This window comes from Crinia signifera, chromosome 6 (assembly GCF_055691185.1).
Source record: "Crinia signifera chromosome 6, ASM5569118v1, whole genome shotgun sequence".
In the NCBI taxonomy this organism is placed as follows: Eukaryota; Metazoa; Chordata; class Amphibia; order Anura; family Myobatrachidae; genus Crinia; species Crinia signifera.
The window spans coordinates 197,786,695-197,930,873 of NC_139222.1; the positions used below are offsets into that span (position 1 = coordinate 197,786,695).

General features: G+C 44.7%; 3 protein-coding genes across 7 annotated transcripts in view; all 3 read right to left on the reverse strand.

The window, feature by feature from the left end:
- The window catches only part of CHCHD1 (coiled-coil-helix-coiled-coil-helix domain containing 1), a 5,667-nt gene extending 3,773 nt beyond the window's left edge, over positions 1 to 1,894 (reverse strand). The window contains exon 1 of the mRNA XM_083148574.1: positions 1,665 to 1,894. Coding sequence (XP_083004700.1) covers positions 1,665 to 1,800 — 136 coding nt within the window. The 5' untranslated portion in view covers positions 1,801 to 1,894. The remainder of the gene's footprint in view (positions 1 to 1,664) is intronic.
- A 19,588-nt stretch (positions 1,895 to 21,482) lies between these two features.
- POFUT4 (protein O-fucosyltransferase 4) lies at positions 21,483 to 29,167 on the reverse strand. The gene is made up of 3 exons (XM_083148575.1): positions 27,965 to 29,167; positions 26,094 to 26,716; positions 21,483 to 25,296 (listed from the first exon to the last, which is right to left on the reverse strand). Exons 1-3 carry the CDS (start codon positions 28,982 to 28,984, stop codon positions 25,149 to 25,151), a joined length of 1,791 nt encoding a protein of 596 aa, XP_083004701.1. The 5' UTR covers positions 28,985 to 29,167; the 3' UTR covers positions 21,483 to 25,148.
- A 9,555-nt stretch (positions 29,168 to 38,722) lies between these two features.
- Positions 38,723 to 79,235, reverse strand: SEC24C (SEC24 homolog C, COPII component). Of its 5 annotated transcripts, none has more exons than XM_083148577.1 (25): positions 79,073 to 79,235; positions 75,537 to 75,719; positions 74,887 to 74,976; positions 74,225 to 74,363; positions 73,394 to 73,563; positions 66,870 to 67,322; positions 59,641 to 59,792; positions 58,777 to 58,842; positions 54,969 to 55,080; positions 53,638 to 53,765; positions 50,868 to 51,006; positions 49,525 to 49,640; positions 48,931 to 49,055; positions 46,930 to 47,121; positions 46,723 to 46,816; positions 46,513 to 46,629; positions 45,601 to 45,771; positions 44,859 to 44,955; positions 44,254 to 44,399; positions 43,607 to 43,745; positions 42,674 to 42,792; positions 42,377 to 42,556; positions 41,679 to 41,870; positions 40,523 to 40,612; positions 38,723 to 40,391 (listed from the first exon to the last, which is right to left on the reverse strand). In XM_083148577.1, the coding sequence occupies exons 2-25, from the start codon at positions 75,697 to 75,699 to the stop codon at positions 40,251 to 40,253; spliced, it is 3,531 nt and encodes a 1,176-aa protein (XP_083004703.1). In that variant the 5' UTR covers positions 75,700 to 75,719; positions 79,073 to 79,235; the 3' UTR covers positions 38,723 to 40,250. The 5 variants fall into 5 exon arrangements, with proteins under 5 accessions (XP_083004703.1, XP_083004702.1, XP_083004705.1 ...); XM_083148576.1 differs by having other exon boundaries at positions 58,777 to 58,845; XM_083148579.1 differs by lacking the exon at positions 74,887 to 74,976 and having other exon boundaries at positions 58,777 to 58,845.
- Positions 79,236 to 144,179: the final 64,944 nt, after the last annotated feature.

Below are 144,179 nucleotides of genomic sequence, written 5' to 3' on the forward strand. Positions count from 1 at the left end.
TGTTTAGCTGCTCTGATGCAGCGGCAGCCGGGAGAGTTCTGCATCGCTCTGCCGGGCTGGCTGTTATATTGAACATTAACCCACTGTGGCGCCATCTTTTTACATGTCTGAAACAGGCACCCAAGGTTGCTGTAAGTGCGGATAGGATAGCAAGCCACGGGGACCCACTGCTTACAGAGATGCTGTTGCCAGCTCCCTGTCTATCTCCCGGCAGCCGGGACCCGGGAGAGTTGTGAACTGCGCTGCCCGCGGCTATCAAGCCACCACTCTACCTGGGGGTTCTGCTTCCTGGCAAATCTGGTCCCCAGAAAGCAGAATCTGGTCGCCATGGCGACCTGGCGCCCGGGTTTTGTCGAGCCCTGTCATACACACTAGGCGATATTGTTCACAAAAAGGGCTAAGCAATATTGTGGACAATATCGCATAGTGTGTACATAGCGTTCATTCTAACACCCGCTATCTTTGAAAACCCATGCAGTTCCTGTTCCATTCCTGGGGTGTCGCTTTCTGCTGTGGTGTTTCTAGCACAGGTATGTTTGCATGTCAGTGCTAATCTACAGACCACTGTGCTAGAAGCACTACAGCAGACAGCGACACCCCAGGCAGGGAAGAGGAACTGTATTCTTAACAACCCCCTCCCTCGTCCAGCATGCCCGGATGAGGAAGGTCCTCGTTAATGACAGCCGTGCTGCCGCTGCTCCCCACTGCCGTCGCTCACCTCGGAGCCAGCATCAACAAGTGTGTATGCGCTTGCCGATGCCAGCTCCCCCTATCCTGTGATATTGGCGTCGTCGAGGGGCATCAGCAAGTGTGTATGGGGCTTTACTCCCCCATTACATCAGTGTCAAATAATTGCATTGAGTAACTGCTCTTAAATTATTTGGAGTGTAACAAAACTATTTTTTAGGCTTAGTTCTGCATTTATTACACAGGTATGAATGAAGCCTTTTTCCCCCCCCTTATAATGTATTTTAAATATATAGAATGTTGGTAGCCAGATATGGTTTACTGTATGTGAGAAGAGGATTAACATACAGTACCATGTAAACAGCAAGACATGCAAAACACACACACACACACAAACAAACCACATACATACCATGCACACAGGGTGACAGACTTTGCACATAGTTAATGGGCAATTTGTGCACCCACACACATTTACAAGGCACACAGCAAGACAGGCAGCACACACATGCATATTGGAAGACAGACCATACACATGGCGAGAGGGCAACTAGTGCACCAATACGCATATACCATGTACAGAGCGAGACAGGCAGTGCATGCACCCACACACATATACAATACACTAGGCGAGACAGCCAGGCACAAGCAGAACGCGCATAACATGTACACTGAGACAGGCAGCACAGACACACATGCATACAGTGTGACAGAGCACACACAGACATATAACGAGCTAGCGAGACGACACAAACATGTAACCAACAGCACCCACATATACATATACTGTAGATATATTATATCCCTTTAAACGGGGACACCGATGCATTACACAGGCCCTTTGTCTGGCTTCACACCTGCATTTCACCTGGATGTAATAAGCCAGAAACCTGTGTAACCCAGCGGTGTCCCGGTGTACAGGGCTAGCACGGTAAGCCGTGCACAAAAAGCAACGCAGGCCGCGGTCTCACACCGACCTCCCAGCCTGTAGCTCCGGTTAGACACTTTGTCAGCGAGCACCAGCGGCCGGTTTGGGTTGAGGACAGGCTTCCCGTAGCGGCGGCTGACCAATTTGGCCACCTTGCTGTGCAGAGTGGGTCCCTGAGACGCCATGACAGCCAAGGGCACCGCAAAGAACTGTGGGAGGACGTTGCGTCAGTGTCAGCCCGGATGACCCACCCTACATGGCTGTGGTTAGTGTAGCAATGATTCCCTCCCCCATCATGTTAACAGTAGAAGAGGCCATGATTGGGTTATATGTGATGACGTAGCACCGGCCTCGCCCACACTACCTGCAGCAGCAGCAGCAGCTGGGCCCTGGCCTCTGAACGGATATGGGTCACAAGGTCATAGGGTCGACAGCGCTAAGGTCGACATGCATTGGGTCAACTACTGAGGGTTGACATGAGCCAAAGTCGACATGGGCTTAGGTAGACATGTCATTAGGTCGACACAAGCATAAGGTCGACAGTCAAAAGGTTGACAAGAGGTTTTTCACTTTTTTAACCCGAATGTCGACACAGCCAACATGGACACTGTATTGGTCGGCATATGTTGACAAACCCCATAGTCTACCTAATGCTTGTGTTGACCTAATGACATGTCGGCCTAAGCCAATGTCAACCTTCCCATGTATTGACATTGGCCCTTCAGTGGTCGACCCAATGCATGTCGACTTTAGTGCTGTCGACCTAACAACTGTATACCCTCTGAACTGTTGCCTCAATTTCAATGGGTGCCGGGATTCCGACAGTCATTACTCCGACGTCGGAATCCCGACTACTCCCTCGTGGGGGTCCACGACCCCCATAGAGGGAGAATAAAATAGGTGGCAAGCATAGCTCGCCACTGTGCCCGCAGAGTGGGCGAGCGCAGCAAGGGGCTTCATTGCGCTCCCCACGCTGTGCAGTCAGGATTCCGACGTCTGACTAATGACTGTCGGAATCCCGACTGTCGGGTAATTATACCACACTCATTTCAATTTTACTTGCAAAATATATTAATATTGATGAACACTGATAGAGAGGTGGGTTGTAATAAACCTTTTAAAAATTATATCTAACCTTAAAATTGCAAAATATACTTTGATTGGTCAAAATGTCTCATATACTGTTCTGAGTGTTATGCACATACAGGGCCAGGTGCACTAAGCTTCAAAAGTGATAAAATGGAGAGTGATAACTTGCCAGCCAATCAGCTCTTACCTGCCATGTCACAAACTGTCTTTGAAAAATGTCAGGTAGGAGCTGATTGGTTGTTTATCACTCTCCATTTTATCAGTTTTGAAGATTAGTGCATCTGGCCCCCAGTCTCTAATTATGAATGTATCTGCATAACAAATAATGGTCTATGGTTTATGTACTTACAGTTGCTATTGGTACATTACATGAATACAGTATTTTATATAGAGTAAATAATAAAAATAATAAAAATAAAATAATGGGGGAAATTTACGAAAATGAGAGTTGTATTTCACATGAGATGTTGCCATGGGCAACTAATCAGATGCTATCTATTATTTTCTCGAAGGTGCTAAATAAATAAGAAAAATATTCTAATTGGTTGCCCATAGCAACATCCCATGTGAAATACAACTCCTATCTTAGTAAATTCCCCCCAATGTGTTTGCCGCAGGAACCGGGAGAGTAAACAATGCAGTATTGGTTAATATAACTATGTCCAGGTAGTGGACAATAAAACAGTAAGCACGAGGGACACTAAGCACATTGAATGTATGGGCTTCCCCACATGTGTGCATAATAATTAAACAAAAAACCTTGTAGCATGATCACGGTCATGTACAAAAATGCTGAAGCACCCAGTTCCCCCTCAATATTAATAGCATGGTTGCAAGTGGAGGCCTCAGTAATAATGAGATTTTTACATAATAAATATATAGTAGCCCAGCAGAAAATGCGTTTTTAGCTGTTGACACTATTGCACATCAACAGGTCACTAAAGAAAAAATTCACCCCCACCTTCCAATAGGAAAGAGAAGGCTGTACAATGATTGAACAATGCCCACATTGGCACTCTAATGAATGCTTAAAACTAGAGATCTGCGCCGGCCAATTTGCTGGTGTTTGTCGTCCGGTTTTGGATTTTGTCCAAGACTAGTGCATCGTCAGATCACATGCGGCCTTCATAAAGCTGTAACAGAGACACGCGCATTGACAGAACAGCAGCTGTATATTGTTAATGTACCAGGCATATGTTACTGTGTGTGAGTGAGGATTAGACAGTCGAGCTAGATAGTGGTGTTATGTGAGCCTATGGGCAGTATTCAATGAGAAAAATTCGCCATGTTTTATGGCGAATTTGTGCTTTTTTCGCCTTGGACGGAGCATTTTGCTCTCCAAAAGCGAGCAACCCTATTCAATGTGAAATATTCGCCGTCTTTCTAAGTGATTTTCGCCGTCTCTCTCCGTGTAGCAATTCTCCATCTTTTCATGGAGAGCTGGAATGTGAACTTTTAAACTAAAATGTTTTTTTTTTTTAATTTTGGTGTCAAAAAATCAGGATTTTTTTTCTGTGAAGAGGCATGTTATTTTTATTCATGTGCTTATAGCACATTAATATATATTTAATTTAAAAAATATATTTTTTAAATTTTTTTTTTTTTTACACAGAGCAGCCAGCAGGGGGCCGGAGCTCTCGAGCCGCTCATTAGATATTCATATATTCACTGCATCCGATCATTACATATGCACGATCGGGTGCAGTGAATACTGGGTCCCCCGCTGGCTATAGGGGGGGGGGGCAGCTTGTGCTGCCTGGGTCCCGGGGAGCCCACCTCCCCTCCACATATGTTCTGGGGCAGCCAGGGAGACTTTAATCTCCCTGGCTGCCACCATCCCACGGCATCCTGCCAGCTCCCTGCCGCGGACGCTCGTCCGCTGCAGGGGTTAAGACTCGCCGCGAGTGGCGGCGAGTCTTAACCACATTGAATAGAGGGAGCAGGAGTGGCAGCGAGCCCTCCGGAACAGGGCGAGTGCATGGCGAGAGAAAAAATCTCTCGCCATGCACAGCGAATTTTTTTCATTGAATACTGCCCATTGAATACGCTGCCACAGGGGCAGATTGGGATAGAAAACTAGCCTAGGAAATTCTGAAAGCAGAACTCATGGAGATAGGGTCTGTTGAGGAAGTTCAAGTGGGGTCTGCTGAAGGGGCGTGATCAGTTCTGATAAGGCCTGATTCTGAGTTGGACACAGTTGATGCTGTCTTCTCCTGCAGTTGTGTCTGTGACTCTATGCTTATTCCACTACATTACTCTTTCCTGGTGTTATAGGTGGATTGGGAAGTTAAAGTGGGCCTGGAAATGTTTCCCAAAAGTCGCCACCTTAAATCCCCACATGACCAGCCTGCCACCTTGTACCCCCTAACACACACACACACACCAGCATGCCGCCCACTATCACCTATAATATCCATACCACCAGTCTGTCACCCTCTACACTCTCACAGCCACAGGTGGCCTGCAGATGAGTCAGCTCACCGGGAATTTTTCCTGTTGTTTCTGTTGCCAATCCCATACCTCCCCTTGACAGCCACTGGAGGAGGGATGCTCGCGTGCCTGATATTTTGGGTGTGTGGCCTGGTGGGAAGGGGCATGGCCTGTTCTCACAACCAGGGCCGTTTTTAGAGGCGGACAAGCCGCGCTGCCGCCGCCGTCGCCTCCCCCCTTCCTATCCCTTGCGCCCGCCGCCCGACTCCGAAATCATCACGAACACGGGTCCGTCGGCCGCGGCGGGATATTGCGACTGCGCAATGGAGTCCTGGCTCCAGCAACAAGCTGGCCGCCGGGACTCTGCTGCAGTCTAAACAATCCCCCACCGGTGTGTGGGGCGTGACATAATGACGTCAGGCCGCGCTCGATAAACAAGGAGCAGCGCCAGCGCAGCAAGACTTGCTGCATGCCATGGAGAGAGGAGCTGCCTGACAGCCACCCTGACCGCTTAAGGCATGGGTCCTCAAACTGCGGCCCTCCAGATGTTGTGAAACTACAAATCCCAGCATGCCTTGCCACAGTTTTGCTATAAGGGAATGTTAAATCTGTGGCAAGTCATGCTGGGATTTGTAGTTTCACAACATCTGGAGGGCCGCAGTTTGAGGACCCATGGCTTAAGGTAAGGGGGGGGGGGGGTGCGAAGTGTGCCCACTGCCCACCAATGTATATATTTATACATCCACTGCCCACCAATGTATTTATTTTAATATGCCCACTAATGTATATATTTTAATATGCCCACTGCCCACCAATGTGTATACATTTATACATCCACTGCCCACCAATGTACATATTTTAATATGCCTACTGCCCACCAATGTATATATTTTTATATGCCCACTATTGTGTATATTTTTATATATCCACTGCCCACCAATGTGGATATTTTTATATGCCCACTGATGTATATATGTTTATATGCCCACTGCTACCAATGTATATTTAAACACCACTGCCCACCAATGTTTATTAACAATAGGTGGTAACGTATAAATTAATGGCGCAGGCCAGCAATATATATGTTACTGCCTATTATTAATAAACATTGGTGGGCAGTGGTGTTTAAATAAATATACATTGGTGACAGTGGGCATATAAATATTGGTGGGCATAAAAATATATACCACAAGGAAATTATTGGGAACAGTCTGCGCTCACTCGGACCAGCTGCTAGAAATCACACAAAAAAGGGCTACCAAACCCAAAATGACATGAAAACACAACAAGAAGTGGATCTCCTCAGCGCTGTTCACAGGATACTCCTCAACAGTACTTCTTAGTAAGCCAATCACATTCAGGGTGTTCAGGCCACACGGAAAAAAGAAGAAATTCTCCTGGTTACCATAAGAATGGAGTAAATATATTTTAAGTGGTCAAATCCCACTAGCACTCACCCAGACTAACTAGGAGAGGTTCACATAAAGGTTTCTTTAAAACGGTCATCAACTACAGGTACACATGAAAAAGGACTCACCTAGGGTCAATGCCCTATATGCATCCAAAGGTTTTTTTAAGATGAAGTAGGCACCGGGACACTTGGAAATTTTCCAGAATAAAAGTTCACACTTTATTGATAAAACAGGAACTCCACATCACCCATATACAGCCACGTTCCAAAACCCTCACCCGGAATGGGGGTTAGTCGGGGGCAGTAAGTCCACAGATGTTTCCAGGGAAAATGGAGATGGGAATCCTGAATAAAATCCTTCAAACACCAACGCGTTTCGAACAATGCTTGTTCTTCCTCAGGGTGTAACATAAAACTGATCCCAGGGGGGGTTTTTATACCCTAAAGCCTCCTGGTCATATCTAAAACCCGGCACATTACATACAATAAAACACTCATCAAAACCTATTTCCATACATAAAACCATCCTATCTTCTAATGCAAAACCTATCGTCCACAGATATCATTACTAGTATAATAAACGCCACAATTATATATGTATAAACACGTTTTTGTATTCAGTCCGTTTGTAAAATACGCTCCAGGTCTTACTAGTTTCTTTTCCTGTGTAGCGCCGGTTTTCCGTACTTCCGCTTCCGGAAACCGGCGTCACTTCCGTCATATGGAACGCATATGCGTGTCATCCGCCTCTTTCCTGTATCTCCGCTTCCGGAAGACGGCGTTACTTCTGACATACGGAGCACCTTTGCGTGTCAGCCTGTCACTTCCGGATCCTCTACTACTCCGGAGAGCTGCAATTAGAACGCAAACGAACTCGTCTCCTAGGATACCTCCTCACATTTCCGGTATCCACGGAGATTGTAGCATCAAACTGGAGTAATCTCCACGTATTCAGAGGTCATCATGTAGTAACCAACGAACATAAAATATAGATAGAAAGTAATTAGACAATATTCCAGGACACAGTCTCATTATATACATTATACATCTTATTCTGTGAGAAAACATTTTAGTTCAAAATCGGCATTTAGGCCGCGGGGGGCTAAAGTTTTTAGATTATAAATCAGACGCATTTCCATCTGTGACAGTCTGACATCCCTGTCATCCTTTCTCCAGTTGGAATTGATGACCCTTATGCCACAAAAGGACTTTATCTGGCTGGGGTCACTTCCATGATGGATTTTAAAATGATGAGATACATTATGCGTCTCCACCCCCTTTCTGATGTTCCTTACATGTTCTGCAAGGCGAATTTTCAGTGCCCTGGAAGTCTTCCCTATATACTGTTTATCACAAGAACAGCTTAACATATAAATACAATATTTGGTGTCACAAGTAATAAAATCTTTTATTAAAAAACCTTCTCCCGTTTGGTTTGATTTATATTCTGTGATCTTACTGCTATTGGATTTGCATATTTTACAGATACTACAAGTCCCACATCTGTGGAAACCTTTTGATTTGATAGTGTTTCCAATCTTCGGGGCATTTATGGCGCTTCTCACCACCATATTCTTGATATTATTAGCTCTCCGATAGATGAACTTGGGTACCGGTCCTATATGCTTTTCCAAAAGGGGGTCATTATTGAGTATGCCCCAATGTTTTTTTATAATCTGTTCGATTTGTTTGTGCTAAGTATTGAATTTTGTAATGAAAGGTACTCCAATCATACTTTCTTTCTTCTTTTTGGGCCCTTTTTTGATGGCCTCTAATCTATTCAATTCAGCTCCTTCCTTCAGTGCAACCTCCACTCTCTCTGGATCATATCCTTTAGCTAAAAATTGGGATTTTAAGATATTTGCCTGATCATTATATGTCTCCAAATCTGTGCAGTTCCTCCTAAAAACCATCATTTTTTAGACAGGAGGATACAGAATGTGGAGGAGAACTAACTCGGATATCTGAATTAATTAAAACTAGTGAGATAAGACCGCCCCTGATAAACACAAAAAAAGCTAAAAAGGTTAAACACAAAAAAAGAGGAAAAAGGGGAAAGAACCCCCATAGGAAAGAAAAAAGAAAGAAAAATAAACGCAGAAAAAAGAATAACCTAGAGGCCCCCCAAAATAATTCAGAGGATCAACAACATAAAACAACCATCTTTAATCTGAGTTCCCACGTATTAAATGAATATGAACAAAGAGTTCTTGAAAAGGGTTTAAAGTTTGCCCCTACCAGCACCCCGGATAATTTCGAGGTGTTTATTGATTTACAGAAAATGGTGAGGAAACTTGCTCTGAAACGTTTTTTCGAAGAAAAAAATAAAGATACGGAGCAAGTTGAAGGGGAAGAAGTTTACTCTACTTTCAGAAAAAAGTCCACATTTTATCCCTTACACAAAAGGGGGTGCTTTGTGGAGTCGTTTGAACGACTTGTTAGAGACGATCTGGAAAAATTAGATCTCAAACCCGTAAGGAACCCTAATTTTTCAAAAAAAGAATGGGAAGCTGTTAAAAATCTAAAAGAGAATAAATTGATCACTATAAAACCCGCTGATAAGGGGGGTAGCATAGTGATCCTGGATACTATCAAGTACCAGGGGGAGATAATGCGACAGCTATCTGATATTCGTACGTATAAGAAGTTAAGAGGTAACCCGACAGACAAAATAAAATCAAAATTGGAAACATTTTTAGATACTTATCACAGAAAGAACGTTATCACCAAGGATGTAAAAGAATATATTTCCATCACTTCACCATCAGTGCCGGTGATATACGTGTTACCCAAAATACACAAATGCAAGGAGAACCCACCAGGACGCCCAATTGTGGCTGGGACAGGCTCTATACTATCCAACCTATCCCATTACCTGGACTCACTACTCCAACCAATGGTACATAAGGTACCCTCTTATCTGAAGGATACCATCTCTGTTCTTCAAAAAATACAAGAAACTGCATGGGAGGAGGGTAATTTTTTGGTCACTGCAGACGTGACTTCCTTGTATACCATAATTAAGCACGATTTGGGTTTAACAGCGGTTGAATATTTTATGGACTTGAATAATACACCCAGTGATCACAAGAATTTTATCTTGGAGGGTATATCCCTTATTTTAAACAATAACTACTTTTGGTACGAGGGATCTTACTACCTTCAACTGACCGGGACCGCTATGGGCACTAGGCTGGCACCAAGCTACGCCAATTTGTTTATGGCGTGGTGGGAGGCCACCTCCGTGTGGGGTGGTCACCCATATGGTGCCAGCCTGGTGTCCTGGTCCCGGTACATTGATGATATCTTGTTCGTCTGGAGGGGTGATGAGGCTTCATTGGATGCTTTTTCAGAACATCTCAATGACAACAACTCATCCATCATCCTGACGTTTGAGAGGAGTAAACAGGAAGTGCATTTTCTTGATTTATCCATTTACATAGATAACAACATTGTGAAAACTAAAAATTATGTAAAAAGCACTGACTGTAACTCCTATATTCCGTTTGAAAGCAACCACCATGAAAACTGGAAAAAGAGTGTCCCAAAAAGTCAGTTTTATAGGATTAGGAGGAACTGCACAGATTTGGAGACATATAATGATCAGGCAAATATCTTAAAATCCCAATTTTTAGCTAAAGGATATGATCCAGAGAGAGTGTAGGTTGCACTGAAGGAAGGAGCTGAATTGAATAGATTAGAGGCCATCAAAAAAGGGCCCAAAAAGAAGAAAGAAAGTATGATTGGAGTACCTTTCATTACAAAATTCAATACTCAGCACAAACAAATCGAACAGATTATAAAAAAACATTGGGGCATACTCAATAATGACCCCCTTTTGGAAAAGCATATAGGACCGGTACCCAAGTTCATCTATCGGAGAGCTAATAATATCAAGAATATGGTGGTGAGAAGCGCCATAAATGCCCCGAAGATTGGAAACACTATCAAATCAAAAGGTTTCCACAGATGTGGGACTTGTAGTATCTGTAAAATATGCAAATCCAATAGCAGTAAGATCACAGAATATAAATCAAACCAAACGGGAGAAGGTTTTTTAATAAAAGATTTTATTACTTGTGACACCAAATATTGTATTTATATGTTAAGCTGTTCTTGTGATAAACAGTATATAGGGAAGACTTCCAGGGCACTGAAAATTCGCCTTGCAGAACATGTAAGGAACATCAGAAAGGGGGTGGAGACGCATAATGTATCTCATCATTTTAAAATCCATCATGGAAGTGACCCCAGCCAGATAAAGTCCTTTTGTGGCATAAGGGTCATCAATTCCAACTGGAGAAAGGATGACAGGGATGTCAGACTGTCACAGATGGAAATGCGTCTGATTTATAATCTAAAAACTTTAGCCCCCCGCGGCCTAAATGCCGATTTTGAACTAAAATGTTTTCTCACAGAATAAGATGTATAATGTATATAATGAGACTGTGTCCTGGAATATTGTCTAATTACTTTCTATCTATATTTTATGTTCGTTGGTTACTACATGATGACCTCTGAATACGTGGAGATTACTCCAGTTTGATGCTACAATCTCCGTGGATACCGGAAATGTGAGGAGGTATCCTAGGAGACGAGTTCGTTTGCGTTCCAATTGCAGCTCTCCGGAGTAGTAGAGGATCCGGAAGTGACAGGCTGACACGCAAAGGTGCTCCGTATGTCAGAAGTAACGCCGTCTTCCGGAAGCGGAGATACAGGAAAGAGGCGGATGACACGCATATGCGTTCCATATGACGGAAGTGACGCCGGTTTCCAGAAGCGGAAGTACGGAAAACCGGCGCTACACAGGGAAAGAACAAACTAGTAAGACCTGGAGCGTATTTTACAAACGGACTGAATACAAAAACGTGTTTATACATATATAATTGTGGCGTTTATTATACTAGTAATGATATCTGTGGACGATAGGTTTTGCATTAGAAGATAGGATGGTTTTATGTATGGAAATAGGTTTTGATGAGTGTTTTATTGTATGTAATGTGCTGGGTTTTAGATATGACCAGGAGGCTTTAGGGTATAAAAACCCCCCCTGGGATCAGTTTTATGTTACACCCTGAGAAAGAACAAGCATTGTTCGAAACGCGTTGGTGTTTGAAGGATTTTATTCAGGATTCCCATCTCCATTTTCCCTGGAAACATCTGTGGACTTACTGCCCCCGACTAACCCCCATTCCGGGTGAGGGTTTTGGAACGTGGCTGTATATGGGTGATGTGGAGTTCCTGTTTTATCAATAAAGTGTGAACTTTTATTCTGGAAAATTTCCAAGTGTCCCGGTGCCTACTTCATCTTAAAGAAACCTTTGGATGCATATAGGGCATTGACCCTAGGTGAGTCCTTTTTCATGTGTACCTGTAGTTGATGACCGTTTTAAAGAAACCTTTATGTGAACCTCTCCTAGTTAGTCTGGGTGAGTGCTAGTGGGATTTGACCACTTAAAATATATTTACTCCATTCTTATGGTAACCAGGAGAATTTCTTCTTTTTTCCGTGTGGCCTGAACACCCTGAATGTGATTGGCTTACTAAGAAGTACTGTTGAGGAGTATCCTGTGAACAGCGCTGAGGAGATCCACTTCTTGTTGTGTTTTCATAAAAATATATACATCAGTGGGCATATAAAAATATACATTGCTGGGCAGTGGGCATATACAAATATATACATTGCTGGGCAGTGGGAATATAAAAATATATACATTGGTGGGCATCGAACATTGGTGGGCTCATCACATTGTGCAGCGTAATGTGTAATTGTCATCACAGTGTGCAGTGTAATGTGTAATTGGCATCACAGTGTGCGGCGTAATGTGTCATTGGCATCACAGTGTGCGGTGTAATGTGTAATTGTCATCACGGTGTGAGACATAATGTGTAATTGTCATCACGGTGTGAGACATAATGTGTAATTGTCATCACGGTGTGCGACAATGTGTAATTGTCATCACGGTGTGCGGCGTAATGTGTAATCATCACGGTGTGAGACATAATGTGTAATTGTCATCACGGTGTGCGACAATGTGTAATTGTCATCACAGTGTGCGGCGTAATGTGTAATTGTCATCACGGTGTGCGACATAATGTGTAATTGTCATCACGGTGTGCGACATAATGTGTAATTGTCATCACGGTGTGCGGCGTAATGTGTAATTGTCATCACGGATAAATAGTGTTTAATGATTTAAGTAGTAGCCTAAAGTGCGGGAGTACAATAACAATTCCTGTGGACATGCAGGTTGCAAAGGTGAGATGTAAGGTAATTGTTTTCCTGCTAGACCATGCCCTTATATTAAGCCACACCCCTTTTACAATAAACCACGCCCCCTATTTCGGCGCGCAGTTTCTTCTCTGTCGCGGTAACTTTTTTTTTGGGGGGGGGGGGGGGGGGGGGCGCATTTTTATTCCTTTGCCCTGGGAGCTAAATTGTATAGAAACGGCCCTGCTCACAACGCTCTCTCGAGGCCGCGCCCCCATGTTTGCTGCTGTGGGGGCTCTGTGAGCTGCTGGCTATGCTGCCAGCCCCTCTGGCTGCAGGAATAGACACTGACCCTTATTTGGTTCACTCGCAAAGGCAAATTCCTTCTCAAATGGACAAAACCATGTGCACTGAAGGTGGGGCAGATGTAACTTGTGCAGAAATAATTAGATTTGGTTGGGGTTTCACTTCAAAGTGAGATCTATATTGCAGTGTAAAAATAAAATAAAGCAGTCAGTATTTTCCCTGCACAGAAAAAAAATAACTCACCCAAATCTAAATCTCTCTGCACATGTTACATCAACCCCCCAACCCCCACCCCCATAGTGCACATGGGCCATTATTCAGATTGCAGTACAAATTTGTTCTCAAAATGGACAAAACCAAGTGCACTGAAGGTGGGGCAGATGTAACATGTATAGAGAGAATTAGATTTGTGCGAGTTATTTTGTTTCTGTGCAGGGTAAATACTGGCTGCATTATTTTTACACTGCAACTTAGATTTCAGTTTCAACACACCCCACCCAAATGTAACTCTCTCTGCACATGTTAGATCTGCGCCACCTGCAGTGCACATTGTTTTGCCCATTTTGAGAACAAATTTGTACTGCGATCAGATCTGAATAAGGGCCATGGTTTTGTCCATTTGAGAAGGAATTTGCCTTTGCGAGTGAGCCAGAATAAGGGCCATTGTGTGTAACTGTAGCAGCCTACTCACTCTAAACATACTCAGCGGCTCCAGCATCTCCAGATTGGTAGAATTACATCTTTCTTTTTTAGACGTATGTCATATGAGATTACATTCATGCACTGTCTATAGATCTATATAGCCTGTTGAGGAAATATTTTGCCTGAATCTATTACACCAGTGGTTCCCAAACATTTTTGAATCACGGCTCCCTATAGTATCAGAAATTTTTTCGTGGCACCCCTAGCCCAAAAAAATGTTATGAAGTAATTTAGAAAAATATTTTAAATTGAGTAAATTGTGTTTTTGTCATCCTTAGGGTCAGTTGTGTGGTGAGTGACAGGATTTGCTTCTGTTTGTCCACATATTTTATGATTGGAAGCCACCAGAACTGGTTTTACCTATTACATTGACCATAAATAATTTTGAATTGGTCCTGGACCACCAAGCCAGGACACTCCTGCAGGTGTTCCGAGGCACCCCAGGGTGCCACGGCACACAGTTTGGGAACCACTGTATTACACTATTTATTAGGGTGGTAACAGTGCACTTAATTGTATTATTTGTTCCACAAGAGATGCTTTTTATATGCTTTATGTAGGATCACATTCTGACTATATAGGCAACGAGATTGCATTAATGTACTGTCTATAGATATCTTTATTATATCTGTGAATCCCCAACTATGCACATAGGGGGATATTCATACCTGATCACAGTGGGTGTGATTTAGCAGAGCATCAGATAGCCACTACACAGGCAGAGTGAGATCCCGCCCAACACAAATCTGATTGGTTTGCGAATGGACTGCTAATCTGCGAATCTATACGCAACTCACTCACCATGGAATGATTTTCCCAGTCTGTGCAAGTGTCCGAAACTCTGACCCTTCCACAACTCTGTGACAAAGACAGGCTGATGAAGACCGGAGCGGACGTCACAAGCCCTTCTGAAAATGCCTGGGTTCGCCTGCATTTTTCCTGACACTGGGCGGTTACAACCAATGTTCCCTCTAATTTTAGGAAGGCTGTGTGCGGCAAAAGATTTTGGCTGTGCAACTTTGGAAGGAAATTAAAATTTTTGTGCGTCACTTATATATAACTGGAAAATGATGTTCACCATTTGTGTTAACTTTACTTCAAAATTATATTAAACATTTAAACATTCAAAACACAGCACACAATGTAGTTAATGGGTGAAACACACATCAATTGAGTCCACAACTGCAAAAAGGGACCACTGCTGCTTTGTGCGCTCTGTTGTAATGTCTGTGCGCATGCCCGGCGACTTGTGTGCGCGCGCACGCGCACAGCTTAGAGGAAACACTGGTTACAACCCACAAACATCGGCTTCTTGTCAGTCAAGTTTCAAGGGCATAGCAAATAAGTAAAAGCTGATTTCTGCCGCTGTATGGCCTTGTGCATGCACGCTACAATCTGTACGCATACACAGTTGTTCCAGAATTGGCTTGCGAAATTGCACATCAGCAATCGGGTCTGAATAACCCCCATAATCTGCCTTGGCTAACTGTGAGAAACAATTGCAATACCATCCACCTCTGAATCAGCTCATTTGTCACTAGCAGGCAAAGGGTTAAAACTGGACACTTGGCTTTGACTGTAAATATAATTAGCTAATGGTGCAGTCTCCAGACAGATTCTCATTGATATACTGACATCATCCACAGCTGTAAAGAAGAGCCAAGTGCTAGGCAGGAATGTACAACTCTAAGGTCATATCATTCCTCACAGCTTCTAGCAGACATTCTACACTCAGACTATAATATAGGGTTTATACATCAGTCAAAAATAATATTTGCATAATTTGCAAATTAAGCATCCAAATGCAAATAATGTTAGACAGCAGTAAGCTCACATCTTTCTCTAAATTTAACACAATATGAAAGATCCTAATTCCTTGAAATGCTTTATTTATTGCTGTGAGTCATTCCTTGCCTGTTGTAATCTCTATTTGACCTTCTATTCTCCTGATCATCTGTCAGAAATGCAATTGTTTTATATCTGTACAGCACAGAAGACAGGGTGTTTTTTTCTGTTGAGAATATACCGGCTCTGAGTCCGTAAGGAAAACACCCTAGATAGGAGTGGAGAAACACTTGGTCTGCCGCCAACTGGCTGGCTGCTTAGAGCCAGTGGTGTAGCTTGCCTCTGAGGAAACTCGGAGGTGCCCTAAATGTACACTGGTGTCCCCACCAGCCCGTTTTGGCACTAGCACTGCGCACTTTCCTTCTAAGCTAGCACAGCACATCCTTGCCCCGGGCCTTTTGGCTGGGGCAGGACAATCTTTCACACCCCCCCCCCCCCCCCCCCCCAACAAGGCTCTCTCCAAGCTTCGGCGCTGGAGGTTGAGGGAAAATATAAAAACTTGTATTTTCTAATAACATGTGCACCTTGGAAGGCATTGTGTACCTTGGAAACAGCTGCCATAGCTCTTCTCAGGTGTCTGAATTCTTATTGTGAGGATGCTGGGGTTCAGAATGGTTAACTCCGGCATTCTAATCTCCAGAATCCCTTACCCAACACTAGTTTGCATGGTTTTCCATTTCTGTTATAAAGTTATGACGTGTTTTTGCACAAGTGGCTGCTATATAGATATCACCTTAGTTAGAACTTATAGGCTCTAAGGGCCACATGGGGAGTAATGATTACACATGAGGAAGTCTGATGCACTTGAATGGCTCTGATGGCATATTGGGAGGTCTGATGCACTTGAAAGGCTCTGATGGCATATTGGGAAGTCTGATGCACTTGAATGGCTCTGATGGCATATTGGGAGGTCTGATAGTACTTGAGTGGGTCTGAATGCATGTCAGATTTGACTGAATTGTAAAGGGCATGTGGGGTGAAATGGGGGTATGTGAGGGCCATGAGTGCATGGCTCTTTGCAGTGTATATAAATATCTTCTCAGCTCTACATTTGTATTTGGTTGGTCACCAGATGAAGACATTAGTCATAAGTAGATGATGTCATTGTATAAGCCTTTTGTAAAGACACAAGCAAAGGTCATGTCATTGAGAAAAGAGCAAAGAATCTGTAGACCAAAGAGGATCATACAGCTCCAATTGTTATTTGTTGTGTATACTTTAAGTGGTCATTATTTTTAAGAAAATATTCCACTGCTGCCTAAGGGAAATTTCCCTAAGTAAGAGTATAGTAATTTTTGCATAACAAGATGAATTATTTGATATAGGATTAAACACTGCTGTGTATGTAATGAAGACAGAGCTGGCAGTTTACATCCAGCCACAGACTCCGGGAATGTATGGACTTTTGTCTGACACACATTATAGTTTGATGATGAATGAGCTTTTCCTTGACATCTGCAGTGTGAGCCACTCCCACATATTCATTTATGTAGATAATTCACAGCTTTCAGTGTGATTCAGAAACCAATTGTCCACTTGCCAAAAGCACCACTATCAAATTCAATAGGGAGAATAGAATAGTCTACCGAACGTAGTGAGACACCGATGCGGTTTCCATGTCGACTGTGTCCACATTCGGGACATTTTTGAATACTCATATCGATCTTTTGATTGTTGACCTAGACTTTGTTGACCAAATTCTTGTGTCGGCTTTCCATCCATGTCAACCTATTTAAGGTGTCAATCTAAGCAATGTCAACCTTCTGTGGTCGACCATATGCATGTCAAACTTTGGTGGGCACAGTGTCTATTCACTGCTGGCAGTGATGACAGGGGGGACTTCCAACTGCCTCTCACTGCGGTGGGACACTGCCGGCACTGGGCGGGGTGCGGGATTGTCCCAAAAAAAAGGGGATGGTCCCGCGGAAATAGGGGCAGTTGAGAGGTATGCTTTAAGCACCTCCCTGGCCACAATGCAGCCTAGCACATATTAGCAGGTGCTGGGTTGAGAAGAGATGCTGCAGCCAGGTAAAAGGTACCCCACTGGACCCCTCCATGAGACCTGGGCCCATGTAAATTAGTAACCCTCCCCCTCTCTTGGCATCACTGATCATGTATGTGGTCCAAAGATTTTCTGTTACGGTCCATACACATTAGGCGATTTTGAGCTCAGTTTACTTGTTTGAGCTTCTTTCAGCTTAAAAGCCACCCAGTGTGTACAGGGCATTTGTTAATGGTGAGCCCTGATGCGTGAACCCGCATCATCCCTGGACCGGCTGCTCATCTGCTGGTGTTACCAGTCCCACTATGGAAAGCCGCCCACCCCGGGGAAAATCGTTAAACGGGTGAAAAACACTCTGTGTGTATGCACTGAGCGTTTTTGAGCCCATCGATTTTCCCCATAATCGTTACCTATACACGCTGGGCAAAAACGCCCAGTATGTGTGGACCTTAAAATCTCCTAGTGTGTATGGGCACTCCGCCATCATCGACGGTCATCACTCTGAATTACAGGAAGAGTGAACAATTTTCCTTAGTTTTCTACTATGTAAAGCGGATCACCCCCATGAAAATCACTTAGTGTGTTTGCGCTGAACAATTTATCGGCCAGCGATTTTCATCAAATTGTTCATGGGCAAAAACATCCAGTGTGTACGCAACTTTAATAAGATCATGTTAGATGCATTGGATTGGAAATGTCGTATGGAGGACCTCTACTTCCTTCCTACTGTAGTTCTACAATTTTGTTGTTACCCAATGTAGCCCACGGGTGTGCATTATTAGACAGACAGGTTGACAGGGTCAAAAGAAAACCTGAAAAAGGTAGACACATGAAAAGGTTGACATGCGATTTACACAACTTTTTGTGTTAATGTCGACATGGACCCCCAATTAGTGTATCGTATACCCTTGTATTGCTTCCATCATGCCCTGTTCTTCGCGCCTGGTGCCTTGTTACGCTTGCACACTATTATATTCTCCCTTTATGCCAAAATGGCTGGTGAAGTGATAGTCCTGTCGACCTATTGCATGTCAACCCTTTTGGGTAGACCTATTGACTGTCTATCTAGACACTGTAGATCTATCAACCAAAACCAGTGGCCCACTGCACCTGCACCCTCCCTCTTGACATCACTGATGATGACTACTGTAGTAGCAAAGCAGGTGTAAATGATGCAGATGCGGGAATATATTCAGACCATATACAGCCCTGCATATGCTATTTTTCTGTGCACAATTTTTAAAACAAAATAAATCCAATTAAATTCCTACTCAGCATCAGGAAATTAATGTTCTAATGTGAAATTAAAGTGTTCAACTAAAATAAGTAGACTGATAGTGTCACCTAGAGATAAGCGATTGAATTACACAAGTTGTGCAAAGAATTTGTAAATATGACCTTCTTAGCATGAGCATGGAAAACATTGCAAATCACATATTCCATTTAAATAAAGATGGGGTAACTCAGTGCAAGCCAACATCTATATCCAAAGTGTATCATGTAAATGAAAAAAACAGTAACAAATGATGTGGCTATGTTTATATATAGCCAACTGTTTTCCATAATTAATCACATTTTAATGCCAAGAAAGTTTTGTAACTAACGGTTCCACTGAGTTGCATTTCTAGTTTGTAGGTATTTCTCTGTTTTATGTGACATATGAACTGCACTTATTAATGTCAACATCATAATGGGCCAGGTAACCTGAAACATGCTGTAAGCTGAATTGCATATTACCCAAATTTTGGGTTAATGCCGAAACTACAGTGTACAGTAGCTGTATTCTTATAATCAGAGGTCATATCTCCCCATATGCTACATGCTTTCAGTGATATGCACTTTGGTTCTGTGACAATAATTACAGACAGAACCAGTGTTCAATAAATACACATCAAGATTCGCAACAATTGAAAATGATTATTACCGTATATACTTGAGTATAAGTCGACCCGAATATAAGCAGAGACACCTAATTTTACCACAAAAAAACTGGGAAAACTTATTGACTCGAGTATAAGCCTAGAATGGGAAATACAGCAGCTACTGGTAAATTTCCCTGTATAATAATACCAGGACACCACAGGCTGCTCCCCCTGCATAATAACAGGACACCACAGGCTGCTCCCCCTACATAATAACAGGACACCACAGGCTGCTCCCCCTGCATAGGACCCCACAGGCTGCTTCCCCTGCATAATACCAGGACACCACAGGTTGCCCCCCCTACATAATAACAGGACACCACAGGCTGTTCCACCTGTATAGGACACCACAGGCTTTGACTGAACCCCTCCTGCATCCGCTCCACAGGGGGGTTGCGGCTGCCGCTGAACTGTTCCAGAGAGGCGGAGGGGGTGGGGAGCATGCCGCTGTCCAGCTCCACGGGGGGAAGGGGAGGGGGGTACGCGGCCACCACTGACCTCCTCCTGCGTCTGCCGCTGCCCTGCTCCATGGCAGTGAGGTAGGGGGGCACCGCGACACTGACTGGCTCCACTGCCCTGCTCCGCAGCCATGCCTCCTGCACTAGATATGTCCTCAGTGCAGGAGGCCAGACTTATGTAAGCGCTGCAGTGTATATTATGCTATGTAATGGCATCACCATAGCTTATCAGGATACCATTCACATAGTCAAATGATGGGATGTATATAAATATGATGCCTCTTGACATGTCCCTGTCTATATTGAAAGCCCCTGAATTAAACCCTCAACAAATACGAGTGCACAAAAAAAATATTTTTCCGGTCATACAATAGGCACCGACATACAGAAACGAATCACGTCTGGCATGGATGGTAGCACCAGGGTCGGTGACAAGGTGTGCTGCCAATAGTCTCATGGGATGAGGCATGGCCTTGTGGGAAGTTCCATGCTGACATCACTAGAGGAATGTGGCCTTGCAGAAACAGTCTCCATTTGCATCACTTTATGGTCATGCTCAGCATCTCTGGAGATGCTGCACTGTACAGAAAACAGGATAATGAAACATCTCTGGTGGGGTAAACTGGGTACAGAGAGCTATATATCAGCCATTTAATTGAATGACCGATAAATCTTAGCACTTCAGCAGGTGTGTAATGGGGCCGACACACAGGGCGATGGTAATAGTGGGCTGAGAGATGTAGTATAGCTCAGATCGTTCAGTACACCAGCGATGTGTGCTGAGCGATGTGTCACTGCCCATGTTCTCAATAGAAAGAACACTGGCCATCACTAGATTTAAACTGCATGCGGTATACATTTAGTTATGTCATATTGGCGCAACAGACCACACATTGCCATTACCAGGGGCCCTACACACACAGCGATTATGACTTCATTTCTAAGCAATCTAGTCACATCACATCAAAAATTGCCCTGTGTGTAGGCCCCATTACCCCTGATATGTCTGCGAGTGACGTCATACAGATACTTTCAGCCCAGCCAATGGATCAGTGCATCGTGCTGTGTGCATGGGAGGTCTGCAGAGGCCATGGTGACTAATGTTACAACTGGGTGGGCACACTTTCACTAAAGCAATAAGGAATTGGGAGAGAATACTCACCAAAACACTACAGCATCGCAGATCTGTGCTGGAAGTCACTCTGACTGCCCTCCTGGGATCCAGAAGAACACGTTGAAGCCTCTGCTGCATGTGGGAGAAGGTAAAAAGCCACTAGACCTTCAGGAATGGTGTGTCGACAGTTCATCGTGTCAGCATAAACCATCACCCTGTCAACATGCTGAGCATGCAAACATACTGCATGTCGTCAGTTCAACCCTGTTTACATTCCCAGTACTGTCTACAAGTAATACCACACCCAATATTAGTACCTATTGCATTACAAATAGGAAGGCTGGTCAAATTTTTTTTTTTTAAACATGTTTTATTGAAACACCGAAAGTCACAATATTACAAATTGAATACAAATGTAACAATTTCAACTGGTCAATTTTTTTAATTATATGGGGGTAGGAGCTTAATACAGTGATCATATACCTGGAAACCACACACTGTCGCCATATCCATTGTGCCACTGACTGTGAATAAACAGAGGGCTCATAGGAAGGGATTGATGACTGTGCAGTGTGTAAAAAAAGTGGTATATTCTTGTTCTTTACATTTTTCTTACCTTTGACTCGCAATTTTTTTTTCCATCTGTCATTGGTCAGCATTCAAAAAGCTGATATGAGCCAACTTTTTTTATTATCAAGGATTATCATTATGTAATTGTCCATTCACACAGGTTGGTAACGAATGTAGCTAACAATTCACACAAACGTGGTGATCATGAGGTGTATTGTCAGATAAATGTGCCTGTGACATGTCTACATTTAGGAAGAGTCTGCTGGAAATGGGCCAGTTGGGCGAGCCCTGTCCTACAGCCTTTACAAAGGTTTATAATAAAACCAAACGATCACCATATTGTGTGCTGGTTGATATTTGTGTGTATACCTGGTAATGATCGCACGATTACGGACTCTTATTCAATGGGCTCTTTATTACAAAATAACCATATATAGGCTATACAGGCTTCACACACAGTACAAATAGTAACAGGCAGTTCTGTAACACTTCATTTATAAAAGTATTGCAATGACACGTTATACCACCAGGTATTTTCTCTGGACAGACAATGCAATATATATGACTGTAATTGCAATATGTGTCACCCTCTTGGCAGTGCCATCATTTCTATAAGGGACGCAGTCATTTGGTCTACAGACAAAAGGTCAACCACTATTAGTCAAAAGGACGACATGACAAGTATTTTACGTTTACAATACAGACTTGTTCATACTTTACCAACCTAGCGGACAGGGAATAATAGTGTGCCGAGCCCAGCGAGGTACCGTGCCCGAAGCATGGTGAACACAGCAAGCCATGCGAGGGGACATGGTACACTTATAGGGTCTCCATGTCGACCTGCGTCAACATAGACACCCCCAAAAATAAAAAACCTCATGTTGACCTTTTCAATGTCCACCTTTTTACTGTTGACCTAACAACTCGTACCCCTCTATAACCCATTTTATGCTGATGAGCATTAAGCTGGTGTTGTACAGGTGTGGATTATTAGTTAGACAGTGTCTAGAGAGAGAGAGGTGAGTAGGTTAACCCCAAAAAGGTGGACATGCAATAGCTTGACAGAGTCAAAAGGTCATCATAAAAAAAGGTAGACACATGAAAAGATTGAAATGAGTATTGAACATTTTTTGGTGTCCGTGTCGAAGTTGACCCCCTATTAGTGTAAAGCGTATGCTTGGCATGGTTCGGTTTTGGTGCCTCTAACTGTCTATCTAGACACTGGATCTATCAACTGGAACCATTACACAGAGGAAGCATTATACTTTACCTATAGTAAAGAGACATTACTCAAACACCGGTCTCTAAGGTCTCTTTCCGTTATAATCCAAAACCTGTCATTTTACAATTTACCTATATCCATCATATTGCACAGTAGTGTGCCAATACACACTGCCCATGCACATATTGGTGGATATAACTTTTATATCTGGAGAGAATCTGTACCCAAGGGGGTCAGATGTAGGAGCCAGAGGGGATGTAGAAGACTGCAGCGGTAGCACTGCTGTCATATGGCGTATTCCTCCTCCAACCAATCCAAGGGCTGTTTGTTAATAGATGGCATGGGTTGTTATGAAGTGGAAGACTGTGCTGCTACCCAATGTTATAGAAATTGCAATCAATACAACCACTGTCTGAATCTCTGTGCTCATCCGTGACTGAATAATGTACCTGCATGCTTGGTGCTTAGTACCTCTGCAAGAATTACAAAGAGACTGGTCAGGTAAAGCAGAGGTTCCCCTAAAACCCCCTTTCCTCTTGGAAAGTGAAAAATAGTACAGAGAAAGCAGCTCCTACTGCCATGTTACAGGCTGAGTTTGAAAAATGACAGGAGCAAATCGGTTGTTTAACTTTATCACACTCCAAAGCTACGTACATCTGCCCCATGTGAGGCCAGTACTTTGCAGGTTGTGTGCCTGGAATGTATTCATTTTCATATCCTCAACCAGGATCATAATTATGCATTGGCAGAGATATATCTACTTGCACCTATTTGCATAAAAGCTCAAATACTGTGGGTGTAATGCTGGTCTTATGTGCATGGACCTGATGTTATACTGTTCAGGGAAGCTAATGACCTATGCTTGTGCAATGTACAGGACACTTCTCTTATAATGTATGAGGACAATGCTACTAATAATGTGTATGGTGCACTGCCTGCATAAAGTCTTATTTATAGGTATGTAATACACAGGCAAGACTGGCATTTACAATGCCGGCAGTCGGAAGCCCAACAGTGGCATCCTGGTGATCAGACTACTGACAGGGGCTAGGTAAGTATATATTACCCTCTCACCCTAACCCACCCTGCCTGATGCCTAACCTTAACCCCCTATTTTTAGCACCTAAACCTAACAATCCTACCAAACCTAGCCTCTTAGGGCCCAAACCCAACACCCCCCACATCCACTAACAGACCCATCCGTATGCCTGCATTTAGGATTCCAGAATCAGCATCTCCAGTGATGTTGGGATTCCAATGCTGGTGTTGTGGCTGCCGGTCTGGATTTTGGAGCCGTGATTTTGAACGGTGGCATACTAAGGTGCTCCAGCATCACCATTCAAAGGAAGGGCAATTAATACTGTATTTGTACGTTCTGCATTATACTGACTCTATAGTCTGTACACAGCGTTGGGATGATGACATTGTCAATGTGTTCTACTCTGTGGTGCAGTTGGGGTAAACTAAGGTAGTAGTATTGGATAAAATATATAAACAATGACAGCAGTATTTAGTAGAACAAAATGATGGGAGATTCCATGTGGAACATTTACATCCAAAAATGTGCAACTCTGCTGTAAGTGAACCTACTGATCGATATAGCAGCCAGATTGTACAGAACTGTTGTCTGTGGTACGTTCAGCATGTGCTGCTTCAACCATTTGCTCTCTTTGGAACAGTGCATGAGAAAAGCCGAAAGATTCATGTTCTTTTGTGAAGATGCAACTAGAACACATACATGATGTGTGGCATAGCCTGGATGCGGAATCCCAGCTAAGTAACCTTTTTGGTGATGGCTTGTACTTATTCATGTAGCCCAAAAAATAGAATTTTCCATTTTGAAGGAACTCAGACTTTCTTCTTGCCAGCTTTTGGTTATTCCGGGGTATTTCCTAATTTGACAACACTTTAAAACATCTGTTGTATGCAAATTTCCAGAACTGTAACAAACTGATTTGGTTTGGTTCATTTGCACATCTTCGTTGCTTCTTGTAGTGTAAAATCACTTTACGTTTAAAAAAGTGTAAAGTGAAGAGCAAAATAACTTAAAAACAAGTCCTGCTTGTACATGTTCTAAGAAATGGAGCGCAGCATTGGCAGAAATAATGTTCTGGCAAATAGACAGAGAGGACTTGCTGGAGTAAATTCATACAATCTATAAAAGCTAGATGTCATAATACAAAGTTTATCCATTAGTTTCTTTGGTGTATAAATATTCACATAACCGCCATAAAAATGTATAAAATGTGTGTCAATGATTCATGTTCCTTTTTATATACATTTCATGCATTAAATCCCAAAATTTCTCCTGGCTTGTTTCATTGCGCTGCATCATGGCGGTCAGCGCCTCCCCCTGGTCTAAACTCTGCCAGTAATCTTGCAGCCACATTTGTTTCCAGCTAAAAGACAAAAGGAAATAGCGCTAAAACAGGTTATTACTACAGTATGGAATGTATATAGCAACACAATAAGCCAGGCATGTCCAAACTATGGCCCGCCAGCTGTTGTGAAACTACAAGTTCCATCATGCCTTGCCACAGTTTTGCCATTAGAGAATGCTAAACTATTGCAAGGCATGATAGGATGTAGTTTCACAAAGGCTGGAGGGCCATAGTTTGGACATGCCTGCAATAAGCACCAGTGCAGGTGAAGGATCTCCACCTTTGCCAATTAGAAGGCTGAACACACCTTTATAATTTAATATTTTGCAGCTAAATTCCCCCAAAACAGGTTATCTGCAAATATTAAATATCCTCGGACTGTATCAGGAGGGACCGTAGAAGGAATCTGATACCTGCTGCGATCCCTCCTGCTCCCCTATAGGCTGCTATGGGGTATAAGATGCTGCCCAACATATCAATATCAAGCAGCATCGCATAAGCGAAGGCGTGTGGGGGTGTGTGCAGACCCCCAGCCCCCAGCTGAGTGCATCGCAATGATGGGCTCTGGCTGTGTGCTGGGTAAATTACAGCATCTAAATGAATTTCTCCTTAATTGTGAGTGAAAAGTGCAAAACTGCAATTTTGCTGAGGTGCGTAGGTATTGCACTCTGTAAATGGATACCATTGGAGTTGTACTAACCACAAAGTACCACATACCTCAGTGATGTCACTGGTGCCTAGTGAATTGATAAACAGAATGAAATGACATTATGCTATGTTACTGCTTTTTAAGGTCTATGTGAAAAAAAGAGTACCTGTCATTTTCTGGGAGCTGGTCAGCACTTCCGATACCAGGCACAGGCATGGGGCATCCCATGTGAGTAAAGTCAGCTATGCGTTGTGCAGGAACTGGGGTCCCCAGGGTCTTCTTATGCCTCTTTTCTGCTGTAACCCTAGCATTCTCCTGATCACACACAAAGCACTCAAAACCATTGAGGTAGTTAGGTGAGGTCATATCATTCACACCCCATTCTCTCTTTTCCATAGCGGTCAGAAGGAACTTGTTGGTTGTCCCCCCAGTTTTCTTGTAGTCTAAATATCTGAGGTATGCTTCATCATCTCTGTCCAAAGATAGAATAAACTCTGCCAGGTGCTTGGGTGAAGAAAAGTCATCAATCAATATAACAGACTGGTTGTTAGGCATCCAGTCTTTCACAGAAGGGGAGCCACGGTAAATTGGAATCACCCCTAAATGCATAGGGCGCCAAAGCTTCTCCGTCATATAATCAGCACATATGGCATTCTCCATTGCCAGGTGAAACTTGTACCTAGCCGTAAATGCCATGAATTCTGGATCTTCGGTGGTGGCTGTTGAGGTGTCCTCAAGTCTTTGGCTTGGCAACGGACGGTTCTTCAGGCACTGACCATATGAATCAACCTGGGACACATTAAAATACAAATTCATTCTTACAATAAACCACTTTTTAACTTGTTTCTGCCTCCCCCTTTCCTTGAAATTATGCCAGGAAATTGTAAATATAAAACTGCTCTTTAGTCCTATTCATGCTATTATTACAATGAAGATATTCCAGTATGTGATAAAATAGCATTTTCCCAAGTAACTGGGAGAGCACTATACCATAGCGGTTAGCATTATGGTCTCACAGCACTTCGGTCAGGAGTCTAATTGCTGGCCATGGTCTAACTGTGCGGAGTGTGAATGTTCCCCACTTGTTTGCGTGGGTTTCCCTCACGGCACTCTGGATTCCTATCACCTCAAAAAAAAAAAACACCAAAACTATGATACATTAATTGGACCATAGTGTGTATGCTTGTATGTTAGGGAGTGTATTCACTAAGCCTCAAGGAGAGATAAAATGGATTGAGATAATGTACCAATCAATCAGCTCCGAACTACAGGGTAAGTTTGAAAAATGACATTTAGGGTCTGGCTGGTCAGTACTTTAACTCTATCACTCTCAAAAGCTCTGTAAATAGACCCATTGGACTATTTACTAAACAATGAGATGGGGACAAATATGAATGACATTTTCTGTACAGGGCTGTATAAATGAGTATGGGTCAAAGGGTTGACACTCAATAAGTAGACCACTACTGGTCGACAGGCGATAAGATGACATGGACAACAGGTCGACAAAAGCAATAAGTTGACACAGAAAAGGGTGACATGAGGTTTTCAGTGTCTATCGTCTTACATCGACATGGAGTGTCCATGTCGACGTAAATTCCACTTCCCCTCTATGTCCACGTGGATAGGGAACTATAAAAAAAAAAGAAAACCACTGGAACAAAACCGTGAAAAAGGTATTTCAACCTTTTTCATGTCAACCTACAGTATTGCTTATGTTGACCCAAGCAATGTCAACCAATAGTAGTCAAACTATTGAGTGTCGACCCATCGACTGCATACCATATAAATTAGGAGCACTACATAAACATTATTAGTACGTAATGAATTAGTCTAACATTTGGCAAAGTTGCACCAGTTGCTGATGCAACAGCATGTAAACATTTGCAATGATACCAGAACTGTCCCCCATTCTAATCCCAGACCGTAGGTCTAGCAGTACCGTAAATGCGGCATACAGCTGTCCTGGGATCTGTTTGTGATGAATTGGATTCTCCACTTAATATCACTGTTACAGACCAAGTTAAATCTTTTTACCTGTATGTAGTTCATTAACTCCTTTACGTATCGGTCTCTGTCTGAAGGGACATCACAATGGGACTGCATGTACAATACTGGTGCATACCCTTTTTCTCGCCACCTGTTTTTTTCAGCCAAAGGCACTGCTGGGTTCTGCAAGTACCCAATAGTGGGCAGCCACTGCAAGGTGAGGGGGTAATCAGACTCTCGTCTGAAGGTGGCTGTATAGTTAAATAGCCTTATCCCAGGCAAATGTGATAAAACATAATTATTCATTGGAGATTCCTCGTGAAACAAAGCCCATGTCTGGTGAGGCAACCTGGGCAGGGGGGCATCATAAGCCCTAAAGTCTGTGCCATAGAAAATGATAGCTTTGGTCCTCTTCTGAAGCTTCACCCTCTTGTTCTTTGTCACCATACAGGAGCTTAGCGGACAGTCAATCCGCTCCGTCTCCCCAGGAAAGTGAGGGAATAAGTTTTCACTCCACCACAGAAGAATGGGCAGCTCCTTGTTGCCTCTGGTGTCACGATTGCCTGGCCCCCGATAGGAGTCTACCATCACTGCGCCAAGATCAGCTGTAGCGAAAGGACTGGACGGATGGAAGGGTGACTGTTCCCAGTGCCCTGGCATCAACCCTATATCCTGCTCTTGTATTATATCAGAGTCCTCACTGTACAAAGGTAGTCCATGCAGTTCATACATTGTGTCATCTGGCTCTGACCACACAGACTCCCTTTCTGGTATGTCCACATAGTCAGTCCCATGGCTATCCCACTGATTAGAATCAGCAGTTGCACAGGTCAGCAAACACAAAGTAATAAAGTAACATAGAGTGTGCCATGAAGCAACAGATATAAACACAGTGGTGGAACTATAGTGCTGGGGCACACACTTGGTACAGGGCTGACAAGAGCATCTCATTCCAGCTCTGACCTGCCCCTTCTCCTCTGTACAGTGGAGCATGTCTGTGTTGTTACCATGTGAATCAGTCCTGAGACAGACAGTCCCAGTATTAGTCCAATTGCAGTTAGCTTCCATCGTCTCTTACATCCAGCCGTCCACTTTACAGCAGAATCCCATCACTGCAACGTGTGTATCTCACAGGGCAGACAACAGCCAGTAACATATGGAAGGATGATGATGATGTGCCTCTGCAGGAAGTTGCATGGTGTTACATTTACTGCCAGCACTTCCTATCTGTGTGACTACAATTGTTGCCAGTACTTCCTGGCTGTGTGGCTGAAGGAGAGACATGCAACGTCATCTCATTATGTTTTTATCAACCAACTTTATTGACAGCTCACAACCACAAGAAGAAGTAACCCTCTAAATGTATAGGATGATGTGTTTAGAAGAGATCGGGAAATACACATACAGTGTGATGTATGTGCATTTTCGTGTTATGACTTCACTGGTTACAAATAGAAAGTGACTGATGTTTTCTTGCTCCAATCTGCAGTACAATGTATGGGGGTGCAAAGAGAAAATAACATGTCATATGTATTTGAATTAGTACAGTCTTAGACAATAATTTTTTAGCACTAAAAATATACAACATATCTAGTCTGTTTTCCAGAACAATTACTTAGCTAATAATTAAAACGACTGCATCCTAAAATTCTTAATGCTAAATAAAAAACTAAAATAAAAAAGTGTCTTCTGGTTTTATTTCAGGGCAGCTGGGTGGGATGCTGTCATTTGGTCTACATCATCATGGTCGACAGTCATTGGGTAGACACCATTAGGTCGACATAGGAAAAAGTCGACATGGGTCTAGGTTGACACAGGAAAAGGTCTACATGGTTCTAGGTCGAAAGGACATTAGTTTGACAGGTCGTTAGTTCAACATTATCTAGTTCGACAGTCAAAAGTGTTTTTGGAGCCGACATGTGCCGACAGGCGGTATTTCATTCCCTACCATCCACTAGGGTGTGGTGGGAGAATAAAATAGTGTGCCGAGCGCAGCGATGCACTGTGCCCGATGCATAGCGAGCGGTGCAAGGGGATACGGTGCACTTTAATCTGTGTCCATGTTGACTGTGTGTTGACATTCAGGTAAAAAAACAGTGAAAAACCCCATGTCGACCTTTTGACTGTCGACTTAAACATTGTCGAACGAATGACCTGTCGAACTAACAACCTGTCAAACTAATGACCTTTCGACCTAGAACCATGTCGACCTTTTCCCATGTCGACCTAGACCCATGTCGACCTAATGACTGTCGACCATCATGCTGTAGACCAAATGATCCCAGCCCAGCTGGGGTATAGAGAATGGTCTTTTAGAGGGTCTATCAGTAATTAAGAAGCACTTGCACAAATCACCAACATACTGTAACTGCAACAGACTAATCTATCAGATTAATAATTATTGCGCCAGTAACAGGACAAATGCTCCAATTATACCAGCACTGCCTAAAATCTACACTCTGGGCCTGATTCTGATTGGTAAGGTGTAACATAGCCACAGGGAAGCTGCTGTGCAGTTCTGTAAAGATAAAGTGCAAATGCAGCTTCATGCATCTGTGAGATGTGAGTCCTTGGGTCGCCATGGTGATGAATTGTGATATTAAAGCCACTATTTAGACTGGTCATAGGATATGGACACCCGGGTCCAGAAAGTCTGTGTCTGACAATGGAACGCAGACTCTGGGCCTGACACACCTACAAAATGGAGACCACACCCCCCTTTTGAAGAATGATTACAGTCACAGCCCCCCAAACGCCGCAGAATGTCAATCCTGTTTGCGCAGGCCCACTAAATTCGAATTAGCAAGTAAATCATCAGGTTTGCGTTCAAATTAAAATCAGGTACTTTATCTGTCAATATTAACTCTGAATGTTTTCTCAGCTGGCAGCGTACTGGTCATATTTATTTAATTTATTTATTTACAGTTTATTATACAGTATAGTGCAGCAAATTCTATTGCACTTTACAATTGTAGACAGTGATAGAACAAATGGTAAAAACAAAGAGACATGGAGGTAGGAGGGCCCTGCTACAAGCTTACAATCTATAAGGACATAGGAGGGAAACACAAGGACAGGCACCAGTAATAGCATAGCAATCCCACCAAGTTGCAAGTCCAGAAGGAAAGCTGTATAATACATAAGTGCCTCAGAGGTTTATGTGTGCGGTACCAGTGGCAAACGCAGGATTTTCAGAAGGGGATTTCCAGAGGGGCGGAGCAAAGCACGGAGATGGACACTTAGGTGACCCAGTATATACCGGGTCAGTTAAAGTATTATAGATAGACCAAATGTATATAAATAATAATAATAAAATATATATATATATATATATATATATATACATACATACAGGGGCGTCAACAGCAGTGTAGACCGCTGGGCATAGCAATGTATTGGGGCCCCTACCGATCCTCCAGCGGTAGGGGTGGGGTAAGCTTTGATGTCCCGCGGGTGGTAGGGGGTGATATATAAACCGCTCAGCATGTAGGGCTCAGTAATTTCCACTAATTACCCCTTTACTGCACAGATGGTGGGAGATGGGGTGGGAGAAGGGGGAATTGGGCTGAATAAAGGGGCCCTGATACATAACTTCCAGGGTGGTAGAGGATGTTTAATACGCAGAGGAGGGGTGTATAGTGGAGTGGGCTTATTATCCATAATTTTCTGGTGGGAGGACAGCTTGCTTGACTGCAGATATCTCCAGTTCCCGGAAATAGATTTCTTAAATTTCTTTAATGGAATTAAAAACTAGAGAATCCCACCTACCAAATGGTATTGGAGACTAGGGGATCTGAGTTCAGGAGGCACAGCAATCCGCCAACGAGTATATAAAACTACATACCAGGTGTGTGGAGCTGAGGCAGTAACCAGCTGCTGGAAGGCTGATATCTCTGGTTCTGGGAACAGTAAAGACAAGCTACTAGGGCCCTTCAAAGGGGGAAAGTCCCAGCTTTTGGAATATACCCTCAGAAAAACTCTTTGTCAGAGAGAACCTGAAATATCTGACTGGGAAGAGCAATTAACATGCTTGGATGGGGACCACTGCTTTGAAGTCAGATATCTCTGGTTCCCAAGGGCCGATTTTTACAATTCTTGTATCCATGGAAAGAGGGGACCCTTAGCTTTCAGCTGAGAGCCCTTAGACTCCTGGGAGGGGTTTTCTGGGTACTCAGAAACCCCCCCTGCGTGCGCTACTGGGTACCTAAATTTGATAGGCTTGCCTGAAGAGGTGAGTTTTCACGGAATCCTTGAGGGTTTGGAGGCTAGAGGAGAGTGGAAGGGCATTCCATAGGGTGGGAGCAGCCCCATGAAAGTCCTGTAATAGTGAATGGGAGCTAGTAATCCGTGCAGAAGGGAGACGCAGATCTTGTGCAGAGCGGAGTGGTTGAGTTGGGAGATATGGTCATATGCAGCCTTATGTTAGTGGAGGCAGAAGGTTTCAAATGGATGCAGGAAAGCGCACATCATTTCATCATAAGTTCACAATAGACAAAGTGCCCCATATTTGTACAATTTATGGTCTAATGCAGGGGTCCTCAAACTATTTTGCTCTGGGACCCCATCAAACCATAAAAATAACGACAGGACCTCAGCAAGTTACTGCAAAAGGTCATCACATCACACGTGTAGTCAGCAGACAGCACATACATGGCAGCATTGTGGAGGCACAAAATGATGGGAGGAGTCTAAAATAACAGACAATTCAACAGACCTTTCAGACTCCTTAAACCACTGACTGAGATTAAAAAAAGTCATCAGCCTGAAGGTCAGTAACATGGAGTCGTGACCAGATGCTGGGAAGGTCGGGACCCACAGTTTCAGAACCGCTGGTCTAGTGTGTGCCTAGCATAAAACTCTGATTTTGCATGTGAACACGCATCAACCCAGAACTAGTTTATGACTGAAAAGGTTGAAAGTCTTGAAGAGACTTGCAACCTGGATCTTGAGGACCTGGGTAACATTTAAAAGAAATTGATTGGCCATGTACAGTAGTGCTTGAAGAGGTAATCATCCTCAAATACCTACTAAACGCCAACATGGAAAAAGCACACAAGGTAAGTAACTGCACTATTCACCAGAGGATAATCAAAATAGTACACAATTTATTGCTGAAAATAAAATGCAATAAAAACCATTAACGTTTTCTGAAAAGTGCAATATTAACAGTATAGTCACCCGACTGTAGGTAAGTACAGATGGAAGTGACCAAAGTTCTTGGGGGTATGATAACCCTGGATAGAATTGTCAAATTAATAAACCCATAAATCCTTTGTGGATTTAGCTGTGATGCTAATGTAGCGTGCCTTTCCTCCTTGGAGCTGGCGTCACACAAGTTGGTGATTGGCTTGAGTCCTTGTATGGATTCCTTTTGGGCAAAGGGTGACGTTTGATGAGTACCACTAATTGTAAATGGGCAAGCATAGATCCAGGACTAGTTCAAACGTTTGGTCCAGAAGGTGTATTCCAGAGCTGGGTGATGGCACCTAACGTGTTTCACTGCGTATATATATATATATAGCTTTTTCAAAGGGTGCCAGAAGACACAGGTCCTGTGTGAAGGGGAGAGAAACCAGTATTTAGGAAAGGAGCAGTACTCTCTAAAAGTCTAATGGGTGCTCTGTCTTAGATCCTGACCATGTTAAAGCTGGGATTTTATCTCTGAAAGTGGTGAGATCAGAGAGGACAACCCCCCCCCCCCAATGTAGGCTACTAAACATCAGTTTTATCTAAACTGATTAACCTTGTGATTTCTCAGGGTTAAAAACACTTATAACATTGAGATGTTAGGTAAGTTAGTAAATTTCATTGAAACTATATGATTAATTGGGATGCAGTCAACATGCCAGCAAGTAGGATGTCAGCGGTCAAATCCATACACTAGAATTCTGACCAGCTGTCACACACCAGCGCTGTAATCTCAACCATAAGGATGGCAGGACTATTCGGGCTAGGCCATGACGTGGGAGATCACATATATATATATATATATATATATATATATATATTCTGTATATATACATACACGCACAAACATACACATACCTATATACACATACCTATCTTTAATTAATCACTTAATCTTTAATTTAATTGCACTCATTAATCACTGACACATTTTAAAAGATGCACAGATGGAGCTAATTAGCTCACTTGTGATTCTGTGAGGAGACCTGCAAAACATGCACTGTTGGTAGCTCTCGAGGACAAAGGTTGGCTACCCCAGCCCTAGAGAAACTACATTGGTTGCTATAGAATACATTCCATCCATTGTTGTTTTTTTAAGTCAGTAGATTCTTATAAAGTGTGCACAGTTGTAATCCCCGGCTTAGGTAGTAATCTGTCTATAGGCAAAATGTATCAAACCTTGATAGAAACTAGACATGATAGGCAGAGCAACCTATTAGCGCTTGTCATTTTATGGACTGTACAAATGATGGCTAAAAGCAGATTGGTTGCTATAGGCAACTCTCCACTTTCTCTCTCGAAGGTCTGATACATATCCCCCAGGGATGCAGATAGCCACAATACCAGCTGTGGAATCCAGAGTCAGATTCCTGATGGTATTGGGCTTTGGCTGTGGGAGAGGTGGGATAGAATACTTGCCAAATACTTTAGGATTTTGACTGACGGGATTCTGCTGCTGGATATTGTACCCAACTTCCTAAATGTATTACACTATGTTGTGGTATATTAATAATTTTACATGTACATGGTATGTTGGAGATGAATTGACAATGCTACATTCTAATTTATTCATGCTTTGTGTATCTGCAGCTTATTGCTACTATTAAATATTACACACACACCTAGTCATATCTCTAGGATTTGTAGGTATTAAGGGCCAGATGTACATAGCTTAAAAAAGTGATAAAGTGGAGAGTGATAAACAACCAGCTCCTACCTATCATTTTTCAAACCCAGCCTGTAACATGGCAGTTAAGAGCTGGTTGGCTGGCTGTTTATCACTCTCCATTTTATCACTTTTTGAAGCTTGATACATGTGGACCTAAATCTGCTAGGTGGTGTTGTATCATTGTTATTTTTTTTAAAATCACAGCCTACAGTGGTACGTTGTGCTACAGATATAATGGAGCTTCCATTCTACTCTAAACTAATCTGACAGCCATAATGCTATTTTAAAGTGTTAGAACAGCATTCCATCTACTACCATATATTATAACTATTCCTATGGAAATGTATCTATTCAGAATAAAAGCATAGTAGAGCATCATTATGCATTTACCTACTGTGGATACATCTTGGGAACATAATTGTATAACTACAATAACATCAACCCAGATTAAGCCACAGCGTGTACCTGCCCTGGTCACAGAGGAGAGGTTGTGCCAGTGCCCTAGTGAGGTGGAAGCAGAGGGGGCACCAGTCTGCACACACTGTGATCATGCTCTCAAACGTGCGCTCCCTGGCGAACAAGTTCGACAAGTTCTCCCTCCTTCTGGGAAGCACAAGGTTGAGCATTGCAGGCTCATCTGCCCTATGCTTCACAGAGACATGGCTGAATGACCACATTGCTGACCCCCCGGTGTCCCTGCTAGGCTTTGGTCTCTACAGAACCAGTCGGTCCAAGGTTCTCTCAGGGAAAACAAAGGGCAGCAGCATCTGCTTCTACATCAATGATAGATGATGCACCAATGTCATGATCCTAGGCAAATCATGCAGCCCTCACCTGGAGATGCTATGTATGAACTGCAAACCCTTCTATTCCCCTCCAGGAATTTGCGTCTATTGTCCTAGTGGGAGTGTAAACCCCCCCCCCCCTTGCGCAAATTAAGTACTGCACCACCTGGCCACCAGCATATCTGACATTGAGCAAAAACACCCAGACTCTCTGGTTCATAGTGCTGGGTGACTTGAACAGAACTAACCTAAGCCAGGAGCTACCCAACAACTCACATGCCCCACCTGGGAAGGGCATACCCTTGACTACTGCTACACCACCCTTACATCTTCCTTCCTGTCAATCCCCCATGCTGCACTCGGACTATCTGATCACTGCCTCGTCCACCTACTTCCTACCTATACTCAAAAGCTGTGAGTGGCTAAGCCCGTCATCTAGACAGTTAAGAAATAGACTAACGAGGTTAAGCTGAAACTCCAGGCCTGCTTCAAATGTTCAGACAGGAGGGTCTTTGAAGCCTCAGCAACTGGCCTGAATGACACATCTACATAGGCTACTGCGAGGACATGTGTATACCCACCAAGACCTACCGCATCTTCAACAACAACAAGCCTTGGTTCAACGCCCTGCTCAGACAACTTCGCCGAGCCAAAGAGGAGGCCTGCAGCAGTGGTGAGAATACAACCGAGCCAGGAACTCCCTAACAAAAGAAATTAGGCTAGCAAAAAAGCAGTTCTCGGACAAGCTGACAAAGTACCTGTCCAACAATGATCCCATATCTGTGTGGAAAGCAATGCAATCTATAACCAACTACAAGAAAAGCACCATGTACCAAAACCTAGATGATCTATTGCATGTTTGAAAAAGTAGTCCCCTGCCAAACCAAGGAAATCACCAGGTCCTAACAAGGTGTCACCATCTGCCCTGAGAGCATGTGCGGGTTGGGTTAGCTTGCTTTCGTATTCACCTGGATCTTCAACAAATCACTGGAGCTATGCCAGTTCCCTCCTGCCTCAAAAGCTGCACTATTGTTGCGGCCCTTAAAAAATTCCACCATCACAAATCTGAACAACTACCGGCCAAAAGCTCTGATGTCTAATCATGAAAACATTCGAGCTCCTGGTACTAAACCACCTGAAAGCTGTGACTGGCCACCAGCTAGACCCCCTTTGGTTCACCTACCGATCGAATCTGTGTGTTGAGGATGCAGTCAACCTGAGTCTGCACTACATTCTGCATCACCTGGATATACCTGGTACATATATGCAAGGGTCCAGTTTGTCGACTTCAGCTCAGCCTTTAATACAATCATCCTCCACCCCAAACTACTCCGCCTAGGAGTCCCTGAAGCTACCTGTTCATGGATTGTGGACTTCCAACTGATAAAAAACAGATTGCGAAAGTGGGGAAATTCACCTCCCAAATGCGGTCCATCAGCACAGGAGCCCCCACGGGTTGTGCACTCTCAACCATGCTCTTCTCCCTGTACACCAACAACTGAACCTCAGGAGGCGCAATCAGTAAAGATAATTAAATTAAGCGATAACACTACAATCATTGGCGTCATCAAGAACGAATTGGCCTACAGACAAGAATTTGATAGATTGGCCCGGTGGTGCACCAGCAACCATCTAGAGCTCAACCTACTCAAAACCATCGAGATAGTAGAGGACTGAAGAAGTCTGTTGGTGTTCCTCCGCTAACAATTGCTGGCAGTGTGGTGTCGCTAGTGGACCACAATCTCCTAGGACCTTAAATGGGAGCCCAACACTGACACAATAGGCCTTATTCTAGTTCATCTTAGAGGCAAATTCCTTCTCAAATGGACAAAACCATGTGCACTGCAGGGGGGCTGCAGTTATATCTGCTTCACCTGCAGTGCACATGGTTTTGTCCATTTGAGAAGGAATTTGCCTCTAAGAGTGAACTAGAATAAAGGTCCTATGTTTGGAAAAGCGCAGCAGAGGCTGTTCTTCCTTAGGCAACTGAGGAAGTTTAACATTTCACAGAAGCTTCTGCTCAGTGATTGTGGAGTCTGTACTGTGCTCCTAGATACTGGTCTGGTCCGGCTCTGCCAGCAAGAGAGACAAATGCAGACTCCAAAAAGGTAGTCAGAACTGCGGAGAAGGTCATCAGGGTGGACCTTTACCTATGCAGAGCAAAAAAGTGTGCAACGAAGATAGTAAAGGACCAACCACATCCTGGCCATGGCTTGTTTAACCTGCTGTATATGTTTTAACCTACTGTACGTGTTCCCCCACCTGTTTATATTGTATACTGTCTACTTGTCACCCTTCTGTCTGTTGCACAACAAACCCAAAAACAACGGGATGCAGTTAAAATCCCGGCGGTCGGGATCCCGGCGTTCAGAATCCCGACGCCGGAATCCCGACACATTCTCCCTCCTGGGGTGTCCACGACACCCCTGGAGGGAGAATAAATTAGTGTGCCGAGCGTAGCGAGGCACCTGGCCCGCTGCGTGGCGAGCGCAGCGAGCCCGCAAGGGGGGGTCGATCCATGTCCCCCCCTTGTCGGCATTTCCGCTGTCGGGATTCCGGCGTCGGGATTCCGAACGCCGGGATCCCTACCGCCGGGAATCCGTCCACAACCTCCAGGAGAATAGAACCTATGGCGAGTGCAGCGAGCCTGCAAGGGGCATTTTTGTGCTTACACAACTGTCGGAATACTGGCGGCTGGGTTTCTGATATCTGTATACTGTTCGTCAGGATCCCGACCTTCGGCCATTCATACCACACCCTCACCTCGTTAACTATATGAAAGTGTACAACACTCATGGGCCCTTCTGAGCAGTATCTCAATTTCTAGTCTAGTGTGTGCATGGCTTAAAGTTATATAGCAGACGTGGAAACCTGTAAGAGCTAGCTGAAAGCAAGCAATGGACCCAGACTCTAAAAATGTTTTAAAAAGTCAGTAGGTAGAAACTTAAGACTTTTTAGGTGTAGGGTTTATTTCCAATTGCCAGAATAAATACAGTTATGCAGCTCCTGAAAATTATTTTATTTTTTATATTTTCATAGTTTGTTGCATAAAATTGAAGTAGAACTTTTAGGTTGAACTGTTCACAAGTAACTCAAGGAAGAAAATATTTTTTTTTTTTTTTATTTTTTTACAAAATTTAAAGATGTACTGGCAAAACAAACAAGTGAAGAAAAAGATTTTAATATATAATTTATATTTGTTCCATATGCAAATCAACACATCAATACCAAGCACTGGGAGTAAGGTTGAAAGGCCTAGCTTTTCTGAGTATTCTTGGTGTTTTTTCATTGCTTGTTATAAGAGGGTGAAAATACTGACAATTGTCAAATATAAATAGTCTTTCTTGGTACATGGATGAGCCACACTTAAATCCCATGGTGAAGGATCTCAGTCCGAGGTTGCCTGGATGGTCTCAGAGATCACTGCCCTTCCCCTGCAAAGTGACACATGCAAAACAGCTGAATGATAGTATGGGGCATGGAATGCTATATTGTTAAGGCTATAGCTTTGTGTCTAAATAGGTCACACTTGCTCTTCTGGAGAAGGCCATATAAGGAGATGCACTTGTAGCCTGTCAATCTCAAACAAGTTCAGCAGCGCTGGTAGGTTTCCCCTATAAAAATTTGATTTATTGAAACTTGTACTAAAATGAAAGAATAAAAAAAATAAAAAAAAAAACACACAAAAATCCTCAAAGCCATAAAAACAACACTAACATAACATGAAAACAACCCTTCAGAAAGATGTTCCGCTCGTAGTGCCACTAGCTTGATTCAACACGATATGTGGCCATATTGTCCTGAGAAACTGCATGTTCTTAGATGTAGTACAAGCTTTGTGTATTATAGGAGGAAGAAAATGCTTGCAAATGCTACGGTCACCTGCAACAACCTTGTATAAACACTCCATGTTCAAATTGAATTCAATACTTTTGGATACAAACTAACGTTTTTGAGTCATGGCTTGTACACCATGGCAATAAATAGAAATGCAATAAGAAAACAATAGGGAACATAGAAGTGTTGGTAATATAACTGATTAATGTATCAAACGACATATGTAAACCACTTTCACACAGAACAAATGATGTGACGTCTAGGAGCACATTAGAGATGGATAATTTAATTATGAATAAAAAATTTAAGTATTACCAGAAGCCATCATTTAGAAGGGGTAGATAAATTTTGGATGGAAACAAACAAAATAATTTATCGGTTATATTTAGACAGTATGTTGTTGAGAGTTTTTCTTGTATTTTCGTGACAAATGGAATAAAACAAAGAGACACCCATCATTTCCAGGCACAGCTTCACAGAAAGCATAGGTCTTAAAATACATTTCTAACACACTGGAAGTGTGGTCTCTTTCATTCTTATACACTCACTGTCCAAGTCAGTTTATCTGTGTTTTCAAGAGAGTTTGTTACCCTTCTTCAAAATGTGTTGGTTTTAGGTTTTCCTTCTCTTAGGGGAAAGTCTACATTCATTACAACCAGTGAGCTTTGTATTCCTCAGTTGTAGCAGTCACAGTGTCCTTGATTGATGACCTTCGTAATCCAGTGGAGAATTTCTCTGTGTAAGGAGGGGGTAATTCATTGCTGGGTGTCCTGGTAGTTGTAGCATAATTAAAAGACCATGGTGGTTAGCGAAATCTCTCAAATGTCACTGTGGGTGAGAACCAACTCTTCTATCTCTAACTTAGTAGTTGTCGGATCTCCTTGTGCATGTGACAGAGGAAGTCTACGTAGGAGGCACCTCCATGGAGGTTCTTATCTTCTACCAGCAATTGTTTGAAGAACATCTCAAGCTTGTCATCCTGTTTTACAATCAGCAACTGGATAAGGAGATTTAGAAAAGAGAAAAGGATTAAAACAAAAAAAGGGTTTAGTGAATGCCACAACTACATAAAAAAAAATACGCCAGGTGCAAGCAAAAAAATTAAAATGAAAACAGGAACGTACTCACCTTCATGTATCGTGGCCTCTGTGCTCTAAACATGGTGATAATGGCATGCATTTTCTGTGAAACCGGATTATCCAACACTGGTAATGCACACTGCAGACACAGAATTTACAAAAAGCATGTCAATGATCCAACTAATTTGTATAAAACAATGTATTATACTTTCTTTAAAATTAAAGTGACAGTGTGATTTAAGTCACCATAAATGCCTTGGGCAGCTAGTACTACACTGAGGATCAGAGGCACTATGGGCCTTATTCTAGTTCACTTTCTGAAAAAATCCTTCTTAGATGGACAAAACCATGTGCACTGCAGGGGGGGGGGGGAGATGTAAAAGTACTGAGGCTTCACCACACCACCTGAAGCTTCTCCAATGCCACCAAATATAACAGATTCCAATGAGGTTACTACAGAAGCAGGTGTTGGGGAACTGAGAGGACAAGGTGGTAGTGAAGGTAATTAATGTTAAGGGTGTAAGACATTATACCGGTAAATTATACAAAATGAAAAAGGCATATATTTCTTGTGAAGGGTGCAAGTTGAATAGAGGGTGGTAGGAGGTGATCTGTGTTGTACATAAGAAACATCAGAGGTCTGAGAAGGCAACAGTAGGTTCATTCCATGAAAATGTCCATTTTCATGTAATGTTTGTTACCAGTTTTCATGACAAGTTTTGCATAAAAATTAAAGAATATAATGTACCACACAAACACTTACTTTGCACAAAATAATCCAAACACATGCTCAAAAAATATCTCTCACATGTTCTGTTTACGCAAAATGTAACATTTGTTACCATGGAATGAACCAGCAAGCAAAGTGATGGAGACCATTGGATAATAAAGGGACGAGAAAGCAAATATCAGGCCTGGTAGCAAAGTGATCAGATGACCATAGTAAACAGTGTATTCATTTTGGTAAAGGCAATGAAGTGAGAGTGTCCTTCTCATATAGATGGCCTGAAGGTCAGTCCTGGAGGCCTCTCAGTGGTGCATTTTATAAAAAAAAAAAAACATGCTAGAGGGGTTATATTTGGCAAATCATAATATAGATTGTCAGGTTTATATGGTTCTACTTTTAAAGTATTTATTTGTTAAGCAAACTTTCCCTGAAAAAATAAAAATATATCTAAAAAAAAACCTGTCAAAATATTCCTTACCATACTACAGTCTATCTGGCTGAAAGAAGAAACGCCAAAGAGGTTCTGGATCAAGGCCTGTTGAACATTCGCACCAACCCATATAAATAAATTCAGGCCATTTTCAAGCAAATAAACTTCACCCTTAGATAGACGTTCTTCTGAAGTGCGGATAGCAACAGGCAGAGCATCACTGCTGGGATCCACTTTGGTCTACAAGAAGGAAAAAAACACTACATGAGTGTACAGTGATCTAAAAATATTGCAAATATACGGTATAACCTCAGTTCCAAGCATAATGGCTTCTGACTCTGGATGAGGCCCTTTGCTTATAATAAGCGAGTACTTATCTACCTGGCATTAGAGAATACAGATTTAGCTCAACACCACAGGGGCCTACACACGTGGAGATGTGCTGAGCGTTTTGAGTGCTGCAAGATCGCTCAGAACACAGGGATATGTCAGTTCTGTGTGCTGAGCGATAGGTCAGGGCAAATGTTCTCTGACCAATTAATATCATGCTGGATATTAAATCGCTGGGCGGTAGCGACTCACAGGCTATATGCCCCTACACACAGAGCGATGCAGGGGCATCTAACAGGATCACTGAGAAAATGCACCTAAATCACTACTTGTGTAGGCCCCTTTAAGTGATCGGACAGTCCTGTCATTAGACTTTGCAGATTACAGACCGAGATAACAGGAACACACACACTTACAAAGGGCAGAAGTCTTGGGTAGAAAAATACATTTGTATCCGCAACATCCATGGAAGAAACAAACTGGCGGACATAGGCCCGGTCATCAACAGTCACGTCGGAACCAGGCTGCAACACATCACTTTTGAGTATGCAGTTCAGGTACACGGGAAGCAGCTTCATGCACTCCGGCAGGATCAGCTGGTTCAAAAGGAATGAGAACAATTACATCTGTGTAAGAATAATCAATGTATCTGAAAAATGGAAAATAAAAATATAAAAAGAACAAAAAACGATTACACTTATTAAAGAAATTACCTGGCCAGCAGAGGAAGGGCTAGCGCAGTTCTTTCGATAACAGGCCAGGATCTGTGCACATTGATTAATCAGGGTGTCTCGAACAGTCTTTGTTGGGTTATTTAGGACACCACGGAAAGCTTCAGAGGAAAAACAAGTTTACATTACAAAAAACAAATATACTGTGCTGACTAATCGTCACTGAAACATATCTGTAATTTTTAGTAAATGATTTCAGCTACCCTGGGTATTCCCCCTGCTGTGGGAAGGTTCATCAATTACAGGCAGCAAGAGATTGTGGTGTGAGTTTGGTCCTTACACATAGCGGATGGTGTAATGGTTAGCATTACTGCCTCACAGCACTGAGGTCATCGGTCCGATTCCCATCATGGCCCTAACTGTTCAGAGTATGTATATACTCCCCGTGCTTGCGTGGGTTTCCCCCTGGGTACTCCGGTTTCCTCCCACAATCCAAAAATATACTGGTAGGCTAATTGGATCCCAACAAAAATTGACCCTAGAATATCTGTGTGTGGTGTACACGTGGTAGGGAAAATAGATTGTAAGCTCCACTGAGGCAGGGACTGATGTGAATGTTCAAATATTCTCTGTAAAGCGCTGCGGAATATGTGTGAGCTATATAAGAAACTGTTAATAAATAAATAGCTCCTAAAGCATCCAGTTTCTGGCTAGGGGGTGTCAGTGTGCTAGAATGGACGCTAGAGTGCACTGTGCACATAAACTTAGCCTACCTGTACTACTGTTAATGGCACAATGCATAAGTTGATTTAAAACAACCATAATATTGAAAATATCCAATTACCAGAGGATTACTTTGCGATCACCAAAAATATTCACGCTACTCATTTTACTAACTTTACTTATGAATGTATATGAAAATAATGACCAAAATGGGGTTATTGTTAAGGTGTTGCGTGCATAGGAAGGACTCACCAAACTTGGCAAAGTAGTTGATAAGTGTGTCAGTCTCGCAGTTTCGGTACAGATCTGGCAGCTGACTACAGCAGTTCAAAGCCATATTGTGAATACGAAGCCTGCGCTGTCCTCCGCAGCTAGTATACAGTATAGCACACTGAAAAAGAGAAGTGTGATGTAAAAATCAAGACTTTACATGCTTTCATTAAGGAAAATGGCTTGAAAGTGAGACACAGCACATCAGTACTGGACTGATGTGCTGTGGGTTCTGATAGGGATTACCAGATTGGACAGTGTTCTCTGCCCACAACTGGCAGCCAAGATGCCAATACATTTCGTCGCTTCTGCTTTGCCACGGTCAAGAAGCGAAGTAGCAGGAGCTATAGCGGCGTGATATTTGTTGCTATAGTATATATACATTTTCTACCACAGACATGCTCGGTATCATTATGGTACCAGTAGGTTTGTAGGCAGCAAAGTTTCAATACATGTAAGACATCACATACATAACATAACTGACATGCGGCTGCACATAAACAAATTGACATCCAGGTCACATCTCAGTTAAAAGCAATGATAATGCAGGAAGCATTCAATATTAGGCTTATATATTACTAAAATGTTAGTCATAGTCTGCTCTCTTATGTTCTTTCTCCATATATTACTTGAAGAATGGCTCCGGTGTCTTCATTTAATTTATCATCGTGCTTGAATTCAACGGTTACAGTTTTATCACAGTCCAGCCCTGCTAGCTCAATATCAGTGGTGTTGTTCATGTAGAAAGCACCAAAGAAGTCAGTTGCCCGGATGCCTGAAATGAAAATGGAGTAATCCTGTAATTAGTAGAAGTATTTTGTCTGCAATCAAGCCAACATTGTTTTCATGGGAAAGCATTCAACTTATGTCACACTTGCCAACTTTGTGTGCATCTCCTCTCTGGGAGAAGGAAGGAGAGAGGGCAAAACGCTGCTGGCCACTTAATGGGGCAGGGCTGTTACATCAAACCCCACACCTTCATGGGAAAATGGCACTTTTCAAGGGTCCACTGTGAGCAACAAAAATTACATAATGTGCTTTATTTGGGCCTGCCCCCTCCATGCAGCTCAGTGATTCCGGCAATGTTCTCCCCATTCTGCCACCTTCACTAGAAAGCAGGCAAGATGTGAGAGAGCAGCCTACTCTTGTGCTCCCGGAACTTCCAGTAGCATAGCCAAGTATGATTTAAGTAGAGATGTTTTTCAAAAAGAAATACCATACTCTGAGTACTCACCGGTGCTAGTTCTGACTCTCATCACTGCATCAAACCCAATCTCTTTTTGGACATCCCTGCGCAGATCATTCAGAAACCTTTCCCTATCCGTTTCCACCTATGGGGAGAATTTTTAAACAAATTACATTTTAATAAACTGTAATAACAAAACTACCCAGAATGGAGTATGCAGGTTTTATCCTATACCCAAAGTTAGTGAACCCTGACATTTCGTTTTCATAAAAATGTATTTATCCTTTTAAATAAAAAGGCTTATTCTATCTAAACTTTGCTGTATGGTTGCTTTTCTTTTTTTTATAGCCTGAGAACCCAATTAGTGCAATGCTGCGCTCGTCATGCTTGATTGATCTCAATAGTAGTCCACATGGATTGTAAAGTACTAAAAAGGTCTCCGAATGGGAAAAAAAATGTGAAAAACTCAGGTTGACCGTTTCATGTTACGACTTTGTCACGGTCTACCTAGCAAATGTCAACTTAGACACTGTCATTCTAACAACTGGAACCTCAACCCTAATACAGAGTAACATATAGAAGTCTGGAACCTGGTATTAGAGGAGAGGGTGGGAAGAGTGAGAGGCGCCTTAGAAAAAGTCCTGTAACCAGCAAAGGGTGCAAGTAATAAGATTGGATCAGACACACATCTCATGCAGAGAGGAAACCTAGAGGAAGTAATAGATGTATGCTGTGTAGTCTTGTTTATGGCTCTGTAAGTTAGTAGAAGTTCATATACTAAAATACTTACTTGGAAAAATGTATATTTGTAAACTGATCCCCCAGTCTGGAAAGGAACAACCCCAAGTGTGGCCACATCCACGTACTGGTTAGGAAACAGGAAAAGGTCCACAGAACAGCCCTGTGCCACACAATCCTTGGCCAGGTTGGTGTAGAAAGTCGTTTGAGGCTGGAATAAAGTCTGCAGATAAAAATAATACATTTAGAATTTGTTATTTGATAGAAATGCATTTGAACAGTTTTGGAATTATGGAGCACTAAGAAATGGATAAAAAGGGCAGATTTTCCCCCTAGGCATTAGCGATTTCACCTGACAACTTTGTTCATGCCTATTAAAGAAGGGCATTAATATACAAAGGGGGGTATTCAATCCTCACCGTTATTTCAGACGAGAGAAATATTGGCGGGCACCTATTCAATGCTGTCTTGCCCTACAGTATTTAAGAGGCAGATCAACAGAAAGGGCCCGACTTTAAAAGCGGTCAGGCCTGTTTTGTCAATAACGGCCGTGAGTTGTTTTGATCACGGCCGAATCTTGTCACTCCACAGCAGTTTACTCGGACACGACCCCATTATGGCTGATAACCAGGTGGGACATTGAATCAGACCTGGGGATATGCGGTCGAGCGAAACGAAAACGGGCCAGGATCACGGGTGTCGGGCAGAGCTACAGTCCTGACCCGGGAATTGAATACCCCACAAAATCTGTTAAAAGTTCAGACGTGTGTTCACAGGGTCACAGCATCCGTTGACCTGCCAGTTATTGGAAGATTTGGTTTCCTACCACAGCTAATTAGATTCTGGCCTGTGTGTACTAAAGACTGGGAGCAGGATGATTCCACAGCATTCACGCTGAGGAGAAGGAGCTCTGTAGGTTGTAAGCTCAAATAAAAAACATTCAGGTTTGTACTTGTAATGTTACCTTCTCTTTATCTGTACCAAGGAGCTTTTTATCATCCCTGTTCTTTAGCTTGCCTGGAGCTTCAGCAATAGGAAGAGTGGTGTGAAAAACAAAGAGCTTCCCAGCACAGTCTGCTGCCTAGAGGGACAATACAGGAACCGTTACATACATCAGGAAAAGATCAAATGGGGCTGCTGTACTCTAGGCAAGCTTTAACTCATCAACAATTACCTTAAGGGCTTCCAAACCAGCTTGGACAACTGGGGCAAACACAGTCTCAGTTTCTCTTGTGTCTGCGAACAGCTCTGGAATCTGGTCCAACAAACTTTGGAAAACAAAACACACAGCCATTACTATTTCTGAAGGTATCCAAATGATCTACCATCGGAATACAAACTTAAACCATTCTCAAACATTCTAAGCTACTTCGGTGATTACCTGGTGATGACCGTTCTCGATTCATTAACATTTACAAGAAATCCATCCAGCAGAGGCACAAACATGTCCCCCACATCAGACACGACCATCATCTGTGGCTGAGCCAGGGAGCTCTTGACATTATAGAAGTGGAGCACTTTATTATAGGTGACAAAGCCTACGCGTATCACTGATTCTTCCATGTTTCCTTCCCTGGAATGAAAGAACCATATGGACTATGGTAAGGGATCGTATAAAAACAAAATGTATTTTATATTATACTAGTGACCCACCCAAGCTTTGCACAGGAGCAGTTTTGAATTTGCACATACAACAACCTATATTCGCTTTGTATTGGTAATACAATATGCTCCTCAAAAAAGACGCTTTTACGATGGGCGAGCCCCATTATAATTTACGCTCTCAACAGCCGGTCGTGCTTATAAACCGTCCACACACTCGGACAAACATTCTTTTCGTTTTTGTGCTTCACTAAAATGGGTACTACAGGTGAAGGAAAAGCATTCTCCAGTGTAGAAAATAGCCTGGAACATGTTTTGTATCTGGGGGACATCATTTCTTAGTAAAATGATATGTGCACTTGCATAAATATATTCATGTCCAAGAAGAGTATTAGAGTTGACCACCATCAGAACCATACAGACCGGCAAGGAAGGCTGGTGACAGATGAGATGTACATAGCTAGGTTACACCTCCCTCTCAAGATCTTTATTCTAGAGAATTCCTCTGTCTCCAAAAGGACCGAACCACCAGATCAATTCCATGAGCAGAGATCTGGCAGGCTGCAGCGTCATCTTCTTCCCTGCCATGTCAGGGGATGCCCAGCACCATTCCCTTACTACTATGTAATATTGCCGTTTCCATGGCAAGCACAAACATCTAGGCATATATGTATGATAAGAGTGATATAGCCAGCATGCCTCCCTCAGCACAGCCACCAGGCAGACCCCTAGAATCTGCACGAATCCTGACTAGCTGAACAAAAAGGCAACTGAGCCCGACTAAGACACATTACAGTGTTTTGGGAGTACAGGTTGAGTATCCCTTATCCAAATATCCATTACCCTAATTACCGTGTTTCCCCGATAATTAGACCTACCCCGAAAATAAGCCCTGCTCCAGATTTTGGACATTGGTCCAAAATAAGCCCTCCCCCGAAAATAAGCCCTATTAAAATTTGCCTAAAACGGACTGCAGGCATTAAATCATACCCCATCGCCACCCATGCTAACCCCCCCCCCCCCCCCTCACCTCCGCGTTGCTGTATTGTACAGGCTTCTACTGAAGCCGTTTTAGTTCCCGGTCCCAGGGATGCACTGTGGGCAGCGTGTGATGTCACGCGGCTGCAGCACGGAGCAGGGAGCAGTGGCACAGCCAAGAAGAAGAAGTGGAAAGTTGGTGAGCAGGACTCTTAATATATTATTGAAAGGAGGAATGGGGGCTGTTTAAAAGGACTGGGGACGTGTTAAAGGAGGACTGCGGTCATTGAAAGGAGGAATGGGGCTGTTTAAAAGGACTGGGGGTATGTCATTAAAGGAGGACTTGGGGGCATGTTATTAAAATAAGACTTACCCCGAAAATAAGCCCTATTGTCTTTTTTGTTGAGAAAAAAAAAAATAAGACAGTGTCTTATTATCGGGGAAACACGGTAGCCTAATATCATAAATTGCATAAAGTGGTAAAAAAATGTTCTTGCTAAAAGAACTACTGGGAACATGATATGTAACTAGCACTCAATAGGCTTGCTATTCAAATTCAGTACTTGAGACAGTACACAAACTTTGTTTTATGTTTTGAATCCTTGCTTTATGCACAAATAAAAAATATTTGTGTGTATTTCAATGTACTTTAACAATAAATGCAAGATACACCATTGAAATATAACAATATTCTGAAATACGGAATAATCCGTTATCCAAAATTCTTCTGATACCGAGCATTTTGGATAAGGGATACTCAACCTGTTATACAAGACTTCTAGCAATGGCTTGTTACACTCACCTGGGCAGGTAGTCAATTAGCTGCTTTAGCTCCTCACAGATCAAGGATACCAAACCACTCTTCACAGCATTGTATGAAACGTCAATCATAAAGATGAAAGCTGGTGGATTTGGGAATTTGTTATTCTGTTGAACAGCAGAATAAAAAAAATCAGGTCAACCAGACATCCATTCAAAAGCTTTCTAGAATGCTCAGCAAAAAGAATACAAGTGGGGTAACACAGGATCTAGTTGTTACAATGTTGTAAAACTTAAAAAAATCCATCAACATCCTACTCAGCGACAGTCTGTACCGGCATCTCTTCTCACTGGTAATCATTCATTTCAACCAACGGAAACCCACCCCTAGTAGTACACTGACAACGCCTTTGCTACCCTACATCTCAACTGTATTGTGTACTGAGAATTGTGCTGCTAATTACTACATGAGCTCGATTTTAGTCAGTCAGTAACTGTAGCGTTTAGTTCTATGTGCCATATGTGCGGCGCTACCAGCCACTTTTGGTGCCTTGTAAATACACAAATAACTTATAACTGGTTATGCAGGAAAAAAAAAAAACTCGTTGGCAATAAATGCTTTTTAGGATTCCTTTACCTTGCAGTAGTCAACTGTTGCGGTGAACTCATAGGATCCCATAGAAAGTTCAGGTCTATCATAGCAATCTACCCTTTTGCCTGTGTGATCCAAATGCTGGAAGTATTGAGGGGGCACTGGAACCAAATTCAATGAGTACAATAAATATCAAAGCATAGACCACCAAGCAATAGGAATAGATACTTAAACCACAAAAAGATTTATTCAGACCAATGGCACAAGGTACTTTCAGCAGTGATCGCAACACTACCCTTGAAAATAAAAGGTGCAATGACAAAAGAAATTACTATATTCCAGGTACAGTATGCGTAACCCTTAACGGACGGAGGATTTGCAGTTATCAACTATTCCCCCAGGCACTGATGCTATGAGATATCAGGGGACTTTATCCACCATATCATTTTCAAAGTATTAAAGCTTTCTATTCATTGGCAAAGGTAAGTTTTGATTTTTGGTACTTGTGTAATATCTGGGCGCCCGATTTTTTCATCGCATGCCACAACTTAAGGCATGCGATGAGACGCGATTTTCGGGCTTTTTAGAGGTTCCTTGTACAATGTAAAAATCGGTCGCATCGCGATGCCATTACTATAGCATGCGATGCAACACGACCAACCCGATTTTTACATTGGACCCAATGTTAAATGGTCCCTCAGACCCGATTTTACATTGGGTCCAATGTTAAATGCCCCCCAGAGCCGATTTTAATTGTATACCCACTCTGCTGGTTATTATGTCAAAAGCCCCCTCATTGTTAACGCAACGATAAACGTCAACCCAAAGTGTGGCGAGCGCAGTGAGCCTGCGAGGGGCGGCGGTACGCGTCCTCCGACCTTTCCATACCCCCACTATCCACGTTGGAGTGGAGTTGATTTTATATAGTGTAGCGAGCGCAGCGCGGCCCGAGGAATACATGTTAAGTAATCCGTGTCCTCTTGCTGCGCTCGCCATGCTTTGGGCTCTTATTCCGCGTCCACTCGCCACACTTCGGGCTCGGTGGCTCAATATATAAAATCAACTCCACTTGTCATATACGCATTTGTAATAATAAAAAAAAAAATGATGATTATTTTTCTGGATAAAATGACAGTTAAGATTAATGAAGTCTGAAACCGCTCTCTAACTGAGCAGAACATCTCTCTTTCAGTGGGTGGTTGTGCAACAGTATAGATATGCGCTCACATTAGCATTGTCTATCGGCTTTTACCTACTCTTATCTACCAGTTGGATACATGATGAATGAGTAAAGTTATGCGACATTACATATACATTAGATATTATTAGAAACTGTATCGGTTAGAACTGCATTGTTATCCTCCCCCTCAAGAGGTAAAGTAACTCACCTTCAGTGACACAGCTGCAGAAGCAGCACTGGAACCTTCTCCCTCCCTCAATAAACTGCATATAAGGGCACATGTAGGCTTTACATCTATTGCACCGAATAGGTCCGGTTTCGCCATGATCAACCACACAAGTGGGGGCCTTTATCAGGAAAAGACAATGAGGTTATACCAAACGAAAAAAAAAAGTAAAGTTCATGAAGATATTTTGATAAAATCAAATAAAAAAAAATATTAAATTTACCCACAGAAATTGTGGCGAGAAAGGCAGCTAGTGCTTTGGGTGTAACGTAACCTTTCTGGCACAGTTTACGGATGTTGTTCCTAGTATCCAGAGAAACAGCAATATGATCTCATATCTAGGATTCTGCCAAAGAGGGATTCGCTCCACAAAACAGAGAACCCCACCCCCCCCCCCCCCAAAAAAAAAATCTGTTTATTATTTATTTTTCATTTATTAACAGTTTCATATATAGCGCACACATATTCTGCGGCGCTTTACAGAGAATATTTGAACATTCACATCAGTCCCTGCCCCAGTGGAACTTACAATCTATATTCCCTACCACATGTACACGCACACAGACATTCTAGGGCTAATTTTGTTTGGAGCCAATTAATCTACCTGTATATTATTGGATTGTGGGAGGAAACCGGAGTACCTGGAGTAAACCCACGCAAGTACGGGGAGAATATACAAACTCTGCACAGTTAAAGCCATGGTGGGAATCGAACCCATGACCTCAGCGCTGTGAGGCAGTAATGCTAACCATTACACCATCCACACTGCCTCAATATGTTTACAATAAGTCTTAAAAGTAATTTATGTTGCAATTCCAATAACTAAAAATGCCAGCATATTCCAGTCCATTATGGGGGGTATGCAATGTGCTGCCACTATTTCCGACGTGGGAAATAGCGGCAGCTCCCTATTCCATGCTGTCATTAACGACAGCATTGATGCAGGATCACGGCAGAACGGGCACGACTACAGAAGCAGTCATGGCCGTTCTGCCAATAACGGCCATGAATTGTCGTTATCCGGGCCGCAGATTGACAATCCACGGCCGTTTTCGCGACCACGCCAACTTTGAGCCCATCGGCAGACGGGACATTGAATCCCGTCTGTCCTTATGAGGTCAATGTGACCGCAAACGGGCCAGGATCACTGCTGTCGGCGGGGATTGACAGACGTGATGCCAGATTGCATTACCCCCCCCTCTAACTGTAATTAATTTTAATAATCGTAGCAATAAGGAAATAGAGCTTCTGCTTTTCTATTTTTAAAAAGTAATTAATTATTAACAGAGATCCTATTTATCTGGTAACAAGATTAAGAAGCAAAATGGAATTTTTGTAATCACTAATCTTCTCAAATCCATTATGAGATACAAGTGCTCAGATCCACACCCGACTATTAGGAGGACAAAAACAAATAGAAGACCTTCTTCCTTGTAGGAATGTCTATTGTAACAAAGACACAACTGGATAATGTAAGAGGTACAGCGATGACCGACCATGTAATCATAACGAAGGGAAGGGGGGCAAGTCTTTGTACCCCAATGTATTACAAAGCAATAAAGGATTAAGCATGTATAGGGGGGAGGGGGCAACAACAAAAAACACCAATTTCTTTCCATTCATATCACTAGAACACAGAGCACAAGGGATACGGTCATTGTGTCACCAGCATGATGGTAAACAAGCATTAGGTCGACATGACTTAAGGACATGCAGGAAGGTCGACTTGGGTCATTTACTGTTTTTTGAGCCACAGGCGGTATTTCATGCCCTACCATCCACTGGGCATGGAGGGAGAATAAAATAGTGTGCCGAGTGTAGCAAGCCATGCGAGGGGACGCGGTGCTACGTTTTATGGTTTACGTTGACATTCCGGTAAAAAAAAAAACAAAAAAAACCATGTCAACTTTTTCAATGGTGACCTTCCCCCGCATGTCGACACTAATGCTTGTCTACCATAATGCTGGTGACCTAATGATCCATACCCGCGCACAATGGATCTCTGGTACCACTGTCTAAAATCCACATGAACTCTTCTTACAGCTACACATTTCTACCAATTATATTGCCCTCTAAACATCAATTTCATGTCCTCCTCACGCCTTATGTCTATACACTTCTCCGCAGCATCATCACGGCCTTCTGCTGTCAGGCTGCAGACTCTTTCCCATCACACTAAACATCCATACACACTGAGCGATTTTCGCCTGTTTCAGCGATATTCCCGGGGAAAGCCATCTACCCCGACGGGGCCAGCGATAAGGCGGGAGCGTGCATCATCGCTCATCACTGCCCTGTACACACTGGGCAGCTTTTGAGCTGAAAACAGCACCTCTCGATATTTTTCTCCAATAACTACTTTCACAACTTTGGTGCCCCTACAAGCCAAATATAGCCCTAGGAAGAGTTCAGACATAGTACCATCAGCCTTTACACTCAGTTTTAGAGCTTTTAAGAAAATGAACACAAGAGGCAACATAAATGGTACTAATGGTTTATCTGGAACCCAGACATCTAGTGCACTGAACAGAACACTGGCGTATTCTATTATTTTATTAAGGTAGAAAATGTATTCCAAAATAAAATTGAAAGCTGCCATCCTGCCAATATTTAACATACTACAGTATTCACCTAACCAACTTCTGACTGATGAAGTGTTAGTAAATACCCCATCGCACTCAATTTAGAAGTAGTCATAGACACCTTTGGAGAATATAATGAACGGAACCTATATAAATTAATATAATCTTACCTCATCGGATGGTAATGTTGCCAGAGGTTTAATAACAGCAGCAAGTGGAACCTGGGACTGCTTAGCCATATCTGAAGTGGCAGGAAAGTTGTATGAAGTGCATCTTATGTAGCGTGGGCTAGCATTTCCTTAATTGGAATAAAACAATGAGAAAAATGGACATATCAGCAGCTGGAATAGACAAGCACTATAACAAAAATGGAAATAAAGAGACAATGTTTTGTGGATGTTAAAAAAAAAAATTCCTAAATCCTTATTAATATCAATTACCCAACTCACCCACAATGATTTAAATTTGAAAAAAATAGTTGAAGTATTTTGCATTAAAGCTCAATGGTTCATGTTGCACAAGATTTGCGTCTCTTCTGCACGGATCACTAGCTCCCATTCACTATGACAGGACTTTCATCCTATGGAATGCCCTTCCACGCACAATAAGACTCTCCACTAGAATCCAAACTTTCAAGCGTTCCCTGAAAACTCACCTCTTCAGGCAAGCCTATCATATTTAAGTTCTACACGCATAACCCTCTGAGGCACTTATGTATTATTTAGCTTCCCTTCTGGACTTGTAACTTGGTGGGACTGCTATGCTATTACTGGTGCCTGTCCTTGCGTTTCCCTCCTATATCCCTATAGATTGTAAGCTTGCAGCAGGGCCCTCTAACCCCCAAGTCTGTCTGTTGTTACCCAGTTTGTTTTATCACTGTCTACTATTGTAAAGCGCAACGGAATCTGCTGCGCTATAAAATAAACTGTAAATAAATAAATGTTGGAAGGTCTGCAAATTCTAGAATTTCCAATCCATATTATTGCGGGCAATTTCAGGGAGCCCAAATTTTGTCCTGGTGACCCAGGGTCAAGCATTTTTGCGAGCAGTTGCTAACTGTCACAGCTTGCATGGTCAGCATTCAACTGACCCTCTGCACACGCCATTTCTACCTCACTGGGTTTTTACAGTGATGTGGAAACGGCACGTGCAAAAAACAGGGAGACTCGCTGCTAAATGCAACAGGCTCCCTGCACTAGCCGCGAAACTTGCCATTTGGGTGAATCCTCGCTATCCTCTGACAGCGAGGATTCCTCCAGAACGTCGAATATGGTGAGCGGCCAGCGTGGGGGTTAAACAGCGAGGGTCTTTTGTTTTCGCAGTTTAACCCCTTGCCAGCCGCATTGAGTACGTCCCTAGAACTATCTTCCTGGGGGTGTAAAAATCAATTGTAAAAATGCAGCACTTGGCCATTATATAATAATATATATTTTTTTTTAAATGCTGTTTTTAATGTACAGGGTTAAACTCTCAGAAGGCTAAACAAGCAGACTTACTGTACCTTGATCTTTGACCAAGAAGTTAGTAGTTACAAGTGGTGGAACTTGTCCTCTCAGACCAGTAATAAAAGGTTCAGAACTTCTATTGCTTCTGTCATCTTCTATTACTTGGATCTAGGCAGAAAAGGAGTGGTCGCTTAATAAATAATTGACAGTGCAATGGATTAAACAGCAGCGCAACAATAAAATGTACTTTAAATACCAAGAGCAGAGTGTGCAAATAGAAGGACCGTCACAGTACATGAAATAATGTGATCCTTCCATGCGCAAATGTAGTATTCACAATATGAAGTAAAATAGGTCTAAAATGCACAGATAATATTGAGGGAAATCTCTAAAAAAAAACAAAAACAAAAAAAAAAAAAAAAATGTTCCACAGGTAGCTGCGCAGAAGAGCTGGTGTTAAAACCAAGCCTAAACTCAATTTTCTGCCACAGTTTAGAAAGGAAAAACAAACATCTGATTACCATGGGAACCTGTTATACAACTAATTACAGAAAGAAAAAAAAATGCTTGGGCCACGTAAAACAAATCAGCAACATTCTGAAAAGTCATCCTGAAAGTAAACTCTGGAAATAGGTTACATTTAAATACCATGTTTGGCATTTGAAAATATCATTTAGACAACACCACCTGCTTAGATGGATGGCCACACACAGGGATCAGTTGAAATGTAGGAAGTGAAAGGACAGCGGAAGGTTACACAAAATTCAGCAATTAAACACTAATACAAATAAATAATACTGATGACCACGTCTGAAAAACAATCTTCTCATCCAAAGTATTAAAGAAAAAAAATTAACTAAATAAATTTCAGTTTCTACGTAATACCCACATTAGAAAGTGCATCAAATTAGCCATGTGCAACATATTCACTAAACAGAATAATGCATGCCCAAGATAAGAAATGATCTAGTACGCATAGTATAAATCCTAAATGCCTGTCTGCAGACAAGCTCCCTACTTAAGTAACATTGTAGCAAGACAAAATAAAATCCAGCTGCACACCTTATTTATTAAGACACAAAGAAAATACTTGGATATTTTCCTTCTAAAATTAAAATTCAGTGTTGGGTGGGTGGAAAAATTATACGTTACAGTATTCCAAGTTAACTTGCATGGGGTCTGCTATTAAAGAGGCTGAGTGCACCCATCACTCTCCTGGCTGCTGAAATTTTCCACAGGCAGGAGTGACTTTGGTGTACGAGACTGGGGGGTGGAGATGCAAGATTAACATGTATGTCCATTTGCACCACACAAATTGCCAAAAATTGTGCTGTATTTCAGAAGCATCTTTTGCGCAAATCATAGGCCGATCTATGTGTGCATGGATGATCCGGACTGGTTTCAAGCAAATTGTACACACAAGGTGAAAGCACCACAAGATGTGTAAAACACTGCATATACTGTAGGTCAGGCATTCTCAAACTATGGCCCTCCAGCTGTTATGAAACTACACATCCCAGCATGCCTTGACAGAGTTTAGCATTCCCTAATAGCAAAACTGTGCCAAGGTATGATGGGACTTGTAAGTTTCACAACAGCTGGGAGGCCATAGTTGGAGAATGCCTGCTGTAGGTGAACATATGCATTTTGTCTTTTTACACAGAGCCACACGCAGCAAAGTTATGGCTAACTCTGCTTTTTTTCCTGAGCTGGCAGGAGCATGACAGACAGCAATGCAGGATGAAAATTGGTTTATGAGAGATGAGGGTCATTCACAGGAAGTGTCATGGATGCTGAGAAATGATGGTGCTGCAGAAGTCCAATTGTCACAAATGTTTTGCAGAATGGGATAATTCTCACATAACTACAGCTACATTTATTAAAATACACGCAACCTGATCGACATTTTTTCACTGGACGAAGTTGCATTGGGGAACTTTGACCAAAAACCAGACGAAAATTTCACCAAGCAAAAGAAAAAAAAAACCACCCGGATTGGCGAACAATTCGACAATCCAAGTGTTTTTCAAAATGTGCCATAATCGCCACTTTAATAGGTTGAATCAAAATTTGACTTAAAATCGTTAAAGTGCCAGGGTCTTAAGACTCAGCCTATGTTATAAAACTGGTAACAGGGAAAGGTAGATAAAAGACTGGATTTGAACTATTCCACCTAGTTATGCCCATATTTTATTCAGCAAGAAGTCGTCATGAGAAATAGGATGAAATTACAAATCGTATTGACCTCTTAGCTAAGAAGTGCCAGGACATACACACCGTGTTAGTTCATCTCAGTGTTCTTCATTGCTACAACATGCCGCTGTGTCAAACCCATTTCATTATATATTTGCATAGTGTGAAAGTTGTACCTGAAGTGAATGGGACAGTAATATAATGACATGTAATGGTGTAAATGTACACTGCACTGGGACACCCTGCTCACCTAACCCTGATTGAGAGATTACATAAACAGAAAGAATCAGGTGTCTCTGCGTTCTTGACAACAATGAATTAGGATAGCACTGTCCTATTGCGGTGTAATAGTTTTCCTTGGCTCACTGTATTGTCACTCTACACGAATGTGAGAGGATAGAAGTGTACACAATTAAAACAATGTAATGTTTTATGTTAAGTGGAGGGAATGAAAAATTATAACCTGTTCCATTATATCCAGATTGAATGTGCACAGCACTGGGGGGATTCAGTATGCGTGACAGCAGCACCCCGCTGAACACAATCCCTATCAGGGGCTGGGTAAGTATACTTGCCTCTGCCCTAATAGCAGTTACCAGCAAAGAAGGGTATTTTAGGTAAAGGTGTTCCCCATTTGAACTCCTGCAGTGCTAAGTGCTCATCCTTAGCATTTTTAATGGAATCAATGAGGATGACCGACACTGGTCATTAGAAGGTGCTAAGTACGATCTACATTTCCTATGCCAAAATACACAGTAAATAAATTCTTATTCAAATGAATTATAGTAAATTTAAAGCATTTACTGATTTAAGAACCAACTTTGCCATTGTTACTTTTCAGGCGATGAGGAGAATAGAATGCAAGTTGATATGTTGCATGGGTTTAGGCCAGTGGTTCCCAACCTGGGGTGTGTGTGTACCCTTGGGGGTAAGCTGCAGACCGGTTGGTGGTACTTGAAAATATCATTGGCAATGGAGGCTCTCGTTGCCATGGAGATTAATCACATTGCGTCATCAGCATCTCCTCGAGCTTTTGTCTGACCAGCAATCCCCTGGGAGCTACCCAAACTGCCCCATGCTGACATTTATCCTACAGACGTTAGCTGGAACCCTGGAGACAGTACACAGCGAGGGGCCAGACAACGAGGGACACCATTCCTAACCACACAGTACTCCTCCGTTACTATATGGACACGCATAAGGATACACATACAGCTCACTTTCACTCCACTCATAAGTACTGTGGATATTTCAAATTGAGAGGAGGAGGTACTCATAAATGAAAAGCCTAATCAAGGAATAAGGTAGAGAGAAAAAAATTATAAAAAAAAAAAAGTTGGTAACTGCTGGTTTTGGCAACCTTTGCTCACTAATTTTTGTGGAATTGATTCAAACATGCTCTTATTAGCACGTCATCAGAAAGAACCATAGGTTGCTAACATCTGGTACATCATAAAATATAACAAGACGATTTTGCTCTGGGTAATTGGTTATTGGTGGGTGAACACAGTGGTATGGACTCAACTACTAACAAACCGGAAAAATGAAGGATTTAGTGGCATTAGGAGGATGGAAGGCGGCATGCGTTAGTGAGGTGGGAGGGCATGCACAGGGCGGAGTCAACCAGACGGTGAGCACACACAAAACAAGGGGAGGACACACTTCACTTACTGGACTAGGAATTGCATCTGGGTCTATTCTGTGCCTTGATTTCTGCTGAGGTGGCAGTTCATTAAGCTGCTTTATTGTTTAAAAGACGAGAACAAGCGATGCCACAAAATAGCAAAGAGAAAAAGAATTAAGGGATAAACCAAAACTGAAAAGGGGTAACATTGTTATTTACACCCACCCTTCCACCAAACAAGTGGTATACTGTTGAAGCATTTCATGCGTTTAACAGCTTATCAAAAGGGACAATAATTGATAGAAGTCAAGCATGACAACGATTACACAAAAGATTAAAGACAAAAATATTAATATAACCATTTATACGGATAATATAAAGAGCAAGCACACCAGTTGCTTCACATCTTAACTTGGCTTGCACAACTACTACGTAACAAACTGCAGTTAAAAAAAAACAGAAACAAGAAGAATTAGATTAACACAATCTGCAGGTTGTCGGAAAATCCATTATGTCAAGGTTGGCTACTCCAGAAGTCTGTAACAGATTAGTATTTGGGAAGAAAAGGCCTTACACCGAAGGCATAGAACAAATAAGCAGAAGAGAAAAAGGATTCCCTATATGAAATAATAAAGATCCTTCTAAAGCTTAAATTTTCGGACACATAATTCAATGAGGAGTTCTCTGGTAATAAATAGTAAACACTTAATGAAAGGAAATGCTTAGTACAGGTGATATGCAACATTTAATGTTTCCTTATTGCTGAGTTCACACTTATAAACACAATAAAAAGACAATATTTGTGCACAAGTAGGTGGCCTGCTTCTTACTCCATTGGTAACATCACAGCTGACAATAGAACACACATGCTACATCATGGAATAAGAACATCAGTTATGTTCAACACTTACAGGACTTGGGATAGAGTCTGGGTCCAGTCTCTTCTGTGCTGGGGGAGGGGGCGCAGGGGGGCCCTGAGGACCAGGCTGATTTCCATAATTGGGGGCACGAGGATAAGCAGCCGGGTAGCCAGGCTGTTGACCCCTTATTTGTCCAAAGGAACCTGCAAACAAACGTTAAAATTAAAGTGTAAATAATAAAACTTGCCATTCTTAACCCCTTATGCAGCAAAATGACAGTAATTAGACAAAAATATTGTCCATAAGCAATGCAAAGGTTTCTTCTTTTCCCTAAAGTGCCAGAAATTTGTATTCTCTTTGATATTTTCCTATTATGGGGTTTCCTGCACTTGTCACTGCATCATACTTTGTGTTTGTATTCTCCTGGACCTAATATTAAAGAGGGGTTGCACTGGCTAGTGATACAGACATCTACTTAGGTAGGAAATCGAAAATTAACCAACATCAGTACTGTGTTATTCAAACATAAAAGCTGTCATTGGTTGATGGTGCTCCCAAAATGTTCAGTATGGCTAACAAGTCAAAGGAGATAGACAAAAAAAAAAATTCCCCAGGAATGTGTGCCCCAAAAGAGTTATGCTGGGTACACACCAGGACGACTAGGGCCCGATCCCATCAATCTAGATCCAATTCCGACTGATAGCATGTAGATTGTGTGGTGATTGGGCCCTCTTCTGTCCTGGTGTGGACAGATACCGATCCGATGCGCGGTCCCATGGGTCGGTCGGTAGGATCTGAAGAACGACCATACTCCCGGATGCGGGTCACCATCGGATCGGACCCGCTCATGAGGTTTTTTTTTTGCAAAAAACTCACTGGGGACATTTGTAACAGCACTGCTGAGGACATAATATGTAACTGGCACTATATATGTACAAGAAAATGATTGCTTGGCATTCAAATTCAATATCTGAGATATGAAACAAAATTTGTTTCATGTTTTGAAACCTTGTTTTTTGAACAAATAAAATATATTTATGTGTATTTTATGTGGTAATAAAATATATTTGTGTGTATTTTATGTGTTTATACAGCATACATGCAAGATACTTCAAAATACATAATTGAAATATTAAAATATTCCGAAATACGGAATAATCAGTTATCCAAAATTCTCCTGGTCCCGAGCATTTTGGATACGGGATACTCAACCTGTACAATTGTTGTGTGCGATGAGATGCGCGCTCCTGTCACACATCTCATTGCACAGCTCAAAAAAGTATGTGCTGCACTTACTTTTTGTACTAGATCTCACCACATTGCAAAACCTATGCAATGAGATGAGATGCGATATAGTATACAATAATTGTACTGTGTATGGGCACCTTTACACATTTTAGTTTACACTAGTGGTCCTCAATAGCACACCAACAGTCCAGGTTTTAAGGCTTTCCAGGTTTAGGCACAGGTGACTTAGGGGCAGATTTATTAAGCTTGGCAAAGTGATAAAGTGACCGGTACTTTATCGCCGGCCAATCAGCTCCTAACTGTGAAGTTACAGGCTGGGTTTGAAAAATGACAGGTAGGAGCTGATTGGCCAGTGATAAAAAAACAGAAACTATCACTTCACTGAGCTTAATAAATCTACCTCTTAATTTGTACCTCACTCAGCTTGATTATACCATCTGTGCATAAGCAGTAATAGACAAAACCTGGACTGTTGGTGTGCATTGCAGACTGCAGTTGAGGACCACTGGTTTACACAACAACCCAAATCCTCTTTTGTAGAGCTTGCCCATAGTCTGTAGATAACTTGTTCTCTTTCCTCCCTAGGGATGTGTGTTTAAGATGCAGTTCAAACTAATTAGCATAAAATTACAGGAAGAATTCTAGATGAGCCACAAATGTATCAGTCTTCAAAATATCTGAAGCACTTAACCAGATACTGGCTTCTGTCTAAATAAAACAAAAACACACTGTTAAGGGAAAACTGGCTCCTGTTTAGAACTTGAAGCATATTAATTTTAACCATTTTTCATATTTCGTTTTTATGTGCTGAAAGTAAATACAGGAGGACTGGATATCAGATGTTTAGCAAATTTTGCAGAGCAGTGATTACTTTGGTCTAATCTCCAGAACACCCCAAATTATTTTCCATAGACCTCCTTTGTCATTTCTATTCCTTTGCTTTTCCTTTAAGACCAGTTGCTGCTTAGATAGGTTGGTGACTAGTGACTAGTATTATTTGGGTTGAACTAATGTACATCTAGTGACTAGTATTATTTGGGTTGAACTAATGTACATGAAAAGAAACAACCAAATCTACACTTTCCTCTCTTCTGCGACCTGTCTCCTTCTACATAAGTCGGGTTTATTCCATCTCATCCTAATGTCCCAGCATTTTCTCAAACTGAACTCATTGGTATTCAATTAGTCACTGGGTTACCTTCACAACACTGTGTGGGGAAAGGCTATTCAATGAAATAGTCTTTTTCCTGTGCCAAAAAAAAAAAAAAAAAAAAAAAAAAAAAAAGAAAAAAGGGGGAATACGGCAAAATCAAGTTTCTTCTGGCTGCAACCATATTCTGTGGGTTTTAAACCGGGATATTCCCCCCTAATTGAATCCCTCCAGCAGCGGCAATTAGCTGCGCTAATTGAATACCTCCCACTGCCTTCCATCCTCTCCAGCCCTCCTTCTGTCAATAATTTATTATTTCCAAAGTCTGCTGCCTGGGGGTCTCTGTCATTCATCACACAATATTCATAAAAGCATCTACCACTATCTGTATGTAATATTCATAAAAGATCTTGTTATTTCATTTCCAACTGCAAAACATATATAGGATCAGGCCCTTTCACCCCCCTGATGACTGAAACCCGCACTGTAGAGAAAGAGGATCAGGAAGTGGAAATCTCCTGACACTGCTGATTCGGTCTCTTATAGGAAGGTGTGTGCGGGGGGCACATAACCTCTTTTTCTCTCACAGAAATTTTAGAACTGCAGCTCTGAGCTACAGTACAATACGGACATGGAACCTACAGCGAAAAGCTATTGTGCCCTTTAGGAATAACAAGGAAACACCCTTGTTTGGGATGATCGTGCCCTTTTTAAAGAGAAATCTGCAGCAGTAATACCTTATATACATCTAACTTAGGCCCTAACGCATGTTTGTATGCATTGGCCAAAGTTCATGCATGGGCTGTGGTAACAATGTGAGAGCGTGATGCTGGGATCCTGCTTGCACTGAACTTTGTCATAGATATTGGACAGGAAGTGGTTGTCTGCATGTATTACCAGAAAGGAAGCTTCATTTGCTAACATTAGCAGCTCCGTACTCTAGAAAATTAATTGCATTTGCACACAAATATAAATCAAAACATAAACCTGTCTCACGCTATAGGTTTTTTTTTTTTTAAAGCACATCAGTATAACATGTTGTTGCAGATTTTACCAGCATATGGAATTTGCCTGAAATTGAGAAGAAATTAAAAGAAAGGTGACAAACGTAAATATCAAAATTATAGGACGAGAGAGGGGAGGGGTTAGATATTGTTGGATATTTTGTATTTGATGTACAATTAAAGAAGTTTAAAGTAAATAGGTATAAGGACATTTTGCTAGAGTCTGTATGAATAAAAAGCATGGACTATCAATAAGCAGAGCAATATACTATAACACAAGTATAAAATTAAAAAGCAAACTACGATATACATTAATCAGTCACTTTATTAGGTACACCTATTTGTCAATGAATATGGTACCATCTGATTGGTGTATAAATATGGTGAATGGTTCAGCTATTGCTTAAACCAAACATCAGAATGGTGGTGGGGGGGGAGGGGGGGGGGGGGGGGGGGGGGAGAATGCATCCTGTGTAATTTGAACTCTAGGTGGGGCTCAGGTCAAAATGTAAACATCCGCTAATTTGTAAATGTTCATAAAGTTGACCTACAATTTTTTTTTTAGGTCTAGGCTAAAATAAGTAAAAACTGTAGACCACATGTCGATAACTCTATAGCATTGGTTCTCAACCTCGGTCCTCAGGACCCCCACACAGTTCAGGTTTTCCAGGTCACCTGTGCATTTTTACAATGAGGGCAGCTGAAGGGTGACTTGGAAAACGTGCACTGTGTGGGGTCCTGAGGACCGAGGTTGAGAACCACTGCTTTATAGGATGACATTATGAAAATTTTAACATATATGGATTTAGATTATTTTCCCAGTCGACCTAATGTCTATGTCAACATTTTGAGAATGGCATTCTAAACATTGACTTTTCATACCATACAGACGGTTTGTCCCAGATATGGTGGCTTGAGATACTTAGAAAATTGCTGAACTGGAATTTTTCAAACACACACGCAAACACAGTATTGAGTTTACACTGTGAGGTGCAAAAAGAGAGATTCGACAAACTGGCCCAAACTGACCAAAAATATATTTGGCCAAATATATTAAGCCAAGAGAAAGTGGAGGGTGATGAAGGACCAGCCAATCAGCCCTTAACTGCCATTTTTGTAACACCATGTAACATGGTAGTTAGGAGCTGGTTGGCTGGTCCTTTATTAATCTGTATTACCCTCCTCTTTATGTCTTATTAAGGCTTAATTCACCTGCCCTATTAACTGAAATAACCAGATATATGCATTGCAACAGTGGTATGCAGTAGAACAACTGAACACAAAGAACCTTGAATTTGATGGGTTACAGCAGAACACTACATCATCAATCTTCAGGTCAAGCTCCGGGTACTCGGATAGCCAAACCCCAGATGACAATTCAATAAAGCATGGAAGTGGAGGAACAGATTTTCAGAATGAATTTGCAGCCAACACATTTGCTGCAATTGCATTATGGTAGTGTGTCAACATGGATCAAACCATCTAATGCCCCTTTCCCACTGCAGGCTTTACACGGTAAAATGCAGTTTTTTTAGCCTTTTTAAACGGCTAGAGCTGCAGTGGGAAAGCTCCAGGTTGCTTTACACGGGTAACAAATACCGGTATTTGTTACCCGGGTAAAAAGCAGTGTTTTTACCGTGTAAGAGCCGTTTTTTTGGCAATGGGAAAGGGTTTTAAACGGTATTTAGAAATAATAATAAAGATTAAGAACATGATTGGTGCATGTGATGTTTTTAATGACAGGCAATGTTTACTAGAGAGTTTAAACGTGTTGCTTTGTGGTTTACATGGGTAAGTGTGAATGGGACAAAAACTGCTTTTAAACGTTATTTTAACGTTTAAAAGCTGCAGTGGGAAAGGGTCTTTGTGGCTAATACCCGGGTAAAGACACGTTTAAAAAAAACGGGTCTTTACCCGGGTAGGCAGTGGGAAAGCAGCATTAGGAAGAATGACAGAACTCTGTTTAAACTATAACACTAAGAACTCGGGCTCAGGGCAAATGGAGGTCCACCCCACCACTAGGAAGGTGAGCAAGCAGAGTGTAGCATATAAAAGGCTCAGTGAAAAAAAAACAAGTCTTAAGTTACCAGTATACTAAATAAAGTAGTAACGAGGCAGAGAGAAGCGAAGGGACTACTTCTATCCATGCGCAATGGTTTCTCAGTAGTCTGCTCTGCAGTAGATATTGCTGCAATGATCACCGCTAGTGTCAATATGCAGATGTACAGCTATTTTCCTTCACTTTTACAGATGAATAGAATCTTTCAGGTGACATGCATTACTATACTAGTGATTTTTCAGATCCATTCCAAACATATTTACCTTGGAAACAGCACTCATGTATGTTGGATGAATGTGGAGAAATACTGGTATAAAAAAGGAAAGCTATTTTTTTTGTACCCATAATATTTTACATTAAGTTTTATTTGGGTATAAAGTTTGAGTAGAAAAACCATGTAACGTCAACCATTAAAACAATTTACAGGTAAACCTTTGTAACTTTGGGGCAGCTGTATGAACTAGCGTTAAGTGCATTTCTCCACTTACCGCTAGTTAACTGGGGGGAGGATTACGTTTTTGCAGCTGGATTACTAGCGCACATAATAAGCGCTAGAGACAGCCCACAAAGTAATGCTCAGTGGGGCTGTCCCCTGCAATCTCCCCCAGTAATTAGCGATGTATTAACAGCCACCTAGGTGTTAAATCAACCCGGCCGCTTTGGCAGCTCAAAGCTAAGATTGTCCTATCCACACTGCGGGGACAACACTAGCCCTGCTGCTGGGCTCTGGGCTGTGCTGGAGATCTCGCGCATTGCACAGTGAGCTGGCTGGGGGGGGGGGGGGGGGGGTGGGTGCACGCTTCTGCACGTTATGCAGGAGAAGCGGGACCCAATATTTAACAAGCGTTAGAGTAGGGGTGGGGAACGCATTTGTAATGTAAGAAAATCCTTCGGGGGCCATATATAAAATAGGTACTTACAAATTTCCCTGCTGCACCCGTCCCACACTCCGGCGGCTGCCGCTGAATAAGACTCCCAGTCTCCGGCAAGCCATCGGGAGGGTGGGCGGGCCAGTCAGACCTTGCGTTAGAGGAAGGGTAATACATCTGCCCCTTTGTATTAAGCTGGTTTGTCTAGGAAAAGGGGTCTGGCAAAAGGGAGCACATTCTGTAATTACTTCTAATAAACCTGCACTAAACCGCTACATTACAATGCACTGCACTAGTCATTCAGAGAGGTATATGAGAGAAACATAGTACTTGTCCTTCAATAAGAGTATTACAAAACAATGTTGTTTTTCCCCCAGTATGGAGCTCGTTATGTCTTCTCTAGAGTAGTATTTAGGTAACTCTTTGAAAGCTTTCTTAAAATACCTTTTGATATTATCAGGGTAGTCGAGTATTCTATGTAAACTAATGTCTACACACTTAGCTATGAAAGCGCAACTTTCCAAATGACACTATATGTATACGGTCCCATCGAAGATATGTCAAAGTGAATGAAATCGTTTGCTTCAAAAAGGTCAATAGTGAAAAGGTCAAACTCAAACTGTCACCGTGCAAGGTACATCGCTGCATTCAGCACGGATTACTGCTCCCCAAGAAAGCACTCACGTTTAAGGTGAAAACTTGTGTCAACCATTATCATTTTGACTATTTGAACCTTTCGACCTTTTGTCCATGTCAACCATATGCATTTTGACCATATGGTGTTGACTTATTAACTGTCAACCTATCATCCAGATACCAAGCACCCAGTTTGGCCATTATAGCAAACTCCACTTCTACATGCATCTAGAACAGCTTCTAAATTGAGAGGCATACCTTACAGTTATACAGCAATACATAATGTATAAATGCATATGTGTATAGTAACTCACCATTCTGCTGAAGAGGAAATCCTCCCTGACCTGGTTGCATTGAAGGAGGTGGTCCTGGTGGACCTGTCATTGGTGGACCCGACATTGGGGGTCCTGCCATAACACCGGAAAGACCTGGTTGTGATTGAGTAGGTGGTACATGATTTGGTTGAGATAAGGGGGGTCCAGATGGAGGCTGTCCTGGAATTGTGGGACCTTGCAATGATGTAGGTGGGGGGCCTCCAGAAACTGAAGGGGGATAGTTTGAAGCTGGTGCAGCAGTTTGAGGAGGAAATCCTTGTGGTCCACTAAAATGTAGAGTTGGAGGTGCTTGAGCTGGTGGCAAGCTGGTAGGAGGCATTCCTTGTGACAAATTCATAGCAGAGAGACCTTGATTACTGGAATAGGGCGTGTAGGCACCTGATCCTGAGGCAGGAAAACTTCCAGAAGATGGTGGATGGGAACTCTGGGAACCTACAAGAAAACAAGTTGTCACCAGATTTTCCAGAAATAATTTGCAAAATAATGTACCTAATTTGTATCTCCCTAGTATCACCTTTTTGCCCCTGTCATTCAGAATGTAAGCTCTAATAAGCAGGGCCATCCCTCCTACACTTCACCTTACTATACATATATAAAGGGATTTTTGTAAGAACTTACCGTTCGAATCCCTTTCTCTGATATGGTCCTGGTGACACAGCTCAACACTGGGATGTAGGAGGGTCCGAAGGAGCCAGGCACCTATCCTAAAGCTTTAGAGGGTAGGCTCCTCCCCTACTGCATCCCTGGACTCTTCAGTTCAACTTTCAAAGCCACTGGAATACATTAACTCAGTACAAACACCTGCACATTATCTGCACATTTTATAACAGAAACTGTTAACTTTTAACCATTTTAACATGAACATCATGAAATTCTGGCATACTTACTGAGCGTAAGGGAGGGATCGCTGTGTCACCAGGACCATATCAGAGAAAGGGATTCGAACGGTAAGTTCTTACAAAAATCCCTTTTTCTCTTTCAATGGTCCTGGTGACACAGCTCAACACTGGGACGTTCCAGAGCCGGTCCTTTGGGAGGGTACGCTCAGGTCTGCAGCTCTCAGCACTGCTCGCCCGAATGATGCGTCCTCCGACGCGAACTCATGGAATCTATAGAATTTGGCAAATGTGTGAACAGATGACCAAGTGGCAGCTCTGCAAACCTGCTCTGCTGTGGCCCCATGTCGAACCGCCCAAGAGGTGGCAACTGACCTGGTGGTATGCGCATTTATTTTGGCCGGTACTGGTCTACCCACTTTGGTGTAAGCAAAGGCTATCATAGACCGCAACCACCTAGCAATAGTCTGCTTAGATGCAGGCCAACCAATTTTGTGTACGTCATACAATACCAACAATGTGTCAGTCTTCCTGACACTCTTCACTCTGTCCACATATATGCGTAAGGCACGCACAACATCCAAAGTTCTCAATTTGTCCCTTTTCTTAGAACCCTCTGGGGGTTGAAACACAGGTAGAACAATCTCCTGATTTAAATGGAAGGTAGATACCACCTTCGGTAAAAACTGAGGCACTGTTCTTAAAACAGCCCTGTCATCATGAAAAATTAAGAAGGGAGATTTACATGATAAAGCTCCCAACTCTGAAACTCTTTTAGCAGATGCTACTGCTAACAAAAATACTAGCTTCCACGTAAGAAACTTAAAGTCAGCCGACCTTAAAGGTTCAAAAGGTGCCTTTTGAAGGCATTCCAAAACCAGTGATAGATCCCAAGGAGCTACTGGTTGCTTGTATGGAGGCTTCAACCTGGATACTCCTTGTAAAAAAGTTTGAATTTCCGGCAAAATGGCTATCTTTTTCTGGAAATAGATGGACAAGGCCGAGATCTGCACCTTCAGTGACTGAAGGCTTAGGCCCGATGAAAAACCATCTTGTAAGAATTCCATCATTCTTGATAGCTTAAAATGAGATGTATGAGCCTTTCTTCTCTCACACCATCGAATGTAAGTCTTCCAGACTCTATAATAATTTGCCGAAGATACAGCTTTTCTGGCCTTTATCATCGTCTGTACTACTGCGTCAGAAAACCCTTTTCTTTTTAAAATGATGGTTTCAATAGCCAGGCCGTCAAAATCAATCGATCTGAATCCAGGTGATTGAATGGGCCTTGTCTTAGAAGGTCTGGTCTCAGAGGTAGACGCCATGAGTCCACAGACAACCTCTGAAGCCTCGAGTACCAGGATCTCCTTGGCCAATCTGGGGCCACTAAGATCACTGGAACCTTCTGCCCTTGTATTTTCTTTAGAAGTCTCGGTAACATTGGTACAGGTGGGAATGCATAAAGGAGATCTCCCTGCCAGTGAATAGTCATGGCATCCACTGCCTCCGCTAGTGGATCCCTTGTTCTGGCATAGAACCTGGGCACTTGACGGTTGATCCTGGATGCCATCAGGTCCACATCCGGAGTTCCCCACCTCGAAGTGATTTGGTGAAACACCTGAGGGTGTAAACTCCATTCCCCTTCCTTGAGCTCCTCCCTGCTCAGGAAGTCGGCTTCTATATTCTCTATCCCCGGGATGAATATAGCCGATACAGCTGGAACATTCTGTTCCGCCCATAGGAAGATTCTGGACACCTCCCACATGGCCAAACTGCTGCGTGTACCTCCCTGGTGATTCAGATACGCCACAGCTGTGGCATTGTCGGTCTGAATCCTCAAAGGGAGGTTCTGTAACCTGTCTCCCGCCAAGGAAATCACTTTCCAGACAGCTCTCAGCTCCAAGATGTTGATTGGTAACGCTGATTCCTCTGCCGTCCACAGGCCCTGAAGCCTGAGATCCAGGACTACTGCCCCCCAGCCCCTGAGACTGGCGTCGGTAGTTACTATCAACCAGTCCCAGGTCTGTAATGACCGACCCCACTGAAGTGAATCTATTTCTGTCCACCACTTCAAGGATTCTCGGGAGTCCGAAGACAGCACTATCATCTCGGATTTCATGGTCAAAGTGTTTCCTGACCAGGCTGACAAGATGTTCCATTGGAACCTCCGAGAGTGGAACCTGGCAAATTGAAGCGTCTCGAATGACGCCACCATCTTCCCCAGAAGCTTGAGGCACCTCCATACTGAAATGCTCTGAACCCTGAGAATCTCCTGGACTAGGGTGACCAGATCCCTGGCCTTTACCTCCGTGAGGAATACCCGATGAAGATGGGTGTCTAGTATGACTCCCAGGAATTGGAGCCTTTGCGACGGTACCAACTGAGATTTTTGCAAATTTAAAATCCAGCCGTGAGCCTGCAAAAAACTGATGGCCTCTGCCAAATGACTCTGCAGCAAGACTGCTGACTCTGCTTTGAACAGGAGATCGTCCAAATAGGGTATGACTGTGATTCCCCTGAGCCTCAGCACCGCCGCCATTACTGACATTATCTTTGTGAATACCCTTGGCGCGGTTGCTAGCCCAAAGGGTAACGCCCGGAATTGTAAATGCAGGTCTCCTATGGCAAACCTCAATAAGGTCTGATGCTCCGGGTGTATAGGAACGTGCAAATATGCGTCCTGGACATCCATGGACGCCAAAAATTCTCCCTGGTCCAGACTCAGGAGTACTGACCGTAGGGACTCCATTTTGAAATGGTCTACCCATAAATGAACATTTAGGGATTTCAAATTTAGTATTGGTCTGAAAGACCCGTCTGGTTTGGGCACCAGGAACAGCGTGGAGTAAAAGCCTTTCTTCCACTCTGCCCTGGGTACTGGTGTAACCACCCCTTTCTCCAAAAGGGAGTGAGCTGCTCTCACAAGAGCTGTACGAAGCCGTGCCTCCTTTGGTAAGGATGTGGGGATGAACCTCTTCGGAGGCGGCCCTCTGTAAGGGATTTTGTAACCCTGTGTTATAATATCTAACACCCAGGCATCCTGGCCTAAAGCAGTCCAAGCGTCCCTGAAGAGTGTGAGACGCCCCCCCACTTTTGTCACTGTCGGGCGAAGCCCCTGACAGTCATGCAGAGGGTTTATCCTCTCCCTTTGTGGCTGGCTTCTTGTGAAAAGAGCCAAATTTTGACTTCTGTGTCTTGCCTCTAGAGGACTGAAACCTTCCCCTGAAAGACTGTCCTCGAAAGGACGCACCACCTCTAGGGGAGGGCCGAAAGGACGGCTTAAAAGCAGAAAATCTTGACATCTGCTTTGCTGAGGAGGCCGGCAGGAATGTACTTTTGCCGCCCGTGGCCTGTTTTATAATCTCCTCTAGCTCGGTACCAAAGAGTACCTTTCCTTTGAAGGCTAATGTTTCCAGAGCCTTCTTGGACTCATTGTCTGCTTCCCAGGCTTTAAGCCAAAGCACTCTCCTGGCATTAATGGAGACTGTGGACACTCTGGTAGCCATTTTAATAGCTTCCTCCTCTGCTTCCACTGCATATTCTGCTGCTGCCTTAATCTTTTCTGCAAGCAGTAATGCACCAGGGTCAGCCTGCAGCACGGTGCATAATTCACCAGCCCACTCTATCATGGCCTTAGAGACCCAGGCTGAAGCAATAAGGGGCCGTAAGGTAAACCCCACCCCTTCAAAGATAGCTTTGAGGTTTCCCTCCAGCTTTTTATCCACAGAATCTTTGAAAGCTGCACCGCCCTGTACTGGTAATACAGTAGCCTTGGACAAACGTGCCACTGAAGCATCCACCACTGGGACCTTTTCCCAGAGCTCCGCATGAGACTCTGGCATGGGGTACAGACTAAGGAATCGCTTAGGCATCTGAAGCCTCTTATCAGGAGTTTTCCAAGCTCCTTCTAATAATTCCTGTAACCCCTCATCTGAAGGAAAAGTAACAGCCTCCTTCCGCTGTCGCTTAAAAACACCCTTAACAGGAGTCTTATCCTCCACAGTCAGCTTTAAAGCCTGCTTCACAGCTACAATGAGATCCTCTATACCAGCAGCAGAGTTCTCTTCCAAATCATCACCCTGATCCCAGGGGATGTCATTATACTCTCCTTCCTCTTCATCTACCACAGTAGTTAAAGCATAAGACCTTCTAGGGGTCCCTGCCACATCATCCATTTTGTCCAGCATTTCACTGAACCTGTTAATCCCTTTTGCAGTATCCTGCATCACCTGAATCAGTGCAGGATCTGCCTGGGTAAGAGGCAAGGAGCCAGACGACTGCTGAGATGATGGCATAGGTCTCTGTGATTCTACCAGCCCATCACTCTGCCTGTCCAAAAGCTGCACCAAAGCGTTTACTGACCTGCCTAGGGCCCTGGCCCACGCAGGTTCCATATGCTCTGCCCTATGGGGATCGCTGCCCATGGGTCTCACATCAGCGCAAGTAATACATAAGCCCCCCTTGGCCATCTGCTCAGGGACAAACTTTTGTGTGCAAACATTGCACGCGCTCAGTGCATTAAGGGCTCCCTCCCCCAAAACCACAGCCTGATGCTCAGACATGATGCAAGTGATAATTGTATATCTAACAGTATACACAGTGCAAACAATTGTACAAGCGCTTATACAAAGTCAATGCACCCAGTCACTTAGCTGTCTGTAGGTTTCTCTGCGGGGAAGCGATGCCCAGGAAATCCAAGTCACTCTGCCAGGATCAATTCGCCAGCTCAGCTCCGCTGCAAGCGTTCTGAAAGGCGCCAAAGTCAGAGTGAAGGAAGAGACCAAAGTCCCTGCTGCTGCGGGGTCCGTGACCTTTTGGCGCCAACCACCCCCAGCTAGCCGCTCCTTAGGTAGGATTTCCTTGTTCCAGTGTCTCCCCCTCAAATGGGGACCACTTGGAACATGCCTGTCACAGCGCTGCTGTCCTCTCAGTCAGGAGCTCAGCGTGTAAGCTCCGCATAAAATGGCCGCCGCCATCACGGAGCGCCTGTCCCCCATGATCCCCACCTAACTGTGGAGCCGGTTTCAGGCAGCTCCGGAGCCCAGGCAGCCTCTTAATAGAGGCTATGAGCGCAGCACAGGGAGACCAGACAGCGTCTACCCTGTGCACAGATAGCTGACAGGACGCGCTTCTGTCAGCTCCTGCTGCGCTAGCAGTGTGAGGATTCACTATGAAAATCCTCACACTGTGCCTACCTAGCTAGGGTAATAGTTAATAAAATAATAAAAATCCCCTAACTACTCTAATTCTTCGGCTGCTCCTGCAGCCCTTTAGAATAGCACCCACTCCAGTGGGCACCTAACACGAACTGAAGAGTCCAGGGATGCAGTAGGGGAGGAGCCTACCCTCTAAAGCTTTAGGATAGGTGCCTGGCTCCTTCGGACCCTCCTACATCCCAGTGTTGAGCTGTGTCACCAGGACCATTGAAAGAGAAAAGTAATTATCCATGTTATTTTGAAAAAAAGCTGCAGAACTGTGACACCCTATAAATAAATGGCAATACATTTAATTCTGATACCATCACAAAGAAATCTTGGATTAAGGAAAAGTCCTAATATTATACAAATTTTTGCATAAAAAAACAAGGATTAATGTTCTAACAGATTGTATTGCTGAATGACTAGCAAAACAAAACAACTTAAAACCATTTGCCATTCGCATTCTTACCAAAGCCTTGTGGTGTTTGCATTGGCTGTGATGTAGCTCCGCCACCAATATGCATCCTAATCATTTGGTTGTTTAGTTGCTGGGTACTGGATGAGGATGGAGGGTATTGCTGAAAGTTATTTGTCTGCGGAACAGATCCTGTTTGCATGTAAGGTTGGGACACTGGTGGTCTGCGAAAGAAAGAAACAGCAATTATTAGCCTATTTTTTTTTTGTGTAGTTCTATCACCAAAATCTTGAGGCTACGTGTACAGTTACTTAGTGATGCCAATAACTTCTCTCATGGCGACAAAAATCAGGTGCCAAGAATGTTAGTCCTATTAATTTAGAATACTACAAACCAACACCTATATTCTCCACAGTTTGCACTGTGATATTGTATTGGATTAACCTCCTATACCAGGTATTTCCAAACTATGGCCCTCCAGCTGTTGAGAAACTACAAGTCCCATCATGCCTTGCCATAGCTTTAAGCATTACCTAATATCAAAACTGTGTCAAGGCATGATGGGACTTGTAGTTTCACAACAGCTGTAGGGCCATAGTTTGGACATGCCTGTCCTACACAGAGCTCGGTCAACTAAATCCAAATGACATACGGGGATATACTGGGCAATCCAGAGTAAGATAAAGTACCATCAAGTTAAGCCATGATAAATTAGGTCCATTTTTACTAGATGTTCTACTCAAGAAAAAAAATGGTATTTCCATGAACACATTTACAGATTTGTATTTAACAATTACGAAGATTGCAAATCACTTTGCACAAGCCAACTTGTGCCAACGCCCCCAATATTTACATTATGTATGTATTATGAAGAGGTTTCCATACCTCTGCATTTGGGTACTTAGTGAAGCTGGTCCATTCTGTATGTCACCTTGTCCATAATGACTGTACGACTGCTGCTCTGGAGGAAGAGATGTTCCTGGTACAGTTGGGCCTCCTGCTGTAGGTGGAGGTCTCACGGGACCTGAGAAATACAATATAAATAGGTGTGCAGTATAATAACAACCAAAGTGATCTTCACAAGAGGCAGCTGCCTTAATAACAAGAGAGATCCCTACGGAGTATAGTGATTAACCCTTGCTCTTAAAAAGTATTACTATGAAAACTCAGGGGTAGATGTATCAGCTGCAATGTAACATTTTATACAATGTACTTGAAATTTGTTATTTCAAAGCTGATTGGTTCCCATGGCACACTTCTACTCGTATCAGTAGGCCATACTTCTGCCCCTCACTCCTTTATTGTGTTATATCATGGCAGAGGAAAATCCAAAATCAGGCTGCAAATGGAAACTTTATCAAAAATACACCACATAGCTGCACGGTATAATAATAATTCAGTGTGGCATTCAGTAGTCCAGATCCTTGGCGTACTTTCCCTCCCTGTTTAGAAGAGTCCAACAATGCTCATTATAACCATTTCTATTCTGTATAAAACAAACCCAGACTCCTGAAGAACACTATAGTTATACAATACATGACATTTACCTATATAATGAGAGGTAACAGGAGAAGAAGAGCCAGAGGTGAAAGAATCAGGAGACCCTTTCTGAGGGAATCCCGAATTAGAGGAGAAACCTAGGAATACAAATAGGAAGACAGAAGTCAGACCTGAGATAGGAAAAAGAAATCAAAGCTTTAATAGTAACATTACTAGATTCCTAAGATGCTGTAGGGTAAATGGTTTGTGCAACGCACATCATTTGTGATTATTGCCATTCAACGAACAAGCTAAGGTGATGATACCTGGAAGCCATTGAAAGCAGATTGGGCTGCACAGGAGTAAATATATTTTGGGGAAACGTTTAAGAATCATGGGGCCTTCAGGGGGCCATACACTACTGTGATGTACCGCAGCAGTGTATGGGCTATTTGTGGGGCGGAGACTGAGCCCGGACGGGCAGCAGGTTTAACCTCTGCATTAGGTCCGATTCGCACAGGGCCAAGCTTCGGACCCGAGGGAGACATCAAACAAGAATAAAAATAATAGTAATCCATCTGAAATTGACAATCATTTGCTGCAATGACTCCCCAGATAAAATGACCTGTACAAGTGCTCATCATGCTACTTTAATTCCACAGGACAAAAAAAATAAATAAACACAGACGTACAACAAGACCCATATGAACTGTAATACCTTGTGAAGGGACATGCTGTGGGTAACCTTGCACAGGCCCATTATACCCAGGATACTGAGGCCCTCCTTGCATTGGCTGACCCCCATAACCCGGCTGTTGGTACCCTCCAGGTTGGGGCTGCATGTATGGCGTAGCTACGTGAGTTTGCTGGTTTACGTTCATCTTGTGTGCATTCCCAGACCCTAGATGCACATAAAAATACAAACAACGGCGTTCGATGGCAGATCAACATCATATATTGGTCATAATATTAAAAGCAATATTTTTACTACATAAAATCAATTCATAAAATTGAAAATGCATAACCACCATGAATTTATTTCCCCTCTACATTATAATTATAACAAGGTAATAACACTTTGGGGTGGATTTTTTGGGAGCCCTGTGAGTAATTAAATTGTTGCTTTAATCGGCATGAATATCACGAGCGCCCATTATATCTGCAAACCCCTTCTGAGGTGGCGAGGAGAGACATAGGGGGGTATTCAATGTTTAGGTCACGGCGGTCGAGCTTGGGATACAATGTCCCTCCTGCTGGGGAGCGAGAAGAGCTGGTCACTTCCCGGCAGAACGAGACCGACAGCGTGTGATGTCGGCTCGTTCTGCCGAGAAACCCTGCTCAATGCTGTTGGGGAATACAGCATTGGGGAGATGGTCGCCGGCGATTGAATACCCCCTATAATGTGTTCATTCTGCTCCTTTCAAAATCAGTCCAGTTCCTCTTTCCTGCCTGGGACGTCACTCTTTGGACTATATCTCTCTCACTTAAATATAGATCAGACTGTGTTAGAAGCAGCATAGCAGAGTGACACCCTACTCAGGAAAAATGAACTGCACTGGTTTTGAAAGGTGTGCACAAAAATCTGGCTTTTCATACATTTGTCTTGTTACGTCCAATATTTTACACAGGTTCCGCTAAAAACGAATGTGAATGGGTAACCAAACACACATTTGTGTAATTGCCTAAAGTGATGGGTGATATGCATGACAGGGAATTCTGAAGTAATTCAATCTGCATTTTTTGTGATGTATCACTACAAAGTAGTTTCCCAGCAGTAAAAACAAACATTCAATCACAGCAGCTCCACCCGAACAAGGGCCACTTCATGGAGACAAGTTGAAACTGTAAAAACTGAAGCCGACTGCTAATAATTCTCCAGCTCAATGTGGACAATACAAATACAAAGATTTCTATAGTAGCCTGTTAGGGTGTATCACCCTTTCTAGTAGGCAGTCGCACATGTAGTTTAGTTCACAATCGCTTCTCACACCTGTTATTGCAACACAGTTTCCCATTTAATCCTCAAATTCTCTATGAAACCCTACCAACTATTCTATTACTTCTTAAAAACGCTTGGTATGCACATATGTTTACCCTGAAGTCTGGACCCACATCCAGCTATTATCGACATTCTCACCACGATGCAGTTCACTATATTGAGGATATTCATTTGCACCCACTACGTTTTCGTCTGATTATTGCCTGATGTTTCACACTAGATCTATTCAATTATACCCAATTTTTTTGTGCAAAAATGTTTACACATTTTCTCGCAAAAACACATAGGATACGGGACACGTTCCCAAAAGTTTGTTTTTGCTTTAAAAAAAAGTGTGTGATGTGTGTGTTTGCGGTGGCGGGGGGAGGTTAGAGATACGGTTAAAGTCCCAATACACAGGGCTAACTTGCCTGAGGGCGTCCTGATTAAGTCCAACCTGATTTTCCTCCAACCCTGCTGGCAGTTATCTAGGAGGGCTGTATATTATTTTCCACTTGATGTGCCATATTTTACATGCAATAATTCAGATGTGATTTATTGCATAAAAAAAAAAAAAAGGGACTGGGAGAGCCAGTATGGGTGGTGCCTATTCTATACAATAGGAGGTTTCAAATCTCCTGCATGGCCGCTGCAGTGCCGCTATCGCAGCCTCTCTCCCTGGCTGCCAGATGGAAGGAAAGGGGGGCCCCCTCAGAGGCACGGAGTACCACTCCTGCCCAGTGATTCCCCTCTCTGCAGACTGTAGGTGTGCGACAGTGGTTCGGCACCGCTGGCACACCTATGGTCCTGATCGGATGTTAAACATTGCAGGTGCTAGAAAAAAAAAACGCTATATGCAGCTGATTGGTCCGATCTGATACATCAGGGGTGGCCAAACCTGTCCTCAAGATCTACCAACGGTGCATGTTTTCCAGGCAACCTGTGGATGTATAGTAGGAATGAATGCAGCAGGTTTTAAAATGTGACAGTTAGTAATGACTACAACGGTGCACCAGCTAGGTAACCTGGAAAACGTGGACCATTGGTAGATCTCAAGGACCGGTTTGGCCGCCCCTGTGATACAGGATATGTACTGTATGTCTGTATAGGATCTGATGCACACGGGAACACGCATCAGATGTCAAACAGGTCCGATTTGGCCATATATAGGCTCAATCTGCCCAAAACTGTGGCAAAGCATGCTTGGACTGGTAGTTTCACAACAGCTGGAGAGCCACAGGATGCCCATCTTCTGAACATGCAGGTCAATTTGGATATATAGCCAATGACCTGCATGTTTAGTGGGTCCCGGAGACATCACTGAACAATATAATTTACCGATATTGTTCAGTGTGTATACACAATATTGCAAACCGTGCGTTGGTATATAGTGTGTGCATATGTCAGAGTGAAGCCAGTGTTGGTACACAGTGTGTTTGCATACAGCAGAGTGCTGTCAGCATTGGTATATAGTACAGTACATGGATGACAGAGTTAGTAAGGGGTACATGTATAAAGCAGTGATAAGAGTTGATAATGGCATGGCAACCAATCAGCTGCTACATATAATTTTATAGAATGCACTGAATAAATGTTACTTCAGTGAATATTGGTTGCCATGGCACAGTACTCCACTCATTACTGCTTCATATATCTACCCATAGTGTGTGCATTCTGTTTCTGTATATAGCAAATATCAGAGTGCTGAGAGCATGTGTGTACTGTATATCATGTACATCATTGTGCTGCCATAGTTTGCACATAGCAGGGTACATCAGGACAGGTATGGAGACCACCGAGTATGTACAGTGTGTAGGGCAGTATAGGTAGGTTTACTATAATACCCCTTTAAACCATAATCCCTTAAAATCATGAATTACTCGGGATCTGTTGTTAATCAAAACCATGTGAAATGCAGACTGGAAGTCAGCTAGCCACAGAACCTGTGTATAGGAGTGTTCCGGTTTAGAGGGAAGTTATGGCAAGACAATATATAGGGGTACGTCAGTGTAGGTAAATAGGGGGGGAGGGGGGTATGTCATTGCAGGTATACGGAGGGTATGTCAGTGCACAGGAAGCAGTGGCACATGTCACCGTAGGCCTGATCACAGTGCCCGGCCCCGACCTCCTGCCAACAAGACTGGCGGCTTAGGGTACGGACACCCCTCTGGATACGGACCGAAATAAGCTGTCCGCCTTACAGAAAATGACGCTCAGTGTCCTACTCCCTGCGGTCACAGGCTCCCAAGGCCCTGGATCCTGTCAGAACAACTCACCTCCTCCCGTTCCGGCTCCTTCTCTCGTCTCACTTCCCCGTCCGCTTCCAAACAGCGTCGTCTCCAGTTCCTACCGGAAATGATGTCGGAGCCCGTCTTGCCCACGGGAGGAGTCCGGCTTCTCAGCTTCTGCCACGTTTCCACTCCGCCCAGGCAGGGAAAGCGGCTTCAGGGGCAACAATGCGCAGGCGCAAAGCGAGTACCGGCCGATCGTCACAGCGCGTGCGCAAGAGCCAAGCCGACCATCTTTGATTAGGGCAAATGCCAGTATTGTTGCCTTTGCGCAAACAAAATTGCGTGTACTCATTTGTTAAAAGCACTAGTAACAAAATCATGTTAGTTTTAATGTTACATCGCTAAAATAATGAATCTACAGATAATGGAGCATTCATTATGTGTAACCCGACATGTTACCTATTATTTTCATTACATTTCCATATTCTTATGGATGTCTCTACTTTTCCTACAGAATTTATCCTCCTTTATTGCACTCCTCATTGCACAAGTCACTCTCTCCACCATAGTCACCCTTTCCTGCCCTGACTTTAATTTGATTGAATAGCATGGCAACATATTAAATTTGAACTATATAGCACCGATCTGTACTATATAGTCTTGCCTGCACAGTATATGTTTCTATGAGATTTGCATGGGGTGGGGCCACATATCGGGATCGAATAGAAAAATAGATCACATCAAACCATGCGTATGGGTCATAAGAGGTACATTTATCAAAACTTGGAGAGTGATTTAGTGTAGAGAGAAAAAGTACCAATCAATCAGTTCGGCTTTTGTTCCCTTAACTCTACAGACACTGTCCTCATTAAAATCAGTAATGACCTTATTGCTCTAAATTCCAAGGGCCACTACTCTCTGCTTATACTTCTTTTACTTTTTTGATATTACTGACCAACTTCACCTCCTGTATGATACAGTCCTCTCCTTGCTATCCCTCCTTGTGGCCCTCCTGTACGTCTTCTTTTTCTCTGTCTTTTCTCATGACTCCAAATTCTGTTCTTGGTTTATACTCCATCTACAGTACCACCTTTGATGTGCTTTTCAGCTCTTTTGCCCTCCAATATCATCTCAACAATGATACTCTGACAAACTTTTCCTCCACTGAACTCTCCCTTTGTGTTTGACCTCCCCATACCCTCCAACTGTACCATTTTATATCCCATGAAGGAACAGATATTAACATTTAAAACTAAAACAAGAAGGGGCACAAGAGGAGGAAAATATAATAATAATAATAATAATAATAATAATAATAATAATAATAATAATAAAAAACAGGATATAAAAAAACAAAAAACTATATCCTATAAAAATATAGACGATATTAATCAAAGTAAGGTTTTCAACCTCACTGATAGAGAATTAAGGGCAGATGAATTAAAAGTCCTTACAAAAGGTTTAAAGTTTTCCCCTACTTTTCAGCCTAATTCTTTTGACATCTTTTTAGATGTCCAAAAATATATTTGAAAATTGGCCTTAAAGCACTTCATTTCTAAGACTTCTGAGGAAGAGTCTAGTCAATTCACCAATACTGATAGAGCAAAATTTAACCCCACGCACTGTAGAGGCCCCTATCTAGAGTGTTTCAATAAAGTAGTGTGTGAGGAGATTGAAAAAATCCTTGAAAGAAAAAGCAAAAAGAAAATTAATCTTAATCAGAAAGAATTTTCGGCTTTAAAAACATTAAAAGAAGACACTTCAATAATTATCAAACCGCCGACAAAGGCAGGGGGTGGTCATAATGACAAAAGATTCTTATTTAGAATAAATTGATAAACAACTCAATTCGGGTAAAACTTATAAAAAATTAAGAAGTAACCCATTGCAAAAAATGAAAAATGCTCCTTTGGATCTAACTAATCAAGCATTAACAAATAATGTATATCTGAAAAAGAACATGAATTCCGTAATATTAAAGATCCTTCAACTCCATGAATTTATGTACTACCAAAGGTCCATAAAGACCTTGTACATCCTCCTGGGTGCCCCATAATATCGGGTTGTAATAGTATCACTAGTAATTTGTCAGCCATGGTGGATTTTTTTCTTCAGCCACTAGTGCTTGAAACACGGGCTTACTTAAAAGACAAAGGGCCTTATTCTGATCGGTGCGGATATTCCCGCATGCGGACGGACCGCCGATGTTGATCGTCTGCGCATGTGCAGAGGTCACTCTGCGCATGTGCAGGCGATTTCGCCGCACGGATTCTTTATACGCTGCACAGGGGGCGTAGAGGGGCGTGAGGGGCTACTTAGCCTCATTACCCTATGCATACGCCCCGCGTTTCATGGGCGTTCCCATGCAAACGCGGGGCGTATGCATGGTAATGAGGCCGTGACGCGTGTGTAGGGGGCGGGCATCTGACATCGCCGGATGTCAGCTGCCCGCCCCCATACATGATTTCACACGGACAAGTGTCCGTGTGGTCTTGTGTTGCGGGACCTGGTGGAGCGTGCGGCCCTGCATTCGATGTTCGGCGACCATCGAATGCAGGGGCTGCTCCCAAGACGGAGGAGGCGTATCCCCGTCCAATTTCATGCGGATCGCCACATATCCGCGTACGGACGGCAGGTGGCGATCCGTATGGAAGGCGGGGATTCGCCTGCACGGTTGCGGCCGCATATTCTGATCGGGCCGCACCGATCAGAATAAGGCCCAAAGTTATTATTTTTAGAAAATTATCAAATATATCTTGGCAAGAACAAGACATATTATGTTCAGCCGACGTCACTACTCTTTATACGATAATTACCAATGAAAAAGACTTCAAGCCATTACATTTTTCCTAGATATAAGTACCCTTAATGAACATCAAAAAACTTTTATTAAGGACAGTATTTTGTTTATATTAACCAACAATTACTTTTATCATGAGGGGGATTATTATGTACAGTGCGTCAGTACAGCAATGGGCACCAGATTCGCCCCCAGCTACACCAATTTGTTCATGGCCTTTTGTGAAGAACAAACAATCTGGCCATGTGGCCAGCTGGTGACGGGTCTGGTGTCCTGACTCCGCTTTATTGATGATGTTTTTTTCATTTGGCGGGTAGTGGATCTGATTTGAATTCTTTTAGTACAAATTTAAATATCAATTAATTTGCTAGAAATTTAAGTTTCACTTGGAGTTATACATGTTTATCGTTTTTGGATTTATCTATTTATATAGAAAATAACCTTTTAAAAACCAAAACCTACCGTAAATCTACAGATTCAATTAGCTTTATAGATATTTCCAGTGAACACCACCAGAACTGGTTGAATTAAATTCCCTTTGGCCAATATGTACGTATTAAACGCAACTTCACAGATACAGAAAATTATGATCACCAATTTAATGAAGTAACAGAAAGGTTACATGTCAAGGGGTACTCATCTAACACCCTGCAAAAATCTAGAACACGCGCCATGCAAATAGAAAGATCTACTTTACTAGAAATCAAAAGCCCTAAAAAAAAACGATAATGATTAATTCAAATGGGCCTTTGTCAGCCAGTTTAACTCTAGATATAAGGAAATTGAAAATATATTTAAGTCTAATTGGAAACTGCTAGTGAAGGACCCTATTATTTGGAAACAATTACCTATTGCACCAAAATTCTTCTATAGACAAGCTCCTTCTCTCAAAAACCATCTTGTTAGAAGCTCCTCAGAGATGAAAATTCGTAAAAACACTAGAACTAACGGTTTCCATGGTTGTGGCACATGCCTCATGTGTAAAACTGTAAAGACCAAAAAGGTTAAATTTACAGAATTTATTGTGGGTCAAAACTCTTTTCAAATCATAAACTTTACGACCTGACACTCTAAGAACATCATTTATGTACTACAGTGCGAATGCGGTCTGGCGTATGTCGGGAAAACAACCCGACAACTTAAGGTTAGACTCGTGGAGCTAATCTACAATATTAAGAAGGGATTACTTACTCATACTGTGTCAGCCCACTTCAAGTCAAACCACCAATCCAACCCGTGTAAACTAATTAATTTATGGGGTATTGAACAAATATCTACAAATTGGCTTTCCAGTGATATAGACAATAGATTATCACGCACTGAAATAAGGACGCTGGTTCCACAGGGACTCAATGGTGATTTTGAACTTAAGCCTTTCCTCATTTAAAACATGGGTCGCCCCACATTTGTTTTGTTCTTTTCTTCTTTATATTTATTATATTATCTGTGGTTAATATTTTTGTCTTTCTTTGTTTTAAGACGATTTTTCAAAGTATCCTTTTGCACAAGCGCATTGTGTAGAATTAGGTGTGGACATGGTTATCAACTTTTTTCCTACCCTGTAAAATATTTTTTCTTTTTCCATTTGTGCTTGCGCAAATTTGTGATACTCCTTTTTATATATGCTTTTTTTTATTTATGTCAATTCTTTTATGTATGTATAATTATTGAGCAGGTTTTTTGTTGTAATAAGTGAACGTATTTGATAAGACGGAGTGCCGAGTGCCCGAGTAATACCCGGTCCACTTCTGTTGTTTGCTTTCCAAAACACGGCAGTGGAACGCACAGCCCGACTGTTTCCGGCTCCCTAACTGGATGTTCAATACCTGGCTCTTGCTGTGACATGCACAGCCATATTGTTTCCGGTGTTTTTCACCGGACTTCCGACATCGGGTCTGTGCCGCAAATGCGGCGAACTAGATGCAGGTGACCTTGATTATTTTTAGGGTATATAAAGGACATTATGTATTGAACTAATATACACTCCTGACGAAGGATTCCCGAAAAGCGTTGAGTGTTTGGACTGCCTCCAAGAAGCAAGGTCAACACCAGGTCGTCGCAGTGCCTCAGACGCTGGTTCCATCCCCTGTTCCGGACTGGTGCCTGGTTCCTTGGACTGAGCCTGCCTAAAATTTCATCTGAGCCTGTTGCTGTTTTGCCTTGTGGGAGTTTTATCCTATGCTGTTTTAACCGTCTGCCTATTGTAAGTGTGGACCTGTTATTAAATACATCTTTTATGAAAGATAATTTGCACTATTGCCCCTTTCTGTTTTACCACCTCGACCACAAATTTATTATGTGAGGAGGTGGTTATCATTACAGATATCCTCCTGGTCTGGCATTAGACAACTACAAGGAGTCTACAATATACATTTAAAAACTGTATGGTATTAAAGCTCACATTGAGCGCTTTTTGTGTACACACCTACTTCTGTTTGTTCTCACGTCTATATCTTGGGTTTATTTAGGATTTTAACCCTTGGGTGCATATACTTAAGCTGCACGCTGTGTTAATCGTGCACAATTGTTATTACCATCCCCTCTGTGTTTCATCGGCAAGGGGATGTTAGGGAGCGATGGTGGGGTGAGCGATGGTCATGCTGTGGCTGCAGCATGACCCATGTTAACCATTGTAACATTATCGCCTAGTGTGTGTATGGGGCTTTACTTTAAACAAAATTGCAGCATAGCTTTTTTGATAAAACTAATAAAATAGATACTTTGTAGGCCAATAAACGTACTCACGAGCCTTAGGTTTGATTGACAAGTTCAATAGTAAAACAAATGGCTTTGTCACATACTGTATGAACCGAAGGTCATAAGGTCATTGTGAAGGAATTTCTGGACTTTTACAATTCCCTATATAATCTGCACCAGACCCCTCCTTCCTTCACAGAGCCCTAGGGAGTGCTTTCATACCAAGTAAGCACCACACTCCACGGCTGTTGGCCTCCCAAATCCCTATTAATGCAAACATATCTCTGGAGCAAACTATTACAGATATTAAAATAATCAATTCTTCTTCCATCCTAGGCCCTGTTGGCCTCTCAGCCAAGAACAAAAAGTTCTAAAAAAAACTTGCTCCTCATCTTACGATTGACTTTAATAACATTTTGGAGGAGGTCACCTTTGACTCATCTACTATCTAGTGGTGAACATTGTGGTAATCCCAAAGACTAGCAGAGACCCTATCCACAGTTCTAATTATAGAACTGCCTATGTCATACAGGAGTGTCTTAGCCTTACTTATCTTGTCTGGCTGTGCCATATATTGTCATATGCTTCTGGCCATCAGCACCATTGCTGAGCATTGCATACAAACACTTCAGGTAATATTGCATTTTAAGGGTTATTCAGAGTTGATCACTGATGTGTGATTTCGCAGACTGAGCGATAATCCAATGACATAGGGATCATAGTGCGCATGTGTGAGAAAAAATAGCAACAGAAATAGTGAATGGATCTAATCGCAAGACCTTCGCAATTTGATTGACAGAAAGCTGGCATTTGGTGGGTGGGTACCTGCCATTCAGGAATTGCGCATGGATTTGCGACAGGATTTTCGCAATTCACTCGCAAATTTATGCAGGGCGGGTTTTCTTTCTGTCTGGGAGGTGGCTAACTACTCGCAACTTTGCAAATTAGGTGAGGAGAAGATAAAACCAATACTTTTATGTTTGGAGATAGGGATGACAGAACAGAACATGAGGTACTGATAGCAAAGTTTGATCTGTATCTCTGTGGAAAGTGTCATCATGGACTGCTTTTTAGTACAGAAGTGCAAGTCTAATGTGGCAAGGCAAAAATTACTAGCTTTAAAATGTCATGTGACTATGGTGCACTCACTGATGACCTCACAAGGGACAGAAGAGTATAGGGACATGAGTGTGCCTCATTCAAACCTGCTCACTAGGCAGCGTATATTCGTTGCTTAGTGAGCAGGTAAACACTGCCATGCCGAATGCTCCCTTCCCGCAACGAGCGAATCCCCGCAGTAGCATGCGAGCGGAAGTGTACACATACATCTGTTCTCATGCGGCCGCACGGAGGAAAGATCATGCGATGGTTGCTCACTATCAAATTTATTTTCCTCCCTTCGTAGAAAGAAGTAAGTCTATAATTTCTTTTATCCTGGACGAAGATGGCCGAAATGGGTGCGGCCGCTGATGTCATGTGATGTCAGCCACCCACCCTAAGCAGGCATGGACACAGCTGCGTACGCCCAATGTTTCTATGTGCATGCCCATAAAAGTTGGATTGTCCCCTGCATCCGGCCCCTGCTCGCCCCCTTCCAGCTCATCCTGGTGAGAACGTCCCAGCGAGTGAAGACGTTCGCTCTAGGGGTTTGCACATCCCCAAACATTGGGTCAGGGGACGTATTCGTATTCATGTCTGATTCACCACCTATGTTACAACACCACCACCACACACTCTCACCTCTTACATGGAAAGGTTCTGGCTTTAGGAGAGCATTGGATGTGTAGAAGACTAGGGGGTTGGAAAAGAGATGGTAACAGGGGGCATGATACAGTAATGCAGGTGAAAGTATATGAATCAACAGTGCCTGATGGGGGGCTGGCAGGTCGCAGCCGAAGAATAAAATTAAGGCCTAGTTTAGTCCATGCATTTTAGCTGATGAACCATTGCTTTATGTACATTGTGCTACAGTGCCAGCTGGGCAGCCTAAATAAAAAGTCTCCTTGCCACAAGCATTAGATCATACATGCCAGTTGTATAGCCTTCATTACATGCACATGGGCAGTATGACGGGCGAGTTCCTTACCGCCCATACATGTGTGTTTAGAAGCATCACAAGGGGAGCTAAATCTGCATAAGCCCAGGACACCTGGAACCTTTAATCTGGCCCTGGGCATCAACCCGGTCCATTTGAACAAAACCTTTATGTTTCCTTCTCCCCCACTGAAGGCAGCAGAGTAGCTAATTAATTATATTTCCAGTAACAAGGTCATCACACTTTTAGACACTAAGATAGAGCGAGGGCCGCATAGGTCAGAGGGAATTTAAGATACTGGGAATTTGTGGTCCATAAGCAGTGTAACATCAACAGCAGTGCATAGCCGTGGGTAATAGCAGAGAGCAGCAGGTGGAACCACCAATCAGGGCACAGGGGGGCGTCAGCTCAGAGAGGGGTATATCTGGGATTGCAGCCAGGAAGTGAGGCCTCTTTGAGTCTGGATTCGTCTGGAGACAGTCTGGAAGCGAAGCTAAGTATTTTCTCATTACCTTGCAAACATGTCTGGCCGCCCACGCCGCTCAGCTCCCCACCGCGCTGGCTCGCAGATGCCGCCCGCCCTCTATCCTCCGCAGCGTCGCGGGGAGGGGGGTGGACGCCGGCAGGTCCCCGCTACTCAGCGGGGCCTACGTCCGCAGTCCCCAGCGCAGGTTCTCCAGTGCGCGCGTACATGCTGCCGCCGGGTGCTGACGCGCGCCATGCGCCTGGCTCACCCGGCGGTCGCAGCGGCACAGCGGGCGACGAGTCACGGCCCCAGGCCGCAAGTCACGCGGCTGACGGAGCGGGCAGCAGCGGCACACGCAGGGCGTTAGACGCCACCCCAGCGGCCGGGTGGGGGACCCCCCCCGCCGCTGGAGGCTCTGAAGCCTCATCACGGTCAGGCAGCCCATACATCCAACGGTTACCTGGTCTGGGCCTAATCGCCACCCAGACGCCAGGTTCCCCCTCAGGTTCCGTCCCAGACAATCTGAGGGCATCCACTCCTGTGGGCAGCCCCATCCAGCGCATCACTGGCGGGCCAGCCGGCAGCCCCATCCCCCTCATGGCAGGCCAGGTCATTTCATTTCCCAGGGGTGGGGGGACCCCCGCCACTGGCAGCAGGGGGACAGCCCCGGGGGTCTTTCCTTTGACGGCCATGGTAATACAGGTGCAACCGGGGGGCGCAGGGAGGGCACAGGCCGCAGCCCATGCCCCTCCTATGGCACCAACATACACACAGCAACAGCCTTGGTACCCCGGCATGGGCCCCGGGGCAGGTTATGGTGGTGGTTTTCAGGGCCCCCATCAGATGCAGCAGGGGGCACCCGCTTCAGGGCCCCACGGGCTCAGCCATGTCCAGCCCCACGCCACCCAGGGACAATTTTCCCAGGCGTGGCCCGGAGCTACCCCAACGGTGGGCGGGGGCCAAGGCTACCAGCCCGCCCCGCCTCAGTTTTCTCAGCAGCCAACCTGGGGCCCCTCCCCGGGTTTCCCATATTTCCCGGGCACAGGTGGTTTGGGGGGCGGGGTTTCAGGCCCCTCCTGGCAGGGGTACCCCCCACAAACAGCTCCACAATGGCCGACCGGCCACCAGCAAGTTTATCAGGGCGCAGGTTACCCCCAAATGCAGCAACAGTACGCGGCGCCCACCCAGCCCCCTGTCTCATCAGCTGGTAGCTTTGCAGGCGGGCAATTTGGGGGATACAGCCAGGCGCAGGCTGCACGTTACGGTCCAGCCAGTAATATTGTACCTTTGTCTCCAGAACATGACGCAAGTGCTGGTCCCGACGCGGTACCCAGAGGGCCATCCCGAAATGCAGTCAACGTGTCTGTCCGAAGAACAGCCCCACCACCTCGACCACCCACCCCAACGGCCTCCACAGGCGGGGAGTCAGCTGGCTCTGCTTCAGGGGATCACCAGGCATTGGGCCTGTCAACGGCGGCTGCCGACACAGAGCCGTCAACATCAGCCGCTGTGGAGCAGGGAGAAACATCTATGGGTGGTGAGCATACTGGTTCTTCTATGTGTGATTCTTCATCTTATCACTCATCTGCCAGTAGTGATGGGTCTGGTTCCCCCAAGCGCCCGCATAAGCTGGCTAAATTAGTGGCACGCGCGGTTGCAAAGAGGGTCAAGGGCACCAAGCGCCCCAGGAGGGAGACCGCAGCAGCTGAGGCTCCCCCCTCCGGGGACATGGTGCACTGCGCTAACACAGCCGTATCCCGAGGTTTACGCAAGGGGGTCAAGGACAGGATAAAAAGGGGCAAGTTCGTTGACCTGTTCGCACTCACCTCGGACATGAAGAAGGACCTGGACAAAGCCAAGAAGGCCCCAGGCAATGGTGAGCTCGCCTTTAAGAGTTTTCACAATTGGCTGAAGGGGTTCCTGGTGTTTGCCTCGTGTTACCTCAGCACCAGGCCCGAGGAACACATGAATGTCATCCGTTACTTATTCTTAATCAACGAGACATTCATGTCCTACAAGGCTAACGCCTGGCGTGAATATGACGAGAAGTTTCGCCTTAATCACGACGGGTCCAGAGTCATGCCCATGGGGTGCAAACATGTCGAGATATGGTTGGAGGTGATAGGTAAGGGGCAGCCCTCCTCCGAGTCCTCATCAAAGAAGTCCTTTCCAGGGGGGAAACCCGGGGCTAAACCCGGCGGCAAAGGGAAGTGCTTTGCTTTCAATGACGGCAAATGTGAACGGGGCGCAAAATGTCGCTTCCGCCATGAATGCCGTCATTGCGGGGCAGGGCATCCGGGCAAGTCTTGTAGAGCACCCGGTCACCAAGCAGATGCCGGGACTAGCAGTAAGTAAGGCCCCCTCCCCGATAGTGGTACCGGAACTGTTGCGCCGCCTGGCCAGTTATCCTAACAGGGCCGACGCATCGTTCCTGGGCCTTGGTTTTACCCACGGTTTCCACCTCCCTGTCCCCGAGTCAGTGATGGTAGTGTCCCACAAGAACCTCAAGTCGGCGAGGGATTTCCCCGAGGTGGTAAGACTTAAAGTCAGAGCTGAAATTGAGTTGGGCCGCATGGCGGGGCCTTTTCAGACCGAGCCATTACCGGGAATGTGTTTCTCCCCTTTGGGGGTGGTCCCCAAGAAAACACCCGGCAAATACAGGCTAATTCAGCATTTGTCTTACCCCCACGGGGCATCCATCAACGACGCCATCCCCGAAAGTTATTGCAGTGTTCGGTACCAATTATTCGATGAGGTACTAGTCATGGTCCGGGAGTTGGGCAGGGGTGCCCTTATGGCTAAGCTAGACATAGAGTCAGCGTTCCGCCTGCTCCCATTGCACCCCCAGTCATTTAGGTTCATGGGCTTCCGGCTCGACGGGGGGATATACATAGACAAGTGCCTCCCCATGGGGTGCTCGGTCTCCTGCTCCTATTTTGAGAGATTCAGTTCCTTCCTTCATTGGTGCATCCAAGCTGACACAGGATGTCGAGGAGTCGCGCACTATCTGGACGATTTTCTCTTCATGGGGCCAGGAGATCGGGACACTTGCGGGAACATATTATCGGCAGCCATGGAGATCATGTCGGCCCTAGGGGTCCCCATTGCAGCAGATAAGACAGAGGGCCCTACCACGGTTCTGTCATATCTGGGCATAGAGATAGATACGGGAGCGGGTTGTTGTAGACTCCCAGAGGATAAAGTGATTAAGTTACACGCCCTCATAGAGGAATGCAGACAGAAGAAGAGGGTCCAACTTCGCAGGTTGCAGTCTCTGCTTGGATCATTTAACTTCGCATGCCGCATTATCCCCATGGGTAGGGTGTTCTGCCGCAAGCTGGAACGGGCCACAGCAGGGGTGAGGGACCCCCACCACACCGTTAGGCTGTGCAGAGAAATGAGGGACGACCTGTTGGTGTGGTCCACATTCCTGGAGCACTTCAACAGGGAACTCATCTGGCCTTCCGACCCCGCCTCCAACGTCGAGCTGCAGTTGTTCACGGACGCGGCGGGATCGTCAGGCTTCGGGGCCTATTTCAATGGCGAATGGTGCGCCGCAAGGTGGCCCCAGTCGTGGGTTGACCGTGGTTTCACGGTGAACCTGCTGCTGCTGGAACTTTTCCCGATCATAGTCTCAGCAGAGCTCTGGGCCTCGCGATTAAGGAACCAACATATAGTGTTCTGGTGTGACAACCTAGGGGTAGTGCACGCCATCAATAATCAGCGAGCGTCATCCCCGGAGGCATTACGCCTCCTAAGGCATTTGGTGTTACTCGGCTTGCGGCACAACATTCACTTTAGAGCCAGGCATGTCCCGGAGGTGGATAACAATATAGCGGACGCTCTATCCAGATTTCAGTTTGGTAGGTTTAGGGAATGGGCCCCGAAAGCTTCACCACTGGGGCTTAAGTGTCCCCCTTCTGTGTGGCAGATCATAGAGCCGGCATGACGGACCTGGCTTTATTGTCATTGGCCCCTTCCACCCGCAGAGCATATGGGGCTGCTTGGCAGGATTGGTCGACATTTCAGGGCTCCCCCGAAGCCAGGGGTAAGTCGGTCAACGACCGGTTACTCGCTTTCGTTTGGGGTCACCATAGGCGAGGCAGGTCAAAGTCGGCTATGGCGGCGGCTTTGGCAGGCATCGCCTTTCATTCGCGCTTACGCGGAGAACCAGACCCCACGAGGTCCTTTGTCCTATCGAAAGCCATGAAGGGTTGGGCGAAAGTGCGTCCGGTGCCCCCGGATTCACGCAAACCCATAGACGAGAACTTACTGGGGGAATTGATAGGATGTTTAGCCTCAGTAGCAGAAAATGAGTTTGAGGCGTCTTTATTTAAGGTTGCATTCGCATTTGCTTTTTATGGCGCATTCCGCATCAGTGAGCTGGTGGCAGCTAGCAAGCAAGCCCTCACTGGACTCCTCGGGGAAGACGTAATCTCTCGAGGAGGACAGGTATTATGCAAACTCAGGAGGTCCAAAACGGACCAATTGGGCAGGGGCCAATGGGTTACCCTGAAAGCGCAGGCTAACGCTGCTACGTGTCCGGTTTCCTTATATCAGGAATATAGCTCCCGCAGACCGGGGGCTGCCTTGCAGTTCCTAGCACATGCGGATGGTCTACCGCTGACCCGATTCCAGTTTTCGGCTGTGTTTCGGCGATGTTTGGCTGCGTTAGGTCTGCGGGAGCAAGATTTCGGAACACATTCCTTCCGAATTGGGGCAGCCACTTGCGCAGCGGCGGCAGGGCTTCCACCTTCCGTTATTCAAGCGGTTGGCAGGTGGAAGTCTTCCGCTTATAGGAAATACGTAAGGCTAGATAAGTTAGATAAGTAGTAGAAGTAAGCGCCTGTTGCGCCGGCCCAAAAACGATTGTTTACAATCGGTTCTGGAAGGCTAGCGTTCCGGAATCGACGGTGTGAAGGGAATTTTTTAATTTTTCCTCCTTCGATGGACTAATTCAATTGGCATCCCCCCCAAGTTCACAGGAGGTTTTTTAAGTTTTTCCCCTTCACTTGGGTCGTAGAAAATGTATTTTGTTGTGTGTACAGTATATCATGATGTTAACCTCTAGGTTTCTTCTTTTTCAGCCCCTCTCCCCTCCGAATTGACTCTGGGGAGGGTTTGGTTCATAGGACACTCATTTATATTTTGGGCAGCTAGGCACCCTTTAGCCTCCGGGGCTCCCGTCATAGCAAAAGCTTCAGGAACACGGTGGTTAGGGGTTCGGGGCATGCAGTGGGACGGTCTTTGGGACCTTGTGTCTGCCAAAGCCCGTAGGTGGGGCCGTCCCGACGTGCTGGTTATCCACTTAGGTGGCAATGACTTGGTTAGAAGTACAGGCATCGACCTGACGGTTAAGATCAAGAAAGATTTGTCGCGGCTGTTAGAACTCTGGCCGGGTTTGAGACTGGTTTGGTCTGACGTCATTCCACGTGTTAACTGGCGTGGGTGCCGGAATGTAGCGGCAATCGAAAGGGCCAGGCGGAAGTTGAACCACGCGGTCACCAGGCACATTGTTGCATTGGGTGGCACCGCGGTTAGGCACCCCTCCATAGTAACCGGGTCCCCCGGTTTGTACAGGCCTGACGGGGTCCATCTGTTGGACACCGGTATGGCAGTTTTCCTACAGAATATTTTTGCTAGTTTAGGGTAGTTTAGCGTAGGGTTGCTATTTGTTGGATGGCGGGTCCGGGTTCCAAGAGGCGACCCTTTGGGCCGTGGGAGCCCGGGCTGTGGCGAGAAGGCGCTCTCGACCAGCAGTCAGGTGGGGTGTCAGGTGGTCACTGTGCGGTATTGCCCCCCCTTTGCCAAGAAGGCGGGCGAGTCCCCATGCTCCGGCTGGGGGCGTCGGACACTTCCTGGAAGGTCCGCGTCATGCAATAGAAGGGGGCGGTATGTCCGTCACAGCGCGGGCTGTACCCCACGTGAAGGGGTGTTGCTAGATTGGGACGCTACGGTCGTTACCATGGCAACACCCGGAACTGGGGCTGGTCTCAAGTGCTTTCTTTGCCATCCCTTATACAAATAGGGGTCATACCATTTAAATAAATATTCATGACCTTTAACCTTACGCAGTTGGTGTCCGTGTCTTATTTCAGTTAAGGTTTGTCCAGTTATTTCTAGGCTTAAGAGTTAAGTTAAGGTATAGATAAACAACAACAACATAATTCCCTAGGAGCCTTAGATAGAGCGAGGGCCGCATAGGTCAGAGGGAATTTAAGATACTGGGAATTTGTGGTCCATAAGCAGTGTAACATCAACAGCAGTGCATAGCCGTGGGTAATAGCAGAGAGCAGCAGGTGGAACTACCAATCAGGGCACAGGGGGGCGTCAGCTCAGAGAGGGGTATATCTGGGATTGCAGCCAGGAAGTGAGGCCTCTTTGAGTCTGGATTCCCACCCTCCCTACCCTTTTCTTTTTCCACGTGCTATCTGGCCTGACGCCATTTCACCAAATTCGGCTAGCATGCCATAGTTTTAGTTTAACCAATCGGCGAGAAGGCGCTCTCGACCAGCAGTCAGGTGGGGTGTCAGGTGGTCACTGTGCGGTATTGCCCCCCCTTTGCCAAGAAGGCGGGCGAGTCCCCATGCTCCGGCTGGGGGCGTCGGACACTTCCTGGAAGGTCCGCGTCATGCAATAGAAGGGGGCGGTATGTCCGTCACAGCGCGGGCTGTACCCCACGTGAAGGGGTGTTGCTAGATTGGGACGCTACGGTCGTTACCATGGCAACACCCGGAACTGGGGCTGGTCTCAAGTGCTTTCTTTGCCATCCCTTATACAAATAGGGGTCATACCATTTAAATAAATATTCATGACCTTTAACCTTACGCAGTTGGTGTCCGTGTCTTATTTCAGTTAAGGTTTGTCCAGTTATTTCTAGGCTTAAGAGTTAAGTTAAGGTATAGATAAACAACAACAACATAATTCCCTAGGAGCCTTAATGTATATTTTAATAGATCACTCTGGACAAAAAGTCTTCAGCACTGACTACCTATGACACCACTGCTTTGCTATGTATTTCCCAGAATACCTTGTGGAATCTGTATTTGCAGTGGCATTTTCCTATATAGAGATAATAATTATGGACCACACGCTAGGACCACTCAGTAGGAAAGCATACTCAACACCTTCTCATGGTCCTGCATAGAATAGAATCACTTAAGATGAAAGTGCTGCTTGAGTGTCCTTAGGGTTTCCTACGTGGATCACCTAACCCTGCGAAAATACAGGCATACAACTAATGCATATACCAGGGGTTCCCAATCTTTTTTTAATCACGGCACCCCAGAGTATAAGAATTTTTTTCGCGGCACCCCTAGGCCAAATTTATTTTAATTAGATTGGATTTATATGCGATTCTTAGGGTCAGTTATGTGGAAAAGGGCAGGAATTGCTTCTATTTGTACACATTTTATGATTGGCAGCCACCAGCACTGGTTTTGCTTATAAATAATTAACCATTAATAATTTGAGTTGGTCCTGGACCACCAACCCAGGGCACCCCTGCATGTGTCCCGAGGCACCCCAGGGAGCCACGGCGCACAGTTTGGGAACCACTGGCATATACCATTGGACATTCTAGTGACAAAATCGATATTCTGACCATATACTGGGTCAAAACTCTTTAAATTGATCAGAGCTCCCAGGGATTTGCCCTCATCTATTGCACAGCGTCTCCTATCTAAAAATACCCATACTGCATGCCCACGGCTAAAAGCAAACTGCAACCACATGTGGAACATGCCAAAGCCAGACAGCACTGAGGGGCAGATTTATTAAGCTTGGAGAAGAGATAAACTGGAGATAAAGCGGAGAAAATGTAAAAGGAGATAAAGCACCAGCCAATCAACTCCCAACTGTCTTTTTCAAACACGCTGGTGCTTTATCTCCTTTTACCTTTTCTCCGCTTTATCTCCAGTTTATCTCTTCTCCAAGCTTAATAACACTGCCCCTAAATGTCCAGCTATGACAGATTGCACCATTTCAATTACTGGCATCCTAGCCAGCCGGTGCACATGGACACTTTGGTGGGTTTTGGCAAACTGAAAACAGTGCAAGGATTTGCCAATAAGCTCAACAGTTACATTAGGGAAACAGGTGGAATTCTGCAGCAGGCACCAGCTACTGTGTCCGAGACCTTGACCACGCCAGGTCCACCAGTTAACTGTACCAGATTGCCTGTCAATTCACACGGAGAGGGTAATTCAGAAGTATGCTGATGGCTGATTGCCAATGTCTAGGTTGACATTCAATAGGTCAACATCACATGGTCGAAAGGTTGACATGCAAAAGGCCGACATGACTATGGTCAGCACATAAGAATGTTGACATGATTTTTTTTTACATTTTTTTCAAAACTTTTTCATACTTTACAATCCACGTAGACTCTGATTGGGATTGGTAAAGTGTGCCGAACACAGCAGTAGCAGAGTGAGGCACCTGGCCCGGAGCATGGGGAACAATGTGAGCCATGCAAGGGGATGTTGTAAACTAATTGGGGGTCCATGTGCTCAGCTGTCGACATTGACACCAAAAAACTGGGAAAAACTCATATAGACTTTTTCATTTGTGGACATATTGCTTGTGTTGACCTTCTTCCAGTGTCAACTTTTTGATGTTGATCTAGACATTGTTGACTTAATATACCACACCCGATTGAGAGGTGGTGCAGTTGTATTAGTGACTATGACGTTTGCTGCAGCTGCATCTGCTTCTTTATGCTAATGAGCATCCTATAGATTCTCACCACCCACAGCTTAAATCCATGTGCGTACAAAGATAAACTCCCGGGGGGGGGGGTTTATTCTCATTTGTCTAGCATTTGTCTGGCATCTGCGCATAAGCATTTATGTACATGTGCAGACGCTTGGTGAAATCTGGTGTAGCGAACTGCTTGGAAATAAGATGGTATCTCACGCTGAGTGTTCCATGTTTTTATTCTATCAGAGGATCCTCATACCCTGGTCCTTTCAGTCGTGATGTTAATATCCACCAAAAATTCATTGGAAAAACAAATAAAGATGTGGTCAGTGGGGTTTTTAATAGACCATAAGAAACTCTAATACCCTTTTACACTGCAGCTCCATAACTGTATATTGCCAATTTTTTAGCCTTTTAAAATGGTTAGAGCTGCAGTGTGAAAGCACCAGTTTTAAATTACTGGTTCAAGAAAACTGGTAATTCAAAACGGGTAAAATGAAGGATCCTACATGGTTCAGACCCGTTATTTGTGCAGTGTGAATGGGTCTGAACCGGTATATTGGATCCTACACCGCTCCACCAGGGGAGGGCAGAGCGTGTGTGGGCGACGGGCAGCATTTGAATGACGAGCAAAGCTGCAAATTTCACAACTTTGCATGTCATCTAGAATAAGGTTCCAGGTTCGGTAATTTGCGCATGCGCAGGACCCGATCTGTGTGTGCGCAAACGGGTCCTGTGATACAGGAAGCAGGGATGGCATCAGACTATCAGTGATTGACAGTCTGATGCCATTTGGGGTCAGGGAAAGGGCATTAATGCACTCAATTTGTGAAAACAGAGGGTTGTAGCTGTCATTTAGGATAGGAAAGAGGAACTCCAATATTGCACAGAGATTTCCTGATCCGGATGGTGTCGGGGGAAGATCCAATGCTGCATTATTGGACGCAGTTAGGATCAGTAATGCGTGGGAGGTGTGACACTTGGCTCCTACTGCATGACTATATTAGTGCTTTTGCTGCTGCCATTATGTAAGCAGTAGTGATGGTAACTCCAATCACATCTGAATCACACTGCAGATTTTACCCGGGGCACATTGCTGCTGTTTAGTTCAGTGCTACGATCTGCCGAGTAAAGATGCATCCGGCACAGCTCCAGTCCTTGCAGCACCACGAATCGTGGAATCCATTAAAATTGGGATACTTATGATTTCTGACCCACCCCATGTCTTCTTTCTGTGCCTGGAAAGGAATACCAAAAGTAGACAAATAAGCCCCATTTCATGTAAGATTAAGCAGAGATGCGACATCCGAAAATCGATTATACATATGCAGAAATGTGTAAATCTGCATATGCACTGTATTGTAAATATCCCTATGTGCGTCCTTTATGTGAGATCTATGTCACTCAGTGAATACTGGAGTGTACATCATTGTGCAATAAATAGTCCTGTAACAGATAAGAAACAATCAGCTTCTTGTAACTAATCACAGAAATATACTGTAGGTTAGAGACGAAGAACAAATGTAACTGTGACCAAATGCACAGAAGTTATATTTACCTTACATATGTAATGCTCTATGTTTTTTCTTCACCTGGTATTGGGATTAGACAATTTGAACAGGTGTGTGAAGTTGGGGGTCAAAATGTATTATTACTGAAGGACTGCTCAGAAAGAGCTGGCTATAATTAGACTGAATTAAGGTTTGTGTGACAACACTCCATAGATTGGTAGGAGGGATCTGCTTTCAGTGAAGGGGTAAAATAAGGGAGGGAGAGAGGACAGCAAGATTGACATGACATGTGCTGGGGACACCAGTGGACTGTTCCCAAAAGTATCACTGACTCATCGTAACAAGTGGTGAAACTCCCAGAAGGGTTCAGAGCAGCCAGGATCTATGGTCCTGCTGTATCCTTGTGTAGCCTTCATGGGAAAAAAGCTATGATGGAGATCAGCTAGTCAGAGCTGCAGCACAGGATACAAGCATGGGTAGTGACGACCTTATTCTCATCACCCTGTCTGGAGAGGGTCCCTGGGGCTTCAGACTGCATGGAGGATCGGAGAAGAGCTTACCTCTACTGGTGTCAAAGGTATGGGGTTCTTGTCACAAGGCCTGACTGCCGAAGGCCCAGTGCTTGCAGTAGCAAACACCTGTTCTAGTTACGTTTAGATTTGCAATAATGCTTTATGCTTTTTAATGCAGTTTAATCATTATTCGGTACTTGTGTAATAGCATGGCGACCGGCTACGCTACGTTTTCAGCGTAGGCTAAGCCACACTGTCAGCTAAGTACGGCTGGCTAGCGTACTTAGCGTAGTGACTCCGCGGCAGCCTGGCTCTGTCCCATGGGTCTGTCCCCGGCGTCCATGGTAAGCCTAGTGAGCGCCTCTCACACAGTGCTGGTCATTGACGGAGAGGGGACCATGCGGGCGCCAGGGGAGAGGCGCTCATGCTGTCTGAGACGCAGGTGGGTCTCAGACGTTCTTGCGTCTCAGTAATTATTGCAGCAGGGTATGGCAACTCTGCCTGTGTCTGCTTCAGGGAGAGTCTCCTATTCAGTCTCCCACTATCCACGCCAGCCTGAAGCATGGCCCAAAGCCCAGCGAGCACAGCGAGCCCTGCGAGGGGATGCATTACGTGTCCCCCCAGCCTGTTTATACCCCCACTATCCACGTTGGCGTAGAGCTGATTTTATAAAGTGTGGCGATCGCAGCGAGCCACCGAGCCCGAAGCATGGTGAGTCCCGCGTGGGGACGCGGATTACTTTACATGTATTCTGCGGCCCCTCGCCACGATTCGGGCTCGGTGGCTCGCTTTGCTGGCTACACTTTATAAAATCAACTCCACGCCGACGTGGATAGTGGGGGAATGAACAGGTCAGGGGGGATGCGTTACGAGTCCCCTCGCCATGCTTCGGGCTGCCGTGGTTAGTGGGGGTGTTTCAGGTACACATATCTGACAGGGATGGTGACTATGCTGGCCGCAGGAACACTACGATACTAACAGGGATGCTGACTACGCTTGCTACGCTAGTGGGACCACTACGCTACTTCTGACTGACTATGCTAACTACGCTGGCCGCACGAGCACTATGCTGATTCTGACAGGGCCGTTAAGCTAACTACGTAACGGGCGCCGTGCTATTACACAAGTACCCATTATTCTTTAATAAACATATATACATAATTTTGTCTTTCACTGTGGACTCATCTGTTTTCTTTTACACTACAATCCTGTGCACCGCCTCCGTGCTGAGCAAGTTGCTTATGCACAGATTGCTTAGCACACATCGCGGCACACAAGCGATGCACCTGTGATGTTTGCTGAGCGATCTGTGCTGAGTGGGGTTTTACTAGGCAAAGCACTGCAACCTAGCAGGATAGACAGGATAGACATCACCATCACTATAGGGCATACTGCACATGGAGTGTTCCGTGCTTCATTTATAATGGTGCCCATACACGGTACAATATTTCATTGCATTGCATGCGATTTGCATGTTATTTGAGTGCAATGCGATCCAAAGCTAGTTCAAAAAGCACGGGCTGCACAGACTTTATGTGCTGTGCGATGGGATGCCCGCGGGAGCGCGCATCGCATCGCACGGTACCATTGCACGTGTACGGGCACCTTAAGTGATCTAGTCTGATTGCTTAGAAATGGGTCTTCTATCACTATTGAACATGCCTGACCTAGATGAAACATAACAGTGTCACCTGGGAAACTATCAGTTTTATGCATGATCCTGTATTTGAATTATCTTTGTTCCCATTTATTTTAAAATTAACTGTACATAGACCAGAGAGTTAGGAAGTTTTAAGTAAAGCCCTAATGGTAGATTAATGTTCTCCTTATACCTCTTTCACACAGAAAATGAAATTCCTAGGTGAAGCAGTTTCACCTGGGAATTTCATGAAATACATGGTTAATTTTTCTGTGTGAAAGGGTCAATCCGGATCTTAAACTCCGGGCCTCAGACACTGCAAATGACCAGGATCAGAGGCCCTTTCACACAGGCGAAAAATCCCATGTAATAGAGCAATTACCAGGTCTAAATGTAAGACCCAGAGATTTGCTCTTCTGTGTGAAAGGGGATCAGACAGCACGGCCGAATAACCCAGCACTTCAAATGCTGGGTATTTGCCAGGTAATTCGGCCACCGCTGTCTTAAAACTCATGTTGAATCAGGCCCATAGTGAGTAAGCTCCACTGGAGCAGGGGTTGAGTAATCATTTTCTGTAATGTGCTGCATGATATAGGGCCTTATTTTGGTCCACTCTTTCTGACAAAATCCTTCTGAGATGGACAAAACCATGTGCACGGCAGGGGGGCAGATGTAAAATGTGCAGAGAGAATTCGATTTGGGTGAGTTATTTTGTTTCTGTGCAGTGTAAATAGTTGCTGCTTTATTTTTTACACTGCAATATAGATCTCACTTTGAAGTAAAACCCCACCCAAATCTAATTCTCTCTGCACAAGTTACATCTGCCCCACCTGCAGTGCACATGGTTTTGTCCATCTAAGAAGGATTTTGTCAGAAAGAGTGAACCAAAATAAGGCCCATAGTATGGGGGTTATTCTAGTTCATTCTTTCTGACAAAATCCTTCTTAGATGGACAAAACCATGTGCACTGCGGGTGGGGCAGATGTAACTTGTGCAGAGAGAATTAGATTTGGGTGGGGTTTTTCTTCAAAGTGAGATCTATATTGCAGTGTAAAATCATGCAGTCAGTATTTTCCCTGCACAGAAACAAAATAACTCACCCAAATCTAATTCTCTCTGCACATGTTACATCTGCCCCCCTGCAGTGCACATGGTTTTGTCCATCTAAGAAGGATTTTGTCAGAAAGAATGAACTAGAATAAATCCCATAGTGACACCACATTAAAAAGGTTAAGATTTATGGCAGGTTCAGCTGCCATGTGTCAAACTTACCAAATTTCAATTCAACTTCAAGTGGAAAATAGCATTTTTGCCAATTAGCAGCTTATTAATAAACCCCTTACTGGCACTATTTCTGCGCACCAACATTATTTACCTCCTTATTTAAGTCCTAAAATCTTGCAATCTTAAATCTGCAATTGATAGAAATTTCTTTTTTTGCTTTGCTGTATTCCACGTAAACTCTTGATTCTTCATTTTGTTTTAAGAGTGCATAATATAGACTAATATAAAAGCAGTTATTGAAATTATACTCACCTGCACCACCTATATACCCCCCCTGCACCTAATCACAACTATATACCCCCACCCCCGCACCTAATCACCACCTTTATACTCACTTGAACCTAATCACCACCTTTATACTTGCCCACACCTAATCATCAGCCTAATACGCATCCGCACCTATTCACCACCATTACACCTAATCTCACCTTTATACTCACCTGCACCTAATCTCTCCTTTATATTCACCCGCACCTACTCACCACCTTTATAATCAACCACACCTAATTACCACCTTTATAATCAACTGCACCTAATCACCACCTTTATAATCAACCGCACCTAATCACCACCTTTATACTCACCCACAACTAATCACCACCTTTATACTCACCCGCACTATATCTCACCTTTATACACACCGCAATTTAATTACCACCTTTATATTCACCCGCACCTAATCACCACCTAATTACCACCTTTATACTCCCCACATCTAGTTATCATCTTTATACTCTCCTACACCTAATGATCACCGTTATACTTTACTTTGCACTTAATCACCACCTTTATACTCACCCGCACCTAATCACCACCTTTATACTCACCTGCACCTAATCACCACCATTATAATCTATACATAAATCAATACGCAGCCATACAACTATGACTCAAAACCATTCGTAAGCCGTTCACCATCGAGTGATATTTTCCACTGGGCACCAGTCGTTGCAGGCTCAGAGTAGCCATAGACTCGGCAGCTGCGATGAAAACCAGCATATCCGGTGAATGTGATATTTTCAGTAATATTTATCTGTTATGTAATGTTACAACTATTACCCCTAATATCTCTCATTTTGGTTATAGTGTTACTTAAATAAATAGAAGTTGGTATAATTATGTAAATTTCTATACCTCCTACTACCTTTGGATGTGGTGTGTAGATTTTTTATATGTTTCTTTAGCTATATGTCATTTTTACTCTCTTGTTTCTCTTAACAATGAAATAGAAATGAAGCATGGGGAATAAAGGCTGCTAGTAGGATCATCCCTAAATGAACAGCTGCAATTTGTTCACATGTAAAAGAGAAAGTCAAATGACCTTCAGACATCCACAGTGACTTGGTGAACGTGCTTTTGATGAGTACTTTACACATTATTTTCTACACATTTCATTCCGCAACTGATAATTCCCGTCCCATCAAGCAAACTAATCCAGGGAAAGGAGAAATACATTATAGGGCTAATATTTATATACTTATGGTATGGCCTAAATCTATTCCAAGAGTATTATGGGGGTTTGTGCTTTATTACATGTGGGGCCACGATCATGATGTTCACCCAATACCTACTGTTGCTGGGGGCCACACCCACTATGATGCAGTCAATCTCTAGCTTGCCCCACTCTCTTATCCTTAATTACTATGGGCCGATGTTGGGTGGCATGCATTTATCTGACACTGACACACAGTCTGTGCTAGTTATCATTGCGCCTGTTCATGTACTTTGAAGTGTGGAACAATTGGCAGCATAATCCTTGCTTAATATAGACTTTGCTGAAGGCTTCACACATTTAACACTGGATAAGAATCCTTTCCATAGATCAGTGTTTAGCACATGTGCTATACTGTATATTGCATTTTTGTGACCAGCTGCTTCAGTCCCTTTTGCGTCCTTTCAGAAAACCCATGGTTATGATGATATAAATGTTAGTAAGTGCTATATAAATAAAAAAATAAACTACATTTTTAAACATAAAAAAACATTTGCTGTACACACTTATTCTGTTTCTGAGCTCCCCTCTGGGAGATAAGGAGCAGAGCTCTTCTAAGTCAAGCCGGGAGGGACTTAATGAATTGAGTATCTACAGTATCTGCCCTCTGTGACACACACTGTGGGTAACTTCCCAGTCAGCGACATGCAGACTGCGTGTGCGGGTGCATGTGCAGGTCTGTTTGTTGTCACCCCACTGCAGGCCTCACTCCATGCACCCTCTTAGTGACGCCGCTGAGGCCGCCACAAGGAACAACATTTTTGGCTGCCCCCCACCTATTTTAAAATTTAAAGCATGGGGGCTGTGCCAGGGGAGTAAAGCTTAGATGCAGAGCTCTTTCAGGCAGCTCTGCATAAACATAAATCCTGGCTCTACCCCATCCCCTATACACGACCATTTGCAGTTACCGCAACTCCCGTGATTCACAACCCCCCTCCCAGGAAGGAAGGAAGCTTTGGCTTTAGGCTACCCCGCTGGCACTTTAACACAATGTACATAAAATGTTACGGCTTTGAGTGTCACTGTTGGTGCTTGTGTTTGCGCTGTGGGGGTGCACAGCTGTGCCTCTGATGGCTTCACCTCTCCGGCTCTTCCATTGATTGTGGGTGTCCCCAAACATTTAATTATTGGTACTCTTCTTCTCTATCTTTATGCGTCCTCTCTGGGTGAGCTTATTTGCTCACTGGACTTTCACTATCACATCTATGCTGATAACACTGAAATCTACCGCTCCTTTCCTGATCTCTCTCCCTCTATCCTCACTCATATCTCAAACTGTCTCTCTGCTGTCTACTCTTGGATGACCCTGCGCTTTTGTAGACTTAAAATATCAAAGACTAAGCTGTCATCTTCCCACCCTCCTGCATAAAACCTGACCAATCCATCTCTCATCCTAACCTACTGTTTATGCTCACTGCTACCCCTTCTGTGTCACCCCTGTCTAACCTTCCCCTTGAGAATGTAAGCTCTCATGAGCAGGGCCCTCTCTCCTCATGTGCCTTTCTTAGAATATATAAACCTCTGCCACCTTGATGATTGCTTCAGTGTCCTGTCCCCTGATGCAACTTTTCCATATTTACCATGTACTTGTCTGAAATTGTCTTGTACTGTAATTCGTTATCTGTTTTTGCTCATTTATGTATGGTTAGGCGTTGCGGAACCTTTGTGGCACCATATAAATAAACAATATTAATAATGGTTCCATCAGTAAGTAACATTGGCACAGCCATCTGGCAGTCGCCTTAAGAACTTTACCCCAAACAGTACAGCGGCACTGGTGATAGCTAATAAGCATGGAATAAATTATATAATTTTATTCCTCGGCTGTCACCTGCAAGTAGCCCCCCCTACCCCCACCCCCAGTCCTGAGAGAGAGAAGTACGCCTGATGTGTAATATTATTGTATATGTTCATACCAGACAGATTATTGATGTACATGATATTACCTTGTTCTGGTGTCATATCCATTTTCCAGGAACCTTTACTTAGTTTCTCCTGGAAAGTGTCCAAAAGAGATTAAAAAATATAAAAAGGTTAACCTGTGAATTCCCATTCAAAAAGCAGTGGTGTAGCTAGGTGCCATGGTGCCCGGAGCAAGGGCATGTTTCGCGCCCTCTCCCCCCGCCCCCCCAATTTGTAGTAGGTGAGGCTCCTGCGCAGTGAAATGTGGGTGCGGCCCAACATTATACCACACACCGTAATGTCCATTGCACATTTTAGCGAACTTTGTAATACCCATTACACATAATGCCACACATGATGCCCATTGCATATTATAACACACCGTAATGCCCATTACATACTATATAACACTCAGTAATGCCCATTACATACTATATATCACACCATAATGCCCATTACATACTATATAACTCATCATAATGCCCATTAAATACTATATAACACACTGTAATGCCTATTACACAATAAGCTGCACACCGTGATGGCAAATACACAATACCCCACACACCGTAATGCCCATTACACATTACACCCCACACTATGATGCCCATTACACATGCCCCCATACTAATGCCAGACACAGATATGCCCCCACAGTGCCAGACATATACCCTCACAGTGCCATATATGCCCCCCACAGTGCCATATATGCCCCCCACAGTGCCAGACATACAACCTCACAGTCTCATATATGCCCCCCCACAGTGCCAGATGTATACCCCCACAGTGCCATATATGCCCCCCACAGTGCCAGACATATACCCCCACAGTGCCATATATGCCCCCCCACAGTGCAGACAAAGACAGTCACAGAGTCACATATTTTTTTACATAAAAACTAAAATCCACCTTGATGATGACAGCCAGCAGCAGTCAGCCTCCTCCTCCAGGCTACAGCCAGCGCTTGGGACGTGGTGATGATGATGCTGCTGCAGCCAGGGAGGAGGCTGTGTATCACTGTAGCAGAGGCAGGGGAGGAGTCAGTGTTACTCCTGAGCGCTGCCCGGCCGGCTCGTCATCACACTGAGCCAGCCTGGGCAGCAACAGCAGCAGCAGGCCAGCAGCTTCAGCCAGGGCGGAGTCGCTGGAGTCTGGACATGGGGTGAAGAGACTGTGACGTGCGTGACGTCATCGGTATGCGGGCCGCGGCGGCAGGGTCAGGTGAGCAGGCAGGCGCTTTAAGCAAGTCCCGGTCCCTGGACTCCCAGCTAATTTGCGGAGGGGGGGTGGCGCCGGAGCCCCGCCGGCGCCTGGAGCGTGTGCTCCACTGGCTCCGCCCTCCCTACGCCGCTGTCAAAAAGTAGTTATAATATTTGTTCACATGTGTTCTATGAGTTCACATGTGTTCAAATGTATTATAAGAAAACACATTGAAAAACACTAGCTTATTAAATAATAAGATGGGCAGTAAAAACAGAAATACAAAAAGGAAGAGTACTTAACTTCAAATGAGATGCTTTTTCAGATGTGTATATATACACACACACACACACACACACACACACACACACACACACACACACACACAGAGGCGTAACTATGGGAGACAATGGAGTCATCTGTTCCTAAGGGGGCACTAAGAGGGGGGGGGGGTTTAAACCAGACTCATTGGTACAGTGCAGGTACCCCAGTTTACCATCACCCATAGTTGTCTACCCTCCTGCGTTCTGCGGAAGACTCCCTGAAATAGCAGTAATCCCCCTCTCTCCCCCATTAGTCTAGCAATCTCCCTCATTTCACCTAGCCCACATTACACTGTTAAATTTTTGGGGAAAAAAGGAATGAGAGATAGATACATTTACATTGAATCATCAGTACCATTTCCCAGCACTTTAATAAGTATAGTAGATCTTACTAACTGCTTTGGGGCTCATCTACATATAAGTAATTTTAGAAGATTCCTCTCAGATGTGGCAGTACACACCCACGCTTCTAGGTGTCCCGTTCACAATCTTTTTTCACAATCTCTCCATATATGGAACTAGGGATAGAATAAACCCGGCACTCCTGTTTCATTAAACTGCCTTGCGGCGGGTGCCCTCCATGGGCTGAATATCAGTCCGAATACACGTGGGGTGAATCAGCGGCACCCCACAGGCTTGCTAAAGAGCAAAAATTCCTTTATTACGCCCTATGGCATTTCGGGGAAAGATCTCCCGTCTTCAGGGACTCAAGGATAACATGTATGGAACTAGACATGCCCTTTGAGTGGAGCCCCCTCAATGGCAGGTATTCAATGCTGTGGGCAAGCGGCGACAGTGAGCAGAGCTTCCTGCTCGCTGTCACCACTCACCCTGACAGTATTCAACGCAGCCCCCTCATACGCCAATTTCCCCTCGCTCAAAAAATGGAGCGAGGGGAAATCGGTGTATGCGGCTCCTGAACCAGCGAGACTCGCGGCTAAATACAGCGAGTTTCCTGCATTAGCCGCGGGTCTCGCTGTTTTGGGGAATTCTCGCCGTCCTGTGACGGCGAGGATTTCCCCAGAACATTGAATAGAGCGAGCGGCCGGCGCGGGGGTTAAACAGCGAGGATCGCTGGTTTTCTGCAATCCTCGCTGTTTAACCCCCTCGCTGGCCACTCGCCGCGGCATTGAATACACCCCAATGGGGCGCTATGCAAAATTCTGCTACCAACTATAATCTCACTGAAACTAGTTTTCAAAAGTAGGCAAGTATGCATCACCCAAATCCCAACTTTTGATTTGATCATATCTCAATTTCTGAGGATTTTATATGTGTGCTATTAAATAGGTATTTAATATTCATTCTCTTGTCGTTATATATATTTTTGGAGTGCTGCATGTCTTGTCTTGTGTTTTTTATACACACACACACACACACACACACACACACAGGCACGCACGCACGCACACACACACATGCATATATTTATATAAAGTGTTGTGTTTGAGTGGAGGAGGGGGGAGGGACCACTATTTATCTTGCCAACTTTATTTTAAAAAGATTAACTGTCGATGGTGCCAGGAGGCACCATCGACAGACCAGAAGGACCACAAGTTTTCCACAGGAAAAGCAGGAAAGACTTGATATCATGGTATCACAATACTAACAGTAACAGGAGATCAGGTACCAATGCAGACGTTGGCAGATAACAGGTGCAGCATAGTTACGCTAACGGAGACTTGTGCAGGTGCTAAGTACTAGTGGTGGCAGTTGTTGCAGTGTTTGCACACTGGTGCAGTCCAGGAAGCTATAATAGCACTGTAGCACAACTGATGAATGGAACACTGTAAAGCTGGCCATACATCAGAAAGATCGATCTTAAGATCGATTGCGCTCATGATTGTGTACAATTTCCCTTGAAATCCCCAGCAGTCCTTGGTGGTTTTTGGACACACAATCTACTCACAATCCATCATACAATCAGTCATACAAAATATCTGCTGCATGATTGTGTACACAAGATGTGCACACAATCTGCATCCAATCCATCATACAATCAGTCATACAATCCATCTGCTGATTGATTGTATGATTGTGTACACAAGATGTGCACACAATCTGCATACAATCCATCTTACAATCAATTGAGATTGTATGATTGGGTACAATATCTTTCTGATGTATGGCCACCTTTAGAGCACTGATGGAGTCTGGGTAACAATAACAGTAATGAATATAATGGTAAGTGGTGCTGTGTGAGAACATTGATGAAGTCCAGGTAACAACAGCACTCTAAAGTACAACAGGTAGCAGATGCAGTGTAATAACACTGATGAAATCCAATATATAAATGCAAACTGGAGGCTGCATTAAGATGGTGGAAGAGGAATGGTACTGACCCTTGACGACTTTGAAGGATACCGCAGATCAGTGGCGTAACTATCGTGTGGCAGACCCCGCTGTGGCTTGGAGGAGCCAGCGCTGGTAGGGCCACGGGGTTCACTGAAAAACACCTGCTGTGAAACAGAGGTGGCGCACAACATACCTGGCAGCGCACATCAGCACAGAACGTATGCTGTACGAGGCCCTGTGCGGGTGAGAGGGGAGGGAGCGGGTGGCAGAATTAAATATGCAGCCAGTTGGCCCCTTTACACTATCAGTGCAGTTGCCTTCTGCCAGAGCCCCCCTTCTGCAGCAACAGCCACCGGAGAACTCTCCTCTACTGCTGCCTGCCAGACCCCCTTTCCCATGAGTGCAGCGTCGGAGCACTTAATCCTCTGCCGCCACAGCCGCCGGAGCACTCTCCTCTACTGCCACCTGCCAGACCCCGGCCAGACTGTAGTGCGGGGAGACTGCTGGATCGCTGTGGAAACAGAGGCACTAGGGCTGGATCCCTGTGCTGCAGGCTGAGCGCACACAGCACTGATAGAAGCATGCTTTGGAATGCAGACACTTGGATGGTAAATATACCTGTCTTAATACTCTATACCATGACAGTTTCCTCTTTTGGGGAGATGACTGCCCCATTACCTTCAAGGAGGGCAATGTAGAATTATAATCCTGGAATACATTGTGAATGCAGATTTTTTTCTGCTCTCTCACTCTCTCATATATATATATATATATATATATATATATATATATATATATATATATGTGTAGAAAATCATACAAGCCTGTCTGTATTCTGTATATGTGTCTATGTGTATATGTGTCTATCTTAAGGCCCATACACACTGTGCGATTATGAGTTGAAAGCCGCTCAAAACAGCAAGTTTCAGCGGCTTTCAGCTCAAAGTCGCCCCGTGTGTATGGCCTGGTGATGAGCGGTGATGCGCTTTGTGGATGGCTTTGCATATTGCTGTGCTATATAAAAGCCCCCCGCCCCCTTCCCCTCGCTGACAGAGCCGGGGAAAGCGGCTCAGTGTGTATGGGCATAATCATGTGTATGGACCTTTAGTTAAATCTCCTAATTAAGCCTTCAATGTGGATTTGGGACCTTATTCTGGTTGATTTGCAAAGCTGCAAATTCACAGCCTTGCGAGTCCACCAGACGCCGCCCTGCAAATGCCAATAAAAACGCCCCCTCTCACATGCCGCATTTGTACACACAGGCTGCGAATGGATGTTCACAGGCTGTGGGGGAACACCCACATCATTCCATAGTCGCCGACCTTAGATGTGCGTGGGCATTCAGAAGGAAGTTTGCGGGCTGCTAACATCCAGTGATGTCAGCTGCCCAACCTCGGCGCCCACCCACAATGTTGGGTACATAACCCCGGCGAACAGTCTGTTTGCAGCGGCCCCACACACCTGGAGTATGCACATGCGCTTTAATGCGACTGCGCATGCTCATATGCCAAACATCGGACCCCGTGCGAATGTACGGCCCTTGTGAGCGGACCAGAATAACCCCCTTAGTGTCAGCAGCAGAATGATGAGATAGTTTCAAAACACTGGCCTGGCAATGCTTGTCACTAGAGAACACAGCATGAAAGCTTTTATGGTTGTGAGCAGGCATTTTCCATTAACAAGACAACTGCTATCTTTCCATGATCTGGTTCCTGAGCTATGGAAGGTTACATATCATTATAATATCAGGCAGCTGCCATTTTAGAAGATTATTTATTACACAACTGCTAAATGTCCCTGATTTCAATGTACACTCGCAGTGTGCAAGTTCGTCCCAGTTGCCTGGAGGCAAGATAAATATTGGTGCCCCCCTACCCCCCCCCCCCCCACATACTGTACCACCTTATATAAATAGATGTTATGTATATTATGTTTACAATTAAGAGAGTGTCACATCTATGGTACTGCTAGGAGGGGGAGTCAGCCTCAGAACCTTTATCAATGGATTTAAATTAAGTGACTTTTTTTTTGTTTCACCTTGTCTTTCAAGAAGGGAAACAATTGAAACATATATATGCCCTGGGGAGGAATCTATCTGTACTCAATGCCAGGAGCTACAAAATAGCAACATTTGCAATTCAGCAATAAACCCTCTCTCAACACAGTATAAATCAGGTTCAGAGTCTGTAAAATTCAAACACTACACACATTTGTTTCAATCTTTTCAGCATACAGTATGTTATTTGTTGTTATTTGTTGTATTTGTCTGTGATTTTAACCCTTTATTTCACACTGACAACATTTCCCCTTTTGTCCCAATAAAGAAAGGAAACAAACGGGGTTTTTAAGCGAATTCAATAAAAGTTAAATCTTTTATGTGGAAAATAAAGCAATCAGAAAACAGCCAACATTTCATGTTGCCTATCCTTGCTAGGCACTTTCTCAGCTTTGGGCCCCATGCTCTGTGCACCTATGGTAGTAACGCCCATGTACATGTAACTGTGACAGGGAAGGTGGGCCCCTCTCAGTCATAAGCCCCATAGCAGCTGCACACCCAGCACCTATGGTTGCTTTGCACTTGAGTATAATGGTCTTATACTACCTACAATTGTGTTGATTGTCAATAATATGTTCTTTACTTTTTTCTGTATGTACTAACAAAAGTACAGTATATCTTCTCTTGTTCTGTAATCTTGATGTTAAGGGGTATTCTTGTCCCACTTTGTCACACGCAGCCGCGACGGAGCGCGGCGGGTACAGTACTCACCCGTCCGCGCCCGCCGCCGGCTAGCGTGTGCAGGCTCCACTCTGAGGCGGGCAGGTGGGGGCAGCGCTGGGTAGAGGCGGCAGCGACGGAGCATCAGGTAGCAGCGTCCTTGACGATTGCGGCGCCGGGAGGCCGGCGGCGCCATCTTGAGTAAGGGCAGGTAGCGGATTGGGCCAGAGTAGAGAGTTCCTCCTCATCCTGCACGGACAGCCAATGGCAGCCACTCCCTGGGGATATAGTGGAGCTGCCCAGGCTGATCCGTGTCAGTGCAATGAGTCTTCTGAGTCGTTCACATCTCCGAGCTGACTCCTGGATCCTGGTTCTCTCTCCTGACTCTGGTGCCTTGCTCCCTGCACCTTATCCAAGGAAGGTTTTCTCCTGACACCAATGCTGCAAGCGCTATCTAGTGCTGGCTCCTGCTTGTTCCAGGATTCCCTTTCTTCATCATCCATCCATTCCATCCTCTTCCAGTCTTCCGGATCCATTTCTTCCATCATCAAATCAACCTCTTCCTGCATCTTCTTCTATGTACTCTGGCTCACCTAAAGACTGGTTCCAGAATTACCACTGGCAGTATATTGTGCTGGACTTATTGATTTATTCTTTTGCCACTTAAAGAAGTATTTAAGTGAACTTATTATTTATGAAACCAGTTATTAAACCTGCACGTTTCAATCCTACTCGCCCTGGTCCGTCTCCAGCTTCTGTGCACCACACGACTCCATCCAGCCCTTCTGCCGTGACAGTTTGCACTGACCCGATGGAATCGGGTGAAGCACAGGCTTCCATGACGGATGTTCTTCAAGGCATCATGGCTCGCCTGGAACAAGTAGAAACCACCCAGCGTCAAGTGGCTCACTTCCTCCAGTCCTTGTCACCACCTCAGGCGGCTCCCTCAGCTTCGGCCGCACCCACTGCTGGAGTCTCTGCCCCTCCTGCTCCTGCGAGTCCATCTGTTCCTCACCATCTACAGCTGTCGACACCCAGTAAATATGACGGGTCTCCGAGAGGATGTCGAGGATTCCTAAATCAATGTGACGTGCATTTTACCCTCCAGCCTTCCAATTTCCCTTCGCCCAAAACCCGGGTGGCCTACATCGTATCCCTACTGGCTGGTCCAGCCCTGGAGTGGGTGTCCCCCCTCTGGGAGCGTGCGGACCCTCTTCTCAATAATTATGAAGAGTTTGTGGCCTCCTTCCGTCGTATATTCGACGAGCCCGGCAGAGTGTCCTCTGCAGCCACGGAGATCCTGAGGATTCGTCAAGGCAGTCGCCCAGTGGGACAATATGTCGTACAGTTCCAAACCCTGGCGTCCGAACTTCGATGGAACGAAGAGGCTCTCGTATCTGCCTTCTGGAACGGTCTGGCTGGGCGCATCAAAGACGAGTTAGCAACTCGCGATCCTCCTTCCACCCTGGCAGAACTCATCTCCCTATGTACCAAAGTCGACCTGCGACTCCAAGAACGCCAACTTGAGAGGAATCGTTCTGATCGCCTTCGTCCTCGTTTCTCTCCCAATGTTGCTCCGGGCCCCAAGGCAATTCCTTCGCCTGCTGCACCAGCTGATGAACCCATGCAAATCAATCGTTCCCGCCTGTCCCTCGAGGAGAAGTTCCGAAGACGGCGAGAGAATTTGTGTATGTACTGTGGCTCATCTGCTCACCTATTGGCTGCCTGCCCACTGCGGCCGGGAAACGACCGCTCCTAATCCCCCCGAGGGAGGTCCGATTAGGAGTATTGTTTTCATCTCCCTCTTCTACTGACTCTATTATTCCAGTGACTCTTGTGTGTCCCCAAGGCGAGAGAAGACTTCAGGCCTTATTGGATTCTGGAGCAGCGGGGAACTTCCTTTCTTCTTCTTTTGTCAACCAGCATGCCCTGCCTGTGCAACCTCTGGATCATTCGCTGGTCCTCACGGCTGTGGATGGGAGTCGAATTCGGAGTGGACAAATCACTCATCAAACCATTCCGCTGAAGCTGCTCATCGGAGCCTTACATCAAGAGACCATTCAATTCTTCATTCTTCCACAATCTTCTCATCAAATGGTCCTGGGTCTTCCCTGGCTCTCCAAACATAATCCACAAATTGATTGGACCACTATGGAGATCAAGGCCTGGGGAACAGTCTGCCAGTCTACTTGCATTCCTCAGATCCTTCCGGTCTACCAGACCCATCCACAATGTGAGGATAACTGCTCTTCATCTTCTTCAGCTCCACCCTTGTCTATACCCGTACCGTATCGTCCATTTACAGATGTCTTCAGTAAAGGAGGTGCTGACACTTTACCTCCCCACCGGCCTTGGGACTGCCCAATAGAATTGATGGCTGGGAAATTTCCTCCTCGTGGCCGCATCTATCCTCTGTCGCTACCCGAGACTGAGGCCATGTCCTTGTACATCCAAGAGAACTTAAACAAGGGATTCATCCGACCTTCTACCTCTCCGGCCGGGGCTGGGTTTTTCTTTGTGAAAAAGAAAGATGGCGGTCTTCGGCCTTGTATCGACTATAGAGGCCTGAACGACATCACTATAAAGAATCGCTATCCCTTACCCCTTATCACAGAACTATTTGATAAGATCAGAGGAGCGACTGTCTTCACCAAATTGGACCTACGAGGGGCCTACAACTTGATACGAATCCGTTCCGGTGACGAGTGGAAGACGGCTTTTAATACAAGAGACGGTCACTATGAATATCTGGTGATGCCCTTCGGCCTTTGCAACGCCCCTGCCGTCTTCCAACAGTTCGTGAATGATATCTTCCGGGACTTGCTGTACCATTCCATTGTAGTCTATCTAGACGATATACTCATCTTCTCCTCCAATCTTCAACATCACAGACAGACCGTGTCCGAGGTGCTACGACGTCTTCGTCAAAATCAACTATTCTGTAAGTTGGAAAAATGCGTTTTTGAAGTCACCTCCATTCCATTCTTAGGCCACATTCTCTCTGCTACTGGTATCGAGATGGATCCAGAGAAGGTGAGAGCGATCCAAGACTGGGCACCTCCCACGACACTCAAGGGAATTCAGAGATTTTTAGGATTCTCAAATTATTACCGGCGATTCATCCGGAACTTCTCTACCATCGCTGCTCCCCTCACAGCTCTTACCCACAAAGGAGTTGATCCAAGTCAATGGCCGCCAGAAGCATTCTCAGCCTTCCAACAGTTAAAGAGGGCGTTTATGACGGCACCCATTCTCCTCCAACCAGATCTCGACAAGCCCTTCATCCTCGAGGTGGACGCATCCTCTGAAGGTATTGGGGCCATCTTGTCACAAAAAGGAGAGGATCAAGAATTACATCCTTGTGCTTTCCTCTCCAAAAAATTCCTTCCGGCAGAGAAGAATTACCCCATTGGGGAACAAGAGTTACTTGCTGTCAAAACGGCGTTAGAGGAGTGGCGATACCTTCTGGAGGGTGCGCGGCATAAGATCACCGTGTATTCAGATCACAAGAATTTGTCCTTTCTCAAACAAGTTCAATGCCTCACTGCTCGTCAAGCCCGATGGGCTATGTTTTTCGAACGTTTTAATTTTCAAATTAAATTTCGACCTGGCACCACTAATATTAAAGCTGACGCCCTATCCCGTTCCTTTGAAACTACTTCTGATATAGAGATTCTTCCTCGTCCAATCCTTGATCCAGTGGTTTTTGCTCAAGTGTCCGTACAGCCAATTCCTCCTCCAGGCAAGACGTTTGTTCCTCTCGAACTGCGAAAAAAAATATTATCATGGGCACATTCCTCCCGTTTCGCAGGTCACGCAGGAATACAGAAGACCTTGATGTTCCTGTCACGTTCTTATTGGTGGCCAACCATTCGTCACGACGTCACCAACTTCATCGCGTCTTGTGTAAAATGTGCTCAGCATAAGGTGCCCAGAACAACTCCTGTTGGTCCTCTCCGTCCTCTGGCCATTCCCACAGAACCATGGACTCATCTATCTATGGACTTCATTTGCGAGTTGCCTCCTTCCAAAGGTCATACAGCAATCTGGGTAGTGGTTGACCGATTCTCAAAAATGGTCCATTTCGTCCCACTAAAAGGTCTTCCCTCTGCTCCAGTACTGGCTCAGCTATTCATTTCCACCATTTTTAAATTACATGGTCTGCCCAAAGAAATTGTGTCTGATCGCGGAGTACAGTTCGTGGCGAAATTCTGGAGAGCTCTCTGTGCCACGGTAAAGGTTAACCTCAAGTTTTCTACTGCCTTTCATCCCCAGACCAACGGCCAGACGGAACGGGTGAATCAGGACTTGGAGGCCTTTATTCGATTGTTCATCTCGTCCTCTCAAGATGACTGGGTAGATCTCCTCCCGTGGGCAGAATTTATGCATAACAACTCCTATCACTCTTCCTCCGGAACCACGCCCTTCTTTACCGTATTTGGTAAACACCCACGATCTCCAGACTTCTCAGAATTACCCTCTTCTGAAGTTCCTGCAGCGACCACTTCCCTCCAACGCTTTGCGAAGATTTGGTCGGATGTCCACACCGCTCTCCTTAAATCTTCTGCTCGATACAAGAGAATGGCGGACAGGAAAAGAAGAGCAGCGCCCAGATTAAAACTCGGGGATCGGGTATGGCTATCTACCCGTCATATACGCCTCCGTCTGCCTTCTATGAAACTGGCTCCCCGGTACATTGGGCCATATGCCATCACCCAAGTCATTAATCCAGTCGCTTATAGACTTCAACTTCCTCCTTCCCTAAGGATCTCGAATTCCTTTCATGTGTCCCTCCTCAAGCCTTTAAGATTGAACTCTTATCAGAAGAAGGTTCCCAAACCACCCAAGATTAACTCCGAGAGTGGGATCGAATTCGAGGTAAGACGTATCATAGACTCTCGTCACCGCAATGCTCGTACTCAGTATCTGGTGGAGTGGGTCGGTTTTGGTCCTGAAGAGAACTCTTGGGTGGACTCCGTTGATTTGCATGCTCCAAAGCTGATTAAGCAATTTCTGCAGCGAAATCCTCACAAGGCCCATAGGCGTCCTGGGGCCACCCTGAAAAGGGGGGGTACTGTCACACGCAGCCGCGACGGAGCGCGGCGGGTACAGTACTCACCCGTCCGCGCCCGCCGCCGGCTAGCGTGTGCAGGCTCCACTCTGAGGCGGGCAGGTGGGGGCAGCGCTGGGTAGAGGCGGCAGCGACGGAGCATCAGGTAGCAGCGTCCTTGATGATTGCGGCGCCGGGAGGCCGGCGGCGCCATCTTGAGTAAGGGCAGGTAGCGGATTGGGCCAGAGTAGAGAGTTCCTCCTCATCCTGCACGGACAGCCAATGGCAGCCACTCCCTGGGGATATAGTGGAGCTGCCCAGGCTGATCCGTGTCAGTGCAATGAGTCTTCTGAGTCGTTCACATCTCCGAGCTGACTCCTGGATCCTGGTTCTCTCTCCTGACTCTGGTGCCTTGCTCCCTGCACCTTATCCAAGGAAGGTTTTCTCCTGACACCAATGCTGCAAGCGCTATCTAGTGCTGGCTCCTGCTTGTTCCAGGATTCCCTTTCTTCATCATCCATCCATTCCATCCTCTTCCAGTCTTCCGGATCCATTTCTTCCATCATCAAATCAACCTCTTCCTGCATCTTCTTCTATGTACTCTGGCTCACCTAAAGACTGGTTCCAGAATTACCACTGGCAGTATATTGTGCTGGACTTATTGATTTATTCTTTTGCCACTTAAAGAAGTATTTAAGTGAACTTATTATTTATGAAACCAGTTATTAAACCTGCACGTTTCAATCCTACTCGCCCTGGTCCGTCTCCAGCTTCTGTGCACCACACGACTCCATCCAGCCCTTCTGCCGTGACACACTTTAGACTCTGTTAACTTTTGTATTACGAATTACACGTTTATAAGTTTGATTATTTCTCCACCATTGAATTTCGCCTCCTACTCATATCTTTAGGACCTTGAATATGTCCATTTATATTTAACTTTCTCAATGATTTTGATGTGGAGCGGGTTAACAAACCTCTCTATTGAGATTTATCATTCTCATTTCCCAATGTGTTAGGAGGTGGCAGTGGTGTTTATACCCTGTGGTTCTATGGTTGCTCTCTGTATTTATATTCTATTATATTAAGGAGTAGGTTTTTCTTTACAACTTTGTTTCATCTGTTTTATGGCCCAGTTAGTACCTGCTGTCTTCCTAGCATATTATTTATACTACCTGAATTTTTTTCTAGATACAGATGCAGCCAGGCTCATCGGTTGCAGCAGTGCGCCAGCTCACGTGTCCATTGCCAGGAATGGGGCATGTGAGCATCTCAGACGCAAGCTTGCCACATTCCCTGGCGGGCCTAGGCAAGTGGTGCACCGACGCCTCGGCACGACACTCGCCTTGGTCCATCTGTATGGCTATGCATGTGTCGGATCTTTCATCGTTTCCTTATTGTCCATTTTTTTACATTTTATTCTAATTTTGCACCTTTTATGACTTAGTATTTTGTAAAGAATGTTTTTGTCATATACATGTTTGTTCAATGAACCTGGGATACAGTTGTAGCTCATGTTCCTTATGTTATGATTTGGAAAAATTAGAAGATGAGGATGTTTGGAGTGTTGCATCATTCATGTAATATATATTGAACCTCTTGTTACTTCTTTCATTTGTCTTTAAGTTAGTTAGCATGTAAACATTTGTGATGTGTGTGATAGATGTTCGGCCGTGCAGTGGGCAGCGTTTCAGGGCTCACTAAGCAGCGAACTACCGCTTCTTAGCAAGCCTTGCTGAATCAGGCTCTAAGTTTGTGGCAATGGTACACAAGTCTCTGAAGTTATATTGATTTTATATATATTGTGCAATGGAGAGGAAAAGCAAAATCCCCTGCCTGACATCTGTCAGTTTTAGTTCACACTGCTGACCCCATACAAGGCAATACAATTAATTCCCCAGATCAATTACCACAAATGTTTCGTTTACTTCTGATATTGTGCCCTGTAGGAAATGAACACGTCCAGTCCATGCAGTAAATCTTTCATTACTATCTCCCTTGGTATTGGTGTGCAGTGCTGCTAGTGCTATTTTTGCTCTTGGACAGCTGTTTACAATAAATAAACGTGACTTCATGATTATTTTCCCTTTAAGAAAACATAATGCTGGCACAAGGTTTCCCACTGACTTTTCAGAGGAATACATTATGATGCAGTAAGTTCATCTTCTGTGACTGCTGTACACAACAATTAAATCAATGACCCAGATTAACTAAAAAAAAGTAGATGGAAAATGTTGATCACGATGACCGGCCTATAGATTATCTATATGCTAAAGAGCACCATATTGTAACACCCGCCTAGTACTGGTTATAGTAGAATACCCCAGAATTGTCACAGCTGATATACTTAACACATACTCTGCTCCGGCTGGTCGTGGGTTAGGCATAAGTACCAGTGGGAGCCTTGTATACTCAGGAGTTTACTTACAGATGCTTTGTGGTGGTGGGTTGCAAATGCCAGTACAGTGCTGTTAGAAGTGGGCACCAGGCCATCGCATTACAAACAGCAAATAGTTTATTTAAAGTTCAACCAGAGGTATCACAGAAATAACATTTATTTCTTCTCTCCAGCACTATACTTGTAATTATTACATAAATTATCATCAGTTCAGCCCTTCCACTCATTCACATAAACCATGATGGGACAGTAGTACATTACATACCAGTGTACTCACTGGGGATTCTCCCAGTCTTTCTAAATGGGATTCTCATTGACTTGTCGATGGGGTCCTTTCCTGCGCCAATTGGTTTAAAACTACTCACCCAGATCATCCTCTCCCGAGACTTACACCTCTCATCATTCTTCTACATTCTTCTAGGGTACACTGAAAGGTGGGGATACCCCTTGTTCCTTCCACTGATCTCTGAATACTGATGCCCTCACACTGCGATCTCTCTCTCTCACTTAAGCTGCTGGTTCCCATGTTACACTGCAGGCATGGGTTCTTCTATCTTCATTGTGACACCCACACGCTGCTCTCCTCTCTTCCATATTGTCCCCAGCATGGGGCCATTATGGAACCCTAGCCTGTGTTTGTCCTTAGACCCCCCCTCACTTCCTGTCCTACCCCCCTAAATGTGGCAGGGTCTTAAAGAACTGGTATAGGCCATAAACTCCCCCACTCTGATAAGGCTGAGTGTTCTTTAAAACTCTTCAGCATCTGCTAAACCCTGCGGGGCATGGAGCTTAGCTGACGTTGGTCAGTAGAGTCTCGGATGCCACTTATTATGCCACTAGAATCTTGCGTGTCCTCATGCAATAAACAAACTATAAAAGTCCAGTATTAAATTGTATCTTGTACAATATGATAAAATGACAACATACTGTAACACATAATAAACAAGCATAATTGCAGTATAAATAATAAAAAATATAACAATCACATGAGCAGGAAAACATGGAATGCAAAACATTACATGAGATACAAATGGCATATACCGCTGCCTTTTTCCTGTGAATTATAGTCCTGAGTCACAGGTGATTACATACAGTATGTTCCAACAACTTGTGCTAATTGTGCTAAACACTTAGATACTACCCGTGCTGGTCCTTGTATCCCCCACTTAGCTAGGTCAAAAGAAGACAGGTGGCTCTCATGGGCCCCTTTCAATAAAATTTTCCAAAAATTGTTAAATAAATCACGGTTTCCATTTCCCTTGTGGCCCTTGGTGTCCATGAGTACTCAGAAATGGCCAAACATAGAGCCCACCAAGGGTTTTGCTCTGACAAGGTACACTGCAAAGTCTCAATGTCCTATAGCACAAGCTCCACTTCCACAAAGGTTGCCTTAATGACCCACATTGGGCACCAGTTGTAACACCCACCTGGTACTGGGTTTGGCAGAATATCCCTGCAGGGCCTGCAGCTCAGCTGAAGTTGGTCAGTAGAGTCTGGAATAGCCACAATATTTTCCATTTTTAAAAAACCAAGATGAACAAAGAAAACTAAGATGTTCATATTTCATGCCAACAGCATGCCTGTCTGCAATATACCGTATGCCTGTTAGGGCCATCCCCATGAGAACCTGTGCTATTTTTGTTGATAGTATTCATCAACTGTCTCTTCCTTCTTGCTAGCAGGTGCTTGGGATAAAGGAGAATGTGTTTGTGTTAAATAATATTTTCCATATGCAGTCTGGACTTCACTTGAGTTGAACCTGATAAGGCAGTGATTAATTGTAGCCACTAAATAATATTCTGTTGTAATAATACTTCAGACAAATTACAGGTAACAAGGTTTTTAAGAATTGGTCAGGTTTCCCTTGTTCTCCAGTTATTGGCGTTCTATTGGCAATCATTTTCTGCAGTTAACAGAGCGACACAAGAAGATGTGAGCTAAAAATATCTTTTATCCATTGCTTTCTACAGATATCAAATCTTGAAGAGAGCTCCTGTTATTTTACAGACACATCCTGTAAAATTACAGAAGCTGATTGGTACTTTATCTTTTTCCGTTTTCTCCACCAGTCACGGTGAAGCCAGTGCGGTCTCACAGACTGCATCTGGCTTCACTTGTCAGAGCACAGTGGTGGATTTTGCAGTCCTGCAGCCATAGGTAAAACCGCCACTGATAATATGTGAATTCTTGCATCAAACTCCCTTTGGGGACCTCTGGATGATCCATGTTTATACCACTATATCCTAAATATACATAAAAAAATCACTGAGAGAATTCTATGTATAAAAACTTTTTTGATGGCCCACCTAAGCCTTCTGATGTTTATAAAGAAGAACACTAATGATAATTTTGTACAGAACAGATATAAGGTACTTTGTGTTCTGCTGATGTACCTAAAGGTGGCAGCAGTGTGTATCATATCACTCCATGAGCTAGTTCAGGAAAGAACTCCCTGCAATACTGCATGTATACAATTAGATAGTGAGGTCAGTTGACCATGCTCCCTGTTTTGGGAATAAAGCACGGATACAGAAAACCTTCCAATATTGTCATTATCAGATCGTTTTATTTCATTTGTACTGCACCTCAAAACTTTAAATACTGTTGGAACATTCCTTGCACATAACGTCAACTGTATCATAATAATGCCACAAAAAATAAGCCCAAGGAGAAGCTATTGTTGCTATTTCCTCTTATCTTTCTTTGTCTATCATAAGTGGCACCCTTTTTCTCTGAAGTTTTCTTCCCTACATCTAATGTACAGTATGGCACTTTTCCTTTTCCTGCAGTCCTGCACCTATACTTACCTACTTTTCATAGTCTCCTATCCGGACTTATATTTATATTCTTTATAATCTCCTCTGTAGGACACCTTGGGGGTGGGGCCGGCCTTGACACTTTCACTTCAGAATGCTGCGATTCATGAACCTGAGAGGAGGTGTGGGGCCAAATTATGCAGATTTGCATTATTTAGCCTCGCCCATTTATATGGAGCCAGTATCCCAGTAATATTATCCTTATCCTGCCTGCTTCACTAGGAAATGGTGGGATGTGGAAGATTTGGCCACTCTTCTGTGTACAGCATGTGGGGGATGGCCCGAAAAATTGGGAGCCTCCCGCAACATGCATGAGACTAGGCAAGGATGCTTGTACCCCTTCCCCCAACATCGCTGTTACGTACTGTTTTCTGTTATACCTACACTTATTGTCTACTGTTGTATATGCAAAACTAGCACACCTATATTACCCATTGTAATTTATATACACTGGCTAGCCCTCAAAATAAAGAATAAAAAAGAATTTGCTTTTAAGAAAAATAAACTTTACAGTAGCAAAATGTGTAAATTATCAGGGGTAGGTTGCTTCAGATGACAGAGGATAAATTGCCATGTGGGCATATAAAAGGATATGACATACAATGAAACTATACTTTCAGACATTGTATGCCTCTTTGGGATCCTGAGGAAGCTACATTGCTACATGTTTCATGTTATTGTTGTGCACAGTTTGGGAAGAGGGGGGCTAAAGCCCTGTACCATGTGACAATATTAGCCAAAATCGCTGGCTAAATGGTCGCTGAGTGACCATATCGCCCGTGTGTATACGGCGATATCACTAGGAGGAACCCGCTCCCACGACCAGAGCTGTACTGGTTGCTGGTCGCTGGAGCATGCTCCTTGGGATGCAGGAGGGTGATGTACTCACTTGTGAATCTAGTGGAAAACTTGCTGCCATTTGGGAGAATAGACGTGTGGTTTGTTTAATCACTGTTGTTTCCAATTGTAAAGTGCAACGGAATATGCTGCGCTATATAAGAAACTGGTACTAAATAAATAAATTAAGCCGGATGTATAAATGTTATCTGATTTATTCTATTTTCCTACTTCCGATAAAGCATTAATATAAATGTTTATTCTCTGAAACAATTGACGGTGTTCACAGAAATATGAGACAGTAACCATCATGTCTGTGTACATCTAAATACTACTAGTGACTCATGTCATGCCTTTGTGATGTCAGTTGTATCTAGTGACCTGATAGGCTGCTTTCTCATGAATGTTGATTCAGTATAAAAATGTCTGCCTGCATTGTGGATGATGGTTGTACTTTGATAACTCTGCTAGAGCTTATGCAGAAGTAGGGTTCCTTGTCTTCATCGGTGAAACTGACAAACTGTCATGTCATTAGTCTGATCCCAGAATCTTCCTCAAATCTCTGTGAGGAATATCCAGACAGCTGGAGAGCCGTCTATTTATTTTTAGCCTACAATGTGCTCCCTGTATGAGATCTCTTCATTGCTCTATACATAGCTGTATGAGACGGAATGATCTGTGTCATTGGCTGGTCATTACTGCTTGTACTCTACAAAAGGAATACCTATGTATTCTAAGTAATGACCCATTCAAAAACATTTGCTGCATGAAGAACGGAATGACTGAGATAGGCATGTAGTGGGTTAAACATCTGAGGCTGTGAAGCATAGGACTCGGCATCCAATAACGATGCAGGGATGGCAAAGTTAGCTGTAGATATGAGTTGCAGGAAGAGGAGGAGTCTTTGTTGATTAGGTAGGATAGTTGTGGGTGGAGCTTAAATAATTAGCCATTCTTTCTTGGCCACCATTAATTAATTACAATCAATTAAATTAGTTTAAAGTGCTTTAATAAATACAGCTAACACTTTCTGCCAAACCTAAGTCTCCAAGTCGTTATTTCAGGTTTAAGTTAAATTAAGTGTTAATTGTCATGCAAACACAAGGTCACACAAAAGTTGCTAGGATGTTTAAATGTAACAGACAGCAGATGTTTTTTTCTCAGAGATTTATGTACTTAGATTCTTAAGCAATAGATATTAATATACAAAACTACGAAACTGTGCATGGGAGATGTCCAGAAGGCACATGGCAAGATTAATTTACACTCTCATACTACAGGGGTTATCCACAGCCACATGTCATGCGAGTCTCTGCAGGAACCTTATACTTAATGGAGTTTCCCCACTCATATATATCTGGAACCAATATTCAGATCCACTTGACCCATGTACCAGATCCCCTGTAGAAGTGCCTGTCATCAATTTGCAAAATATGGAATATGAAACCCACCCCCTCTGGTCCTCACCCCCACATGTTCTAGATCCAACTACCCCCCCCCCCCCCCCCCCCCGAAAGTCTACGGGGTGCATATCTTCATATTTTGACATGGGAGGAGCACCGAGTTTTGCAGTCTCTTTCTGACACTCTGTCTCACCTCCTATCTCTCTGCTGTCTTTCATTTCCCTACTTTCCCTGGTAGCCTCTGTCTCTTTCTTCCCAGGATCTCCCCCCACTCTCTCTATTCCTGACACCCTTTCTCTCATTCTGCTCTCTCTCTTTCTCTCTATCCTACGTCCACAAAATTAGTTGATATGGGAAACATCTCCTCATAACCAGATTAAGCAGGGGGTTCTGTCAGGGGGCCTCCTGGCCAGAGCACAGTGACACCAGTAGCTATTACACTTGTGTAGCCACAGAACCAGGCAGCCAGAATCCCAGCAGGACAGGAATGTCATTAGTTACCGACAGAGATCCTGATGATCAGGGATTCCAGCTCCACCCTCCTAAGATAACAGGTACACATATGCAAACTACACAATATCAAGGAACATAGATTAGTAGGCTAGCCTTATGGCTATGTAGACTGAACATGGCAGTAGCGACTCTATGCTTTTGTATGCACATGATCACAACTGACAGCATATACACACCCCGAAAATGGTCATGACATTACTACATTTTTGCTGTCACTTCTGGTTACCCCCCAAAACAATCCCTTTATGTCCCTTCTTGTCAATCACTCAGTGCGAGCATGGTACCAAATTGTCCATCGTGCTGTGCAGTGCAATATACATGGACTGGTAGCAGAGGTTTTCTGGTTAGGCTGTGATAGGGCAGGGGGTGAGGATGAGGCACTGAAGGTTCAGATTTGATCGCAATGACGATGCAGCAGTGATCATTTTCAAGGATGGAACTGGGAGGCAACACAAGTGTATAAATGTCAACACAATAAATGTTGACAAACTGTACCATACCCATTTGGATGTACTAGACCCATCACTAAGGTGCTGCCATGACTCCTAATGTGACTCAGCTTTTCACCCTTTTGGGAAATTAATTTTCTGATATTATGAGGTATATTGTATTGTTGGAAATTTGTGTACAGTCTACAGGTTAAATTGTGCAGGCAGTGGCCAGTCAGGTGACTTCAGTGGCGGATTCAGGGGGGGGGGGGCACCCGGGCACGTGCCCCCTCTGTCATTTATTTTGTAGCTGAGGACCAGGGCTTTCCAACGAGCCCAGCCCCGTGTCTCTAGCCTCCCGGGAACCGGAGATATCGCCTGGCAAACCTGTAACGTTTTTTCCCCATAGGATAATATGGGACCCGTCAATTCCGACCCCCACCCGGTTCCGATGGCTGCCAGTTCCCGCCCTGGCAACACAGAAGCTTGTGGTTAATTTCATTCAATTCCAAATCGCTGGGCCTTCAATATGATACTAGGCTGGTCCAAATCGGTCAATCAGTTCCAGAGATATTGCGTGTAAACCGATTTTTTTATTTTTGAAATGTAATTTCATGGCTGTTCATGTTCTTTGAGGGCAGATTACTCTGGAACCAAACGTTCCAGTTTCACTGGACCAAAATCATTCAAAGCCACTCAAAAGTTCTTCAATATAATACTTGTCTCATGTAAATGGGTCAGTTGGTTCCGAAGATATAGCCGGTTAAATTAGATAACTGGTTAAAGGGGGGAGGGGTGGTTTTCTCTACCCCTCACACCAGAAAATGCAGGGACTAGGCTGGTGTAAAAGGGGCCAACCTGGGAATGCATTTTCTTGTGTGAAAACGGTATTATTTCAAATAGCCGGGACCTGCAGTGCTCTGAATACAGCCAGGCTCTGCCACTGTCAGTGGCTATCACTTCTGCCTGGCGGCGGCTGTCCCCCATTTACCACGAGCATGTATTCCCCCTTGGCAATGAGCATGTAATCCCACATGGCAACGAGCATGGAACCTCTGGCAATGAGCATAGAACCCTTGGCAATGAGCATGTAGAGAAGCAGCACTTATGTAGTGTCACGGCCTGGACTGTCTGTGTTCCCGGCACTGACCTGGGTGCGCCAGTGGAGGGCGCAGGGAACTGGAAGCGAGGAGGCTTGAGGTAGCTGGAGCTCATGCACGGAGACTGGAAGGAGATGATCTGCCGGGGACACAGAGGATTGGCTGAGACCTAAAGCAGAGGCGCGGGGTCTAAGCCGACAGTGGTATTCACCAGGGACCCCCGCAAGGGGATATGGACTTCGCTGCAACTGCCGACCAGGTCGCGGCCCTCTGCCCAGGTTCCCCTGTGGCTTTAGCAGAGTTCGGACAACAAGAGTCTTTAATGGGGTACTAAAACCATCGATGGTGATCGATGGCACTGAATGCTATACAGCAACACGGAGGGTACTTGAGAATATGAGATGCGGCCTGGAAGCCGGGGATGACACGAAGGTATCACAGGGAGACGCTGGAGACAATGGGAAACACTGAAGCGGCTAGGGAGCCGATACTTGGGATCACTGGGGATCGCTGGGGCGGCTAGGAAGCCGGTACTGGAGATCACTGGGGATCGCTGGAGCGGCTAGGGAGCCGGTACTGGGGATCACTGGGGATCACTGAAGCGGCCTGAGAGCCGAGGGGAGACGGGCACGGAACCCACGGATAACCGGACACTGAGCAAGTAACCTGGGCTGCACGAGAAGACAGGATCACACGGCAGATGGAAACACGTGGAGACTTCTGGCAGGAGTGGAATGACCAGGACGCTGAGAATAACACAGGTGACAGCGGACTCAGGAAACCGGACCTCTGGAGCACGTAGGGAGTCTTGACAGGAGCTTAACGCTGGAGAACTCACAGGTAAACTGACGAGTTGTTCAAGACAAGGAGGAGACTGTGAGCTGGGTTTTTATCCCTCCAGGTGATTAGGGAATCAGACGCAGGTGATGGAATCAGCCGCAGCAGCAGCACACAGACCAGGAAGTAAGTTGGAGCTTACCTGGATCATGTGACCCGCAGCTTGATCAGGGAATACACCTGGAGCTCACAGTGATGCAGGGGCGACTTGGAAACAAAAGACATCACGCCAGGGATTGCCGACTGTGCCGGCAGCCGACCTACGGAGGACACTACCCCAGCGTGCCGGTAAGGGGCGCATGCGAGCAGCGCGAGAACCGGGGTTCATGACATGTAGCATAGTTTTTAATAGGCATTATGGTGTTTGGCATAACACATAATGGACATAATGGCGTGTAACTTAACGTGTAATGGACATTATGGTGTAAATGTTTAATGCGAGCATTTGGTGGACAATGTCCCTGTTTATGAAGTGTATTGTGAATTTTGGCTTAATCTGTGTGGCATTATGTGAATTCTGGCTCAATCCATGTGGCATTATGTGAATTTTGTCTCAATCCGTGTGGCATTATGTGAATTTTGGCTCAATCCATGTGGCAATATGGGAATTTTGGCTCAATCCGTGTGGCATTATGTGATTTTTTTCCCAATCCGTGTGGCATTATGTGAATTTTGGCTCAATCCGTGTGGCATTATGTGAATTTTAGCTCAATCCATGTGGCATTATGTGAATTTTGGCTCAATCCGTATGGCATTTTATGCATTTGGCTCAATCCGTGTGGCATTATGTGAATTTTGACACAATCCATTTGGCATAATGTGAATTTTGGCTCAATTATGTGTGTGTTATTATGTAAATTTTGGCTCAATCCATGTGGCATTATGTGAATTTTGACACAATCCATGTGGCATTATTTGAATTTTGGCTCATTCCATTTGGCATCATGTGTAAGTGGCAAGTATAATGGGGTCTAGTATTTTGTTGCATAATGTGTAGAAGTTGTATATGGTGTTGACACGCACCCTGTTGAGTGGCCACACACCCTTTTCCAGAGCGCTCCTTTGGCACGCGCACAACTACATCCTTCACTTTTGTCGCCATGGTGGGCCTGCGTACTTTAAATGCCAGGGGCTATTTTTAATTCCATTCCCACCCTCTCCTGCCGCTCTCTTAGCATGTACACTGGCACCACTAAAACCGCCCCTCCCCCACCCAAACCCTTTTTTATCATGGTGCCCCCCCTGTCATTTTATCCTGGATCCGCCCCTGGGTGACTTAACCAGGATCTGTAGTTTATTAGTAGCAGTGGATGTACACTGTATTTGCTCTGAATGACAAAATCTGTCTTTTCTCCAACTTGCTTTGTTTCCTTAAATACAACATTACTTAACCCCTTGAATGGTGGGTTTTCCTGGGGCAGGACAAACCTACCAGGGCAGGTTTTTCCTGCCCCAGGAAAACCCACCACACAAGCTGCAGCCACTACCTTCTACAGGTAGTGCTGCAGCCAGAAGCAGCAGCGGCCCAGAGCTTAGGAAAGTTTGAGGCCTCATGGCGGGGGGAGGGGGGAGAGTGCGATTGAGTGTTCAGGCACTCATGTGTGCATGCACTGGAACACAGGAAGGCCCGAGTGCACCAGAGCGGCACCCAACTTACTTCCAGGGGAGTGCTCTGCAGTGGTGGAGGGGAGTTAAGCGGCAGGGAGTGCTCGGGTAGGCACCATATTACATACAGTATTGTGGTATGCCCGTAAATTTTCCGGGACAGCCCGCTGTGGCAGCGCAGCTCAGCGTGGAAAATTTCCGGGCAAACCACCGAAGCGGTAAGCTCGCTTTCTTTTAGTCAATTACACAATCTTGTAAGCTTCCTTATGGTTTATGGATATAAGCAGTGCTTCAAACTGTTTTCAGATGCTTTCCTTTTTGCTTTCTTTTGTATCAGGCTTAAAGTGGCGTTATCTCCTTTAGGGCAACTGTTGGAGATCAGTTCTTCAAGTAACCAACACCACACAAAATTGGAACAGCGCTGTGAAAAATAATATATTTATTTAAAATGATTCACATATATGGCCCACAATACAGACAAGACAAACATACATAAAAATTGAGTGAATACTCAAGCAAATTCAACAGCTCCATTTAGGGTAGTTAGTATGCATGCTTTCTTTGAGAAAATATATATTAGCTTCAGCTGGTTAGTATATTAATTTATAAGTCTCCCACTCTATGTGCACATATTAGTGGTCTTATTTAGCTTGGTTAAGGGTTCCGGCTTCCAGTACCTGGTGGGTGCCCCAACCGCTGGTGCAGTCCATATTTATGCAGCCCTTTCAGAGTATCCTCACCAATATCAGTCCTGTGTATTTAGCCAGCAACGATCCCCATAGGGGACCCTTGCACCTTCAAGCTTAATGAACCCCATACTTCCCAACTGTCCCGATTTTCATGGGGCCATCTTGTTCTTTCAGGATGGTCCCGCGTCCCACCCAGGGCTGCATCCCGCGTCCCACCTGTGTTGGGGGGGGTATTTGGTAGTCAAAGTGTCTATTAAGCGTCTATATATATATATATATATATATATATATATATATATATAGTCAATATTTATTATATTTGATTACACCATGGATTCTAATTTAACTTTCCTTATATGGTGGACCAAAACTGAGTGGTCAAAGGAACATAAGAAGAGATTTAGACTACAGCATATATTAATTTGATTTGGTGGTGGCAGGGCTCCGGGCACTGGAAGATCACAGGGGTGCCGGAGCCATGCCTACACCACCAGCTCACCCGCTCCCCCACCCACTCCCAGCTCCCCGCTCCCCCACTTGCTCCTGGCTCCCCGCTGTGTCCGAATAACGGGTTGTCCACTGCTATTTTCAATTCACGTCTCCCGCTGCACAGCTAGCCAATAGAAGCAGCATTGGTGGCTGCTGGAATGCGAGCGCTTATTGGCAATTTTAGTCCCCCTTGGCAACGAGCAATTTCAGTCCCCCTTGGCAATGAGCAATTTCAGTCTCCCTGGGCAACAAACAATTTCAGTCCCCCTTGGCAACGAGCAATTTTATGCTCTTGCTCCGGGCACCGTGGCACCTAGCTACACCACTGGGTGCTGCCCACAGGAAGCTTCTTCTAGATATTTTTCCAGGGATAATTTTAGTTCCTAATCCGCCCCAGGGTGCAGCACAGTTCAAAACTTAAATGTGGGAGAAACACCAGCTACCAGTGATTCAGGATGGAAGGGCAGTTGGTGCTGCTCCCCTATTTGAATTTTGATCTGTGCTGCAGCCCCTCCTCTGGGGCTGCAGCACAGATCATCAAAAATATATTGATATGGATTGTATGAGTGAGGAGGGCCCCAAACAAGTATCTTGCCTATGGCCTCATGAGGTGTAAATCTGCCTCTGGGCATGGGGGATAGATGGCACCCTGCTTCCCTGACCCAGCCTGCCACTGCTCCTCCATATGAACAGTTTCTGATATAGCGCATACATATTTCGCAGCGCTTTACAGAGAATATATTTTTTTAACATTCACATCAGTCCCTGCCCCAGTGGAGCTTACAATCTATATTCCCTACCACATATACCCGCACACACACACACAGACATTCTAGGGTTCATTTTGTTGGAAGCCAATTAACCTACCAGTATATTTTTGGATTGTGGGAGGAAATCAGAGTACCCGGAGTAAACCCATGTGAGCATGGGGAGAATATACAAACTCCGCACAGTTGGGGCCATGGTGGGAATCTAACCCATGACCTCTACTGTGAGGCAGGAATGCTAACCAGTACACCATCCATACTGCCCCAAAATCAAGGTAAATTATCTAAAGACCATTAGCAATAGTCATGTAGTGTTCATTTTAGCACCCGCTATCTTTGAAAACCCATGCAGTTCCTCTTCTCTGCCTAGGGTGTCGCTGTCTGCTGTGGTGTTTCTAGCAAAGGTCTGGTTTGAAGATCAGTGCTGATATACAGGCCACACTGTGCTAGAAGCAATACAGCAGACAGTGACACCCCAGGCAGGGAAGAGGAACTGCATGGGTTTTAAACATAGCGGGTGCTAGAATGAACACTAGTCAAGTCTGTTTTTAAAGCCCTGTTTTCTGTCATAGTCACAGTATCTTTAACATTTTGCAAACTTGTCCTTTGAGCCTCGTACAGATCAAACATGACTCCTATTAAATATTATATACAGCGTTATATAATAATGGGATGGAATACAATAACATAATAAATGATGCATAATAGAGGTCTAAATGATATAGCAAAATATGTATTCTACAACAATCTAGAGTCTAGAGCAAGTAAAGTGGAGAACTGGAATACGGGTCGGGGGAGCACAGCATTTAAAGGTGAAAGCAGGAAGTCGGAACAGTCAAATACACACAGAAATGGTTTGTGAATTCTGCTCATGTATAGTGCAACAAAATACAAAATATACAGATTTGAGGGAAAAACCACTTACGGTAGTTTTTAGCTGTTATATATTATTTTTGGAGTAAACCCATGCAAACATGGGTAGAATATACAAACTCCAACGGGTGGGAATCGAACCCAATGACCTTAGCGCTGTGAGGCAGTAATGCTAACCATTACACCATCCGTACTGCTTGCTGTTTGGGTTTTTTGTATCCATTGTAATACTGGTCATTTACATACATTCCTCCCGGAGAGGAGACAAAGTACTCAAGTACAGTATGATGTAATATTATTTGCAATAGGTAAGGTCAGTTTGCTGGCAATACATTTGTGAGGTCCAAAGTAAAAAGTATAAGAAAATATGCTGTAACCACCAGGGGCGGATCCAGGATAAAATGACAGGGGGGGCACCATGATAAAAAAGGGTTTGGGTGGGGGAGGGGCGGTGTTAGTGGTGCCAGTGTACATGCTAAGAGAGCGGCAGGAGAGGGTGGGAATGGAATTAAAAATAGCCCCTGGCATTTAAAGTACGCAGGCCCACCATGGCGACAAAAGTGAAGGATGTAGTTGTGCACGTGCCAAAGGCGCGCTCCGGAAAAGGGTGTGTGGCCACTCAACAGGGTGCGTGTCAACACCATATACAACTTCTACACATTATGCAACAAAATACTAGACCCCATTATACTTGCCACTTACACATGATGCCAAATGGAATGAGCCAAAATTCAAATAATGCCACATGGATTGTGTCAAAATTCACATAATGCCACATGGATTGAGCCAAAATTTACATAATAACACACACATAATTGAGCCAAAATTCACATTATGCCAAATGGATTGTGTCAAAATTCACATAATGCCACACGGATTGAGCCAAATGCATAAAATGCCATACGGATTGAGCCAAAATTCACATAATGCCACATGGATTGAGCTAAAATTCACATAATGCCACACGGATTGAGCCAAAATTCACATAATGCCACACGGATTGGGAAAAAAATCACATAATGCCACACGGATTGAGCCAAAATTCCCATATTGCCACATGGATTGAGCCAAAATTCACATAATGCCACACGGATTGAGACAAAATTCACATAATGCCACATGGATTGAGCCAGAATTCACATAATGCCACACAGATTAAGCCAAAATTCACAATACACTTCATAAACAGGGACATTGTCCACCAAATGCTCGCATTAAACATTTACACCATAATGTCCATTACACGTTAAATTACACGCCATTATGTCCATTATGTGTTATGCCAAACACCATAATGCCTATTAAAAACTATGCTACATGTCATGAACCCCGGTTCTCGCACTGCTCGCATGCGCCCCTTACCGGCACGCTGGGGTAGTGTCCTCCGTAGGTCGGCTGCCGGCACAGTCGGCAATCCCTGGCGTGATGTCTTTTGTTTCCAAGTCGCCCCTGCATCACTGTGAGCTCCAGGTGTATTCCCTGATCAAGCTGCGGGTCACATGATCCAGGTATGCTCCAACTTACTTCCTGGTCTGTGTGCTGCTGCTGCGGCTGATTCCATCACCTGCGTCTGATTCCCTAATCACCTGGAGGGATAAAAACCCAGCTCACAGTCTCCTCCTTGTCTTGAACAACTCGTCAGTTTACCTGTGAGTTCTCCAGCGTTAAGCTCCTGTCAAGACTCCCCACGTGCTCCAGAGGTCCGGTTTCCTGAGTCCGCTGTCACCTGTGTTACTCTCAGCGTCCTGGTCATTCCACTCCTGCCAGAAGTCTCCACGTGTTTCCATCTGCCGTGTGATCCTGTCTTCTCGTGCAGCCCAGGTTACTTGCTCAGTGTCCGGTTATCCGTGGGTTCCGTGCCCGTCTCCCCTCGGCTCTCAGGCCGCTTCAGTGATCCCCAGTGATCCCCAGTACCGGCTCCCTAGCCGCTCCAGCGATCCCCAGTGATCTCCAGTACCGGCTTCCTAGCCGCCCCAGCGATCCCCAGTGATCCCAAGTATCGGCTCCCTAGCCGCTTCAGTGTTTCCCATTGTCTCCAGCGTCTCCCTGTGATACCTTCGTGTCATCCCCGGCTTCCAGGCCGCATCTCATATTCTCAAGTACCCTCCGTGTTGCTGAATAGCATTCAGTGCCATCGATCACCATCGATGGTTTTAGTACCCCATTAAAGACTCTTGTTGTCCGAACTCTGCTAAAGCCACAGGGGAACCTGGGCAGAGGGCTGCGACCTGGTCGGCAGTTGCAGCGAAGTCCATATCCCCTTGCGGGGGTCCCTGGTGAATACCACTGTCGGCTTAGACCCCGCGCCTCTGCTTTAGGTCTCAGCCAATCCTCTGTGTCCCCGGCAGATCATCTCCTTCCAGTCTCCGTGCATGAGCTCCAGCTACCTCAAGCCTCCTCGCTTCCAGTTCCCTGCGCCCTCCACTGGCGCACCCAGGTCAGTGCCGGGAACACAGACAGTCCAGGCCGTGACAGATTGTTCAAGACCGATGGACTCGGCACGCGACCATAGTGTGGGGCCAGCGGCTCTCCAAGATGTCACCTCGCGTATAGAAACTCAAGAAGCGACGCAGCAGCAGGTGATTACATACCTCCAGGATGTGTCAACTCGTCTGGATTCCCTCCAGCAGTCCCTCCGGCCACCTCCGCCACCGGTATCTAATCAGCCTGCCACTCATGCCCCAGCATATATTCCTCGTCTTCAGCTGCCTACTCCTAATAAATATGATGGCAATCCTAAAGGCTGTAGAGGCTTTTTAAACCAATGTGACATCCAATTTGAACTTCTACCACAGAACTTTCCGACTGCCAGAACCAAGATAGCATATATTGTCTCCTTGCTGACTGGTTCTGCCCTAGATTGGATATCACCCCTCTGGGAAAGATCTGATCCAATTCTCACCGATTATGACAGATTCGTCTCTACCTTCCGACGGATATTCGATGAGCCAGGAAGGCCTGCATCAGCCTCTACAGAAATTCTCCGCCTCAAACAGGGCTCTCGTTCCATGGGCCAATTCGTGGTTCAATTCCAGACTCTTGCCTCCGAGCTCAAATGGAACAATGAGGCGTTAACAGCCGCCTTCTGGTTGGGCGTCTCAGAACGCATCAAAGATGAACTTGCCACCCGAGATCTCCCTGAGCAGCTTGAAGAATTAATTTCCTTGTGTGTCAAAATAGACCTGCGCCTAAGAGAACGAGGTTTAGAAAGATTAAAGAAAGTAGTTCCCCGAGTTCCGCCTCCGCCTCAGCACCGTCCTGCGACAACCGCTACAGAAGAACCTATGCAAATAGGTAGATCTAGGTTATCTACAGAGGAACGGTCCAGGAGGCAAAAGGAAAAATTATGTATCTACTGTGCCGCCCCCGGTCACTTCATTGGGTCCTGTCCCGAGCGTCCGGGAAACGCCAAGCCCTAACCTGCAGTGGGGGAGTCAGGTTAGGTTGTCTCAGTAAAACTCCTCCCACCACTGACTTGATTCTACCTGTTGCCCTTGTGTCCCCTGTGGGTACCCTGCAAGTCTCAGCCCTGGCAGACTCCGGGGCTGCAGGGAACTTTATCTCAGCCGAGCTGGTAAAGAAGTGTAAAATCCCAATTCTGCCTCTTTCCCAGCCTCACTTCCTAACAGCGGTGGATGGAAGCAGGATCCCCGGAAGCGATATTGTGCATCGGACAGTTCCTGTCTCATTCAACGTAGGTGTACTTCATCAAGAATGTATGGACTTCCTGGTCATTCCTAAATCCTCTTATGACCTTGTGTTAGGGTTACCATGGCTACAACTCCACAACCCCCGTATCGATTGGAGATCTCTCCAAATTGTGGAATGGAGCGAATATTGCCAGAAACATTGCTTGACTGAAGTAACTCAGGTCCGATCTTCCGCAATCAAAAGCCTTCCGCGTCTTCCCTTAGTGTATCACGCATTCAGTGATGTATTCAGTGAACAAGCTGCTGATGTTCTGCCTCCACACCGCCGGTGGGATTGTCCCATCTATCTCCTCCCTGGGAAGTCCCCTCCTAAGGGGCGTACCTACCCTTTGTCAATCCCTGAGACCAAAGCGATGTCTGAGTATATTCAAGAAAATCTCCAGAAAGGTTTCATCCGACCCTCTACCTCCCCTACTGGTGCAGGATTCTTTTTCGTGAAAAAAAAAGATGGAGGGTTACGCCCATGCATAGATTATAGAGGTCTCAATGAGATAACCATCAAGAACAGTTATCCTCTTCCCTTGATAACTGAGTTATTTGATCGTATCAAAGGTGCAACATTTTTTACCAAGCTTGACCTCAGAGGGGCGTACAATCTGATCAGAATTCGCCAAGGCGACGAATGGAAGACTGCCTTCAACACTAGAGATGGGCATTACGAGTATCTAGTGATGCCCTTCGGTCTCAGTAATGCACCTGCCGTCTTTCAAGAATTTGTCAATGAAATTTTTAGAGATGTCCTATATAAATATCTTGTTGTGTACCTCGACGATATTTTAATTTTTTCTTCAGATCTCCAGTCTCATCGTTCTCAAGTCAAAGAAGTGCTGTCCCGTTTACGTGCTAATAAATTGTACGGTAAACTCTCCAAGTGCACATTCGAAGTCCCCCAGATACCCTTCCTAGGGTATATCGTGTCTGGCTCAGAATTGCGAATGGATCCCGCAAAACTTGAAGCCATCAACAGTTGGTCCCAACCAACCACTCTCAAAGCAGTCCAGCGTTTTATTGGCTTTGCCAACTACTACAGAAAATTTGTCAAAGGATTCTCCACTCTCATCGCTCCCATCACAGCTCTCACCCAGAAAGGTGCCAATCCAGCTGTCTGGTCCGAAGAAGCCTTGTCCGCATTCCACCTGCTAAAACAAGCCTTCATATCTGCCCCCATTCTCCGGCAGCCAGATACAGACAAACCCTTCCTCTTGGAAGTTGACGCCTCGAATGTGGGTGTTAGTGCTGTGCTCTCTCAAGTTACAGATGATGGCAAACAACACCCCTGTGGGTTTTTCTCCCGGAAATTCCTCCCTGCCGAGAAAAATTACTCCATTGGCGATCAAGAGTTGTTGGCGATTAAACTTGCACTGGAAGAATGGCGATATCTGTTAGAAGGGGCCAAGTTTCCCGTGTCCATCTTCACAGATCACAAGAACTTACTGTACGTCCAGACAGCCCAGTGTCTTAATTCCCGCCAAGCTCGTTGGTCCTTATTCTTCTCACGATTCAGTTTTAAAATTTTCTATCGTCCTGGGTCCCAGAATGCAAAAGCCGATGCACTGTCCCGTTCTATGGAAGATGACACAGTGCTGCAAGAACAGCGTCCCATCATCAGTCCTACGGCTTTTGCCACCACCCATGTGTCACCCGTGCCACCTCGAGGAAAGATGCTGGTTCTACCAGAGCTCCAGCCCAAAATCTTATCTTGGGCTCATGCCTCGCCTTTCTCCGGTCACCCAGGCGTTCACAAAACCCTGGAAATTCTTCGCCGGTCATATTGGTGGCCTCACATGAAAAAGGATGTCCAGGATTTCGTGGCCTCATGTCCTACCTGTGCCCAGCATAAAGTCCATCGTCAGTCCCCTGCAGGTACTCTCCTTCCGTTGCCCACTCCCATGCGTCCCTGGATGCACATTTCCATGGACTTTATTTCTGAACTCCCAAAGTCTCAAGAATGTAATACCATCTGGGTGGTGGTAGACCGGTTCTCCAAAATGGCACATTTCATCCCATTGACTGGCCTGCCCTCTGCTCCCAAGCTTGCCCAGATCTTCATTCAACATATCTTTCGAATTCATGGACTCCCTGCAGATATTGTCTCCGATCGTGGAGTGCAATTTGTAGCCCGCTTTTGGAGAGCTCTCTGTTCTGCCCTGAAGGTAAAATTGAACTTTTCCACAGCATACCACCCGCAGTCTAATGGGCAAACAGAGAGAGTTAACCAAGATCTGGAGGCATTCCTCCGCCTGTATGTCTCCTCGTCTCAAGATAACTGGGTCAGTCTGCTGCCTTGGGCTGAATTTGCCCACAACTTCAGATACCACACAGCTACTGGCTACTCTCCTTTCTACGTAGTGTACGGTCAACACCCTCGACCACCGATCTTTGAGCCTTTACCAGCCTTGGAAGTGCCTGCCGCATCTTCCACACTCAAGCATTTCTCACAAGTTTGGAAAAATGTGCATGTTTCTCTCAAGAAAGCCTCAAAAAGATACAAATTCTTTGCTGACCGTAAAAGAAGAGCAGTCCCTCAGTTAAAACTTGGTGACAAGGTATGGCTCTCCACTCGAAATCTTCGCCTACGAGTCCCGTCCATGAAGTTCGCCCCCCGATTCATTGGGCCGTTCCCCGTGATCCAAAGGATCAACCCTGTAGCTTATAAACTGAAGCTACCACCATACCTGAAAATCCCAAATTCCTTCCACATATCCTTATTGCGACCTCTTGTTCTCAACCGGTTCCAAAGTGCTACTCCTGAGCTCCCCAGAGTTTATACCCATCGAGGGGTGGAATTCGAGGTCGATAAGGTGGTGGATTCTCGCAAAAGATATGGAAACATCCAATACCTCATCGATTGGAAGGGCTATGGCCCGGAAGAAAGAAGCTGGATCAATGCTGCAGATGTGCATGCTCCCCGTTTGATTGCAGCTTTTCATAAAGACAATCCGAGTAAGCCCAAAGGGTGTTCGGTGCCCACCCTAAAAGGGGGGGTACTGTCATGAACCCCGGTTCTCGCACTGCTCGCATGCGCCCCTTACCGGCACGCTGGGGTAGTGTCCTCCATAGGTCGGCTGCCGGCACAGTCGGCAATCCCTGGCGTGATGTCTTTTGTTTCCAAGTCGCCCCTGCATCACTGTGAGCTCCAGGTGTATTCCCTGATCAAGCTGCGGGTCACATGATCCAGGTAAGCTCCAACTTACTTCCTGGTCTGTGTGCTGCTGCTGCGGCTGATTCCATCACCTGCGTCTGATTCCCTAATCACCTGGAGGGATAAAAACCCAGCTCACAGTCTCCTCCTTGTCTTGAACAACTCGTCAGTTTACCTGTGAGTTCTCCAGCGTTAAGCTCCTGTCAAGACTCCCTACGTGCTCCAGAGGTCCGGTTTCCTGAGTCCGCTGTCACCTGTGTTATTCTCAGCGTCCTGGTCATTCCACTCCTGCCAGAAGTCTCCACGTGTTTCCTTCTGCCGTGTGATCCTGTCTTCTCGTGCAGCCCAGGTTACTTGCTCAGTGTCCGGTTATCCGTGGGTTCCGTGCCCGTCTCCCCTCGGCTCTCAGGCCGCTTCAGTGATCCCCAGTGATCCCCAGTACCGGCTCCCTAGCCGCTCCAGCGATCCCCAGTGATCTCCAGTACCGGCTTCCTAGCCGCCCCAGCGATCCCCAGTGATCCCAAGTATCGGCTCCCTAGCCGCTTCAGTGTTTCCCATTGTCTCCAGCGTCTCCCTGTGATACCTTCATGTCATCCCCGGCTTCCAGGCCGCATCTCATATTCTCAAGTACCCTCCGTGTTGCTGTATAGCATTCAGTGCCATCGATCACCATCGATGGTTTTAGTACCCCATTAAAGACTCTTGTTGTCCGAACTCTGCTAAAGCCACAGGGGAACCTGGGCAGAGGGCCGCGACCTGGTCGGCAGTTGCAGCGAAGTCCATATCCCCTTGCGGGGGTCCCTGGTGAATACCACTGTCGGCTTAGACCCCGCGCCTCTGCTTTAGGTCTCAGCCAATCCTCTGTGTCCCCGGCAGATCATCTCCTTCCAGTCTCCGTGCATGAGCTCCAGCTACCTCAAGCCTCCTCGCTTCCAGTTCCCTGCGCCCTCCACTGGCGCACCCAGGTCAGTGCCGGGAACACAGACAGTCCAGGCCGTGACACTACATAAGTGCTGCTTCTCTACATGCTCATTGCCAAGGGTTCTATGCTCATTGCCAGAGGTTCCATGCTCGTTGCCATGTGGGATTACATGCTCATTGCCAAGGGGGAATACATGCTCGTGGTAAATGGGGGACAGCCGCCGCCAGGCAGAAGTGATAGCCACTGACAGTGGCAGAGCCTGGCTGTATTCAGAGCACTGCAGGTCCCGGCTATTTGAAATAATACCGTTTTCACACAAGAAAATGCATTCCCAGGTTGGCCCCTTTTACACCAGCCTAGTCCCTGCATTTTCTGGTGTGAGGGGTAGAGAAAACCACCCCTCCCCCCTTTAACCAGTTATCTAATTTAACCGGCTATATCTTCGGAACCAACTGACCCATTTACATGAGACAAGTATTATATTGAAGAACTTTTGAGTGGCTTTGAATGATTTTGGTCCAGTGAAACTGGAACGTTTGGTTCCAGAGTAATCTGCCCTCAAAGAACATGAACAGCCATGAAATTACATTTCAAAAATAAAAAAATCGGTTTACACGCAATATCTCTGGAACTGATTGACCGATTTGGACCAGCCTAGTATCATATTGAAGGCCCTGCGATTTGGAATTGAATGAAATTAACCACAAGCTTCTGTGTTGCCAGGGCGGGAACTGGCAGCCATCGGAACTGGGTGGGGGTCGGAATTGACGGGTCCCATATTATCCTATGGGGAAAAAACGTTACAGGTTTGCCAGGCGATATCTCCGGTTCCCGGGAGGCTAGAGACACGGGGCTGGGCTCGTTGGAAAGCCCTAGTCCTCACCTACAAAATAAATGACAGAGGGGGCACGTGCCCGGGTGCCCCCCCCCCTGAATCCGCCACTGAAGTCACCTGACTGGCCACTGCCTGCACAATTTAACCTGTAGACTGTACACAAATTTCCAACAATACAATATACCTCATAATATCAGAAAATTAATTTCCCAAAAGGGTGAAAAGCTGAGTCACATTAGGAGTCATGGCAGCACCTTAGTGATGGGTCTAGTACATCCAAATGGGTATGGTACAGTTTGTCAACATTTATTGTGTTGACATTTATACACTTGTGTTGCCTCCCAGTTCCATCCTTGAAAATGATCACTGCTGCATCGTCATTGCGATCAAATCTGAACCTTCAGTGCCTCATCCTCACCCCCTGCCCTATCACAGCCTAACCAGAAAACCTCTGCTACCAGTCCATGTATATTGCACTGCACAGCACGATGGACAATTTGGTACCATGCTCGCACTGAGTGATTGACAAGAAGGGACATAAAGGGATTGTTTTGGGGGGTAACCAGAAGTGACAGCAAAAATGTAGTAATGTCATGACCATTTTCGGGGTGTGTATATGCTGTCAGTTGTGATCATGTGCATACAAAAGCATAGAGTCGCTACTGCCATGTTCAGTCTACATAGCCATAAGGCTAGCCTACTAATCTATGTTCCTTGATATTGTGTAGTTTGCATATGTGTACCTGTTATCTTAGGAGGGTGGAGCTGGAATCCCTGATCATCAGGATCTCTGTCGGTAACTAATGACATTCCTGTCCTGCTGGGATTCTGGCTGCCTGGTTCTGTGGCTACACAAGTGTAATAGCTACTGGGCACGTGCCCCCCCCCCTGAATCCGCCACTGGTAACCACCATTACATTACCACTGTACATTTGTAAATTTTATATGCTCACTAATTAATCTTGTTTTCTGTTTATAATCTACATCTCCATTTCAAAGGCCTGGAAGATAAGCACTGTGTTACATGTATAAGGCAGTTCCCTGGCACAGGGAAGCAAGCTGGTCTTTAGTGCATTCACTGGCGGTCTGCAATGGGCTTATTAGAGCTAGATTTAGCTGTCAGCATGATCAGACTGTGCTGAGGGGTGCCACTGCTAAACCATCCTCAATGAGCCAGTTCTATACAAGTCTGATGGGGGCTATTTTTACATGGATTCTTCTACTACAGTATATACCACCTGCCCCTTCCATGTAATTCTGTCACTGCCTGGCTGAGTATTAATGGCTTTGCATGTGAATAATGCAAACCCACTTTCAAACTCAAATATAAAATTGGAAAGATGCAATAGGAGTGGCAATAATGATTAAAATAGTCACCATAAGCCAGGGCTCGATATGCGGCGATTCAGGTTGGTTTGCAAAAAGCAAACTCCTTTAACCCATGTGCACTGCATTTTTTTCTCCAAAACCGATTATTCAATGGGATGCACTAATGCATGGTTCTTCAACCTATGGCCCTCCAGATGTTGTGAAACTACATGTTCCAACATGCATTGCCACATTTTTTCCTATAAGAGCATGCCAAAACTGTCAGGGCATGCTGGGAAATGTAGTTCCACAACATCTGGAGTGCCACAGGTTGAAGACCTGTGCACTAATGTGTCCAAAAAGTGCGGTGAAGTGCGAAGAGATGCAATGTGGTGCGAATTTATGACACAGTAATGTGCGATTTCCGCCGCAGGTCATGCGATTTTCTGACCAACCGGAATGCGAATTATAACACTGCCTCCACATGCCAAACAACCCTCTAACCTATTGGCCCACCTAAGTCCCCTACAATATGCATCATACCCCTATATAAAGGGGCACAGACGCCATTTTGACCTTTAAAGGTAGTAAGGTGATGAGGATGGACAGTGATGGGAGTGCAGGTGGCAGAGGCAGCAATGGGCCAGTTACAGCCAGCAGCAGCAGCGCCAGAGGAGCCAGGTGGAGAGCCAGCAGAGGCACACTAAGAGCCAGCAGTGTGAGAGGGAGAGGCAGCACTGTGCCAGCCAGCATGGCCACAGCAACGCCTGGGCCAGGGCTGACCCCAGAGGAGCAGGTACAGCAGGAGGAGGTGGAGGACCCTTTTGCCTCCCCATCTCATCCCCTCACACAGGAGGACCTGTTCAGCACACAGTCCGAGGAGGAGCTGCAGGAGGGCCATATGTCTGAGGTCGACTGGCCTGAGGTGGAGGAGGAGGGTGATGCTGCCCTGGAGGAGGAGGGGGACATGGCCGCAGAGGAGGTTGAGGAGGAGACAGAAAGTGCCCGCACCCAAATTGGCCTTAAGGTGCGTTTCTCATATGAGGAAAATGCGGCCCTTGTCCGCGCCATATTGTCCGTATTTGACAGGCTGCTGGGGTAGCACAATAACAAGACCACTGCGCAGCGGAAGATAGCCATGTGGGAATACATCACTGGCGCAGTCAATGCCGTTAGCAGCCACAAAAGAAGTGTCTGAAATGTTAAAAAGAGGTTTAACAACATCAAAAGGCTACTTAAAGCCAAGATGGAGACAGAAATGAAAGAGGCCAGCCGCACTGGAGGAGGCACCACCCAACCGGTGACATATACATCATATGAGAAGCAATTTAAAAGAATCATCCCACCAGAGGTCCTTCCTGGGCTCCATGTTGCCGACACCAATAGGCCACCAACGCCGCCCAAAGCTGATAAGTGTTCACACATTTTCATGTACATCCACCATTGCAATGTTTTATAATTGTAATGTTCTCTTGTAATGTTTGCATAACAATAGTGCTGCTGTGGCACTACATATCCCAGCAAGGTCAACTTATGTAAATGTAATGGTCATACAGATGGAGCCGGGCTCCCTCTTGCTGGCGAATCGCCAGAACTTCACCGCTGGCGATCCGCCAGCAGCCCGGCTCTCATCTGACTGAGACGCGCGTGCGTCTCAGTTTCCGGGGGGTGGGGCGACGGGAACCGTGTCCGTCTCCGCTTCAGGGAGATGGACAGGGTTGGGGGGGGGGGGTGCGGGGAGGCGGTGGGGACCCCGGGGGAAGCCGTCGGAAGGGGACGCGCGCGCATCTCGTGCGCGCGTCCCCTTTCGCAGATACAGATGGCGGGTGGCGGGGGATGGCAGCTGGCGTCGCCATCGCCATCCCCTGCAAAGAAGAGACCCGCTCCATCTGTAAATTGCAATTGTTGGTGATGCTGGGTCATATAGTTCCACACCTGATGGTATTGGTCAGATGCCTAGCAAATTATGTTACAGTTTCAAATTGGTCAGCCCCCAAACATATTTATAATTCTGTAATAGCAAGAACGCCTCCATAGAGCATTATTTCAGGCATTTTATTTATTTTAGACAAATTTTTGTAATTTTTTTATTATTTTCTAAATCCACACTATAGTGGCCACAAATAATAGGTCAACATGACCCATGTGTGCTCCAGGGGAAAAAAAAGGAATTCATGTTATGATGCATGCTGGAAATAAATGTTGTCCATGCAATATTTATAACCGCTGTCCACCATTTTGTTTGAAGATCAACACGCTCATGCACCCCACAAAGGCCGAGGCATATGTCTGGATGCAGAGGCTGCAGGTAAGCAAAATGAATGCAAAACCATCACACATACAGTACACACACCCAAGTACCATGCACAATAGGCTACACTACAATGTACTCCACCAGCCTACTGTTAACCAAATATAGGTTCAATGTCAACTACATTGTTCAAATAACTTTATGAAGCATGTTTAAATATTAATACATGCTCCTTTAACAAATGTAATATAGGGTAATGGCTGCCAAAATAGCACATTACAATGCTGGCAGATATGCTGGCCATGGCATGGAGTCACTGATACCCACTACATAGCAACAGATTTTTATATAATGTGGAAAAACCATCAGACAAATCTAAAATCATAGCATATAATTATTTGCTGGGGTACATCTGTTACTGTACAACAATGGCGTAACTAGATACATGTGGGCCCCATAGCAAAAGTTTGTAAGGGCCCCTATTTATCACCTAATGCTAATAAAATGTATACAGCATATGATACTTTGACAGGCAAAGTGGGCCCCCCTCAGCTCTGGGCCCCATAGCAGTTGCACCCCCTGCACCTATGGTAGTTACGCCCTTGCTGTACAACACCCATTGTTATATGCCATACCCCAAAACACACCTTAAATGCACTATGACACATACTACACAATTATGGTGGTATACTTACTCATTTCTCATTTTCCACAGGATCATCACAACTAGTGGTGCAAACACAACACAAATGATGGAAGAAGATACAGAAATTAATCTCCATACAGTCGAAGCATTCTCACCTGAGGAGGAAAACACCCCACAACTGTCACTCAAAGGCCATCAACTGTGGTGACACCCCAGCAAACCACATCCACCCAACCACCCCACACACCATCTACAGCAGATGAGATAGCACATACATACACATACATACATACATTTAAACACAAACAAATAGAGTTCATGGAGATGCAAAGCCATCAAATGGGCAACATGCAAGGATACCTTAGAAATATCTTTCAGCAACTAAAAAAAATATCCAACAGTGTCCGTGTAAGTGTGGGCACACAAGTAAGAATGGCTGCCACCCTGGACACACATCTGGGCGAGATCAGCCAGGCCCTATGGGTCCAAAACAATAATGTAGCCATCATAAATGAGAGTGTACATGGTCAAACACAAGCAATAACAGCACAAACTACTGCACTGGTCGCCCTGCAGACACAATTAAATAACCAAGAGATCAGTTTATTATTGGCACCTACTTCCACAATTAGCAGTGTGTCAAGTACACCACTGAGTGGCTCACCAACTTCACCTCCACGTAGGAGTGTGCGAACCAGGGGTGGGCTGGGGTCAGGGGCAAAGGGGGTCTGTGCATTTACACAGGTTCCCAAAAAATGATTATGTAACATGCAAATGTTTATTTTTGTTATAGTACAGTTTTGGAATGATTAATGTGTTCTTGACAATTTATGGAGCAGTAATTGCACAAACCAAGCATTGCTTACATTAGTAAAGATGTTCCTTTAGAGTAACATGTGTCTGTGGTTTTTTCCATCGTAATGATTTGATGAATTAAACTGAAATGGTGTAATCCACTATG

Coding starts and splice junctions, on each gene's coding strand:
- POFUT4 (XM_083148575.1), bottom strand. CDS start 28,984: ATGGAAGCTAACTGCAATTGGACTAATACTGGGACTGTCTGTCTCAGG. Junction 26,717..27,964: donor AGTTAATGAACTACATACAG/GTAAAAAGATTT, acceptor AATGTGTCCCAG/GTTGATTCATATGGTCAGTG. Junction 25,297..26,093: donor CAGCTCCCAGAAAATGACAG/GTACTCTTTTTT, acceptor TTTGTCTTTTAG/CTGGAAACAAATGTGGCTGC.
- SEC24C (XM_083148576.1), bottom strand. CDS start 75,699: ATGAACGTAAACCAGCAAACTCACGTAGCTACGCCATACATGCAGCCC. Junction 49,641..50,867: donor CTGCAGCTGTGTCACTGAAG/GTGAGTTACTTT, acceptor ATTTGGTTCCAG/TGCCCCCTCAATACTTCCAG. Junction 42,557..42,673: donor GCCCTTCCTCTGCTGGCCAG/GTAATTTCTTTA, acceptor CTTTTGAACCAG/CTGATCCTGCCGGAGTGCAT.